The 138,446-nt window shown below is 61.1% G+C and overlaps 3 protein-coding genes and 1 long non-coding RNA gene across 5 annotated transcripts; 1 reads left to right on the top strand and 3 right to left on the bottom strand.

The window, feature by feature from the left end:
• Positions 1-11,909: 11,909 nt before the first annotated feature.
• On the bottom strand, positions 11,910-16,339 carry FIGNL1 (fidgetin like 1). The gene is made up of 2 exons (XM_090287773.1): positions 16,230-16,339; positions 11,910-14,446 (listed from the first exon to the last, which is right to left on the bottom strand). The coding sequence occupies exon 2, from the start codon at positions 14,434-14,436 to the stop codon at positions 12,412-12,414; it is 2,025 nt and encodes a 674-aa protein (XP_090143899.1). The 5' UTR covers positions 14,437-14,446; positions 16,230-16,339; the 3' UTR covers positions 11,910-12,411.
• A 1,063-nt stretch (positions 16,340-17,402) lies between these two features.
• DDC (dopa decarboxylase) lies at positions 17,403-54,887 on the bottom strand. 2 transcript variants are annotated; one of them, XM_090286999.1, is made up of 15 exons: positions 54,826-54,887; positions 41,240-41,468; positions 38,553-38,666; positions 37,148-37,267; positions 31,342-31,476; positions 29,808-29,951; positions 27,590-27,656; positions 27,131-27,225; positions 24,968-25,035; positions 24,218-24,294; positions 22,477-22,496; positions 21,826-21,924; positions 19,984-20,085; positions 19,295-19,510; positions 17,403-17,765 (listed from the first exon to the last, which is right to left on the bottom strand). In XM_090286999.1, exons 2-14 carry the CDS (start codon positions 41,438-41,440, stop codon positions 19,310-19,312), a joined length of 1,443 nt encoding a protein of 480 aa, XP_090143125.1. In that variant the 5' UTR covers positions 41,441-41,468; positions 54,826-54,887; the 3' UTR covers positions 17,403-17,765; positions 19,295-19,309. The 2 variants fall into 2 exon arrangements, with proteins under 2 accessions (XP_090143125.1, XP_090143124.1); XM_090286998.1 differs by lacking the exon at positions 54,826-54,887 and adding an exon at positions 53,724-54,009.
• Positions 54,888-56,225: 1,338 nt separating this feature from the next.
• On the bottom strand, positions 56,226-105,840 carry GRB10 (growth factor receptor bound protein 10). The gene is made up of 15 exons (XM_090287000.1): positions 105,782-105,840; positions 86,016-86,235; positions 84,762-84,903; positions 75,020-75,176; positions 73,329-73,444; positions 72,444-72,524; positions 70,616-70,753; positions 69,601-69,711; positions 69,270-69,368; positions 67,797-67,874; positions 66,955-67,095; positions 66,175-66,241; positions 65,925-66,012; positions 60,935-61,028; positions 56,226-58,931 (listed from the first exon to the last, which is right to left on the bottom strand). The coding sequence occupies exons 2-15, from the start codon at positions 86,198-86,200 to the stop codon at positions 58,785-58,787; spliced, it is 1,644 nt and encodes a 547-aa protein (XP_090143126.1). The 5' UTR covers positions 86,201-86,235; positions 105,782-105,840; the 3' UTR covers positions 56,226-58,784.
• On the top strand, positions 87,759-90,211 carry LOC150001192 (uncharacterized). Its single transcript, XR_016512993.1, has 2 exons — positions 87,759-87,881; positions 88,562-90,211. It is a non-coding gene; the product is annotated as an uncharacterized LOC150001192 (long non-coding RNA).
• Positions 105,841-138,446: the final 32,606 nt, after the last annotated feature.

Below are 138,446 nucleotides of genomic sequence, written 5' to 3' on the forward strand. Positions count from 1 at the left end.
GAGGAAGCCGAGTATCTCAGACACTTGCAACGCCGTCTGGGGAGGAGAGCCCAGGGAGGGGTGGCCAGCGGCTGCCAGAGGCGAGGGTGGGCGAAGGCGGACCGGCCCCCGAGAGAGACCGCGGCATTGACGGAGGAAATGGGGAGCTCGCTGTACCAGGGCCCACCCTCCGCGTGGACCTGCCCCTTCAGAAATGCCAACTTCCAGCTCAAGTTTTCCTAGAGAGGAAGGCAACGCCTCACTGTGAAGTCCCCTTGCTTTTCCACTTTGAGGCAAGGCCAAGGGCAGGGACAAGGGGACATCCCTGAGCTCTGCCCCCTGCGGCTGCCCTCGTCTGGGGCCAGTGGGCGCCCTGGGGGAGCAGGCTGCTCCGGGAACCGGTCCCCTGGGACTGCCCTCCGGGGGCAGCCGCGCCCCACCCAGCGGAGCAGATGGGCGGCAGCCACCGGAGAGCAGGCGGGACGGAAGCAGATGCACCCACGCTGGTCCACAGGGCAGCGGGACCAGCCGCAGATTTGCATAATTAGGATAATTTGGTACCGAAGCTGTCCCCCGAAGTGGCTGCATGGACCTCGGTGCAGCTCACAGATCTCACTTCTGCTTTCCCATGTGCTGTCGGACCAGCTCGGGGTGACGTGGAGCGTGTGAACCGCCCGGAGAGGTCCTGTTTCTCCCTTCCGGAGACAACCCAGGCCTCCAGCTCCTACCGCCGGGGTCCCCGCCCAGCGGCTCTCCCTAGCGCACATGGTCAGCCCGCTCTCGGGGACCCCGCTGTGCCACCTGAGCTGTGTCCCTTCCTGTGACATGTCAGGCTGCTGCTCCGGCACCTCCCGCCCCCATTCCTCCCACTTCCTGTGGCGAGGGCGGTCCCGGGCCCCGCAGCGCGGAGGGCTGTGCTCAGGGCCCCTGCTTCCCACCTCTGGGCACTGCCCTTCACTGAACCCACCCCAGATCCCACCCTTTAAGCCCCCCAATTCCTTTTACAAATGGATTTTACCACCCCCAGGGGAAATGACTGTCCCCGTACACCCGCTGAGACCGAGATGAACAGGCCTGTCCGTGAGCTCAGGGATGCCCGCCACCACCCCTGTGGCTGGGGTCCACAGGCCCCAGAAGGGCGTCCGTCCTGGCGGAGTCCTGACCCTGAGCCCAAGCGCGCTGTCAGCCTCCTCCCCGCCTCCAGGGTGGCCCTGGGACGCCCCCACGCCTCGCCAGCGTCTGAACGCCACATGCGGCGAGGCTGGCCTCAGACCTCCTTTCACAGCGGCGCAAGCCCGGTCCCTGGGTCCCTGCAGCCAGCATGTGTCAGATGCTCCCAGAGCCGCACTGGGTGCCACCACGTCCATCGGACTGAGAAGGCACACGTCACGCCTCAGTCGCCGCAAACCTCACAGCAAGTGCAGGGCCAGGGCCCTGCGGCCGGTAATGGCATGTGCGCTGCGGGAGCCCCCGCACCCTGGCTTCCTGCCCCGAGGGCTGTTTTGCCCTCGATGATGCCCGGCCATGGCTCCCCCTTCCAAAGGCCCCTCCCCCATCTCTCTGTGTGCTCAGGGCTGGGCACACTCCCCGAGAAGGTGGGGGGCCACGGGGCGTCGGCACTGCCTTCTGGGCCCCCCCGCACCCTCCCAGCACCCTGGCCCTCAGGCCGGGGGGCTCATCCTCCAGGAGACGGGCTGAGCCGGAGCAGGAAGGGCTGTGAGGGGGGGCAGGCAGGACAGCCCGTCTCCCCGGGACCACAGGCACCTCAGCCAAGTCTCGGGAGACCGAGGGAAGTGGGAGAAGACACAGAAACGCCATCATATGGAGGAGTGAGACCAGAGGAGGCGGAAAGATGGGAGACAAAAGAGAGAGGGAGGGAGGAGGATAGGAACGGCGGACGCGGCGGAGAGCAGGGCGCAGTAACCACCGTGGTGCGCACTGACCGGGCCGCAGGGAGTCTCAGTGCCGGCGCCAACGGCAAGGGCGCAGCGGCTCACGAGCAAGCCCAGCTCTCTGGGGTCCACCGGAGGGCCGCTGTAAGTACCCGCTGCGCACCGAGTGAAGGCAGGGGGCCGAGGAAGGGACGGCCGGCCAGCCCTCGTCCCAGGGGGGCGGGAGGGCTGCCATCAGACCGGGCAGAGTGGCGGCGGGGGAAGCCATCAGAGATAAAGAGGCCCTTACGTGGCGAGAAAGGGGTCAGACCTCCAAGAAGACGCGGCGGCCGCCCCGTGCAGGCGCCTAACGACAGAGCGTGAACATACGTTGGGTCAGACCCAACGGGACTGGACTGCGAGGAGAAACGGTGGCCCCGCTGTCACAGCGGGGGACCCCCGCACCCCGCCGGGAGCAGGCAGAGTCAGTGAGGACGTGGCTGAGCTGCGTAGTGATGAAGGGCGGCAGGAACATCTGAGGCAGCGGGGGCAGCGTGAGGACAGCGGCCGGGCCTGGGGCAGGGAGCGCCGTGTCGAGGACGGCCACGCCGCTGCGGGGCACGAGGGCCCTGCACGGCCCCCCTGGGCGGGGGTGGCTTCTGCGCTGAGCCGGGAAGGGCTCTCCTACCCCCACCCAGCAGGGCAGAAGCAGAGAGGAGCCGTGCGCTGGTCCCGGAGCTGCCAGGCGGGAGGGGATGGCATGGCCTTGGAGGAAGGGCGGAGACTGGTGTGAACGTCGATTTCAGGTAGTGAAACTCAGGCCCTGGAAGCACGGGGACATTCTCAAGGTCACCGAGAGTCACCCTTGAGCCACATTTCCTGCAGCCCTCCTCACAGGGCAGGAAAGAGCGCGGGCAGGTGGGAAGCCACACACGCTGCCCCGGGGCAGTCACGCCACACCTGGGCCATGGCGCGCGCAGCCCCGCTTCCCACCGGAGTCGAGCCCAGGTCCCACCACCCCTTTCACTGTCACCAACACACGCCTCGCTGCGGGAGGGACGTTGTCAGGGCAGGGCCCCCGCAGGCCGCCTGTCCCTGCTCCAGGAGGAGCACCCGGGACGCCCCCAAGTGCCGGTGGTCCTGTGTGTTTCTCATGTTGTCCCCTCACCCCCCTGGGACAGAGAGGAAGACACCGGCTTGGCACGAGGACGCGGTGGACTCCCCACGTCCCAGGGGTGGGGCCAGGGAGGGAGCAAGGACCCCGGCCCGAGCCCGAGCCCCAGGGACCCGATGGGTGGCCTTACCACAGAAGGGCCCCCCCCCTCCGTGGGCGAGGCTCCCAATGCCAGCCTGTCCACGTGAGGGGGACCGCTGGGAGGGCAGGCCCGTCTGCAGCCGGCAGACCTGGTGGCCAGGCGGGTGTCAGAGCTGAGGTTGGGGTGTGAGTCTCATTCCCGCTAGGGCAGGAAAACGGAGGCCTGTCACCTTCTTCGGCCCAGCCCCCACTCCACCCCGACACCCAGGCCCCGGCTTCGGGCCTGGAGACCGCAGATCAGGCCACCATGGTACCTGCGGCTCAGACCAGACAGGTCCTCCCCCCAACGTCACGCCATGTTCCCGGGTCCCAGAGCCCCAAAAATACCGTTCACTGTGACACATAGAGGCCACGCACCCGCCCGCATTGCAGTCACAGAATGCCTTAACGGTTTAGAGAATGCGTTACTTTTCATGTGGAAGAAAGCATATTCACTCGGCTAACCAATCCCCTGTGTCTGCAGACAGCTCCCCGTGCCTGCGTGCCGGAGGGGACTGCTCCTATCTGCCGGGAAAGCAGACTGCTCAGTTCAGACTGCCACTTGGCGTCACGCAGGGGGCCCCCAGTCTGTCCCACGTGGGCGGCATGACCTGCCCACAGCACTGCCTGTCGGGATTGGCGGTGGTCGGAGCAGCTTTGGGGGGAATGGGATAAGGAACTCAGAATCCCGAGCTGCGGGCCCAGGTGTTAATGGTGGAGAGAAGAAATGTGCTCAGGGGGCCGCTGCGGACTCGGGGTGCGAAAGAGCAGCTCAGAGAGGGGGCGGCCACCCAGGGCCCGTCACTCTGTGGGGAGTGCTTTCAAAGGCTTGGCCAAGGTGTGCACGAGGGACACGGCCCCGGAGGGCGAGGCCACGCTCTCGGATAGAGCGGCTCAGGAGACGTTTCCCTGGGCAGACCCTGTCTCTGGGACACAGAATGCGTGCCCACCCTCAGGACGACGCGAAGTCTCCCCTGGGTGGCCATCCCGTGCCTCACAAAGCACAGTGTGGAGCCACGACGGACCACAGGGCCTTCCCACGCACGGCCACGCACCCCCGGGGCACCGCACGGGGGCACAGAGCGGGCGCTCACTGAGCCTCCGCAGAGTAACTGCGGCGGCGGCCTTTGCAGTCTGACGTGCTTCTCTGTCGGTCTGCGCGTTGTCCTGCACAGAGCGCGGGTGAGAAGGGAGACTTCTGTCCTGCCCTAGTCTCCGCGGGGCAGGGAGACGGGTCCCCAGCCCCTGCCTCGGTTACTTCCACGGGGAGCGGGGAGGGAGCATGTCTCTGTGCCCGGCTTCCTCGTCCCGGACGCCCGCCCCCACGTGGTCAAGTTCAGCCTCCCACCCAGCAGGCGCGGACACACGTTCCCTGAACAGGCGTTTCTGCGGGTCAGACGCACGGAACAGAGAAGCCTGGGGATGGCAGCCCTGCTGCCAAGGTGCCCTTGTCCACACAGCTTACGGATAATGACAGGAGAAGGGGGTGTGGCGAGTCTCAGACCTCGCCTGGGTCCCTCCGCTGGTGGGGCTGCACCTGCCACCACCCCGTGGGGCTGGGGGCAGCGAGACTCCCCATGGCGTGGCTGGATCAGGTGAAGCCACCAAGAAGGAAAACAATGTCTGGCCCTTGGGACCACTTACAGTTAAAGCACAAAGTAGCTGAAAAGGCCCATCTTATGGGGCAGAGCAATTCGACTGTCAGCGTGTCAAAGCAGCGTGGCCGCCCACACCTGCAGCGTGGGGACCCGGACCTACTCAGACTCACCCCCCAAAGAGAGGTCTCCGCAGCACAGTGGCTTCATTCAGTGGCCAGTGGCCACACGAGGCTACTGACACTTAAATTCACTAAAATGAAACAGGACAGAAAGGGTCGCCCCTCTGTGCAACGTGTGGCCGTGACGACCGTGTGGGATGGCGCAGATGTGACAGCTTTCCGTCATCCTGGGCGGCTCTGTAGGAGCGTGCGGACGTGCCCGGACCCCCACAGCTGCCTCGCTCCCCGGCCCCCATGGTCCAGCATGGCACCTAGAACAAGGGGGCACCCAACACCCACGAGTCCCCTCCCCCAGCACAGCGTGGGTTCCCAGCTTGTTCCCCACAGCCGGCCCTGGGGACTGAATCCTGAAGGCTGCCTTCAATATTCAAATCATGCAGCAACTTTCACTTCCCCGCTGGGGACCCGCCTGTCCCTGGCCCGCCAGGGAAATCACATTTGCCTGAGGACACATGCTTTCCCTCCAGCCGCACGCTGGCTAACGTGGGAACTGCTTCTCCCCAAGCCTGCGGGGCCCGGGAAGCCCCTCAATTCCCATCTGGCTCCTGGGCCGGGGCTGGCCTCCTGGGACCTCCAGGCCCCCCCTGGGAGTGGCGGCCTGCCGAGCAGAAGCGGGCGCGGGCAGGAGCAGAGGGTGGGATTTCCAGCAAATAGGGAAGGACTCGCTCTGCGCTGCTGGTAGGTTCTGGCAGGATCATCCTCCTCTAAGGAGAAAAAGAGGAAAAGCAGGCAAATCACTTTCCTCTTGCTTCTGCTTCTCCTAAATAAACTGCTTGCCTCATTTCCTCTGCAGTTAGAGAAATGTTCCTTGTGAAAGCTGCGATTTCCACACTTTCCCACCGTGTGTGGATTCGGGGGCCCACGCTGGGCGCCCCGCCCCACCCCATGTCCGGGTTTGAGCTGGCTGGCATCTCTGCTGGAGGACCAACGCCAGCTTGGTCCCCTGGTTCTTTCCACAGCACCCCAGGGACAGGTGGGACGAGCTCTGGAAGGTTCCACAGGGGGACCGAAGGTCGCCCAGCACGGCCTGTGACTGTCAGCCAGCGGCAGTCACAGAACACCCCGGCCCCTGTGTGCCCTTGTAGCAAGCACAGGGCTGGGGACACCAGGGCCATGCACTCGGGCACGTGGAGGGAGTCGAGCAGGTGGCAGTGAGCGGCCTGGTTCACAGCTCAGTCCCACCCACCTCCTCTAGACACGGAGGTTTAAAATGTGAGTGTTTGCCTCTGTGCGCGACTTGGGGGTCCTCAGGTAGGTCACAGGCATTTTGACGGCGCGCAGGGGACAAGAAGGTGCCCCCCATGCTCTCCCCGCGCCCGGTTGACACAGGAGAGAAGCTCACTGGCAAGGAAATCAAAGCACTTTTCATACGTGCAGAAATCTCCCAGCAGTAAAGACAGGCTGGAGTATTTTGAACGTCTCATTAATTAAGCATAGAATTTTGTTTTGATTTCAGTGGCGTACATTAAACACACAACAGTGGAGGGAGCGCGAGCTTTTAGCAAATGAACCGAACAGTTCCTAGAATCTGAGTTGGGATTCTTGAACGTGGCAGGAGGATGGACAGGGATGGAGGAGCGCAGCTGCCGGGGAGCTGGGGAAGCTGAGAGGCGATCCCCACCTAGTGGTGGGAAGGGTGCAGCCGGAGCAGCCGGTGCAGCAGCCCCAGGGGCGTCTTCCAGCGCCGGGGGGGGGGGGGGGGGGGGGGGGGGGGCCTTCCTGACACCTGGCCCAACGCCCCACAGACAGGGACAGGCGGGCTCTGGGGGGTAAACACTTACCCCCCGACTTAAATCCACCTGTCCAGCCATTTTGCCTCCTGGGATCAGTCCTGGCAGGAGCTTTGCTGACCCCGGGAGTCAGGATCTCCCCACCTGGCTCTGACCCAATTCCTCTAACCCTGGGGGAGGCCCCTGTCCCGGATTCCCCAGGGGGTCCCAACCTGACCTCTGCGGAGCCCCACCCTGGCCTGAGCGAGGACTCAGGAGCGCCCTGCCTCTCGCCCCTGCCCCTGCCCCTTGGTGTCCAGGCTCCTGGAGCCCGTATCTGCCACGTCTTGCCAGGAGAGGAAATGGCTGCCTCTGCCCTCTTAGGGTTCGGGGCTGGTCTGGAAATAAACGGACGACGGACAGATCAACAGGAGGACGGGAATGCAGGTTTATCTGAGGCTGAAAGTTTCGCATGGGATGGGGGCATTGTAGAAAGGAGACAAAGTCCTCCAAGAAAAAGCTAGGCTTGGAGGCCGCTGTGCCGTGGGGGCCAAAGAGGGCCGTGAGTTACGCTGGTCTCCCTTAGTAACAAGTGGAATCCCCCTGCGGCCCCAGCTCAGGCCCAGCCCTCCAGATGGTTCCGAGACCTGCAGCCCCATTTTGAGGAAGGATCCAGGGAAGGAAAGACTTCCCAGGTGGGCTAGGAGCCTACTACCAAGTCTAGCAGACAGACTTGTTTTCCTCTGGAACACGGAGCAGGTGATGTTGATAATGCATGGCGGTCACGTGCAATGTCATAGCAGAGGAAACGGGGCGAGGGAGCCGAAGATCTCCATCCTTAATGTTTGCAACTTCTTGTGGTCTGAAATTTTTAAATAGAAACTATTTTTAAATGAATAAAATAGGACATATTTTAATGAGACCAAAAAAAAAAAAAAAAAAAAAAGGTGGTGGGCTGGTGAGTTTTGACTAAGGAGTGGGATCCTGGACTTTTTAAACAGGAACAGCTGCCGGGAAGGCCCTCTGGAATCTGTGAAAGCAAGCCACGCAGCTGTCTTTGACGACACACATCTTAGGGGCAAATACAGACGTCCCGCAGGGAACTGACGGACGGCACAGTGTGTCTGAACAGGGGGCCCAGCGTCCCAGCGCACGCTAGTTATCTGTTGCCAGGTTCAGTTTGTCCCCAGACTTGGCGCTGCTGTGAGCTCCTCGGGGCCAGGACTCCGCTGCGCCTCGCCTGGGCGCCCCGCAGGCTGCGAGCAAGGCGGTTGCCGGGCTGAGGTCTAAGGTGAAGGCTCAGCAGGGGACGGCTCAGTTTCAGGCTCATTGAGGTGATCCTCAGGGTGCCCTTGCTGCGGGGCAGGAACCCGTCTCTCGCCGGCTGTCGGCACAGGCCTCCCTGGGCCTCTGCTCGGGAGGCTCGCAGCGTGGCAGCCGGCTCCGTTCAGAGCGAGCAGGCCAGAGGCCGGAGAAGGCGGGAAGCCATGACAACGTGGATGTGCTGCAGTCTTTAGAGCGGATTACAGAAGTCAGGGTCACATGGGCCACCCTACGGACTGTCCCCCAGAGCCCACCCTTTGGCACCTGGGGATCCCCACCCCCGCCAATTGTAAGACCCAGTCACCCCTCCAAAGGTCTCAGCCCATTCCAGCACCGACTTGAGTCATCAAAGTGAAGACCGATCATACGCGGACCCCGAGGTTCACTGCGTACAGTTCCTGGCACCCAGCGAACCCCCAAGGCGAGCGGCTGCCCCGTCACAGCCCACAGGCCGCGGCAGGCCGGGCCCCTGCCGGGGTGTCCCGACTTCCCCGAGTCCCTTGGCTCGCAGCTTTGCCCTCGGAGCCCTGGGCTCTGCCTCCGTTTCCCTGAAAGACACCTGCGCGGGGCGCGGCTCCGGCAGCCTGTTCGCCGGCAGGAGCTGGGCGGGTCTGACAGGTGCCTTTCATTTTCCTCCTCATTGGTCCCTGGTGGTGTGAGCTGACGGTTTCTGCCTAGTTTCCCAGAACACTCCATGGGCTTCCCGCGGGCTTCGTGGGTCCGCGCCGTGCGACGCGTCTCGCCCACAGAGCTCCCAAGACCACCCTCCTGAGGCCCCTGCAGCGCAGCTGAGCCTCGGGCGCCGCTCCAGCCAGAGGGCCCGTCTGAACTTTCCATCCTTCCGATGGGCTGCTACGGGGACGTCTGGTCACACCCTCTGCTTTCCCCCAACACACACTTTCCTGACGACTTTCTGAATTTGAACAGGCATTAAAAGCGCCTCCTCTCTCCCACCACCACCCAGGGAGTCCCGACAAATACTCGAAGAAAAATAGACCAAAATGGGATGAGGGGGAGAACGAGTGGAAGGGAAAACGTGTTTTAACACATAGGACCGTGTGCCTGATGGTCCCAAATACACGCTTCTCACACTCCGTGTGATGTCCTGGGAACCGTGTCCTTATGAGAACTAAAACCCAGGGGCACTCCGGACAGACAGGAGCACGGAGGCTCTACATTCCAGCACCTGGAGTGCTACACGGGCGAGGCAGGCAGCTCAGTCACTCGTGGGGAAAACTGACGGGCGTGCTCCCAGCCATAACCCCACGCCTGCCCCGCCCTGCGTTTTATACCAGAAGCACCCCGTCCCGTGGTTTCCTCGGCACTCGGGGCCTGCACAGGCCTTTCTAGTTACCTTAGCACGTGGGCTGGGCTTTTCTCACGCAGAACTCGGCCGTCCCTTTAATGCACCTCCTCGTGCCTCGAGCTGAGAACTAATCTGAGGAGCTCGTGACGTTGCTAACGTGATTTGTCACCTTATCAGGGAGTTGGTCTCCTTGCTTTTCTAGTCTTATTTTCTCTACAGGATTACAGTGTGTGCTCTGTTACCTACATGGACACACATATTGCTGTAAATAAACAACACACCAAATCTTCCTTTTTAAAATAGGCAGTTAGGACCAGATTCCTCAACTCGGGCAGAACGTTGGAAGCCCCTTAGTAAAAGCCGCCCTTCAGGTCCCCTCGCTCAGGCACCTGCTGTATCCAGAGGCCGCAGCAGCGGCACAGCCCCCTCCCCGGGGTGCGTGGGCGGGGCTCACGCCGGCACCCTGCTGTCTGGCAGCAATGGCCTCTCTGTCTCCATATCTGTGTGAAATGAAAACGCTGGCCCTGAGGACCAGCCACTGGAGTCACTTCAGCCAAAGGGAATCTGAGCCCCACTCAGCGGTGAGTGACCTCAGGGCCTCGGGTCGTCAGCACAGAGGCTGCCACGCGGGTCACACGGGACCCAGAGAACCTTTGACATTAATTCGAGCAGGACTAAGTTCTTCCAAAGCATGAAAGTGACTGAAAAGCTTGTTTCTTCATTCCTATGCCACTGCAGAGGGGACACTGTGTGCACTTCCCCTTTAATTTACGCGCAGACCGGCTGAAAGGAATAAATAATGAAATACATTTATTTTGCATCTACTAAGCTTATCCATTAAAATAGATTTATCTGCACCATTTCCCTTCAATTGCAGCAGTGCCCCAGTTTTATAGCAATTTTCTGTATTTTGTGAAATGATGTTTCCAGCTGATCACACGTTGGGGCTGCGGCGACCCACCGGGTCAGAAGCGTGTGTTTGGCCAGGCGCCGCCCCGGAGTGGGGGCTCAGCTTGGCCTGTGCCCCAGCCTCCGAGGAAACGGAAGTCATCCCGGTCCGAGGCCGCAGATGGAGGGGCATCATGCGGGTGCCGCTCGCCCAAAGGCTCCTTTCCGAAATGGGCTTCTGGCCGTGCGATTTCCTGACACGAAGACGAAAACCGGGCCCCTCGGCCACGTCCGGAGCAATGCTGGCAGCTCTGACCGGCTGGGGGCTGGTTCACGACTGCACTGAGGATTCGCATTCTGAGCGGTTTACTTCTAACTAGTCTTATGCGTGTGCAAAACATGTATAAACAGCCTGTTTTCCAGATTTCCTTACCGTCTGACCCCCGTTCTTCCAGCCCCGTTTCCATCCGCGGAGTTTTCTGAGAAACGTACCAGGGACTTCAGTTCTCAGCTCTTGCCTCCCAACACTTACTAACAAACCTGCTGGCACGTGCGCACGCGAGCACACACACCCACACACCCACACACACCCAAGTCCACAGCTTACTCAGCAATTACGTTCCGTACTCTGAAAATATGATTTCATCTTAAAACAGACGAGCCGATCAAAAAAATTAGTGTATTGTTGCAGAGACAACACGTCGCTGTGCGTGGGAAGCCGGCTGTGGGACGTGCCCCCCGCCCCCGTCGGCTCCCGGGACAGCAGCGGTGGGTCCCCCGAGCCCTCTGCCCACCTTCCCTTCCCGGGGGCCCTGTGGGAACTGCCCGCCCGCCTGCCTCTCCCCTGAACCACAGCCCGTGGCTCTCCCCGCTCGTGGACACCCCTGGCACGCGCTGGAGCTTTACAGGCCGTTTCGTGAAAAGCCCTGGCACAGATTCAACAACCCCCCGTGACGGGTATGTAGGTTCTGTGCGTTGTCCTATATTAAGTGTTCCAACGAACTTATCTGTGTGGTTCGGGCACCCAGAAGGGGAACATTTTTGGTAGATATGATCAGACCACCTTCTGGAGGGGCTGGACCTGCCACTGCCCGTCTCCAAATCGTTACTAACCCTGTGCACGATCAGCATTATCCCACTTCTCCCAGTGTCTTCACAATTCCAAGTACGTAATTTCACATCTGGATGCTCTGGCTCCACGTGTGATTGTATAAAGGCCAGTGGCCGGTAGGCGAGGTCATGGAAGATCAGTAGAGCATTCGGCACATTTCTGTTTACAATAAACAAAAGGTGAACAACCGCCACCCTGCCCTGACGCCCCCAGCAGGACGCTGACTACGTCAGCCCAGACAGACGTACGACGGAGCCTGAGGCGGGCCGCCGCGTGAGGGCACAGGCTGGCACGTCTGTTCCCGTGGGAAACGGTGACGACACACTCCAAGGAAACTGGGCCACCAGAGAGAACGAGCAGGCCACCCCCTGCTGAATAACCCACTGGGAAGAACTGACTCTCAGGGGTTTCAAGTGCTTTCTCAAATGGGTGGGGAGACTGGGATTGCTATTTCCTCCCTTTGTTCATCTTTACGATCTAAATGAACACGTACTGTTTATAGAAACCTGCAAACCTTTGTTTCTGAGACACCAGAGCTCCAGCTGTCACGTTCTGTCAAATGTAACGTCGTTACACAACACCTACCCCCTAGGAAAACATTCTTCCCCTTCCGATTCTGTGGTACGTCTCTGATATCAGACTGCACTCGACTCTTCCTGAACACGTTTTATTAGTGAGTCCTGGTGAGAAAGCAGGACCAGGTTACAAACCAAAACAGCAGCTGGCACTTCCACGCCCGCGTCCGGTGAGACCGTAAATGGCAGACAGTGGGCAGCGTGCTGCCGCGGGTGTGAACCCCTGCCCTGGCAATGAAGGCGGTCCGTGAACCCTGGCCCCTCGTACACAAGTACGACTGGAAGTTCCAGTGGGAGCCCACGCCTCACCCCAAGGCACCGCCTGGAAAAGACCCGTCAGCAACAAGGAAGCCCCTTCGCGTTCGGTCCGAACAGGTGTCAGGTCACAACGGGCAGGACAACCAGGCTCCTGCCGGCCCGGGCTGTCCGTCAGTGGTCACACCCACCTGTCTCGTTCCGCACTACCGACGGCATCGGATTCAGAACGCGCTCTCCGAGCACCGGGCGGGAAGCCGCCCCCTGTGCTGCCGGGGAGGCGGGGCCGCAAACGTGCCCTCTTCCGACCCCACGGGCCCTGTTCACTTCCCGCAGCCGAAGGTCCTGTTCCAGGTCTCATAGAGCTCCAGGTCTTTCGGGGACACGCTGGGCCGCACGGTCCGGAAGGCGTTTTCGAAGTCCACGTGCGCTATGGGCGGCACCTGGTCGGCCGTGATGGTGGCGATGTCGGCCGCCTGCAGGCTGCGGATGGGGCCCAGCGACGCCTCTCTGCACAGCTGCGTCATGTCGGCGCCCGAGAAGCCCTCCGACCGCTGCACCACCAGCTCCAGCTCGTCCTCGCTGAGGCGGCACCGCTCCCTGGACATCAGGGTGGTCACGATCTGTCGCCGGGCGGACGCTTCTGGGAGGGGGATGTACAGCCGCTTCACCAGCCTCCTCCGGGCGGCCTCGTCGATCTCCTGCGGCCGATTGGTGGCTCCCACGACTAGGATTCGATCCTCGGAAGACGTGGTCGCTCCGTCCAGCTGCACCAGGAACTCGGTTTTTATTCTCCGGGAAGACTCATGCTCCCCGTCCCCGCGCTGGGACAGCAGGGAGTCGATCTCGTCAATGAAGATCACCGCTGGCTGCTGACACCGGGCGACGGCGAACAGGGCGCGGACCATTTTCTCCCCCTCGCCCACCCACTTGGAGGTCAAGGAGGAGGCAGAGATACTGAAGAAGGTCGCCCCAGACTGACTAGCGATGCACTTGCCAATCAGCGTCTTCCCAGTGCCCGGGGGACCAAAGAGCAGAATGCCCTTGGGAGGTCCTCGCAACCCTGTGAAGATGTCCGGCCTCAGCATGGGCCACACCACGATCTCCTGTATGGTGGCTTTGGCGAACTCTACCCCCGCGATGTCCTCCCAGCGCACCGGGGGCCCGCGGTCCACGATCTCACTCATAATCAGCTCGATCATCTTGGGCTCCAGGCTCTTCAGACGGTCATCCACCGGGGGCGCTGGCTCGGGGGTTCCGGCGCCATCAGGCTTGTACTGCAGCCCCCCATTCGGGTCACCCCCTTCGGGCTTAGGGACGGGAGGGACAAACTTCCCCAGAATTCCTCGGGATCTACTGGCGCCCAGAGACTTTTTCACACCAGCACAGGAAGACCCCAACGCCCGTGCGGGCCGGTGGCACTTCTGCTGCTGCTCCACCCATAATTGCTCCTTTGCAGTTTTAAAGGTTGGGAGGCTGCTTTCCTCTCTTCGGCCATCACCTCCTGCGTTACTAAAAGCCCTACTGAGGACCGGGGCCGCAAGGGCATCGGCGGGGCCCGAAGCGGAGAACGTGACCCCTTCCCCGGGATTTTCACTGCCAGCAGGAAAACGGGACTGGCCGGGTAAGAACATATTCAGGCTTACGCTGGCTCTCGGAGAGCTGCTATTCCCCTTCCTCACGTTTCCAAATAACGGTGTGGCGTGCTTCGCAGTGGCTACATCACCAAAAGGTGCTGAGGATGTGGGACATGTCTCTGGGGTGTCAGTCACCGCAGCGGGCTGGGCTCTCTGAGGGTCCAGGGCGCTGCTCTCGGGGAGGTCTCGGGTCCTGTCTGCGCCACGGGCTGGGTTAGGCAACGGGTCGCTCTCCCCAGAGCCACCGGGAACACTAAATTTTGGAGGACTGAAGGCCTCGGCCTCGCTGCGGGTCACCACCGAAGCGTCGGCAGCTGCCAGCAGGGAGTCTCGGAACTTGGCGCCCGCCCGCATCATCTCCTGCACGGCGCTCACTTGGAAGATGTTAGTCACTGACAGTCCAGACTGCCACTTGTCACTGCCAGTTCGCTGAGACTGCGCTGATGTCAAAATGTTTTCTGCGTAGTTATTCAAGCCCGTTTCAACATTGTCAGAATCAATGATCGCGGAATATTTCTCTGCATATTTTTGGAACAGTCTGGAAGCACAGACCTGGGAGATCTCGGAGTTGGCCCAGGCGTACTGAATGCGCAGTATCTGCGCTCGGTAGGCGTCGGCCTTCTCCCGCGCCGTACTCGTGCCAGAGGTGACCGTGTAGTAGTGCCTCTGCCACTCACTCAGGTGCACGGACGGAGAGCCGGAGGCCTGCATGTCAGCGGTTCTGCAACAGAGACAAGAATGAAAGAGTAGTAAGAAGACAAATACTGACTTTTCAATCTCTGCTCATCTGAGAGGCGGTAGGTACACTGGATCTTACACTTACAAGGTAGATTTATAAAAACGGACCATGGCAAGGGAAATGCTAGTTATTCATAAAGTTCAAGCGTTCAGGATACAACAGATTAAAGAACGGGCTTAGTAATGCTTCATTATGGGTTGAACTGGTTATTTAATAATTTTCTCTGCAAAGAGGGAAACCATTCATGAGGACAGGATTTAAAATTAATTGGCAAAAGAAAAGCAAACCAGAAGCAGCGCGGCACTACAAGCAACGCAAAACCAAGCAGGCCTGGGGCTTCCGTCTGCGCTCCGAGGAAAACCAGGCGAGCGGCCCCCGGCCAGCCTGGGGCTCCCCGGGTCCTGCTTCGCCTGTGCAGTGAGAGACGTCACCGTGAGCATCGGGCCAGGTGACGGACAGAAACGGGCTCTGACAACTATCGCCGGCCCCAGTGCACCAACGGGGAAACTGAGGCCGAGCCTGGGGAGGCCCCCCTGGGGAGCAGGTGCCAGAGCCCGCCCCGCACGGCCGCACCCCAGGTGACCTGCGGTCCCGGGGGCGGGGTCGGAGCCGCGCGGGCCCCGAGGGGAACACCGGCCGCCACCGAGGCTCTACGGACTCCCTTGCGGCCGCGCACGTACGCGGGGGCCCCGAGCCTCTCCCCGCGCCCCCACTCCTCTCGGGCTGCTCCGGGCGGAGCCGCCGTGGCTGACGCAGGGACTGAGGCCCAACAGCGCGGCCTGCGGCTCCGGCGCTTCCGCTTCAGATCCGGCCCCGAAGCGACGTCCGTCAGCCCCTCCGTCGGTTCGGGCTGTTCTCCGCAATCGCAGGGGCCGGGCCCTGGGCCGGAGGGGCGCGTGTCCCCGCGGACGCCCCGGGACGACCTGCAAGAAGCCGCTTCCCAGCAGGGCCTCGCGCGTCTGAGATCGTAGCTCCCGGGTCCCGGCCCGACAGCTCCCCGACCCGCTGCCCGGGCTGCGCGGCCGACCCCCGGGCGCTCCTGGTCCTCGGGAAGAGCCCGTCGTCACCCGCTCCCCGTGACCCAGGGCGGCGAACCCAGCCAGAGCCGGCGCCCCGCGGCCGCCCCTTGCTTCCCATTCCCTCTGCGCAGCGAGGCCGCGGGGCGCCGGAGCGGGGCCCGCGAGGGGAAGCGGGGCTCACGCTCCTCCTCTCACCGGCGACCCTCCCCGCGGCCGGGCCCCCCCCCGTCGCCCGAGGTCCTGGGCTCCCAGACGGCGCGCTGCCCTCGCCGGGCCGCCCGCTCCGAGGCCTCCGACGTCCCCTCCCGAGTGTCACCTCCTCCTGGCCCAGCAGCTGTGGCCGCCGCGGCGAACGCCGGTCCCAACGGGCGCCCGCTCGCCGGCCCGCCCCGCGCACCAGCCCCGCCCCCCGCCCCGCGCCGGCCGGGAGCGCCCCCTCCTCGGTCTCGGGGCCGCGGGCCCCCAGCCCCGCCACGTGCTCGGAAAGCCCGCCCCTCAGCAAAGGCTGCGCCGGCCGCGCTCGCTCCCCCAACGGCAGCGCCTCCTCGGTCACCCGCCGGGCAGAGCCGAGCCGCGGGGCGGCCGACACAGGGCGCCGCCGTCGGAGGCTCGCGCGCCGGGGCCGGGTCCCCGCTCCCTCCCCGACAAGGGACGTCCCCCGGGCGAACAGGTGCGGGGGGCACGCCCCCTGAGGGAAACGCTCCACTGCCCCGGGGGTCCCCGCAGCCGCCCGCGAAGCCCCTCACCCCGCCGCCGCCGCGGGAGGGTCTGCGGCGCCCGAGCTGCCCGTCCGCGCCTCTGGCTCCAGCGCCGGACTCGCTCTCACGCCGACCAGCGCGTCCGAAAAGCGCGCGGACGGACGTGCGCCTGCGCGCTGAGGCCGTGCTCGACCGGAGCCGTGCGTGCGTCGGTGCGTACCGGGCGCGCTCTCGGGGGCGGGGCCTCGGGGGTTGCGCGTTGGGGGCGGGGCCTCGCGCCGGGGGCGGGGCCGCAGGGCGGAGCCGCGGAGCGCGCGCCCGGGGGCTGGTCCCTGGGGCGGCAGGAGGCTGCTCTGCTGAGCGGGGCGCGCGGGCCGCGCAGCCGGGCGGGGTCGCAGGAGGGGGCGACCTCTGCGTCTCGTTGCGAATGGGCTTCGGTCTGAAGTCCTGCGCGACCAAGACGCGCAGGCCCCGAGCTAAGCTGCCTTCAGGGCGGCCCCATGGCAGGCGCGCACCTGGAGCACCTGTTGCTGCCCCGGGACCGCGGGGAGTGGCGTGTAAAGGCCACGTGGGTTTCTACGGAGGAGACGGGGGCTGGAATCCCCGCTCGGAGTCCCGCGGCTGGGGTCCGGGCTCGCGGGGACCCTTCCCTGGACGGCTGAAAACCCGCCCTCACTGCCGCGGTCGGGGGCTGCGGAGAACCACGTTTACGGGAGTTGCTGAGTCGCGTCCGCAGACCAAGTGACGGGAGAGCCACGGCCAGCCCGCTGTTCGGTAAGTACCGTCCCTGCGTCACAGAAGACCCTGGAGGTTGGCGCTCCGGGTCTGATGACGCGCCCTAACGGTGTCACAAAGGGCCCTCTCCCGGAAAAAGGAAGCCCACGGCGCCCTCGTTTCCCTCTCCCGGCTCAGCGGGGCCCCCGGATGTCCCCTGGATGTCCCCACCCGAGGAAGGGGCTCTCTGGGGGGAGCGGTGGAGGACATGCGTGTTGCGTAGCAAGGCGCGCATGTGACATCTAAGTGACTGAAACTGACCCGCCGTGGGCGGCATCGCCGCGTTTTGTGCTCCGGAGTCTTGCTTCTTCCGTGTGCAGAAGTGGGAGTCCTCGCCAGGGAAAACGGAGCGTTGTGACAGCGCCCGACACCGGGCCTGACGTGAACGCTGCCCCCCGCCCCCCGGGGACGCCGTGCCCGGGCGCCGCGCGGAACAGGACGCTCACAGACACGGCCGCCGTTCGCGGCGATGGTTTATTAAGCACGGAGCCACGTGACGGAACAAGCGGAGGCCACGGGTGGAATTTCCAGCCCCGTGACCATGGCTGACCTGGGGACATTTCAGTAAGCCTTACCCACCACTGACGACCTCAGCAGCATGAAACACTGATGTTTTAATCAACAAAAATCACAGCCAAATAATGAATTAACTATAACCACTGGGATTAACTCTTCCTATAGCAGATGAGATTTCTTCGTTGATGGGAGCCTGAGGAGAGACAATCGCAAGCTTCTGGGTAACGGAGCTGGGATGGTATTTATTTTCTTCTTATTCCAGTTTTCAGATATGCTTCTTTCAACTTTGGATCTCTACAGGGAAAGTATAACATGAGCATATGGCTACATTGAAAAAAAAATTCAAGAATCAGATTTTTGCATACATCCTGTGACACATGGGCTTGCTGTGATAGCCTCAGCAATGCCCAAGGAAATCCCGCGTGTTAGGATTTCCGTCCCTCTAGTTAATCTGGCCAAAACAACGTGGGTACATTGTGATTGACTGTGAGAGGCAACATTTAAAAACAAGTCCTATTTTTACCCCTTGGTTTCCAAGCAAGTGCCATGAGTCCACAGTGACTGTGATTGCCCTCAGACACAGGGCTTTGTTTCTGACGATTTTTCAGAGCTACAGGCTTTCTCTGTGCTGCTGGGGGACTTGGGTCGCGACGTGACACGCCAGCTGGGGTGTGTGCAAGCACAGGGCCGCGGGGATGTGTGTCAGGAGGGTCTGCCCGGCACGGCTCTGCTCTCTGTGTATCTTATAGCAGTTATCCACCCCCACCCAACACACACACACACACACACACACACACATCTTGGAGCAATGGAATAATGAAAACAGGAGCCTCTGCCTAGCACCTTCCAGAGATGCTCCAGCTGTGACCTTGGAGTTGCTCTGGGCAGGGTGGACCCCTCAGCTTATGAGCAATACACCTTGAAGAAAAGTTCTTTTTTTATGCCAGGAAAAGGATAAGGTCGTTCAGGCCTAGCCTTGACCACAGACGGGGGTCTTTGACCTCAGGGATTAGAAGCCGTGCATAGACCTCTCATATAAGAGAAAACTCAACTTTAAACATTTTGTTTTTGAGCACTATAATATTTCAGGTAGTCACAGTTAAAATTAAGAGCAAAGAAGGTAACGTTCAAAGCATCAGTGAAGTCGTGGGTCCCATACTTAGGTGCTCCATCCCCTACAGGTGTGATAATGGGCCATGGGGAGACAGGAGAGTGACAAAGAGAAGCATGTGGTCACAGAGGTAGGTCCACCACCCACCTGCCCCAAAATGGGGTGAAAAGACTCTACAGACAGAAACGAAGAAGGTAGGCAAACTCCAATGGCCTGGTGTTCTTGAAATAATGTAATGAAAAGGCTTTTACGCTTGCTGTGGCTTCCCCAGACAGAATCTGCGCACCTTCCCCGTGGCCAACACTGCGTTTGTGTGTTTTCCTTACACGGCGACCACTTGCTGTCTTTGGGGCGTCTTTCTCTGGCTGAGGAGTAAGCATTTCCTTCCTCTGAACCGTCCGCAATTTGGTTCTCCCAGCAGTACGTTGTCAGTCATGTCAAATTCCCTCGCTAGTGTTCTCATTAATTTTCACTCATCCACAGTTTGTCAGTTTAATGTGTAAGCTTGTTCTGATGCTAAGTTGCCTCCGTAAACAGGGAAAAATCTGGGTGAACAGTCTACAAATACACCATTGGTAGTTTCTTATAAAAATACAAAACGGACGTCTGTCTAGGTCTCTAAAGAATCAAGAATCGGGGTAGAGCAGGGCTCCTCCCCATCCCCCCTTTTCACAGTGGAGGAAGCTGGGCCCGGCGGGAGGACGCCGCTCACCTGCGGTGCTCGCCCTCAGTCCTGCCAGGCTCCCAGCAGCGAGGTCGCCAGCGCCCGGATGTGCTCCCAGGCCAGCTGCACGTGCGCAGACTCCACCGTGCGGGAGCAGATGGCAAAACGCAGCACGAACTTGTCTCTCAGGTGGCAGGGCACCAGGTGGATTTTTCTGGCACTGTTTATTCTCTCCAGAAGAGCTTCGTTCAGTTTGTTGGAACCCTGCAGGGATCAAGAAGCAGGGGCCACGCCTCAGAGAAAGAAAAAATTCAACCAGATACAAGGGGCTGCGGACAGAGAGCTTGGCGGTCAGAGGACTCGGCTCCGCAGACACAGCCTCTGGTCCGCCTCTAGTGCAGTGCAGACCACGTGTGCGTTTGTGGCGGCGGGGCCCAAGAGGGGCCTTTGTCACCAACTCCCAGCTGATGCTGATGCTGGCCCAGCGCCGACACCAAGGGACCCTGGGGACAAGTGAGTCCTTGGTGGCCGAGACACCCGGACTGCGGGAATGGTGAGCATCCCAGGACCAGGGGTCTCCGCGAGCAGGAGGTGTCCGAGGGGGACCCAGGGGAGGACTGTGCAGGGTGTGGCGGGCAGGTGGGTGCCATCAGGGCTGGGACGAGCCGAGGGCAGGCTGTTCCTTTGCCCTCTGCCGCACTGGAAGAAAACCAGGACTGTCATGGACTTGAACGTACCTTTAGCCGGAAGCAGACCAGCCCCAGAGTGACCTCCGTACAGATTTCAAAGCGAGGATCCTGCTTCAGCAAAGACTCAAACTCATGAGCCAGCTGCACGTGCTGGAAAGGGAGGCAGCAGGCCTGAGCGCCCAGCTCTCTGCCCAGGCCCAGCACCCAGGAAGCCAGTCAGACCGCACGCCTGTAACCCCCTGGGGAGCTCTTGGCCAGTGTCTTCACGGGCGTGTGTTCCCACGCAGGCCGAGGGAAACCTCGCGTTCCCATGGGGGCAGCGCCACCAAAACAACTGTTTGTGATTTTAGAGGAAACACTGCAAAGAGGCATTTGAACACGGCGGGCACCTGTGCCGCTGAGGAAGCGGAGGCTGTCCCCAGCGCAGCTGCCTAACGGGGGTCCCACCCAGACCGCCGCTGTGCGTTCTGCGACAGAGCTCACCAGCACCGCGAGATGACAGTCACATGGGTCCCCGTGCCGTGCAAACAGTGCCTTCCTCTCATTGAACAACGTCACCTGAGTGGACGTCCAGGTGCTTATGGAGCTGAAATGCTGATTCAGATGGCACTGGCCAGGGACGCGGTCTCGGAGCGTCGCTTGCTTACTCTAAACCCAGGCACCCAGCACGGCGGCGACACCGGGAGGTGCTCAGGGAGCACCCAGCACAGCCCCCCTCCAAGTGTGCCTGGGGCTGAGGCACCAAGGCACAGAGCGGCTCCCCGTTGCAGAAGCCTGCTGCCACCAGAGGGCGCCAGAGCCTGGGGCCTGCAGGGACAGCCGCCGGCGGGCCCGGGACCACGCACCTGCCTGGGGACAGGCTTGGCCACGCATTGTCCCGCTGGGCCGCTGGGACCCTCAGAGGGAGGCTCTGAGTGTTTGCGGCACGAGGCAGCGTAATCACACCCAGATGCCCCTGAACTTCCAGCTGGAATCATTCTGGAGACACAACCCACTATTGTTCCTGTTCTGTCCCCCAGAGAAGCTGACTGCTCATCATATTTGAGAATGTGTCCCCAAGCAGGGAGGGGACCTCTCCTCGATAAACCCACACAGTCCCTGCGAGGCAGATGGGGGCGCGTGTGACGGGGGACGGGCACTGAGCAGGTGGATGCCTGGCCACTTGCCCTGTCCCAGAGGATGGGCCTGGGATGCCCTGCCCAGCCCACGGCTGCTAAGTGTCGGCAGCAGGATCTCAGGTGAACGGCTGGCTGGGCCGCCCCACTGGGGTTGGAAGCCGCAGGTGAGCTCCGCTTCTGGGAAGGCAGAGGCCCTGTGTCCACACCGGTGGGGACACAGACGAGGAAGGATGTCAGGACAGGAGGACCGGCTAAACGAGGGGGCGGGGCTTGGGCAAGTCCTGGCATGTACTTAGACCTCAGCTTCCTCAACTGTTAAAAAAAAATAAAGCTGGAGATGGGGCTTGGAGTAGACAGGTGCTTGTCACATTGTCTGTCACCGCTGAGGCCCAGCCCGTGGAAGCCGGGCCCTGCACGGGTGAGGCATGTCTGAGACCCACGGGCCAGGGACGTCGTCCCCACCCGCCCTCACGGCTCCTTTCTGACCGCTCTTGGAGAAAAACCTTGTGTCTTCACTGTTACCCTCCGTGACGGGACCTCGCTCTTGGCCAGACGTGGCTAAACTGACTTTGAATCTCCCAGAGCTGATCACCTGTGGTCTTGATGGAAGTGTCTTAAAAGACCCATCATGACACACAGACCGTCTCATAAATACCCTGATGGCCATAGCCCCAATGACCCCTTGTCACATGTGTGCTGGTCGTGACATCTCAGTTCGCTCCTGGGGCCCCCAGACCTAAGATCAACCCGATAGGCAATGCGGAGAGGTCACCTTGCGGATGTGGGCCTGCAGCCCCGTGACTCCGTACATCCGGAAGACAAACCACATCTTCAAGGAGCGGAACCTGCGCCCCAGCGGCAGCTGCCAATGCTGCAGAGAACACAGCGAGTCTCAGGGGACACGAGAAGGGACGGCTCCCTCTCACCTGTGGCTCCACCTGTTTCCCTTGGAGGCAGGTCATCCCCTGGCGGGGCGGCCATCGCTCCACCCCACGCAGGATGGCCGAGCCCTCGGGGGAGTGAGCAGGTCTCATGGCGAGAGGCGGGTGAGGGCAGACCAGACTGGTGACCTGGGAGGCACTGTTATCCCTGGGCTCATGGACAATAGAGGCTGGGCTTGCAGGGCGTTTGCCAGAATTCACCCTCAAGGCCGAAACCATGAAAGAGCCGAGAGGTGCCTATGAGCCCGTGAGGAAGGGAAGCTGCCACTGCGTTCTAGGCGAGACAGCTGCAGAGCTGCCAGGAAGGCGGTCAGGGCAGAGGGGAGGGCGTGGAAGGACAAGCCGTGGAGTGTGGGCGGGACTGGTGCCCCAGGCCCTTTGCACATCCAGGGGCCCAGGGACAGGCTCCCACACTCGGGCCCCTGCCTCACGTTTTCGGTCCCCACAGCCCCGGAGCTCTACGGGACGCAACTGCCACTTACCCTGTAGTCAGTGATCAGCCCTGGAAAAGAGAAAGGAAAAGAAGAAAGAAACCATCAGACGCATGATTACATCCTGCTCATGTTCATGGTCAGTCCGTCACCTCCTGACTCAGACCTAAGACTGGCGAGCGGGGGCTGGGTGTTCTTTGCGGCGCTCCCCCGGGTGCCCAAAGTACAAGCGGAAACGTGGGACTGGGTAGGCTCCAAGCCACGTCACTTTCTGCAGTGACAGGTGCACAGAACCCCAAGGTTCCTCGGCACCCAGGGTGAGACTGGCATTGGGGTCATGTCAGGCCTCAGCATGAGAAGGTGAATTTGCAAGATCAAGAAGGATCAGCGGGGAGAGAAGGAATCCCCTTCGATCGGTGCTTGGCTCCGGACCCTGGGGTCTCAGTCCAGTGTCTGGCGCAGGGCAGAGCCCGGTGGGGCCCTGAGTTGGCTACATTGTCCTGGATGCAACAGCTTCCCGGTGGTCATGGGAAAGGCTGGCTTGTGTAGTAAATCCCAACATCAGGCGGGGGCAGGACCAAGACTCATAGACTGGGCTTTCTACATGGAAATAAACCCTGGGTGAGGAATTGGGGGAAATTCGAAGGTGTCCGGGGGTCCTGCGGTGGACCCTTGACCGTTTCCTGCCATCCAGACCAGGAGCACAGGGGCCCCTCAGAGCCCCCCGTGCTCAGGTACGAGCAGCCAGGGTCCAGTCAGCCGGGACGTGCCGTCCACCTAACGTGACCCTCTGCCACCCGGCTCTTGGTCCGCTGTGCAGGCGGGCGCGTCTGCCCGGCATTGACTCCCTGCCTGCCCGCCGGCTGGGACTGACCAGGCCTTTCCCCCACTGGGGTCTGAAATGGCAGAGACAGAGACCCGCAGGGTCACTGGGGGAGGGCCGGCCTCCTTGTTTCACCCTGAGATGAAGTCACACAGTCCTGTCTGCCTGACACCCGGGGGCATGGTGGTGTTAAACACGCGTCCTCAGCCGGTGTCGAGAGCCGGTGCCAGCAGGGAAGGAGGGAAAGGAGGAGCGTTGGGTGGGGACTGAAGAGAAAACCACGGGCCACCTCATCCGCTTCTGTGCTCCTGCTCTCTGCCTGGCCTGGGTGGTGGGGCCGTGGACAAGGCCCAAACCCGCCTGCAGAGTCTGGTGGGGAAGCGAGGGGCGCTGAGCACTGCGCGGGCCGGGCCCCGCCAGCTGTGCCTCCAGCGGGTCCTCAGGAAGCCTCCCTCCCATCACGGGGATCCAGGACCAAAGTGTCCCCAACAGGGACACCTTCCCGGCGGCCGCTTTGCCCTGATGGCTTCTTCGGGACCCGTGACTCCATCCACGCCCTTGCTTATTGGTGGCTTGTCCACTGTCCCCTCTCACAAGCATCCGAGATCCTTGGGGTGGGGACCACCAGCCCGCTGCTCTGGGCTGGGACCGCGTCTGCACACGTCACAGGGACACAGGGCTGTCTCTGCTCCAAAGATGAGTGCGGGGGGGTCTGCCCCCGTCCTGGAAGCGGCCCCCTGCCCCTGCTCCTGGCCCTGGTGGCCCTGACGCCTGTCCTGAGCAGGTCGGGACCGGGCCCCACCATGGCCCTCGGGCCTCGTCACCGCTGGACCCAAGGGAAGCGCATCTGCTCGGCTCCGCAGCCGGTGCCCTGGGAAACCTCCAGGGACCGAGTCCTCCCCTCGGGCGCCGGGCGCCTGGCACACAGCCCTGGCACGAACAGGCAGCACCCGCCAAGCCGCCGCTTACCTGAGTCCTGGTGGCTGTGCTTCAGGTACACGGGGTCCAGCTTGAAGGCGCCTATCAGGTCTGCCCTTTTTTTCACCCTGGTTTCGGAAGACACACCGTGGGCTCAGGGAAGGTGTCCCAGCAGGGACTCCTGGCCCGGCCCAGGCCCCCCCGCCCCGCCCCCTGCCCCGCCCCCTGCCCAGGCCCCGCCCCTGTGCGCCCGCCACCCCGGCTTCCCAGCACCGCACTGTGCGCTTCTCCAGGGCCGGGAGCGCCTGGGGGCGGGGCTGTAATACAGAACAAATATTCAGTCTCGTCCCTGGGTCCCCACACACAGCACCTAAATGCCCTGGAGCCCTGGCAGGTGTGGCTCAGGGGACCGAGCGCCGGCCTGCGAACCAGAGGGTCGCCGGTTGGATTCCCAGTCGGGGCGCAGGCCTGGGCTGCAGGCGGGTCCCCGGTCGGGGGGGTGTGAGAGGCAACCACACGATGTTTCTCTCCACCTCCCCTTCCCTTTCCCTCTCTTTAAAAATAAACAAATATGATCTTTAGGGGAAGACTGTTTAATAAACTGAAAAGAACTAGTTTGTAGCGTTTCGTATGCCTCCCTAGGGGTCACTGCGTCGCGCGTCATCCGTGCGAGAGACTCCGTCCTCCTGAACGTGGGGCCCTCCCTCCTCCCGCAGGCGCAGCGCCGTGAACGCCCTGACACTGTCCCGGGAGCCCGGACTCCTCTGCCGGGGCCGGGGCCGGCCAGCGCGCGGGACTCACCACATGGCGGAGCAGTCGAAGTTCACGAGCAGCCACTTGTGCGGGTTAAAGTTAAAGGAGTCTGCGCACTGCCCGGAGACAAAGGCACAGGGAAGACATTTGCGTCACGAGCGCCGAGGCGCAGGCAGGACCCCCCCCCCCCCCCCAGGAACGAGCAGCGGAACAGCGAGGCCCAGCACAGGGGCTGCAGGGCAGGCTCTGGACCCTCGGAGCCTCTTTTTCTTCACTTCCTGGGGCAACGACAGAGCACAGCCCGTGAAACGCCGACCTGATGCCCATCTGACCCCGGGCAGGAGCGCGTGAGAGGAGGGGCACGTGGGCGTCAGAGACGCGGGCTCATGGCCCCAGCCGGGCCCAGCGGCGCACAGCTGGCTCTGGGGTCCCTTGGCCATGGTCGGTGCCACCTTATTCACCAGCAGAAAATAACATGGCAGCTGCCAAAGGGGCCGAGGGAAGCAGGCTGCATCTTCGCGTCCCTTCCCCGGCGGGTGCCCTGGGCTCCCTCCGCCGGGTGGACAGGACCTGGGTTCACCGGGAGGCCCGGGGACAGGGCCACAGGCCGCAGGGCTGTCCGTTATCACAGCAGGAACGAACGTCTGGCCGAACCCCCCAACGGGAGACTTGGAACTCTTCCTAGCGCCCCCCGTTTGGTGGCAGGGACGCGCCCGGAGGAGGCGGGAGGGGACTCGAGGCCAGGTGCACCTCAGCGGGGTGTGGGGGCCGCTCAGGGCCCCACTCTGGCCGTGCAGGTTCATTTCCTTCCAGGCTTCAATGAGAAAGACAGGAAATTACAAAGTTTCATCTGTTGATCAAAGGTGACAGAAGGGGAGGGGAGAGCTTTGTTTGCTGGGAGGATTATTAGCTGCTCCCGGGGGCGGCTCTGTTTAAACTTCCTCCATTACCCGGCCCCGATACTTTCCCTTCCTGCCGACAGAGCGAAGGCTCTTATCGCCGGCGGCCCGGGCAGGATATTGCAGCCTTATCTGAGCCGCCGAGCCGAGCGGAGTGCCAGGCAAGGCCCGCGGGCGGGAAAGGGTCTCAGGAGGATGCAGACCTCATCGCTGCACCTACACCCTGTCTGCGGCTGACGGAAGCCCCCCGGTGTCCCCGATGGGCTGGTTGGACCAGCAGGCGCCCCTGTGAGAGGGCACACCTCAAGTTCATGGGGAAGAGAGGAGAGTCCCAGGACAAGATCTGAAATCCTAAACTTGGTGGTCAGAAAGGACTGGTCCTGGGTGAGGCATGCAGGGCCCCATGTACGCCTGTCCTTCCTCCCCTGACCTGCAGGGCCAAGAGGCTGCGTCTTCATTTCCCCAGCACCAAACAAAAGCAGCCATTGGCAGTGACCTGCAGGGGGCTGGGGGTCAGTACCCCGACATCAGAGTCACGTAGCTCCATGTTCGCAGGATGGGGAGCTTGGGGAGCTCCGTTTACACCCTGAAGGCTGACCTAAACCCTCACTATTGAATGAAGGAGGGAATAAATAAACACGGTGGAACTGTAAGCCAGAAGGCTATGTCCTCATCGGCAGCACAGGGCCCGCTCCTTCCAAAAACGGGCCGCTGGGGTCCTGCACCTCTGACCCCCTTTCCCTGGCATGACAGCATTGGCAGGTCCAAGCTGGTCATTAGCCAGCAGATGAGCAGCAGGACATGAGCTGGAGACAGGCCCTGAGGGACAGTCTCCCAGGCCCTGGTGACGATAACAGCATCCAGGCCATGCGCAGCACTGACTGCGTGCCAGGCGCGGTCTGTAAGCCCATTAACCGGGATTAACTCCCCTGCCCCTCACAGCAACCTGTCGAAGGAGGGAGCGGCTAAGTCCACCTTGGGAGATGTGGAGGGGACCCCTAACCTGCCCACGGGGCCACAGCTGCTCCTGAGTAAAGCTGGGGTCCCAGCAGGCCACCCAGTGCCCCGATGCCTGCCCCCCGTGCCTGGCGAGGTCCCGGGAAGCCCCACCTCAGAGCACGAAACCGAGGCCAGGGCTCCTCCAGCCCGTCTGCTTCCCTGCCCCACGGCCTGTCGCCTCCCTGGACGCCTGAGTTCCAGGTGGGGAGGGGCGGGAGCACGGCCTCAGGTGAGGACGTAAAAGAAGAAGAAGGATGTCGCTGATCCTGCAGCGGGGCTTCTGCAGGGCAACCTCAGGGCGGCGCGCACCCACCTCCACGCCATCGAGCAGGTGCCGGAACTCGGGGCAGATGAAGGCGCTGCCCGCGTAGGCGGCATCGATGTGCAGCCACAGGTCCTCCGCGTCACCTGCAGGCCAGAAGTGGCTGTGACCTCTCCGCCCGGCGCCCTCCGCGCAGGGCACCTGACAGCCGGCCTCGGCCTTGGCCAGGCCGAGCCCAGAACAGCCTTTGTGGCCCTCGCCCCTGGGCCCGTCCCTAAAAGCCACCCCCACCCCGGAAGGTGGCGAGGCTGAGCGCCGGGGTGAGAGCCTGGTACAGGCCCAGCACTCAGTGCTGCACGTTAGGCAGCACCATGACCACGGCATGGTTTTTAGGTGACATAGAACGTCGTATTTATTATCATAGTAAGATAATGGCATGGCGCAGAGCCCAGAGGAAGGTCTGCCATCCCTGCAGGAAGCCCGGGGCGGAAGCCCAGGGGCAGGACTTACAGACGGGCCCCAGTTCTGAGAGCCTGTCGAAGGAGCAGCAGGACGTCGTCCCCAGCGTCGCCACCACCTGCAGGGCACAGAGCACACGTCCAGTCAAGCCCACACGTCTGGCTGCGGGGACAGCCCCGAGGCGGGGCCGTGGTCCTTGGGGACTGTGCGGTGTGGAGACATGACTCCGCGGCTGGAAGCGTCTCAGCGGCCCCTCCCGTCTCCTCTCATGCCCCGCAGGTAACCAGTAGTTCAGGTCAATGCTGTACCTGCTGCAGTAAGTTACGTAAGTGCCCGCTGTCCCCATGTCCCAGCTGTTTTCTCCCTATTAACACATACACAGAGCGGCGCCCAGGACGGTGGGGCTGCGTGGCAATGCTGTTCGTCTCTAGATGAGACCTGGGCTGATGCAAATTTAGTATAAACCTTGATCCTCAGGTTTTCCTGTCACGCTCGACGTGGCTGTTCTGAGCACGGAGCATGTTGTAAACATGACAGGCAGCCCCTGCCCTGGGGAAGGCCTCAGCTGAACAGGAGACGTAACATCACTCGCCACGACTCCCTCACGTCCTGGACGAGGTTAGGGTCCCTGCTTTACACCGACCTCCGAGAGACTCCAGAGCTGCTCAGGGACACACAGAGACGGGACCCAGGTGTGGTCAGCTCTTGTGGTCCCTCCAGTGAAAGGGCCCAGCACCCTGGGCCATGCCAGAGCCCCTGCCAGCCAGCCCAAGCCCATGCCGCCCAGGCCGCAGGGAGGCTGGTGGGTGCTGGCGGGGAGCAGCCTCTCGGAGGAGGGGCCAGGGCCGCCCGGCCTGCTTAGTGTCCTCGGTGGCTATGAGCCAGCTCATCCTGATCCTCAGAAGCCACTCCAGCGCCCGGCACCTGCGCGGCCCCAGGCCCCGAGGGGCCCCGCTCAGCTCGGTGACGCTAACCTGATTTCAGCAGAGGCGTAATCATATTTGTGCAGGGGGAGGCGGGGAGGGCACAAGGCTGGCGCCCCATCTCTGACAGCCCCGGCGTTCTGCTGCCGAGGACGCAGCCCCTGCCAGAGCCCTCTCCCCCGCCCCCACCAACCCGTCGGCTCCACTGGGCTGTGCGCCCGGCAGGCACTCCCCACAGCTCCCCCTGGCCTGGCCTCAGCCGGTGGGGAGCACCAGCCCTCCAAGGAAGCCAGGGAACCCATCACAAGCCCCAGGGCATCCCTGGGGGTGCGGGGGGGGGCAGAGGCTCAGCCTTCCAGGTTCAAACCTGGCACATGTGCCCCTGGCTCTCAGCAGGGGGTGGTGAACTTGGAGGCGTGCACAGCCCCTTGGGCACCTAACGAAGCTGGGTGCAGAGCTGTGTGTGTGTGTGCAGCACTTTAACCACCAGGCAGGTAAGGCCCAGCTCGCGCCGCTGCCCTGCAGGGTCTGGGCAGCCTCTCCGGCTGGCTTCGCAGGCCCTCGGTGGCTGGTTTTGGGGAACATATCGGCTGCGTTTCCTCAAACAGCCTGTGGTCGCCCGCATCACTGCCCCTCAGCTGCCTCTTGAGCCTGGGCCGCGCTGATGACTGGGAACGCCCGGATAGCGGGATCGCCCACCGGGCAGCGTCTCCCGGTCCCGGGGCACACGGGGCCCTTTGGCTGCTGTGAACTATGTCCAGAGCCCAGCTCTGCTCTAGGTTCCTATAACACGGAATCATCGCCCCCTTTGTGGCTCCCAGGTGAGGCCACTGTGCAGCCAGGTGAGCCCCCGGGAGGCATTGACCCCCAGGCTCCAGCGGCCACGCCCACCATGTGTGCCCACTGGGAGACGCCTGTCTGTGTGCAGGAAAACTAACCGGGGGCTTCTTGGTTCCTTCATCCTCATTAATGCCCACTTGCGCCTCTCAGCAGGGACACAGCTGAGCTGCACAGTGCGGCCTCCACGCGGCACTTGTCGCTCGGTTCGCATGACCGTCACACACACCTCAGGGCAGAGCCGAGACACAAAAGAGCCACGTGGTATCACTTCCCAGGAAGCAGGAACAAGGTGTCCCCCCTTGTCCTCTGGGCTTGGGTTCTCGGCCTGCTCCTGTCTGAGATTTACTCAGGGAAGGACGACACACGCTCCTCCCTCCAGCTTCCCTCCAGGAGGGGCCCAAGTGCAGCCTGGCCTGGGACCACCCCGGCGGCTGGAGAGGGGCCACCCAGAGCAGCCCCCGGCCCAGGCCAGGCTCAGATGTTTGCAGCCAGCTCGCTGAACTTACAAAAAAAGGGACGAGCCCGGACGCCTTGTCCCTCTCCAGTGCCTCCTGAAGGGCGGACGCGCGCATGGTGAACTTGTCGTCGGAAGGGATGGCTTTGAATTTCACTCCTCCGATTAGTGCAGCTCTTTCCACGGAGCTGTGGGCCTGCAGAGAGAGCAGCGGAGTTAGACGCAGGCAGCACACACTGGCCACAAGTCCTGGCTCTGCAGAGGGCCCCACGGACCAGGCTGCCGCTCGGCCTTGCCCGCTCCTTCCGGGCGCATCTGCTGCCCGGGCTCTGCAGGCTGCCCAGGGCGCATCACCCCATCAACCGTCAGCGGGGAACGCCTTCAGCCCTGCGGCAGGCCCTGCCCCCGGGGACCAGACTGGAGAGTCCCAGCGGGATGACATCGGGCCCACAGTCCTCCCTGGTGCGGCGAGCTCCCCTGGGTCCCAGGACCTAGAACGGTGCTGCCATGCAGCACCCTTGGGAGAATCAAGATGCCACCCCAGTTTGTTTGGGGAAGGGCTATGCTCCCTCACAGAACCGTACCCCCCACCCCAGAAAGGCCACACCTCTACGCTCACAGCAACTTAACATGGACTTGGTGAGCGCCAGCACACGCATTTTCCCAAGTTTCCTCCTGGCCTTCTGGGGGACAAGGGGGACACAAAGGTAAATGAGTGACTTCCTTCCTGTGCGGGTGCCTCTACTGCACGGGGTTAGACTCCCCACGCGGGGACAGGCACCTGACGGAGCAGCGGAAGGGGGGCGCTGAGTCCGTTTCAGGCTCCCTGTTGCTGGTTAGCCTGGACAAAGCTGTCCCCGTGGAAAGGCCTGGCTCCCAAACGCGCGCGCTGTACGTGTGGCAGTGGCTACATGTGGGCGCAGATTCTCGGGGGCGCGGCCGCTTCGCCTCCTGTGGTGACCTTCTGGCCATTGTTCCCCTCGAGGTCACTCTCTGCGGCTCCAGTCTCTCCCCTCTGCCTGTCCTCACACAATTCTGTTTCTGTTTTTGTTTTTTTTAAACCCTTTGCAAAGGGCTGGTGCGCGGAACCGCCCCGGCGGCTCCTGTTCGCCTGGCTCTCTGACCCAGGTCCCGCGTCTCAGGGCGGCCGCTTGCCGAGGGGCAGCGACGCCCAGGCCAGGTGCGTTGGTCCCTGTTTGACGGGGGAAAGGCTCAGAGGACTTACATGATTTGCCAGAGGTCACGGAACCTAAAATAGTGGCTCTGGGATGGCAGCCTGGATCTCTGAGCCCCATTTCCCCGTCCCACCAAGGCCACTGTGGAGGCGGCCAGGCGGTCTCAGGGGAGGCCACTGAGGGTGGCGCAGAGCCGGTCACCGTACTGTCAAAGCACCTGATCTTCAACTGCAGTTGCTAAGTTGCCCCCTGCGGCCCGTGCGTCCTTTTTGGGACACTGTCCCCCTCCGCGGCCCTGGAGGGGCTGCTCTGGGGTCTTGCAGGGGCCGCGTGGTCTTGCTTTATTTCCACCTGCCATGAAATGGAACCTGCGGGTCTGGGCTCGGAGGGGCTTCGGGACGACGTGCGCACCTGGTCTGAGAAGTAGGCCACCAGCTTGTCCGTGACGGCAGCGTCTGTCAGCCCCGGGCGGGCGGCCTGCAGGCGGCGCGTCACTCGGCTCCGGGCGGCCAGCAGGGCCATCAGCGTCGCGTCACTGGCACTGACCTGAGTCACAGGAAAGGCGGGACACACGTCAGTGCCCTGCGAAGGGAGTGAGATCTAAACTGTGCGAGACGCGGGACTGAGTCTCTCCATTTTCTTAGAAGACGAATCGGAGGTGGCAACGGCTGCTGTCCTCCACACGGAGGGGGCGGGCCCAGATGTCCGCGGCCTGGGGTCTCACGCCGTCGGACGAGCACTTGGGCCCAGGGGCCAGCACTGCGCCCGGTGCTGGGAGCCTGGCCGCTCAGACAGGGGCGTTTGTATTTGCTGATAAATGGGGGATATTTTCCTGGAGACTCAGAAGTCACCTCGGAGCAGGGGACACCAACGCCTGGCCACCACCCTGGCCCCGTCTTCAACAAAACCAGTCCCTGGTGCCAAAAAAGTTAGGGACCACTGCCATGGGGGTTCCCCTCAGTGCTCCATGTTAGGGGCTGAATTGTGCCCTCCCAAATGTCACCTGGTGGAGTCCTAACCCCCAGAACCTCAGAATGTGACCATATTTGGGTGTTTGGAAAGGAGATCTTTAAAGAGACCCTTAAGTTTTTAGCCTGGGTCCTAATCCAACGTGGCTGGTGTCCTTGGCAGAAGAGGAGAAGGGAGTGTAGACGCGGACACACACCGAGGGGTGACCACATGAGGACACAGGGAGAACACTTTCACTGATGGCCAAGGAGAGGCCTCAGGGTCAAGCCACCCTGCCCGCACCTTGACCTTGGAGTCCAGCTTCCAGGGCGGTGAGACAGGGCGTCCCTGTGGCCTGAGCCGCTGGTCTGTGGCGTGTTGCTGTGGCTCCCAGCAAGCAAACACGCACAGCGACCGCCGGAGTCCTGTTCTGGGGGCGCAGTCGAGAAGGTACGAGCTTCACCCCTCTGGAGCGGGACCCGCCATGTGTCCCATTTCATTGAAAGATAATCCTGCTTTCAGGTTTTGTCATCTTCAGGTGGAAAACGAGCTCGGAGAGGCTGAGGAACCCGCCCCACGTCGGCGGCGCGCGGGGCCTGGTGCCGACGAGTCCACGTCTGTCTGGGCTGGCGGGGTCTCCCCACATTCCGAGCCGCTCCCCTTCATGGGCTGCTCATGACTGCTGAGCCTTCAGTCCGTGCCACAAGAAATCCAGGAGCCGAACGGGACGAAGGTGAGAAACATCAATGCAAGAGGTGGGTTTGTGTGGACGGCGAGAAAGGGATTTATAAGAAGTTAGATTTGACTTAGAGAAATTCAATAAAAAACAATCATAATAAAGGTTAACCTTTCCGTTCACAGTCTCTCCTCCCTGCCTTTATCCCGACTGCCTGTTTTTAGTGCCAAGTTAATGCTTTCGTTCCTTGTAAGCCGGCTCAGATCCGAGGGAAGACGGGAGGAAACGGAAGGTAAACGAATGCGCTCCCTCGAGGCTCTGACGCGTGGCCTCCGCTGCAAGCACAGGGCCGCCTTTGCGCCGCCTCTGAGACGGGTGCGCGCTTGCTTCAGGGGCGATTTCCGCCAGTGGTGACTGTAGGTGCAGCGCCGACCCCCTGCCCTAGAGCTGATCGGAGACCCAGGTGGGTGCAGCGGGACGCCCAGGCCCCTGGGGACACTGCTCTCAGGCGGCCTCTGTCCTCTTGTACCCCCACAGTCCTCATTGCAAGGGGAAGGCCCAGCTGCTGGGCGGGCGTCCTTGTCCCCCAGCCTCTCAGGACGCCCAGGACTCCACAACGTCCACCTGCTCCGAACCACGTCGTAAGGAGAGGCTGTGAACCCCCAGCTGTGCCAGCTCCTCGGGGATTTCCTCCTGGTTCCGCCCACGTCCAGGGGGAAGACTGCCCTCCTTCAGGCAGTGGACAGGGACTGAAAAAGCCCAGTGACAGGACTGGGGGCGAGCATCGCGCTCTGGCCCAGGGGGACGGGGGACTTGGGGCCCCTTCCCGGAAGCAGGTTCTCGCTGAGGGCGCAGTGGTGCCTGCTCTGGTGCCGACAGCTGATGACAGCAGACAGGGTTGCCATGGCAAAGCTGCCCAGAGGCGGAGGAGACGCTGGGGGCACGGGGCTGGCCGCTGAGCTGCGAGTGGGAAGGGCCCCCATCTCCTGGGTGTCCACGCAGCAGGGGAAATGGCTTTTCTCCCGCTGGTACTCTCAAACCCAATTAGGAGGCCATTTGCAGCTCTGTTTGTCCAGCTCCGGGGCAGCTCTGACATTTGACTCAGACGGCCGCCGCCGCTCCGAGGCCGGCTGCTGTGACGGGGGCTCTGAGTGGCTCAGTGGCCCCTGCAGTGGGGGCCCAACGCTGTCACCCAGCTTGGGCTCTCTGGAGCCTTGCAAATGACCACAATCAGCTTGTCAGCGGGGGAGGGCGAGGGCGGGCTTCCTGCCGCCCACAGGGCCTCGCTGGCTCCCGGGGCTCCGCTCTCGTCCAGCGATCTGCGCGGTCGGGCTCGGAGGCAAGGTGACTCCCGGCCCAAGAAATGCCAGGATGAGTCCCAACCAAGTGCTAGGGCTTCCGCTGACTCTGGAAAGTGGAACTGACTTTCAGGAAAGGATCATTGGGAGACGCACCCAAGGCAGCACACACAGCTCTGGGCATGGCAGCCGAGCGAGGGGGCGGGCGAGTGGGAGGGCCGGCGCGGGCCTGGCCGCTCACGGCTCGTGCTCAGGGCGGACGCACTGGCTGCCGGAGCGCCCGCTTGCTCCCCTCGGGAAAGACGGTCGGCTGTGCAATCCATTGCAAGACCTATTTGGAGGCTGAAAAGGGTCCCAGAGCCCAGGAAGAGGACCCACCCTTGGGCTCGCTCCGAGCAGGCGGTCCGTGGGGAAAGCAGCTACTATTGGAACTGTTGGCCTTGGAGTCAAGGGTGTTTGGATGCTCTTTTGAGCCGCGTCAAATCAGACGTAGCATCTCGAGCGGCTGAAAAGAACTGGAAGTGAAATTGTTTCACGTTTTAAGATCCAAAGACCCAGAAACACTGCTTTTGTTTTGTGTGGATTTTGGGGGAAGCATGACCATGACCGTGAGCTCAGCCAGGGCGCCTGCAGGGAGCTGGTGGCCGTCTGCGAAGATTGCGGCACCTGGGCCTGAGGGTGTCTTCTGAGACGTTATTTACAGGAGTGAAGATTTTGATACAACGTGTCTTGTGTATTATTTATGTGAGTTGCCGCACGTCACAGGAAGTCATGCAATGATGCTGTTTTCAAAGAGCATCTGAGGAGCGGCAACTGCTCGCAATGCAAGGGTGAGACACCGTAACGAGAACCGGCACGGCCCTGTCGCTCGTCCGCCGCGTTTACGCACCACATGTGGGCGTGGAAATGACACTGGGAAGAAGCACTGCCCCCAGTGCTCCTGCATGTCTTCCATTTGCACAGCGGGGGCCCCTTCAGCAGGGAGAATGGGGGCAATACCACTTTCTGACGGAAACAGCGGAACCAAACCCGACGTGGGGGGCCATGCAGGGTCAACATGGGAAACGAAAACACTGACGTGGGGAAACCGTGAGGAACCCCCGAAGTAAAGAGGGGGAATGACAAGTGGAACAAGTCACAGCTAGAAACGCGGGGTGGGGTGCCTGACCCGTGGGGTGGGGGCGCTCCCGGGAGCCAGACCAGTGACCCACGGTCCCTGCGGACCCGGGAGGAGACAGAGCGCGTCTCAGATCGCCGGGCGTCACCCAGTGCTGGGCCAGGGACTCCAAAGGAGGGGCACAGCAAAAGGGACGTCTCGGCAAAATATGTGGACTCGTTTTAAAAAAGGGAAGCCTGCAGCGAGAGTCCGGGCTGCAGCGAGGCGCGATGCGCCCCCAGGCCCGGAGTGGGGCTGCCTGGAATTCACAACCCAAGGCCCCTCCGCAGCTCGGCTCTCCTCGCCCTCCACTGGGACCCTGTCCTCCCCCGTCTCTGCTCTTCCTCAGAGGAGGACGGCGGGGCGTCCCCTGGAGGTCTGCGGCCAGCCCACCAGGACGGAGGCTCCTGCCCCACTGGGTGCCATGTGGCCGAGGGAGCATGGGGACAGGCCTCTGCCCAGGACATCGGCTGGTGGCAGGGCGTCCGACAAGGAGGAGACCGTCCTGTCTGGGAGCCGGGGCTGCTGTCCTGCGTACGTGGGGCCGGCTTCGCGGTACCTTGGAAGTTCTGCTCGGGCCGTAGTTATTGTTTTCCCCTCAGCTCCCGCTCAGCATCACTGACATGGCACACGTGGCCGTGACGCAGGAGAGGACAGAGGGAAGGGGTCTGAGCCTGCCATGTGGGCCCATGGGTACCCGAGAAGTCCTATCTGTCACGGCACATGGCCCGTTTAGCAGAGTGGGCCCAGATCTCTGTGTCAGGGTGACCCAAGGGGCCCACCCACGATCTGTCCAAGCCCATCTCTAGGGACAGCCCCGTCCCCCGCAGACTGGACAAGGTCCACAGAAGGAGGGCGTCCCAAAGACGCCTGTGTCTTGTCCTGGAACCCCGGAGAGTTCACCTTCTGTGGCAAAGGGATCTCGCTGACGAGATTAAGTTAAGAACCATGACCCAGGGGATTATCTCGGATTATCTGGGGGGACCCAGTCTAATCCAGGGCTCCTTGGACGTGGCGCCCTCTGTGTTCAGAGGGAGAGATGAGGATGAGGAGGGCCAGCGAGACGGGGCGTGGCTGGCTTTGGGTGGGGAGTTCAGGCCATGGCCCAGGATGCAGGCACCTTCTAGAAACCAGAAATATCAACGGAAGATTCTCAGAAGTGCCCAGTCAGGCCCACGCCATGCGGGCGCTGGGAGCCCTGGTCTGGCAAGCAGCTCAGGACTGCAGGCGGGAGGCTCTTCCTTGGTCACCCTGGCCCCGGCAGCCGAGGGACCGCACGTCACCCGGGCCCAGCGGGCAGCAGAGCAAACAGCCTGCGCTGTCCTCAGAGCCTCTGCGGAGCCAGCGTCCCGGCAAAGAGGCCGCTTTGTCCACAGGAAGCACAGCTCTCCCAACGTCGCCACCACACACCTGACATGAGGGAGGTGACACCAGAGAGGGTGGGGGGAGGGGGGTCCATGGAGCCCCCTCCCCTGAGAGGAAATAAAGAAGCACCAAGTGGCACTGGCCCTGCAGACCCCAGCGGGGCAGACGCTCCCCCATGACTGTCCCTTGCGTGCCGCGTCCCCGTGCACGTCCCGACCCACAGGCTCAGTGGGTGTACGTGTCGGATGAAGAGAAGGGATTAAGTCGGCCCTTAGGAAGGGCAGCCCCCGCGGGGGAGCTGTGGGTTCCCGCAGGCAGACGCAGAGCTTTGGAGGCGCTCTGGCAGCACGTGGCCGCAGTGGCCCTGTGTGGCGGGCGGGGTCGTGGCTCTGCAGCCCAGCTCCGGACCCCGATGGGCGCCCCCCCACCTCTGGGCCTCGGGTCCCTTGCCTGTAGATACGGGTCTGAGATGGTCCCCAGTCCACAGTGCTGTTGCAAGGACTGAACGAGAAGTGCCCGGAAAGTGCTCGGCACGGTGCCCGCGACCAGGACCCGCCACACGGGTCACTCGGTGTGTCTGTCACTAGGCACCTGCCACGTGACCATCACCCGTGAACAGGGCCCGGGCAGTGAGGAGAGGTGGCGCCGGAACACGGGGCCAGGTCAGCTTTCCCAGCGTCAGCTTTGCTTCCTCCAGAAGAAGCACGAGGAACGCGAGGACACGGGCAGAGCGCTGTCCCCGCCCCGCGCCCCAGAGCCGGGCGCCCGCCTCACCTGGATCACGCCCCCGCCTTCGCCCCTGTTCTCGCTCAGGAACGCCTCCGGCAGCCGCAGCATCTTCCCCAGCCAGTCCAGCATCACCGTCTCCAGCTCGGTGCACGCGGGGCTCGCGGCCTGCGGGGAGGGGTGCCGTCAGCCCCGCCCGCTGCCCTCTGCCTCCTGTCAGCGTGGGACAAGGGGGCGTACGGACGGGACAACTCCATCCTTCGGCTTAGCAGAAGGTTTTAGACGCTTCCAGAGGCCCAGCCTTGGGGCACTCAGGGGCGAGTGTGTTCCTACGTTGGAGCTTCAGGGAGAAGCCGTGGCAGAGACTGGCCTGCGGGCCTGGGGCCGTCCTGGGCCAGCCTGGGTCCCGTCTCTCCTACATGGGGATGGGGAGGTCCCCAGCCCCCGATCCCAGGCCTGCCCCAGGAGGCTAGTGCTTGCCATGGAGGGTCTGCACGTGCCTCCCAGTGACCTCATCGTCCACCCTCCACACACAGACTTGGTTCCTAAGGGTGCCACCGCCCCCATGCCCACCCTTCCCCGCCCCAGTTCTCTGGGGGCTTGTGTGCACTCACGCCTCAGACCCTGATCCCGCACGGCTCAGCACCGGCAGCCGCACCGCCCCCCCACCCCCACTTCAAGGCCCAGGCGCGTGGACATGGCAGACCCCGAGGGCCAAGGGCAGACCGTGACTCTGAGGTTCCCCAGACAGTCTACACTGTTTGTCGGGGAAACAGGGGCCGTCCCCGTGGGGCTGTGCTGGGAGCAGAGAGCCAGGAGGAAGGGATGGTTTCTCCTGCCCTCTGAACAGGGGTCCTTCTAGTGTTCCATCCCCAGATAAGGTGGGTTGGGCACCATGCTGGGCGGACGCAGAAGCTGGCCCCAGGAGCCCGGCACTGCCGGTGGGCAACCCTCTCCCGGGACGGCCGCCCCGGCTGAGAGCAACTGGACGGGGCACAGGCAGGGGGTTCCTCCAACTAGAGATTCTGTGGAGACCCTCAGGTCTTCCTGTGGAAATGCAGATGCCCAGGCCCGGGCTGCAGAAACCAGGACTGAGGTCTTAGGGATTTACTTGTTTATTTTAAGAGACAGGGGAAGGGAGGGAGAGAGGGAGAGAAACATCGATGTGCGGTTGCCTCTCACATGCCCCCAGATGGAGACCTGGCCTGCAACCCCGGCCTGTGCCCTGACTGGGACTCGAACCGGCGACCTTTCGGTGCACAGGCCGGTGCTCAGTCCGCTGAGCCACCGCAGCCAGGGCGGGACTGAGATTGTGACCCACACCGAGCCGCTCCGAAGAAGCGCGGGGTGCAGCTGTTCTGGGATGGTCTCCGCCTCTCTCGCCCCATCCCCTGGGAGGCACCCTCTCCAGCCGAGCCCCACCGCCTGCTCACACCGTGACCTCAGTGCTCACCCAGGAGAAGCCGATGCAGCCGATGGCTCCGCTCAGCATGTCGCCCAGGAGGGACGGGTACGAGTTGCCCGTGGGGAAGTAGGCGAAGAAGCGCGGGCTGTGCCAGTGGGTCACCTGCGAGGAGACGGGGTCACACGGGGCGGGAGGCGTCGGGAGCACAGCAGGGCTGGCTGCTGCGGCCGGCGGCGCGTGTGGGGGTCCGCTTGCCCCCGAGGCCCCGGCCCTGTGTGTGCCAACCCTGGGCCTGCGGTTTCTCCCGCTGGTCGTGCTGCCAGCCCTGCACGTCCTGTTCAGTCCCTCCCCCGTCCCTTCATCCCTGGTCACCAGATGCCACCGGGAGCGGGGGCGGGCAGGATGTCCTGCGGGCTCTCGGGTGGGGAGCCCTAGGGTGGTGACAGCCTGGCGGGGTCAGCCACCGAGTTTGGGGCAAAGATGGGGGAGGAGGGACACGGGGCTGTGCCCCAGGTTTCGCGTCTTTGACTTGTTCTTGTCTGTGGTGTGAGTGTCACGTGAGGGCAGAATGGAGCCCCCAGGGCACCAGGGGGGCTCAGGGGAGGAGGGAAGGTACGGGACGGTCCCTCAGGCCCGCTCGGGGCTGTGGCTCGTCAGCGTCCTCAGCCCCACACGTGCCGGCTGCACCCCAGCTGACAGCCGCCGGGATGTTCTGGGGGACCTCAGGTATCTGAAGGCACCGTCCTGCCCCCCAGGCCGTGTAGGTGTCCGGCTAACGTTAGTCCCCTTCCGCGGGGCCACAGTGCAAACATTGCTCCCTTGAGAACTCTGGGGACCCACTGTCCACTGTCCGCGGTGGGGCAGGAGGGACCCCAGAACATGCAGGTGGCCAGGAGGGAGCCGCCCCAGAACTGGGAGCCGCTGGCAGGGCTTGGTGATCACAGTGGCCCGCGCTGCGCACTCCCGCGCAGGGCGGGGTGGGGAGGCCCGGGGAGCACAGAGCCATCAGGCCGTGGGGGGGAGGGGGAGGGGCAGAGCAGGCCACCGGGAGGGTGCTCGTGGACGAGCAGCTGGAAGGGCCGGGCAGCTGCGACCCTGTGGGTTGAGCAGTCAGGAGGAGGCGTGGGCCCGGGCCTGGGCCCCACGCTACTTTCTTGCGCCCGGGAAACATTTTCATTTCTTTTTAAACCAGAAGGAAAACGTCTACTTTCAGGTCAAAACAAAAAGTTTACTCCATAACATTCACTTATTCGCCTTCACGCCAATGCACTCACGGAGCGCAACTTTCTCCATATTTCCAGGGCGGAAGGGCCGACAGCAGGGCGGGGTGGCCTGGGCCTGGCCCCTTCCCTGGCCCCCCTCCTTCCCTGACACCTAGACAGGACAGGAGCCCGGCTCCCCTGATTCCCACCAGAGCCGCAGGTTCCCACGAGACCCTCCCGCTGGCCCAGCCGGAGAGCTGGCAGACAGTCTCTGCAGACCCACAGCTGGTGAGGGGGCCCCCTCCCCGAGAGGGGCACAGATCTGTGCAGGGAAAGCCCCAGCTGACAGTGTCCCCTGTCGCCCTGTTGCAGGCGGCAGGTCTGTGTCCCCCGTAAGTGTGTGCCGAGCTCGTGTCCCCTCCACAGTGCCAGCCCTGGGGGGCGAGGCTGCATTAAATGGGCAGCAGGGAGGGGAGGCCTCCAGGACTCGGTGAGCGGGGGGCCGTCTGCGAGCCGGGGCGAGAAGCCTCACCGGGGGCCGACCTAGGGCGCCATGCCCTGGGACCCTGGCCTCAGAGACCCCGCAGGGAGCTGTCTGCTGTCTGAGCTGGGCCACCCCCCCTGCCCCCTGCCCCCCTCCCCCCGCCGTGGCACCGCGTACAGCAGCCCCTGAGCCTGACATTTAATGGCATTTCGGGGCTTAGAGGATGTGCGTCACCTCTAAGCCAGAGCCAGAACGTGCGCTCGCCTCAGAGAGCAGATGCCGGGGGCACTCCTGGGAGGAGGATCTGGTCTTGAGCAGCTGAGGTCCCAGGGCGGGGGGCGGGGGACCCAGGCTCCTGGTCCCAGGGCCTCCTCGGGGTCCAGTCTGACAATGGGGGGCGGGGTGGAGAATCTCAGAGCCCTCCTGCGGCTCTGCTGCCCTGGGCGGCTTCCAGGGCAGGCACAGCTGACTGTGGAGACACCAGGCCACCGTGTGCTCCCTCTGACCCCTTCTGAGGGATCTCAGGGTGGCAATGGCCCCGGTCCTGCCCGCACCAGACCCCGGGGCACTGCACAAGCTGTCACTCTGAACAGAACCAGTCCCTGCTGCCTGTTCTCAAATAGCGTCAATAAAGCATCCCTTCCTCCCGGGCACATGATTACCCCTCTGCTCAGCACAGAACGGCAGGAGCAGGCCTGCTTTCCAGCGCTGGGCTTGCTTGAAACCAGCCACCAGGCGCTCTGACCTCCGACCATCGTGTCCGCTGGCACACAGAGCAGCGTCTTGCGTGAGGAAAGCCGATCGCCACCCTCGGAGCCCACAGATCTGGGGTGCCTTCCTGGCTCCTTCGCTTACTAGCTGTGCAACCTCAGTCTGATCACCTGGCCTCTCTGGGCCTCAGCTGCCGTCGCTGTAAACTAGAAACGACAGGAGTTTCTGTGCAACGGACGGTTGCGATCAGGTGGAATAACACCAGTGCACCGGCTGCGGTCCAGGAGCCGCTCCCCTAACTAACTTGAGTCTTCCGACCTTGACCTCGCTCCACTTACCCCTGGCATGATGATCTTCTCCACGTCGCTCATGATGTCCTCGAATGTGTCCGGCTCTTGGGGGGCACAGCTGGGGACCAGGGGCCGCAGGTAGCCAGGCTCCACGTCGGGGTACACCTGCCGTTTCTCGATGTTCTCCAGGTAGTCAGCTATATAATCCACCATCTCTCTCCCTCTCCTCCTGAACTCGCTTGTGTCCATGGTGACGGGGCTTCCTCAGAGGAGCACGCTGCACGGAGACAGGAAAGAAATGCACTGACCAATGCGAAACCTCTGCCCCGGAGCAGGGCGCGTGTGAGCCAGCGGCCAGCTGGGGCCCCGGGGCAGTGCCCCAAAGACCCCAGGGACCACCGGGTCCCACATCATGAGTGTTTCCTTCCACATCTGGACAGTGGGGAAATGACCCCTGGATCTGGAGACTGTCGATGTCAGAAGTGTCCAAACCTGTAAAAAAATGTTATGAGTATTTGAACCAAACTGATGACATTTGCCGCAAAGAAGACCTCAACGGATTCAGAAAATGCTCCGGGAGAGGGCCGTTTTGCACCTCACTTTATACATTACAATCAAAGAGGAGGCGTCAGGGCTTCCATGAAGTTCGTGGGTGACAGATTAGGGAGGTGGGAGGAAGCAAAGCGGGGAAACCGCTGGGATTGGATAACAAGTGATAGACACGTACTTCTGTTACATAGGTGGGTACAGGAGAGCCAAGGCAATAATGCACCTGATAACCATCACATTGAGGGGCTGGTGGTCTCTGCTCTGGTGCGTGGCTGTGCTTTGTGGGGTCTGGAGAAAGGAAATCACTCAGACATTTCAAAGCTGTGTTATCAGATACATTAGTGCCGATGTGCAGACAGCAGCCAGGCTCAATCAGGGTGGAGACAGACTTCGTTCAGGGAAGACTCTGGCCCAGACATGAGCCCTGCCACGGCCTGCTTCTAGTTAGAAAGCTTTAATGTCAGACCACCCTATGGGGTCACTCCTGGTCTCTGAGTTTGTGAGGCCACCACGCAGGCCTTGCCCGAGGGTGTCAGGTTTAGTCTGGGGCCCCTCTCCACCCACAAGACTGTGGCAAACACTCCTGCTCCTCACCAGCTGGTCTACCAAGCACGGTGCTCTGTCTCCTTTCACCTTCCACACTGGTGACAGGGACCTGCAGTCACCTCCATGGTCTGTCCCAACTTGATTGACAGCCACTGGCCCCTGACCTGCCCTTAGCACCCTGTCCTCGCCTGAGAGCCCAGCTAACGGGCTGATCTCTCAGCAAGGCACGAAGGTGGCATCCCACCACGGAAGGCACTTGGCTGGAATCTGGTCTTTACACAGGATCTCTATCTCTGCGTGGATGATAAAGTACAAGCCAATTCCACTTGAACTGAAAATGTTTCTAGAAATTCTCACGTTATTAAAAAAAAAATAGCGTTTAAAGATTGGGTCTTCACATGCCACAACCAACTCACATCAAAGAAAAGTCTTCCCTCCTTCATCACACCTCCCTCCTCCAAAAAAACAAGGGAATTTGATGTTCAACCTTTTCCAAATTTTTTTTGAAAATTTATTACCATCTTTATCTTAAAAAGAAAACAATTAAAACTTATTTTATTTCTTAAAGGGGGTAAAAAGCCATAGAAAATATTTTTGTTTAGAAAATAACGTCAGAAGTAACACAGGCTCCAGAATGTTATTTGTGTATTGAAAGCAGGGGGCGGAAAGGCTCTATTTGAAGTCGTTTAATTCACCAAACAAACACGGGGTATCCAGGGCCTGCCAGGTGCTCTGCCAGGTGCTCTGCCAGGTGCGACTCTCAGATGAAGAAGACGGAGTGGCTGGTCTCAGCGTACAGCGTGACAAGTACCACAGGGAGGCTGGTTTAGGGGCCACAGGGGCGCAGGGGAGGGGAAGGCCGTCGGGGTTCGAGGTGGCTCCCTTCGTGAGTCATCACCAGACACAAAGCCACCCCCATATTCAATCTGCTTTTCACAAAGAACGCTGGCTTTCCTCATCCCGTGAGCTACATGCAGGCGATTCCGGTTACCTGTGGGTGAAGGGTCCGTGAAGGCTCTGTGGACGTGCTCCTGGGGAAAGATGCAGGGCCGGGTCCCCACAAGTCTATGCTCATGTTGTTATCAGCTAATCAAGACGGAACTTGCTGATGTGTTTCTTCTGAGACACACTATTTAATATACGCTAATGCACTAGCTTTGAACTCATGGCCGAGCAGGGCTTGGGGCACAGGTGTTTTCTGCAGGGGGCGCATCCGCATCCGGCCTTCCGGTCCCTAGACAGCATCCAGCCCTGAATTTTCAGGCCATTTGAAACAGGGACCTCACCAAGAATAACCCAAATGGGAAGAATGTGTGCCCAGCAGAGCACCTGCTGAAATAGCAGCACAGAAAGCCCATGGGGCCGGCTCCAGGTCTGCACACGGATGAACATGTGCGTGTCCACGTCTGACCACGCCGGCACCTCCGGGGCCGACCACGAAACCACACGGAGACTTTAGCAAGCGGGTGAGCCTACATTTGGGGCGTCCGTGGGGAAGGAGAATCACCTGTTTTCAAAGCAGGGAACTGGACCACCGCCGAGAAAACTGGGCACCTGGCACTGAAATGGTGACATGTGGACTTCCAGAGTGTTTTCTTTATCGCAAGAGGTGATTGCATGTTCCACGGGAGACGCGTTTCTGAATTCCTGCCACGGTCCCAAGCTTCTTAATTCAAGATAGACTTTCCCACGGGGGACGATTCCACGTGCACTACAAACAGTGTAGCGACGCCCTGAGACCGGGTTCTCCGCACTGTTCTCTGTTGTTTGTGGGTTGGCCTCTTGGGGGGGGGGGGCACGTGTTCTCCGAGGCTGAAGGTGTTACAGGGAAATTGTTCACAGGGCACTTGTTAATGACAGAGACAGATTTTATTCCCGACGGCCGCGGGAACAGGGTGGCAGACGCCGAAGGGACCGTTTCAGGTTCTTCGAGGTCCATTATCCTGTCGGTGTTTTGGGTCCATTTTTCACCTGGCGAATGCAGCCGACAGCCATTCGGGTCTAAGAGAACCGTCTGAGTTGTGGCCACAGCGAACGGAAGCGTCACCGCTCGTGCCTGAGGTTCCCCGCACCTGCGTCTCATCGACCAGGCCGTGGAAGGCACCGCCTCTCACTCCGGACTTCCCGGCCCGAGGCGGAGCCCGTGGCGCTCAGGACCGCGAACCACAGGGCTCGGACGCGGGGCGCGGGCCGGGGTAACTCCAGCTGCGGGGGACCTCGGCTGAAACAAGCCCGTTCACAGGGCCGCCCTGGCCGTCGCAGGAGCTCGGGGGGACGGCCCTGGTGACAGCTGTTCCCGAAAACGCGGGCGTTTCTGAGTGCTTTGTTTTACGGCAACGACGTGTAAAAGGAAGAGCATTTACCGTATAATTTCTTTAGAACAAATTTTTATAGAGACATATTTTTATTAATCTTTTATTTGTTTATTTTTATAGGAAGGGGAAGGGAGGGAGAAAGAGGGAGAGAAACATCAATCTGTTGCCTGTCGTGCGCCCCCAACTGGGGGCCTGACCGCACCCCAGGCTGCGCCCTGACTGGGGAGGCCGGTGCTCAGTCCACTGAGCCATGCCAGCCTGGGCCAGAGACACATATTTTCAGTGTTTTAAAATTCTATGGCCAAATTTACCCTCAAAACTTCTTTTTTAAACCAAAGTCCCGTCCCACGGTGGAGCACTCAGAATGGCCGTTTTGCCGCGTAACCACCAACGGTGGGGGCGAGCCTTCCCCTTGGGGTTTGCCCTGACAGGCCTTCCTGACCTTGGTCCACGCTGACCGGCACCTTCGACAGTTCCCCGCGCTCCGTGGTCACGCGTTGTTCCTTTACAAACCGCTTGTTCGCTGAGTTCCTTCCCCCCGTTGTGATGTAAGTGCAGAAAGTGACGCCTTCCCGCCGCTACGGCTGTGACCCATCATGCGGACATGCCCTTCGTTCCTGTTGGACTGAACCTTGCATACAAGCTCATCCTGACCCACGAGAATTTCAGTCCATATAGGAGCCAAGGCTCATGGCCTTTCCCTTCGCCACTGGCCCCTTGCCAGGGACTGTTCCCAACGCCTTCAGGTATCCGAGCGCCTCTCTCTGCGTGAGCGAGGGGCAGCCCACGCCACGCGCAGGGGAGGCCGGCGGATGGGCCTGGTGACGGTCGGAAAGATGCCTGTTTCCGGGAGCAGCAGCTGCCTCGAGAAACAACAGATGGACCCATGCTCGCCCGCCCCCGCCCTCCCCAGCGCAATATCCCGGTCAGAGTGCGAGATAAGACCTGCTTATTGCTTCAGCGTCGCCGCTGTTGACTTGCTGGTGATTTTCCACACAGACCTTCCTAGGAGGCTCTCCCTGCCAACCCCCGAGAATCCAGCGTTCACTGCGCATCTGTTTGACATTTGCCCCGAGACGGGCAAATATTGGCTGGGAGAGGGAGACGGTCATAAAGGCCGGGCTGCTCCCCCCGCCCGGCCCCGAGCGGCCTCTGTTGACACTGCCTGGGGCAGCGCTGGCACCAGCCTCACCCCCCCCCGCTTAACAAGTACCCTGTCCGCATGGCCCGGGGCTGACACCGTCCTGCCCCTGGCCCCTGGGCTCGGCATCTGGTCACGTCAGGATGGCCCAGCACAGCCCAGCCCTGTGCCTGCTTCCTGAGAGGCTGCAGGAGGGGCGGTCCAGAGGGTTCCAGGGAGGAGCCCCGGTGGTCCGAGACCCTTTGGGTGTGGCCACCAGCCTCTTGTGGGTCGGTTTTAATCCCCACCCAAGGCTGTGTTTGCTGATTTCAGAAAAAGAGAAAGAAGGACAGGACTGTCAGTGCAAGAGAGAAACACCGACGGGCTGCCTCCTGTGCACACCCGGGCCGGGGGTCAAGCCCACAGCCCTCTGGTGTCCGCGACGACGCTCCAGGCCACGGAGCTGCCGCCAGGGCTCCCGGGCTTGTTCTGATCGTTCGCAGGCTTGCTGGCCGCTGACACACATGCTAAGTCCGTCAGTTTCTCGAGTATTCGGTGTTCGCTAGAGTCTGAAGGGTTAGAAAAGAACTTAGAGAATTTTGGGTTTTTTTGAGGCAAGTTAACAGACTGTTGCCCTTAGCATTAGAAACGTCTCATGGCTGGAAACTTCCTTATGGTCTTCGGCGGGAGCTTGAGTGCTGCTGGGCTTGCTGAGAAAGCAGCTGTTTCGGGAGCCCGGCCGGTCAGCCCTGCGCCTGGGCCGGCCCCCCTGAGCCCCAGGAGGGAGAGAGGCTGAGGCCTCCTGGCCCGGGGGCAGACATGTTCTTGGAGTCACAGACTCCGGTTCCTCTCCCCTGGAACAGCGGGGAAAGATTGCAAATGCTTTTCTTTTATCAAGATAGGCGAGGAAAGCCAGGAAGGGCCGGAGGCTGCCCGCAGCAGCCCAGGGTCCGTTGTGAGGCAGTGGCCTTAGGGCGGGCGTAGACTTGCAGGGAGCAGGGGCTGGTGCATGGCTGGGCGGACGCCGGAGCGGGGACTCTGGCCTCGGGGCCGAAGGGGCCCCACTGGAGCCACTAGTAATTGAGCCAGGGGCCTCACACTGGCTTACGTCGTAGACCTCGCCCTTACCGCTTTCTTCCGCTCCTGCGGCCTGGGGTACATCGAGACATTCTGTTGAAATGGGGTCTTCGGGCTGGCGTGGGGGAGGGCTGACAGCCACGTGAACTAACGTGGGCCGAGCGCTCCGTGCGGCTGCCTCTCTTGTTGAGTCTGTGTCACAGCACCGTGGGGAAGCTCCCCCTTGTCACAGACGAGGAGACGGAGGCCGAGCAAGCTGACGGGAGCCCACGGCCCACCAGCGGGGCCAGGGCCGCCGCGGCCCCTGCGCTCAGGCTGCAGCAGCGCACACACAGCCGCTTTGGCCAGAACGCAGGGTGACAAACTGCAAAAAGTACTCGAGACCAGCCACTCGGGACACCAGCTTCTCCCTGAGCCCTCACAGCGGTGCCCTCGCTGTCCCGACGTCCTGTTGTTCTCACAAACGGAAGCCTTGGGCTGGGACAGCTCTCGGCCGGGGGCGTGTCGGGGCAGCGGGGCCACGGACCGCCCTTGCGCGATGACCATGATCCCGAGCTCCCCAGGGGATTCTAACCGGGGCTCCAGCTCGTTTACCTGTGGAGGTTCCCTGCATGTCTGTCAGCCCCCCCTCCACGCTCCAAGCCTAAGCTGGGCCAGCCTAGAGCTCGCTGTCCTGGCAGGAGGTCCAGCAAAGGCCCAACCGGATGGGCAGTGGCTTCTGCCTGGTCAAGGCCAAGCCCCAGAGAGCCTCCCGGTGCCCGGCCAGCCTGCTCTGGACGGGGGGTTCGCGCCACGCCTCCTGGCACCCTCAGGACTGCAGTCCAGCAGGACAGTGCCCTTCGTCTCTGCGGCCCCGGAGTGCCAAGGTCAGCGGACCCGGGTCCAGGGTAAAGGGGCTGAGTCCTCGCCCTGCGGGCAGAGGCGGTCCAGCTGTCGGCTGACCTCGTGGCCGCTCTGAGCCTCCGTTTTTCCCGTGGCCACGGGCAGCGAGGGGCCGCTGGTGGCAGGCACACCTGCCTGCAGTGCCCTCTGTGTCTGGCTGTCGTTGTTACTCAGTCAGAGGGCAAAGGGCAGCCGCCACTCCTCGGCAGCCGGGGCGCCTGGCAGACGTCAGGGGCGAGGGGCAGACACAACACAAATCCGGCTCCAGGGGACGGTCTGGCAGCAGAGGACAGGGTCCTCGTTCCTCACTCACCCCCACTGAACAGGCAGCCTTGACCCCGCGTTCTGCTGGCCACCAGCTCTGTACGGAAAGGGACCCTTAGGAAGCAGTGTCACGGCTTCCGCTGTGTCCCCGCGGGAAACGCTGCTATCCCCACCCGTGTGCCAGCAGCTGACGGTGACGGGATTAACGCTGACTGGGACATTCCTTACTCAGCAACAGCAGAAGGGACAGGGCGGCAGCAGCAGGGACCCTGTCGCAGTTACCCGACCACTCACGCGGCGGCCGTCATGGGGTGTGTGGGCCTGATTCCTTTGCCCACAGGGCCATTCACACCGTGTGGACCCCACTTCACCCGCAGAGCAGGGATGCCCCTGGGAGACCCACACACGGCGCGCGTCCCCCAGAGGTGTCCGCGGAGGCTGCAGGGCGGGGCGGGGCGTAGCCGTGAGGCAGTGACACAGCTACCCCATCCTGTCCCCCGTGCCCTCAGAGACCCCCTCACCGTGGGGCTGAGGTGTGTGTTTCTCAGTTCAATGGTGTGCTGCCCCATTTCTTTCCACAAAGGCACGAGTGATATGAACATGTCACCACCTGAGTACCCCGCCTCTGCGAGCTTTTATCAGTCATCCCATGAGTGTCGACAGAACCGAACGCTTAATGAACTCGGCTACGCTGAAGATTAACTTAAAATGATTCAAATCGCATCCGTCCCCTTCCCCTTCGCTGCACGGAAGCGTCTGCGTGGAAACCACCCGCTCGTGGGGGTTCGCTGTCCTCCCCCGTCTCACTTTCTGGCAGCGCCATCCCAGGGGACGTTGTTCTTAGTGGGAAGCATCTCTCCTCCCGCCTCACACTTTCTCCTGTGACTCCTGTCCCCCTTCTCCTCCTCCTCTTGAAGTCACATTAGCAGTGCGCGGAAGGTCACAGCCACCTGCCTCTCCCGTAGACCCGAGACCATAACATGATGTTCTGGTTGGCTGCTTCCTTTCATAACAGCGGCCCCTTCCGGTGGCTGGGTCACGGGCTGATTTATGGTCTGTTAGGTCACCTGCGGTGCTGAGTCCGTGCAGGGAGCTCTGACACACTCTGTGGGAGTGTCTGTGTTTTGCACAGTTCAGTTCAGTGACAAATTCTGGCTCCTGGACTCGCTGTGACTCTCCACTGCTCCCCGGGCACAGGGCTGGCCCGTCACCGAGGGGCTCAGAAGCCTGTGTTGGTGGCCCCCCCAAGTCAAATCCTGAGACCCCACGGGCCTTCGGTTCTTCCATCCCATGGCCCAGAGACTGACCCGCATGCTCACAGACGGGACTTCAGCCACATGCTCAACACCCGGCCGGCAGGGCACGTGCTGCCGCCGCCCACACAGGCTCAGGGCGCTGCGGGCCCTTCCGGTGCTGCAGCTGACCTCCGCCCCGGACACCTGTGGCCAGGCACCCGTGACCACCTGCACTGTCTTCCTTCTGTGTCCTCACGGGGCCTGAGGACTCAGAGCCCACACACCCCAGAGGGGGCTCCAGCCTGGGCGTGGGTTGGGGCACCGCCTGCCACCAAGAGTGTGGTTGGGGTCCTGCCCCTTCCCCACTGAGAGGCTGAGCACAGCCTCCGGCCGTGGATGCCCAGGAGAAGCACCTGTCTCCGCTCCCCAAAACCGAACAAACGCTGAGAGGTCACTGCAGGTCTCAGTAGGCACAGAGCTCTGCCAAGCAGCACAGGGGCCCCCTTGGGACACGCGGCAACAGCTCGGGAGGCAGGGCTGTGTCAGCCCACAGGGCTCCCTGCGGCTCCGCACGGGGCTCGGGGGGCCCGCACGGCCAGGTCGGTTCCCTCTGGCCAGGGTCCCTTGCCACCATTCACAGGACCCAGCCCCCATGGGGAGCATGGCGGGGACAGGAGCCCTTCCTCCAAGGCCGTGTCTACCCTGTGCCCCCAGACCCCCAGCGCTGGGCTCCAGGCGTCCAGGCATGCCCACCCATGGGAGCTGCACGCAGAGACTGCAGACCGCGGGAGCTGCCCTTCCCCGGAGCCCCACCCTGACCACCAGCTTAGACGCAGCTCCCGAGGGGACAGGGCAAGGCTTCCACGAACACCATCGTGCAGAGGGGCAGCAGCTGGAAATGCACTTCCCGGCTAGGTCTCTGGATTGTGGAGGTCTAGGGGTGGGTTTCTTTCCATTGTGTTGCCCCCCCCAGGCTGTGGGCGGAGGCACCACGTGCCCGGAGAGGGGGCAAGACCGAGGCGGCAGGATGCTCTGGCTAAGCCGGGCAGGCACCCCCCAGTGCGCCTACATCTGGATTGTTCCAGGACATCCATGACTCTGGGGGGGACTTCGCGGGCTGTCCCTGGGCGGGACGAGTCTGTTTCTCCCTGGTGCCCCTGAAGCCCACGGAGGGCTAGCTGTTCAGCTGCCGTGGTCTGCTCTGCTCTTGCTCCTTCAGAGGGAAAATGTCTGACGGGAGCGACGAGCCGGCTGTAAGGAGCCCAGCTCTCGGAGCGTTGGAGAGAAATAGGACTGAGGGGAGAAGCCAGGCCAGCTGCGCGCACAGACTCCCCTGGGGATGGGGAGAACAGAAAACCCGGCAGCAGGTCCCCCCCATTCCCCGGCCATTACAAACACCAGCCCCGTCTCACCAGCACCCTGTGGGGCCACCCTGGGCTCTCGCTGCGAAGAGGGCTGCACCCCACGCAAACCGGGCTGCGCGCCCCCCTTTCCAGCCCGTGTCCCGGCCCCCGCCTCCCATTACCACGGGCACCAGGAAGCAGTGGGAAAGCAGCGTCCACTCACTCCTCTGTCCTCTCGTGGCTCAGAGCACGGGCCTGACGGGCGGCTTAGAGGGGACAGCCGAAAGCAGGCGACTAGGGCCACACCGGCTTCCTCAGAAAGTTCCCGTAGCCTCCCCATTGCCACGGAAACCAGCCCAGTGGGGGTCCCCAGCCCCAGGGCAGAGCCCCGGGAGCCAGCTGCCCAGTCCGCCCCGGGCTGCCAGGACAAAGAGCGGTACTCACGGCCCGGCCTCGCTGGCTGTGTCCTGCCTCCCTCCTCTCCTTGGTGACAGCTAAAGGCACGGAGGATGTGATTCTGTGATTGCCATCTAGGCAGATCGTGTCCGCCTCCCAAAGCCAATCACAGCAGCGGCTCGTCTGCTTACTTACCGGCAGCGTCTCCCCTCGGCCGCCTCCTGCCCCACCCAGGACGTGAAGGCCAGGCAGGGCAGGGCAGGGCCGAGGGGCAGCAGAGCCTGCGGGCACTGGGGGGCAGGGGGCCGAGGGTCGGGGGTCCTGGGCTCCCAGCTCACTGCGCGGGACCCAGACTCGGCCGGGTCTGCCGGAGACTCTGGGCAACCTCTGAGCAAGCCACCCTCTGGGGTCTGCCCCGGGGGCGACAAAGGGCCAGTCACGCACCCGCTCTGCAACCATGCCGGGCCACACGCTGCGTCTGCTCCTCCATCCTCCCTTCGGGTGCTACCAGGACCCCAGCCCGGGGGCACGGAGGCGAAGCGTGCCACGGTCCCTGTTCCCGGCCAGGGAGAAGCAGGGGCAGGTGGGCACCCAGACCCAGTCCCATCTGACCCAAAGCCCCGTTCCCTCACCCCGGACGCCGCCAGTGTTCACAGCAATTTCCTCAGAGAGCGGGTGGGCATCCCCCCCTCCTGGGCGGGGCGGGCAGTGCAGGACAAGGTGAGCACTGAGCCCCGTGAACCTGGGAAGGGGCCTAGGGAGAGCTGCCCCAGGCCGGGAGTGGCAGGCAGGGTCTTATGCTCCCACCGCATGCCACGCACCCACACGCACCATGCACACGCACCCCCACATATGTGCACACACTCTCGGGCCTGGGGCTGTCAGGAGCCAGGAATGCCACCTGCAGAGCTGTCCAGTGGCATCTCTTCCCAGAGTCCGTGCCTTTGGGGTGGAGGCCGCCGGGGCCTGAGCGGGCCAGGGGCTGGGGCCTCGGCTGGGGCTGCTCCATGGCAGGGGGGCTGCTGGCAGAGGCCTGGCATGTGCGCAGAGCTGGGGGTGGGGGGGCTGGGCCCAGGCCCTGGGACAGCGAGGCAGGTGGGCCGGCACTGTGCTCCGAGCAACGGCTGGTCCCACAAACACTCATGGGCACCAACGTGCCGCAGTCTGCACGTGTGAAAACGACTCCAGCTTCCCTCCGGGAGCCATGGGGGCTGCGGGGGCAAGAGCGGGAGGTAGTGGACAGGCCTGAGGTCGGGCGGTGAGGCAGAAACAGAAAGATGGGGAGCAGTGGGGTGGGTGAGGAAGGCAGGCTCCCGAAGAGAACCTGCCCGCCCACCTGGGGGACTGCGGGTCAGCTGCCGTGCTGAAGACAGGCCAGGGCTCACGGCAGGACAGGACGGCAGGGCTGAGCTTCAGCGAGGGCGTGCCGGGCTCACAGGAGGAAACCGGCTTAGAGGGGGTGTGGAGGACCGCACGTCTATGAGAGTGGGTGCCCGCTGCTGGGCAGGACGCCCTCAGTGCAAACATCTGCACCTCCCTCACACGGACGAACTGATGCCAGACTTGGTAATCAAACCCCAACCCAGACGGTGGACTCTAAAGTAAATACAAATAGAAAAGCAAAAGCCTCAAGAAAGGAAAAAATGCCAGGAGTCTTTGCTCCACACTTATCAAGACAGGCGAAGCTGTGAAAATGTCCTGTTTCTTTTATTTTTTTTAAAGATTTCATTTATGTATTTTTAGGGAGAGGGGAAGAGAGGGAGAATGAGAGGCAGAGGAACATCCGTGTGAGAGAGAAACATCGACCGGTTGCCTCTCCCACACCCCAACCAGGACCGAACCTGCAACCTGGACGTGGGCCCTGACCGGGAGTCGAACCTGAGACCTTTCGCTTAGTGGGATGATGCCCAGCCCAGGGAGCCATGCCAGTCAGGGCAAAGCGTGCTGTTTGTGATGCAAGGACACACACGTGACCAATGAGCCAGGAGAGTGTGCCCGGAAGAGGAAAACCCCACAAAGAAAGAAAAACCAACACATGTGGAATAAGCTCAGGAAAGGAAGACGGAGCAGCAAGTGGCGTGGGGACGCTGGTCGGCACACGGGAAGTGTGGCATTTAACTGGTTCCCCCTCCTGGCAGATTAAACCCTGAACAGAAAGGCAGCGCTTTCAGGACAGCAGAGAAGTCGATGCTCATGGCCTCGGAGGAGAACTCTTACGTGATCCCCTTTCCCAGCTGCCCACGCTGAGCGATTTCACTGAGTTATTGGTAAGAATATCTGTCCTTCCAACCACATAAACTAGCAAGACAGCCGCACAGCACGGGAGGCTACTGACGATGCGCAGTGCTAATGATGGGGTCCATGACAGCGTGGGAAGACCTTTTCCTAAGGAAAAGCCATCTCGGTAGAAATACGTACACACTTTTATCAAACGTGGAAGCAAAAGGTCTCATAGATATGGGATGGAGGTAAGGGGAGTATTAACATTCATGAATCACCTCTCCTAGGCCAGGTATTTTCCAGACACCATGCAATTTAATCCTTACGCTTTCAGGAAGCCCCCATTTCACAGAGGAAGAAACGGAGGCTCAGGGGGACCCAGCGCCCAGCTGCGTGGTGCAGTGGGAGAGAGGAGCCGAGTGCAGGTCTGTCTGTCTGTCCCGGCTGTGCTGTCAGGCCCACACCCACCTCACCCGACAGGTGACAGCAGGGACCCTGCACCGCACCCTCAGCCTTGCCGCGCCTCCACCTGGCGGCGTGACGGACAGCGGGAAACTCCAGCGTCCCCTCCAGCTGGTGACTTACCGTCAGGCGGAGGTTCTGTATCGTGAAGGGACAGGTCAAGGTGGAGGTGTTGCCAGTCACAGTCTGATCAAAGGCCAGGGCAGAGCCTTCCCTGCTGGGACTTAGTGTTCCTGACGGCCGAGGGGGTCCGGCTTTGGGGATCGGGCCGCGGGAAGCGGGTGGGCTCGCCGCTTGGGCAGCTTCAGACCTGCACGCTCCCCGGGCTGTGAGCTTTCGGCCTCGTGTGCTGGTTAAACATTAATTTGTGGCAGCGGTAAACCCTCGCCCCCAGTGAGCCGTGCGCCCATCTGCACTGAGCAGCGTCCTGCAGAGCGCTGGAGCCACGTCCTCAGCTCTGGGGACGGCGTGTGGACTCCCACGCCCCTGCTTTGCTGAGACGCGAGGCTTTCTGTGACGCGGACTGGAGCTCGTAGGAAACCCCTGGGAGGTGACGCCCTCGGCATCTGGATGGGGCCCTCGGGCACACGCACGTCAAACCTGCAGCGTGATTTCAAGCGCACCCCCTCCCCCGGGCTTGTTAAAGGAAAGCACACACCTAAGGCAGCGTGCTGCCCGGGGGGCGGCCGGCCAGGTCACCAGCCCGTGGCTGCTGGCCCGGGGTCTGGTCCAGGGGCCCCACGGCCCCGTGGTCACCGAGAGCTGCCTGCAGCCGAGACACCGGCCTCCGCATCACCCATCCAAGACCGTGGGCCGGTCCCATCTCAGCAAGACCCTGCCACGGCCACAGCAGCCCTGGGGGCTCAGCTCCCGCTTTCAGGGCGACCAGGCGTGACTCTCCGCCCGGCAGCTCTGTGACACTGCAGTGACAGCCCATGCCCTTTGAGCCCAGTGGCTTCAGGCACATGACCCTTGGACCCCACGCCCCAGAGTGCTTGAGCTGCAGGGCCGTGAGCCAGTCCTGCCTCCGAAGAGAGAGGGCAGCTGAGCCCCACACATCTGCCCCCGGGGACCAACTTCTCACCCCTAATGTTTGGCTGTTGAGTCTGGGTTGTAAGTGCCAGGGTCCCAGGTGGTCCCTAGGGGGAGAAATCCGACAGGCAGGTCAGGACCAAAGCCACCTGACCCTGCAGGGTGCCCCCCGCGACTCGTTTCAGGTCCTCACCTCCGAATCCTTCCCGAAGTGCTCCCTGCTGGGTGCAGAGTGAAGCCGCGACAAGAACTCAGAAGTGTGGAGGGCTGTCCTGAAGCCCATGGAATGCACGGTTCTCTCCAGGTCTGACGTCGACCTTTGAGGTCAAGTTCAGCCCAGGTCAGACCAGTGCCTGCCAGGAGCTGAGCTTGGACTTGGCCGTGACTGGCGATAGTGGCTCAGGGCCACCTGCGGGGCAGGGTAGGAAACCGCTTACGAGGCAGGTGTTGTCATCCGGGAAGGGACCACAGAGGCCTCTGTACAAAGTCCCACCGGGACTGTTCCAGAGTGTGTGGTGCAGGCGTGTGTGTTCCCCTGGAATGGGCGGCTTGCTTTCAGCCAAGTGACACCCTGACTCTTCCCGCCAATCAGGTCGGGCCCAGATTTGTGCCTGAAAGCTGAGGTCACTTCTGTAGCCCGTGTTGCGAGGCCACGGGAGGTCTCCTCAGTCATCAGTGCGTTCTTCTACAGTGCCCACGCTTTGCTAAAGACCCCGGGCTTTCCCCGAACGAGGGAGGTTTAAAAGCTGTTTGGGGGAGCGGTGCTCTGCTGGAATGAAAGCCCGGCAGAACGACGGCTGGGCGGGGGGCTGCTGAGCACCTGAGGCAGCGAGAGCCTACGGCCCTGTCTGGGAGTGAGTGGCTGTGGGCAGGGGCACCACGGTGGAGTGGACCTGACGGGTCAGCCTGGGAAGGGAGACATGGAGATGGAGCTGGGGCTTGGGCTGGGCGCTGCTCAGGGGCCACCGCGGGGGAGCTGCCAGACACAGGACTTTCCTGACAACAGGTGACGGTAAGCTCCCAGGTGCCACCGAGGAGCTCCTGCTGGTGGGGGGGGGGGGCGGCCCAGCGGGAGGGGGTACATCAGGCCGCAGGCCACCTCCAGGAGCAGAGACGCGAGGCAGCACCTCTCCTGACCTTGCTGCCCTTCCTTGTTTGACTGGAGAACCGGTGTGCCTGCCACTAGAACTGTCCCGCTGGAGCAGGACGAATGCCACAGACTCGTCCAATGGGCACCTCTACGGGCCTCTTGAGGTGTTTGCTAACCCCGAGTGGAGACCTGACCCCCTCTGCCGCCCTCCGGGGCCCGTGTTCCTGCTATGTGGTTGCGGGAGGACGTGCCCGTCCCCGCGGGTCCTCTCCAGCTCTTCCACGAGCGCAAAGCAGCACATGGTGAGCATTCTGGACCATCACGAAGGTTTTCCTTTAAAAATACTTTTCTTGATTTTGGAGGGAGAGAGAAACATGGACTGGCTGCCTCCGGTACATGCCCCGACTGGGGACTGAACCTGCAGCCTAGGCGTGTGCCCTGACCAGGAATCGAACCTCAGCGGCTGGCCCGTCGAAGTACAGAAGCAGACACTACACGCAATAGAAAATGAAGAACACTGTATTAATGTTTATTTCAAATTACAAGAAACAGATTATCAGTCCCTTATTGGTACAAAAATACCTGAAAGTTCACGATTAGGTTCATGAGCGAAGGAGCTACATACAAAGAGGAGCAAAGCACATAGAATACAGTTTTGTCTCCTAAGTGAACAACGTCTGCACCCCCTGAAAACGCATACACGTGGGGCCACCCGCGGTCACTGCGGCTCGTTGGACATCGCACGCTACCACGAGCAAGTCCCGCCCCCAGAGGGGAGCCGATTGGTCACAGTGTCAGGTGTTACGTGCAGAAAAAGCAGACAAAACGTCTAGACTGAGGCACATATTTCTTCGAGGCGTAGCAAACGGGAAGTGTCCTGCAAGTCTCAGCCCTCAGGGCAGGCGCGCCCGGAGCCGGCCTCTTCCTTCTCTGTAGTCCAGGCTGCTGCCCGGGGCTGTCGTTCCGACAGGAGATCGCAGGCAGAGAAAGACGCAACAGGGCTCCGGACGACCCTGAGCTGTCCCGCTTACATTCATGTCATGTAGATACAAAAGGAGAAGTTGCATGTCCCTCAGCCCCGGCTGGCGGTGGGAGCCCGCCGCCCCTGGGGGCTGGCGGTGCCGGGGGGGCCCCCCCAGCCGGGTGGGGCCAGGCATGCACTGGGCCGCGTCTAAGCTCGCCAATGACTCACTGTGGCCCGGGGGGTACACAAGGCCGGGCCACCCCAGCTACATAGGAGACGGAGTCAGAGTCGAGCTCTGCTGGCCTTCGTAAGGAAACGCGTGCTTCTGGACATGAACGGGCGCCAGGGCCGGGTGTTTGCGGGCCAGGCCTGAGGGCTCCTCTCACTGGAGGCCACTGGTCTATGTAAACAGGGAAGGAAACCGCAGCCAGGTGTCGGTGGTGGCCTTCAGGTGTCACATCCGGCCAGTGGAGAGAAGAATGTGTAAGAATGTTCCGAAGGGCCAATCCCTTCGGGGAGTTCAAGGCGCTCGCCGCCAGGGCTGGTGACTTGGGACTCGCCCGACGGTCAACTGTTCCAAAGATGAACGGGGTTCAACGGAAGACGACGTGATTGCGCGTCGATGGTTGGAAACGTCTTCCCGAAGCTTCTTCATCGGAATAACAGTCGTGGAAAACCACCAGAACGCGGCCTATGAAGCAAAAGTGTTTCCAAACCCGGGACTGGCTCACGGGAGCACCCCGGAGCTGTGTTTCCGGGGAGGCCGGCGGTGGGTGAGGTGCAGGCTGGTGGCGGCCGCTCAGAAGGGCGCATCGGACGGCGTCGGGCGGCAGAAGGGTGACTTAGGACAGAAAGTCACTTTCCCACAGCAGCCTGTGTGCTGTCAGAGACCGAGGTGAAGGCGTGAAGGTGGGGCCGCCCCTGGCCCGGCGGCTCAGCGCTGGGCAGGGCACCATGTGGCGGGCGCCCGGGCCAGGAGCCGTGTCCTGGCGACCGACTGGTCCGTGCCCACGACTGCTGTGGGGCACAAGCCAGCAGGGGGGGCCTCCCGCCGCTGCCCACACTGGCCTCTGGGGGTCAGCGGGGCAGGCAGGGGAGGGGGGAATCATGCCCAGACCTCAATTTCCGGGCTCTTTCAATGCTTCCATCTTCATTACTAGGGAAACCCGCAGCTCCTGCAGGCCACCAGCAGGGGACATCTTCTTAGAGCCTTGAACCCCCGAGGGAGGAACAGGCACGAGGGGACACAGGCCCCGGCAGGGGTTGGGCAGCGGTCCTTCCAGCGCGGGTGGACGTGCCTCGGGAGGCGGACGCTGGCGGACGAGGCGGCCGGCCTGTCAGGGAGGCCGCCTCTCCCGCCGGCGGCGCGAGTCAGCCTGCCGGGTGTGGGGCCGCGAGTGTTGGGGACATTGAGGCTCCTGAATTGTGGAAGATGACGTGACGCCCTAAGAACACAGCATGGACACCTGTGCTCAGGGAGGGGCCTCGCAGGCCGTGGCTGCCTGGCTGGTCTGCGAAATGTGGCAATGCCGACCGCAGGCGACACCTTTTTTTAAAAAAGCGTTTCAAGTATCTGGGGATGGCGGGGTGTTGGTTGTCTGGAAGCTGAGTCCACCCAGAGACTGCAGAGGGGGCCGCCCGGGGCTGCATGTGGCCTCCGCCATCCGCCGGCCCGCACCGTCTCTCCGCTGAGGGCGCTGAGGAGCCACGCCCCTGCCTCGAGGCTGAAAGGACACTGAGGACAGAGGAGTGCAAAGGGGGGGTCGGTACAAAAAGTAAACATCGCAGTTTTAATTGTCAAGGTTATTCCAGGGCAAGAGTTCACTTCCAATCACTTCTCTCCGAGTCCCTCGCAGCCCGGCCGAGACGGCCGCTCCAGGTCCTCCAACGCGCTTGCCCCGCCGTGCCCCAGTCTGGCCGCATGATCGCGGCCACACATCACTGCAAAGTCCAAGAGACAGTCAATCGTGGTGGTTGGCACCGAAGAAACCAATTTCGCTCTCAAGATACAGAATCCAAGTGTTTTCTCAACCATGCACAGGCATCCCGCGCCCCCCGGGGCCGACGCCATCCGGCCGTCGGCGGAGACGCCTCGCGGTCACAAGGCCACGCGGACGCAGTGGTGCTTCAGCTTGCAAGGCAGCACCCCCTTGTTCAGCTGGTAGAAGTCGACCAGCTGGATGAGGTCGGAGAACTTGGTGTTCCCATCGTCCAGGCTGAAGAACACCTGCCCGTCGTCCTCGCACTGAGAAGACACAAGAACACCCGCCAGGTTAGGGGTCGCCCCTGCGCGGGCAGCGCGGGACCGGGTGTGTGTGCGTGTGCGTGGTCACAGCCTGGCCCGCCCACGGGCTGGCTCCCGGGGTCTGCAGGGTGAGCCCGGAGGCGCTGGGACTGGGTGCTGCCCGGGCCCTGGGGCAGTGGTGGGAGGGGTCTGAGCTGCAGGCTGGCCCGGGAACCTGGAGTGCTCATGGGCAGCCTCCTGAAGCCCCCCAACACCCACTGCACCCCACCAGGAAGCAGATGATGGGTCACTGTAAAGGGTTAATAAGATCAGATAAGATCAGCGGCTTTCCTAGGTGCTGGGTTACCTGGGCGGCCATTTTTATTAAACGGAGGAACTCCCGAGGGTCTCCCAGAGGGAACCACAGAGCTGACCCCCCCACACACTGCGGGGTCAGGGGCATATGGCTGAAAACCCATGTGCAGCTTTTGACTCCCCCCCAAACTTAACTCCTAGTTGATCAACACGTATGTTGTACGCTACACACATTACACACTGTTTTCTTACAATAACCTAGAGGAAAGGAGATGTTAAGAAAATCACAAGGTAGAGAATATATTTACAGCATTTACTGAAAAGCGTCCACATGTAAGTGGACAGGAAAGTGCAAACCCATGTCGTCCAAGGTCAGCTTATTACTGTCCTGCCACACAGCGTGCGGCTGCGGCGGCGGCAGAGCGAGGCCAGGTGCGGGCAGCGCAGTCACCCTGCACCGGCCCCAGGGAGGCAGCTGGCTTCTCACCTCCGACAGCCAGTAAACTCAGAGCCACCGCGCGGCTCCGAAACCCCGGGCTCCGAGCAGCTCCCGGGGCCTGTTTCCGAGCGCAGAGCCGCGCCTGCCCGGGTCCGCCTGGCGCGTGCAGGGCGTGGGGCTGCTGGGGTCGGCACGACAGCCTCTGCTGCCATCAGCGCCGTCTCACCCCACACCCGGGACCGAGAAAGCGGCATCTGCGCCGGCACCACCGTGTGGCAAACCAAAGGGTTCCCGGGTCTGATCCCTGTTCTGTGGAACCCGGGCAGGACCGGACTCAGGCCCAGAGCCGGCCCCACCCTCCCAGGAGAAGAGGGTGCTCTCAGCTCACCATGGCGTCACGGGGGCCCCGCTTCTCCCGCCCCCGCCCGCTGTCCCTGCAGGACTCCTGGGACAGTGGGCCGGAGGCCCCGGGATCAAACCAGCTTGGAAAACCCCGGGCTAAGTGCGGGGAACGCAGCCTCAGAGCCGCCAGCCTTCTCAGAGTCTCCTGGCTAGTGGGGTGCCTGGCAGGGGAAACGGCCTTGCCGGCTCCCGGCAGAATGACCCTGGGCTTGGGTGGCACAGGAGATGGCTTGGGACAGTCACTGGCGCCAGTCGGTGTGCGGAATGGCTGACGTGCTGCCGTCTGTCTGCCCCCGGCTGACCGGGTCTGCGCTGGGGCCCCGCGGACACACGGCTCAGCCGCCTGCGGCACGGCGGACGGGGGCGCGGGACACGGCGGGGCCCACGGGGGCGCGCTGCAGTGAGGTGGCTGGGCCTGCTCCACGCCAGGCCATCTGCCGACCCCGGGACCAAGTGGGCGGAGTAAGGCGGCGCCTCTGCAGCCCGTGGCCCCGCGTGTGCCCGCAGCACCGCGCACAGCGGGCGGCCTGCCTGCGCTGCCTCGCCGGGCTCCCCGCCCCAGCAACCCGCCGCCCTGCGACCTGACCGCACTCCGCCGCCACCGCAGCTGCGAGCTGGCCGGGCGGGGCCCGCACAGGCGGCCATCTCCGCGTCGTACGAGGGAGCCGTCGGTCCCCTTTCACGGAAACTGCTGGGCCTGTCACGCCTGTGAGCTTGCAATCGTCGGATGCAGAAGGGTCTACAGTCTGGTTAGTTTGTGGCTGGAAAACCGCCCTCGGACTCCAGCCGAATGTTGCCCCAGTGAGTGGGCAGCGGCAGAGAACAAACCAGAGAGAGGCGGGGGCGGGGGGGCGGCCGCAGTACTCACGGGCAGGATCTGGAAGTTCTTAATCTTCTGGTGGTGGCACAGGGTGAGCACGAAGGCCCTCGGGTTGCTCTGGCTGTCACGGAGCAGGAAGAGCCTGGGGGCGGGAGACAGCGACGTGAGCTTCGAGGCCCGGACTCCGCACGCACGCCTGTGTGGGCAAAGCTGCACGCGTGCACACACGCACACGCCCCCGCTCCGGCTGATGCAGGCGGTGCCTCGGGGCGTCTGGTGGCGGCAGCACCTGCCCCGCCCAGACCGTGGCTTCTGACGTCCCTCCTCACTGAGAGAAGCCGGGGCTCCCTGGCGGCACCGTGGACTCCACGGCTCTGCCCCACCGAGCAAGGGGGCTCTCGAGGACCACAGCCCGAGGCCACGTGGCCAGATCGGGTCACCACCGTACGGAGCAGAAGGGACAGGTGGGAAACCGCAGAGTAAATCGGGGGCCGACGGGTCCAGGTGATGCCATAAGCAGATGCGCATGGAAGCTACCGGGGGGTGGGGGGCAAAGCCCCTCTGAGCAGAGACCACGCCTGGCGAGCATGCGACCCCCACCGACAAGGGAGAGGACCCCCCTGCAGACGCGAACGCCAGCAGGGGGCGCTGAGGACAGAGCGCTTTCACCGTCTCAAAGCGTCTAACCACCGCGACGCTACCACGGTGGGGTAAGTGGGGATTTCCAGTAGAGAACCGGGGGGATGGCACCTTCACCACGTAGCCCGGTCAGCCCCACCAGGAGGGGACAGTCCCCCTGAGCACTGACAGGAAGCCAGTCCCGAGGACAACTCGGCAGCGCTCGGCCCCAAACGTGGCACCTGGGCCGAATCCTGAGCCGACACACGCGCCCAGGCCAAGGCACATTCTAGAACAACTGGCTTCCACTCATGACCAGTGTCCACAGGGGACGAAGAAGCCCAGGGGAGGGTTCGGTCAGGGTCGCTGGTGAGGCGGGCACGTGGACATCAGTAACAGGACGGCACATGGCTGGTGGGAAGCGTGCCGCTCGGCAGGGCCTGCACGCGTACACACGCCCACGTCCCCGTGTGCGTGCACTCAGGTGGCCTGTGCGCTGGGGCCCGCGGCCGTCCTCCCCCCCGCCACCGCGGGAGCACCTGTGGCCCTGCCCCACTTGCTGCCACCTGCTGTCCTCAGCCTCGTCCCCTCTCTGCTGCCACCGTCTCTGACCTGCTCCCTTTCCTCAGATCTGCAGGGATCAGTGAAGATCAGGAATCCATCATCTACCCGGCCTGCTTTCCGGCACTTCCTCCCGAGACACGGGGCTTCTCTGAGGACAGTGTGCAGTCACAGCACTGCCCCGAGTGTCGGACTGAAAATGATGGCCTTGGTGACAGCCACTGCCCGGGAGGACACGCAGGCGGCCAACCCCACAGCGGTGCTGCCCCCGCCCTTCCTCAGCACCTGACGTCCACGGCACCACCCTGGGGAGCGCTCACACAGACGTGACTCACAAAGCCAGGACAGAGGGTATCGTCCCTGTGCCGGGCCCCGCAGAGGGTCAGCCGAGTGGCCGCTGGGCCTGAGCCCAGGATGTCCGGGGAAGCACCTTCCAGACACACGTCTCCTATGGACTCTGAGACCCCAGCGCTCCCCGGGGAGGCAGGAGCCGTGTTCACGCCGGGGCCTGGGGGCTCTCTCAGACACAGCCCCAAATCAGGGCTCCCGGAACCCTCACTTCTCAGCAGTCCGACGTCACCTGGCAAGCAAACCCCTCAGCTTCCTCAGAGCGAAGGCAGGGACAACCGGGTCAGCAGTGCCACCGTGGGAACACAGACTCTGGGCTCACTCCCGATAGAGCGCAGAGCTACCGACAGGTGTGTGGGGCGCTGGGGACCCACGACGTCCGTGACAGGGGCGGCTCCCTCCCGCAGGCCGGCAGCCGCAGGGGGACCCCGTGGCCAGTCGGGGGGAGTTCCCTTCAATGCTTCACAGGGGCTGCTCTGTGACAAAAGTGACATCTCCCGTAAGGGGCTTTGGATTAGCCGTGTCACCACCAGAGAAAGAAAATACAGTAAGACCCATTCTTCATATGCACGCCCGGGGCAAATAAGTTCCGAGTGCAGCTGGGACTGGAACAGACAGATGAAGCAACAAGGGGAGGGGGAGAGAGAGGGGGAGAGGGAGGGGGAGAGGGAGGGGGAGGAAGGAAGGGGGGAGAGGAAAAGAAACGATTCAAATCCTAGAAGGTAGCGTGAAGGCACCCCCTCTGTGGTCAGGAGTGGAAACCCCTCAACTCTAAAGGGGGTCAGGTCTAGAAGGACGGGGGGCAGAAACGATAAATGTGACCATGGGAAGACCCCCGGACAACCGGAAACGATACCGACCGCCAGCACAGACGCAGAGCGGAGGGCATGGCCGCAGCCCTCGGAGCAGGTGGAGGCTGAGTGTCAGGCGTCACTCTCGGGGTCCCCGGGGGCCCCGCGAGGCGCTGCCCAGCTGAGCAGAACCAGCGACGCTGCCCAACGCGATGCTAGGCCCCGTCCACTGTGCACTCCCCCTTTCGAGAACTCACCAGCAAAGGGGCACCAGCAAGGACAGGTAAGGACAGAGCCCGGAGGCCGTGGCCGGAGCCGGGAGCAGCACCTGCGTGCGTGCACACCGCCCTGCTCCGGGCAACCGCGCACGGGGCGAGCACAGCGCTCGGTCCTCACAGTGCACAGGGAGGGCGGAGCAGGAAAACAGGGCGTTCTGGCCGCGTTTCTACAAAGGGACAGCCCGCGGATAAACAACGGCTGCAGGAGTGGGCCCTGCCTGCGGGGGGGCGGGGGGGGCACACAGCCGGCTGAGAGCCTGCCCTGCTTCCAAACCCGAAGAGGCAGCCTCGCACCACCGAGAAACCACAACAGACGCGCCTACGAAAATCAGCGGGGGACTGAGGCGCAGCCACCCGGCTGTGTGCCAGTCCGGGGGCCTACGCGGAGACTCCCGGTCAGTGTTTTCAGGGTCCTCACGGTGAAAGGACTGCGGAGAAACGGGCTTCAGGAGCCCCGCGTCACTGGGCATGTTTTCGGGGTGTCAGGGGAAAGCCCATCAGCACCAGGGGGGCTGAGCCGACAGGCGACCCCAGGTCATTAGCGAGACCCCCAGCGTCAAGAGGCGAGGCAGACGGTGAGGCTGGAGGAGCACGCGCCCGCCTTCCGTGTGGGCTGGCGGCGTCCGTGTGCACCCACACGTGTTTTTCAGTTTAGAAAAGCATGTGTTCCAGCTCTGTGCACGGAGGGGACCTAAGGGGATGGCCCCCAGACACCGTTTCCCACGAGGAAGAACCAGGGTGCCCAGGAGAAACGTGGCACGCAGGCCTCAGGCACCCTGTCCCCACCAAAGTCACAGTGGCATTGGGTCCAGAGAACTCAGGGGCGGCCAGAAAGGTGTCCCCTTGGCCAACGAGATGGCCTTCTCGGCATCAAGAATACATCTTGCTTGAAACAAATCAGATACAGAACAATCTGCGGTAACAGGGACCTGAAGAGAGAGAAAAGCCTCACTTGTCAGGACCAAGGGCAGAGGGGCACCAAGTCCGTGTTCTGGAAACTGGGAACCCAGGCGTGAGGTCCGCTTTCCCAGGAACCTAACCTAAGATGAGGGAAACGATTTCAGCTAAGAAACGAAGGGGAAGCAGCCAGGAGACGACCCCTCTGTGCTTGATGAGATGTGGGTGCAGGGGAAACCGCTGGCGCGGAACCACGTGGCGGGCGGGGGTCGGGGGGGCACCTGAACCCGCCTGTGCCCGACACGGAGCAGGACCCCCGGGCCACACCCGCGGGCAGGGGTGCGCACCTCCGTCTCCCGGGAGCCCTGAGCCAGAGCAGGGTCCTCACCAGGAAGGAGGAGACGGGAGCAGAGCAAAGGCATCGCCAGTGGGCCGTCTGCACAGGAGCCCCTGCTCCAGCCCAGGAAGGGCAGGAAGCAGAAGAGGAAACACGGGGCGGACGGGGGACCGCGACACTTCGGGGCCCGTGACAGACACACAGACCCAATGCACCCGTGGACAGCGATCTGCACCAACTACACTTGAAGAGCCTTTTCGTAAGCAGCTGGGGAGACGGAACACAGATCGGGTATCAGGTGACATTGAGGAACTCGTGTGTATTTTGTGAAGTGGGATAATGACATTGTGCTGTGTGCAGAGAATATGGTCTTCACTTTGAGGGATGTGCCCTGAAATGTATGACTGGTAAAAACTTAGACTGTCTTGGATTTCCTTTAAAATACTCTAGAAGGAACGGAGCAGGGGAGGAGGAGGAGGAGAATGAAGCAAGAAGGTGGGAAGGAGAGCAGATGCAGTAAGGTCAACACGCTGAAGCTGCGGAGCAGTAGATGGGGCCCGCGTGCACCCCTGGTGGTCCCTTGGTCGCACCCACACCCTTGGCCCGCACCCCTCCCCCACGCAGGGATGCTCAGTGTGGCCGGCTCTGACCAGCGGCATCACCCCGAGAGGCTGGCACACTGGGGCTGGAGAACCGCGGGACGGCCCCAGTGGGGATGAGCCGAGCTGGGCCGGGCCTGCCGGAACGTGCCCGGTCACCCCCCGTACGGCCACCAGCTGCCGTGCGTCGCCAGGCACGGGAGTGAAGCCACCCCGGCCCCAGCAAGCGGGCCCAGGCGAGAGGAGCCACTCGCCCGACTCCAGCCCTGGGACGTGGCCTGGCTCTGTTGTTCGGGGTTGCCCGCTGTCCGCAAGCGCTGCCTGACACAGGGCAGCCATCACGAGGTGCGGGCAACACTCCTGATGGCCTCTGCCCTCGGCCTGATTAATCCCCGCCAGGCAGCCTCTGCCCTTGGTCTGCTCCCTTTCAGCAAAAGGGAGCGGAGCAGGGACAGAAAGGGGCGGCGAGCCCTCTCCTGACGCCCGCCGGTGGGCAAGCCTCACGCAGCACGCCCGTCCCGGAGCGCCCCTCTCCTCTTCGAAACGAGGCTCTCGCGGCAGCCCACCACCCAGGACGCACGTGTGGCCGACGCCGTGACCGGTCCTTACCCATCCACCAGGCCCTGCTGCTTGATGATCCGGTGGGACTCCTCGCGGGAGATCCTGCCATGGAACCAGTGCTGGGTCCTGTGAATCACTGTGGGGCGGGGGGCGGGGGGGCAGGACGGTGGGTCCCCCTCGCAGTGGCTGCCCGACAGCGCGGCGGACCCCTTCCCGCGGCCACGCCTCTCGGGCACAGTGCTCGGGGGGTGGGAGCTGTTTCCTGTTCTCTGCATGCAGGGAGGTCAAGCCAGCGTACCTGTGCTGAGGGTGGAGGGGTGCAGGGGGCTTTGGCTACCTAGCGCGTTCATCCGTGCGCCCCGCTTCTGCAGAAGAAACACCCATGTTAGCGCTGTGTCAGCAGATGGGTGCGGCCAGTGGGCTCTGTCACCACCCATGGGGGCACCTCGTGTCTGGGCGCACAGGGCTCTGGCCCATGGAGTGCCAGCCCGGGTCCCACCTGCCCTCGGAGAACAAAGAGCTCTCGGGGTGAGGTCGTCAGAGACAAAACCAGAAGTGCCGGCACGCTGCTCGTGGCCGCAGCCGGGAGGCGGAGGCGCGTTCCCCACCCAGGGGACACAGGGAGCCGGCGAGCCTGAGCTGCAGGGCACGGGAGCACAGGACACCGAGCCGCAGGGACACCGCCTCCTCTGCACTCGCTGCGTGAAGTGCAGAGACACTTCTGAGCCAGAGCTGCGGCTTGCGTGTTGGGGACGGCCTTTAAGTATCTGAAACATGTGGAGGCCAGGGGACATTGCTCCCCCTGGAGATTAGGACCTTGGACCTTGAGGGAGGGGCTGCTCCAGGCCACGAAGCCAGTTCTGGGGGAGCCACGAACCGCAGGGACAGCTCTGGCCTGTGCTGCTCCTGCCCAGGGGCCCAGGGGACAGGAGACGGCGGGGGCGGCAGGGTCTGGGAGCCGCCACTCGCTCGCTCCCGTGGAGAGCGCTACGCCCGCCCGCGCCCCAGCTCTGCGCCCCTGGCCGGCACCCACACAGCTGCTGTCCTGGTGTCCGGGGGCCCAGCAGTGGTGCCTGACCCGGGAGCTGAGCCGGGACCGCACCCTCCAGGCGTGGCCCTCCTCCAGGGCCGCACTCTGGGCCTCCGCGGGGTTGTCGATCACGCGTCCCGTTTGCCCCGAGAAATCCATGGCCACGAGGGAGTTCTCGGAGACACTGCGCTGCAAGGGAAGCCACAGGGCTGAGCGGCGAGGACAGCCGGGCGGCGCACGGCCCTCAGCACGGACGCTGCCCACCCCCGCCCCCGCCCCCGAGGTTCCGGCGGAAAGCCCTTGTGCGAGAGACAGTTCTGCCTCCTCCGGGACCGTGAGAAGTGGGTTCCCAGGCTGCTGGTGCTGCAGGACCACAGCCGGACCTGCACTGACACCTCAGGGACAGGAATGTCCCGGGGCCATGGGCACAGCGGCCCTTCCGCCCTCAGGCACGCCAGCGCAGGGACATGCGGATCCCCGCTGCGGCACAAAGTGACAGTGGTCCTGGACATGGACCCTGAGGGTCTGGACGCGCGCCTCTGGGAGGTGCGGCATGTCCCGAGAACCAGGGGGCTCGCTGCAGCCTCCCCGCTCGCAACGGGGCGGCCCAAGCGCCAGGCACTGCAGGACTTGGCCGGAGACTGTGCTGCCGGCTGGAACCCTGAACAGAGCGGCCACCTAACAGCCTGGGGGCTGTGGGGATGGGGACGGGACGGCCGAGATGTCCGCGGCCATCCCTCTGCTGCAAGGACAGAACCGCCCTGGGACACGGGGCACTGCGGGACGGGCTGGCACCTCGGGAACGCACGCGACTGCTCAGAGCTCCTCCCGGCACCGGCGCTGACGCAGCAGCTGGGCCCCTGGCTGCGGAGGGCGGCGGGCTTACTTACCGTGGGCGCGCAGAAGGCGGACAGCGAGGCCTTCCTTTGCTGGGGGACCCGATAGCTCTGGTAGAGGAGCATCCCGTACTGAAGGGGAGCCAGAGTCAGTGTCCAGCACCGGGAGCCCGAGCCCCGCGGAGCTGGCCACCCGTCCCTGCTGTGCTTCGTCTCTTCCGCTTTCCAAAGCAGGTCATGTGCATGCAGACCGAAGAGTCATTCGGCGTGTGACGCTGAAGGCCCGCCCCCCTCCCCAAATCTCGGCTTTTTCTTACACTCGGGATAGGAAAGGCCACGGCAGCGCGCTCCCTCCGCACTGCTCCGCACCGGCTCTTGGACTGCTAGCACGTCGCATCTCCCCCAAGGGGGCTCAGAGAGCCGACCCCTTCCTGAGAAGGGACCCCTGTCCCTCCGGTACCCAGCCCCGCTGACGGGCGTCTAGACTCGGAGCGGGCGTGAGAGAAGTCACCCGTGACGTGCCCCGGCTCACCCCGGCACCGGCGTCTCCTCTTCCGGGACAGAACGGTAACCCTGCAGCTTCAGTCCCTTTCTGTTCTAGCGCCGGCAAGTGACCCCGGACGAGGTTGTGGGACAGAGAGGCCCAGGGCCGCCTGCGCTCGGAGCCCGTGGGTGTGTCGCGGGGGAGTCGGAGCTCAGTCTCCGCTCCTAGTTCTAGTTCTCTAAGTGACCCCACGGCGGAGCGTCAGGAGGGCCGGGGCTTCAGGGACGAAGGTCCTGGGCTTTGTGCCAGCCACAGGTGACTGAAGCAGCCGCCCCCCCAGACCCCTGACTTCTGCCAGGCTCCTCTCGATCAGCTAACTGGCACCTTGTGCGGGCCATGTAAACACACGTGACTTGGACTCTCAGGGCACACAGGCGCACGATGGCGTGTGCTGTGGGAACGGGGCGTGACTGGCTCCACCGCCACGTGCATGGCTGGTACTGCAGTCATGGGGACTCGCTGTGCACTCACTACGGAAGGAACGGCTGTCCACGGCACGGTCCACATGAGCCCCCCCGCCATTAACTTCCGTGAGCACCTGCTGCCTGGGCACACTCTCCCCGGGGTCACCACCGGGCCGTCCAACTCCTCACGTGCCCCTCAGGGACGCCGGGAGTCTGATGGGCAGTCACGAAAATGACTGACCCTCCTGCGAACCCTGTGTCGCCCCATCTCCTGGCCCCCACCTTTCCGTTCCTACTCCTCTGACCTGCACCTTGTCTGGGGGGGCCTTTGCCCGCCCACGCCCTGGGGCTCACCTGGTCCCGGCTAGAGGCCTCTGGGGCCGGCTCACCTGGTTGGGGCGCGGTGGCACTGAGTGGGAGGCAGCGGCGCTGCGGAGGGTCCCACCCTGGGGGTCGCGGTGCCCGGGTCGGCCGCGGGCTCTGGCCTTCCCCGTGAGGCCCCTGTGGGAAGCTCCTGGCGCCCACGGGGAAGGGCAGACGCCCGGCGAGCAGAGCCGCGGGCGGGCAGGCGGGCGGTACCTTGAGCAGGCGGAAGGCGGTCACCCAGCAGGTGCGGCTCTGCTCGTCCTCCGCGCACAGCAGCCGCAGTTCCTTCGCGTCCTGCAGGACCTTGCTCGGCTGGAGGAGACAGGGGCAGCGGGCACCCCGGGTCAGAAGCGCTGGGCGTCCCGAGGGCCCGCTCTGACAGCCGTGCTGCGCTCTGTGCCCGGTCCCCCGCAGGTGACACGGCACAGCGCGCGGGAAACGCTTTGCGCGAATGAAAAAATCCACCGTGGGACCGTGTCCCTGTCAAAGCCACAGCCGAGGGAGAGCCTGCTGCGTGGGCCCCGGGTGCTGGGCGCTGCAGTACCTTCAGGCAGAAGCCGAAGTCGGTGGGGGCACTGTACTGCTTCCTGCCCGCGGTCAGGGAGAAGACGCTGCAGTCCTCCAGGTCGGCCAGCAGCTGCAGGTGTCTGGGCTCCTGCACAGAGACACAGGCTTCCTGGGGGCGCCTCCTGCCCGCGCCCACAGAGGGCTGGCCGTGGGGCGCCTCCTGCCGACCACCTGCGGGCCGCAACCACCATCGAAGCAGCGCGAAGGGAAACCAAGGGCACCGTCCCAGTGCTCAGACGTGAGACTGTCTGACCCTCGGCCAGCTCAGAGCCTCCTAACCCAACAGTCAAAGGGCAAAGTGGGGAACTGGGCCCGAAGGTCAAAGGTAAGAGCACAGGATCAAAAGCAGGTGCCACCCCACGTCTCTAGGTGGTGCCAGACTCCAGCCGTGCCTGCCCTCTCCCCGACACCTCACCCCACGCCGCCCTCACCCCGGGTCACTCTCCCACCCAGCTCTGCCCCCCGCGGTCCCCGGCTTCCGCTGTGACCCAGAGCCGGGAGCCGGGGAAGCGGCCCGTCCACCCTACGCCGGACGGAAGCAGCTGCCGCTGCAGAGGAAGGAGCCCCTCCCCACCCCCCGCCCTGCTGATCCTCCAGAGCAGCAGGAAATAGGCCCGGGGGCCCGCCTGGGCCTCCCCTTCTCCAGGCCAGGGCAGGGCCTCAGCTCTCAGGGGCCAATGCGTGGCCAAGGTCAGCGGCGTGGCTCCCACGGCGGGAGGCCACGCGCAGGACGAGAGGAGCTCACAGCGTTCCCACCCCTCCACCCCTCGTCCCACTCGGGGTACACGCGGGGTGGCCTTCTACACTTCAATTACCGATAGCAGCCCAGAGCCGGCGGCCTGAGGACGGAAGTCCTCCATCACCCTATGGTGGCTGGGTGCGGCCGGGAGCGCCCCCACGGGGCCACCCCGGTGTCTGAGTGAGACCAGCAGAGAGCCCGGGGGCGTGCGGGGGCCCGCCAGGAGGGGCCCGCGGGCGCGCTCAGGGCTCACCTTCGAGGCCCCCTTGGTGGAGCAGTAGAGGCCCGATCTCCGCAGACACAGGTACAGCTTCTTCCAGGACCTGCGTCCCATCTCCTTCACGTGCAGGAACCCCTGAATCTCAGGGCAGCTGCTGCTGTTCAGGAAGTTCTGGGGAAGAGCCGACGCGAAGGGTCAGAAACACTGCCGTGGGGTCACTAAGGCACATCCTCAGCACTGCGGGTGTTTTCAGTTCTGAATCCCCGAATTACTCTTTCTCCAGCCACGCTGAGAGCTTTCAAGTGACACGCTCTCACAAGTGTGACACGTCACCTGCACTGGCCCCGGCCGGACACGCAGGTACTGAGACGGGCGCCGCAGCCCTGAGCCGGGCAGAGCCGCATGGCTCCTCCCCACGGCGCGGTGCGGGGTCCTGCCCTGCACACCCGTGGCCCGTACTGTGTCCTGTCCCATCAGCAGAGCTCGGGCCAGAGGACAGCCCAGGAATGACTGAGCGGAAGTGCCTGTGGTCACCTGCGGGAACCTGGGTCTGCCCGACAGCACACGACCTCCCCGAACGCCGTGACAGCCCAGAGTCTTGGCGACAGTGCTGCACCATCACGAACACACAAGGACCTCAAGTGAGGCAGTTCCGCCAGCCCTTGGCCCCTGAATGGGCCACGACAGCTCCACGCCCCCCGCCGCTGCTGCACGCTAGGGCAGGGCCTCTGGGAGAGACCACGGGACTGAGCGCAGACACCCTTGTCTCTCAGGGGCAGAGACAAGCGTTGGGGGGACCAGCCAGCAGAGGGAGTGGGCTATGGGCTGCATTTTGTGGGGCAGAGGCTTTAGTAGCTTCTTTGACACTTGGTGGCCTTAGTGAATGGTCTGTTCTGTCACTGACATGCTGAAAACACACACTGATGAGTGGAGACACTCCAAGACACTGGAATCATACCCTGGAGAGCGGGCCCCTTGGAGTCCAGGCCTGCCTGCTGGGTGAGGGTCAGGGCACCGGCTGGCTCTGCTGTGAGAGGCTGCGTTCAGCCTTAGTAATTTTTTTGAAGACTTTCGGCACGTCTGCCCATTTCATGACGGGTGGTTCATGAACGCACCTGCCCGCACCGCGCTGCGTGCTCAGCGGTCTTGAGCAAAGAACAGCAGGGGGCCCGTGCCCCACCCTCCCTATTCACCGATGTTGCCCCAGGTGAGAAACGTCTCACAGGGAAGCGTGTTGCTGATGTGGAAGAGGGGAACAAAATATGGCAGAGGCTCTAAAAGGCACCGAAGCGGACGAGCTCCAACCCCACTCTGCGCTGTGGCAGGAGCACCCAGGAGGCGGGCTGCCTCACACGGGGGTGCCTGGGAGGTGACTGCAGCTGCAGCAGGTGAGAACCGACACACGTTTCTCACAGATGACCTCTGGGCCTGAGCCGCCCTCGTGCAGGGGCGGTGGGACGCGCCCTTCCCGCTCCCGCTGCCCGGGAACAGCAGCGGCCTCCCGCGCTCCCTCCGCTCAGGGTGCGGGCCCGGGCTGGGCGTCCCAGACGCAGCCCTCCCAAAGCAGGGGGGCAGTTAAGGCCAGGCCCCTTCCTGGTGCTCGGGGGACCCCGGCCCCTCCATCCCCTCTGCCCTGCGGCGTCCGAGTCAGAGCCGGTCCCCCTGTGTGGAGGCGCGTGGCGCTCTGGAGGGACCCGGCTCCCCAGGGCTCCCCAGCAAGCATGCGCTTCTGGTCCCTCCACGCCCCGCCCGCTGCCACGGCCCGCCCGTGGTGAGGATGACATTGCTCCGAGTGTCTCGAGGCCGCATGGCGGCCCAAGGGAGGGCTTCTGTCCGGGGCCCGGGGGCCTGTCGCCCGTACCTGCAGGAGCTGGGCATGACCGCCGCCGCCGCCGCCGTTGGACTGCTGGCACCAGGCGACCATCTGCTCCGGGAAGAAGCTCTAGGGAAGAAGAGGGGACGTGGCCCAGGTTAGCTTCACTGGGGGGAGAGCGCGCGCACAGGTGAGCCGGGTCGGACAGCCCCAGCGACGGCCATGGGCCCTCACACCAGCCTGGGGCGGCCCTCTGCATCCCTGCATCCCACGTGGCCATGCTGTGCGCGTCTCGGCGCCTCTGACAGGGACGGGAGCTCGCGCCTGGCCAAGGCCGAGGCCGCCACTCCGTGCTGCTCCGGGATAGTCACAGCGGGAGACAAAGACTCCCTGGAGCTCCCAGATGAGCACAGTCGTGTGCAGAGGCGGTCCCAGCACATTTCCCCGAACAGTTGGCAAGGTTCCCGTTTTGCCACAAAAAGCAACGAAGCCCTCACAGTCGGCGTCGGCCTGGGTCTGGTCCCCATGCGGCAGGAGCAAGCGCTACTCAGGGCCGAAAATTCACAAGACAAACAGCTCTCCCCCACCCCCGAAAATAGAAAAGCTAAGAAAAATTCAGGAGGTCAGTTCAGCGCTCCTGGATGTCATTTCTCTGCTCATTCTCCCACAAATAATGACAAGGTAATATTCCTATTTCTGGAGAACAATGAATTCTTGCTCTGCTGGGTGTCTGACCAATCTGTCCCACTGAAGGGGCCCTGCCCTCTCTCCCTCTCCCACCTCTGCGGGTGCGCAGGGCTGCGGCCAGGGTCCGAGGCCGTCCTTCGTCCAGCAGCAACCACAAGTCTCCGCCCATCGGCTGCCCCCAGAACCTCACGTCATAACCTGCTTCTCGGAACCCCAAGTGGCAAGGGCCCAGGCGCTGAGACTCACTGAGGGGTTTTTGAAGAACTCGTATTTGCCGTAATTCTTCCGGAACAGGAACTTGCTTCCGCTGGCCATGGTGCCCTCCACCTGCACCACCAGCTCGTGATCCTCCAGACATCTCTCTGGGGAGAAAGCGCCGCGTGTGAGCCCCGCGCAGCCGTCCACGCGCCGCCACGGCCGGGCCAGCTCTGCACGCGACACCCCCGTGAGCAGAGGCGAGGTCCGAGACGGACGCGAGTGAGAGCTCCGACGCCCCAACAGACGCACAGGGGGCTGAGACGCGTCCGGACAGACTTCCTCTGCGCTTGGTGCCGGCAGAGAGTGAAGGACAGAGTCAGCAAGCACGCCCAGGGAGTGACTGTGCCCTTAAGCAAAGAGAAGTCGGCCCCTGCAAAGCGCGCGGGCAAGGACAGCGGGGACCGCGTGGAGAGAAGAGCTGAGAGCAGTGCGGAGCGCAGGGACCCTGAGCACGGGCGGCTGAGCGGTGCGCCTCTGGCCTCCTGACACGCACGGCCGGAGCACAGCACGGGCCGCGCCACAAGCCCACCGTCTGCGCACACACCCATGTCTGACGCTGAAGCCCACGCGTCACACCCCGCCTCCCCCAAGGGCTCTCACCACGGGCTATGCTGTCAGGGGAGGAAAACACACTGCATGGCACTGGCGCTCACGGGCACACGCACACGCACATGTGCTCACGGGCACACACGCGCTCACGGGCACACGCACCCACACTCACGGCACACGTGCTGCCTGGCCCCAGTCTGCCCCCGAGAGTTCAGGGCGTGGGTTTTCACAGCTGACAAAAGCCACCCAGCAGCCTCGGTTCAAAGCCCCTTTCCAGTTCCAAGTTCCTCCCTGATTCTCTAAAGACATCTTTCCCCAGAGGCCTCGGTCGCCTCCATTAAACGACGACACCGCTTCCCGTCAAGTTCGGGTTCAGACCCGCAGAAGGAAGCCTGCAAAGTGTGTAGGTTTTGTCCCCTTCGAGGCCCAGGAGAGATGCAGCTGTTGGCTCAGACCCACGCCTGGCTGCAAGCTCACGCCTGAGGGTCCGTGCGCGCTGGACCTCATCTAGTGAGAATCCCAACAAAACCCCGAAGACGCGGCTTTACCTAAAACTGGTCACCCGCGGGGGGCAGCCACCCCACAAATAAAGCCTCCACGAGGGCTGTAATCATATTCCTAGGCACTACCTTGCTGTCTGCATGCACACACATACTCGCACACACACACACGCACTCACACGCGCACACACATGCACATGGGTGCACACAGCCTCCCACACCAGGTCAGACAGCACTGCGGGGCCCCCTGCGATGCAGCTGCCCTTTGGTGCCCTTCAGTGCCCAGCGGCCGGCCCCGCCCTCTGACCCCCGGCCACACAGGGGCCCGGCGGGGGGCTGCTCTCTGCAATGAGGCCTGAACCCTGCAAGTGCCGGCCCCCCCCAGGTGCCTCCAGCTTCCTCCAGAGCGGCAAGCCCCACGCCTGCATGGCGAGCCCACGGGAGCCCCTTCCCACTGTGCCTGGGCCCTGGGGAAACTCTGCTTCCTCAGCCGAGGGCAAGGTCCCGAAAGCCCCAGGGAGGGGCTGGGGGGCACCGAGGAGGGAGACGGGGCAGGCAGGGACGCCACGCGCACACCGGCTCCCCCGGCCTCTGTCCGACGGCGCAGGGCGCGCCCGGTGCTGCCCCTACCGAGTCCCAGCTGCGGGTGGTGCTCCACCAGGGCCCAGCTGTTGTCGTCCACGCAGTGACTTTTGTACACCAGCAGCTGGCACAGGTCGCGGGCGGTCATGTCCACGAGGATCTCCACCACCTTGCAGGTCCCGTCCTCCCCGAAGACCTTCACATCCTGCAGCACACAAGGGGCATCGCGGGTGAGCGAACGGAAGGCAGAGGAAGTGAAGGCTGCGGTGCTCCCGCCCCGGTCCCCCGTCCCTGCAGCAGCTGTGCGGGTCCCCGGCCGCTCCTCTCGCACCCCAGATGGGCAGCGGCACAACACGGTGCGCCCCCAGCGCCCGCGACATCCAGGTGAGACCACAGCCAGCCCTGCGGGTGCGTGGGCTTCCCCACGTCCTGTCTGACGAAGCAGAAAACTCACTCCAAGTATGGCTGGTGGCGGGGGTCAGGCCTTTCACAGGGGAGCCCCTGCTGAGCAGGAAGCAGGAGAAGCACCACGGGATCCCTGACCCCCCGACGGCTCCCTGCCTACACTGTCCGGGGCCGGCGCCCTGGCCGCAGCCCTGCCTGCTGCCCTCTCCTGCCACGCCCCTCGCACGTCCCCGGCCGGCTAAGGCGCAGGAAGAAGAAGCTGAGCAAGGTTAATACGTATACGCTGAAGGGTCAACTCCTAAAGAAGCAAGTGTAAGTAAGAACACAGTCTCAAAATTCTTCGGCCCCTGCGTCCTTAAAAAACGACAAGCAGGCTTCCTGTTCCATCCAGAGCCGCTCCAGTGCAGGGGTCCCAGAAAAAGGGGTGCCAGGTAAAGGTCTGAAGGGTCAGGAACACACTGTAGGGGGCCGCCTTCGGGGCGCGTGAGGTGCTGGGAAGACCCTACACCTCCACAGCCTGAAAAAGCAGCCGGAGGAACAAGATGACATTTACATCCATGCTGCCTCTTGAAAGGGAGTCTGTCCCTGGCCTCTCCCACCGTCCCTGGTGGGCTGGGCCCCTCCCTGGCCAACCCACCAATCCTGGCGGCGGGGCGGTGGGCCGGCTGTCTCCGGGCAGGCCGGCGGGGGAGCTGCTCCAGGCCGCCGTGCTCAGTCCTCGAGGTAGTCAATCAAGCCACCTGGGCAGACCAATCAGGTGCCTCCCTGGGCCTGATGTCCCCACCCCCTGGCTCCCCACCTCGTGGGGCTCCGCCCGCGGCTGCCGGGAGGTGGGGGTGCGGAACACAGGACTGGGCACACGGCGCAGCCCCAAGTGTGGAGGAGTCCTTGCTGATGTCCCCTGGCGCAGAGATGGGGAGCCGGGGTTCAGAGCACGTGTGCCTCTGGGCGGGGGGGGGGGGGGGGTCTGCCTTCTGCGAAACCTCCCAGAAAGCGGCGCCCCTGCGACTCCTGCCCCCAGCAGCAGCTTGGAGCTGGCGGTCCTGGGCCTGGGCGTGTCCCCTGACCAGGGGTGTATTTCTGCGGAGAGGGTCTGGCTGGGAGGGGTCCCTGTACCCCCCTCCCGCAGCTCCTGGCCAGGATGGGGAGGAGGGGCCCACCCTCCAGGTGGGCGGGTCCCCATGCTGCCTGCTACCTCTCAGCCATCCCCAACCCCAGAGAAATCCCGAGGGAGAGCAGCACTGGAGCCTGCTTTCAGCTCACAGTCACTTTTAAGAAACCCACCGTCTTTTTCCAGAATCTACATTTACTCAATGAAAGCTACACTTTCACTAAACAAATTAAATTTCCAAACACAGTTAACATGGCAGAGTCTATAAAAATAAAATTTAACTTAAAGAAACCTTTGGACTCTTGTTAAAAACTTTTCCTGCAACTGCATTGACAAAGAAAACACACTGAAAAAACACAAGGAGACTCACACAACTCCTTGTCACGGTAACATGCTGACGGTATTATCAGCCGTGTTTTCTGTACCAGGACACGCTTTCAACTACCAATCCAGCGCGGCCCGAGCTTCCCTCCTTCCCTATGTTGCCCAGTTTGTCTGCGATCACAGCGAACGCTCCCTTCCCTGGGAGTTCCGGAGACGCAGAAGTGCAGTGTGCGTCTCTCCGAGTCCTTCCACCCCTTCTCCGGCCCCAGGCCCAGGGCGGCCCCTGCTTCTGAGTCCCAGCGCTTGGCCGCAGGGCCCTCCTCTGGTTCCCAGGCCCCGATGGGCAGGCAGCACCGCCAGGGGCGGGAGTGCGGGGCCCCTGCCGCAGGACCGCTGGCCGCGAGGGGCACCAGCCCGAGGAGGTCCACAGAGCCCCTGCGTGGGCGGCAGGGGCAGGGGCTCGTCTGGAGGGGAAGGTGACAGAGCAGAGCGTTCTCGCGGGCAGGGGGACGCGGGCCGGGAGCTGGTGTCTCTGCAGGCCCGGGGTTCCCTGGGGGGCCGGGAAGCGCAGCTCAGTGTGTGGATGGTACCGCAGCCTTTACGACCTGCCCCGCACAGGGGAGGGGTCCCACTGGGGCACACGCTCCAGGGTCCAGCGGGGCTGTGCCTCAGTTTCTTTATCTGCAAAGTGGGAATCTGTCAGCAGTGCTGGCCTCATGGGCTTGGCCTGGCACTGGCTCCTGACAGTCCCATGTGATGCAACTTGGGAGCACAAATCTGATGAGGCGGGGACTCCAGGGAGAGGCAGCCAGGACCCTGACAGCCACCTGACCCCTTACGTGTTTGCAACTCTGAGAACGATCCCCCAACCCCCCTACCCCACCCCCGTCCACAAGATGGAGAAGGAGCAAGTCAGTGGGAACGGCGGCCGGAACCGCACGTCCTTTCCGCAGTGCAGAGGGAACCCAGTAGCTGACTGCCGTCTAAAACAAGAGCGCATGTATGACCGTATGACGTCAGCAGTGCGAGGCCCCTCCCAGAGTCAGTGTGGGGACAAGTGCCTCGCCGCTCCTCGCCCGCGGCTGGCGTGGCGTCAGACCCGGAGCGCTCGGGGGACAGGGTGTCACGTGGTAGACGCTTCTCAGGCACAGTGAGAGCAAGGTTTTCGTCGGAGCAAACCGGAAGGAGGAGCTCCAGAACAAGGGGGGCTGAGGTGCCACCATCTCCATGGTCCCAACGGCGTCCCAGGGAGCCCGGGTTTCTGTCTTGGGGTACCCCGCAGGGGGATTCTGGCTTCACACACCGACACACACTGCTGGCTGACCTACAGGCTCCGAGTCCGTGCTGGGTCCCGAGGACTGCTCAGCTTCGGCCCAGGTCCGCTCGTGAACACGGAAGCGGAGCCCCCTCAGCTCCGCGCCCCTCTGCACCTTGCCCTGCGGGGACAGACCTCAGGAGAAAGACCATGGCCTGCTGCACAGGACCGAGTCAGCTGGGAGGGTCTGAGCTGGGACCACCCAGGCGAGCTTTGTCTTAGCTGTTCACCTTGGTGCAAAGCTCTCTCAGGTCCAATTAAAATGCATTTTTCAAAGCGACGATGTAAGCTGGACTTGTCAGTAACAGCCGGAGCCTCTTGGAACACTGGCCGCAAGGCTCGCAGAGAAGCCAGCCTGTGACCCGCTGGCCGGGAGAGGGCGCCAGGGAGGGCCAACAGGGAGAGGCCGCGGGCTGCCAGCCTGGCGGGGTGGGGCCCAGACGGCAGGCCTGGAGGAGGGGAGGCAGCTGCTGGGGCAGGTGGAGGGGAGGGGCTGCCTCTGAGGCTGCAGCTGTCACCGTGGCAGCCCGAGGAGGGGGGGACGGCTCCAGGAGGCAGCGTGGCTGACCCAGGCCCAAGAATGAATCCGCGGGGCCGGGATCTGAACCCAGGGCATCGGGCTGCGGGCCCGTCGACCCATCCGCCAGATGCGCTGGCACAAGACTCTCCCCGGGGTGCTCGCTCAGGGCGCCTTGCAGCCCAGGGTGGGCAGGCCAAGCCGTTCGGAGGAAATTAAGTGGACATCGATCCGCGGCGGAAGCAGGGTCAGGCTAGGTTCATTCTGGGGGAGGGAACACGGCTGTGCATTTTCCCAGTTCTGTTCTCCACTGAAGGTGCCCCCGGAGGCCTAAGGAGCAACCGGGGGCTGCCCCGCCCGTCCGGCGGCTCCGGCCACAGTGACCACCATCCTGCCCGTTACACTGACCGACACTTACTCCAAACGACAGAAACCTGTCTTCTGATCCCTCCACTTCAAGGATTCAGTGAGAATTAAAACTACATTAAGTCTTTGCAAATCCTCTCTAAAAAGGTTAAAGTTCTAAAAATAACTTACAGAAGAGTTCTTGGAAGCCAGCCGCGGCTTCGGAGTCGCGGGGCAGACTACCCTGCAGAGCGGCTCTCACCAGCCCCCTGCGCAGAGGCCAGCGCCTCCCCCCGCCTCCCGCCAAGCAGGCGGGCTCCTTTGCAAGAACCAGCTCTGATCTGCTCGTCTCTGGTTTTCAAACTTCCCTAGAGTGGCTGTGTACAGCCTGTTACTTTGACGGACGCAGTCTTTACAGTCTGCGGAAAGAAAGAATAAAAGCATCTTAGAAAGACCTCCGCGTGCGTACTGAAGAGGAGCAGGCGCTCCCCGGTGGAGCAGGCGCGGGTGCCCAGCCGTCCTCTGTGCCTGCCTCTGCTCCCTCCCAGGGAACGTGAGGCGCCCCGCCAGTCTGCAAGGTGCTGCTGTGGGCCGCTGCCGGGCCCTGCCCCTCCGGGGGCCTATCCTGTCTTCACGGGGTTTCCCTCTGCCTCCTGCAGGTCCTGGGAGGCGGGCTCACTGCTGCCACTCATCCCGGGTCCTGTCGGCTCCCTTCGCCCGCGGCGTGGAGAGAACCCTGCCGGGGACAGCCGGTTGCACGCACCGGCAAGGCCTGCCTTCTTTCCTGGCCAGGAGAAGCTGGCTGCAGCCTCCGCGGCTCTGCAGGAGCGTCCTGCCGGCGACACGGGCCTCCCTCCAGCCCTGCACCAGGACGGTCTCTCCCGCCCGGCTCCTCTCAAATCTCCAGGAGCAGGTACTGCGGGCTGGGGCCGCTGGGGCGAGTAGAGGAAACGCAAGTCTCTGGGGAAGCGCCCGGAAGTGTTCCCAGATGTCCTGTCTGCCTGTCCCCAGGACAACAAGGACACATTCACGAGGGCTGGGAAGGGTGGTGAGTTTAGAACATAAACAGAGAAGGACCTTATTCAGGGTGGAGGCACCTTGGTGTTTGCAGGGGCCCAGAGGACTCCAGGAAAGGGACGCAGTCACCCCCTTAAAGGTGACCTTGGCACTCGGCACCCTTCCCCACGTGGTCCTGTGCGGGGCCTGAAGGTGCCGCGCAGACTGTCAGAGGCGCTCCGGGCACCGTGTCCCGCGGGCTTCCTTCCTGTGAGTGCGCAGAGCCCCCCAAACCCACTGTGACGGGGGCGCAAAGCCCCCCCAGTGGCTGGCACCGGCAGGCTGAGCAAGGCAGGCCCAGGGCTCCGGTGCCCGGGGCCACGTCGGGAGGCAGAGGGGCCGGCCCGGCTCCTCATGGACAGTGGGCCCCAGGCCCCAGCGGGCAGTGCCGAGCACCCTGGGGAGGTGCGTGGCGCGGCACCCGAGACGCGGGCGGACTGACACACCGCACGGCCATGGCGGCCCCGGCCCGCGCTCTCGTGGCTCAGGCTGCGCAGGGGCCCTGGGGGTTCTGCTCCAGCATGGCACTCTGTTGGCCAGCGGGTCACCGCGCCGTCCCCGACCACACCACGGCCCGGAGGGCAGTCTCAGGCCGCCCACACCCCGGGGCCAGGACCCTCTGCCGACCACAGGCCTTCCTGGCGGCACCCGGCCACAGAAGGGATGGCAGTGGGGGGCACGGTGCCACCGGGGTCCTGCCCGCTGGGCCCGGCTGAGCTCCATGTCCCCTCACGGGTGGCGAGACATCTCGTGAGCACTCGTTTGGGCTTACAGAGCTGTGTGTGTGGTTCAGAGTGTAGCTGTCGCGTGTCGGGGAGCCGGTGAATGTGAAGCGCGGTGTCAGGCCTCTGGGCATGACCCCTCGCAGACGCTCCCTCAAAGCTTTCCAGGGCCCAGCCCTCGGGCAGAGGGGGACGGGCTTGCAGAGCCCCAGGGCTGGAGCTGGGGTTCTGGCGCAGCCCCGGGCTCCCCGAGCCAGAGGCCTCTCGGAGAGGGAGGGGAGAGGCAGGGAGCCGCAGGGCTGCCCAGAGGTGGCCAAGGAAAATAAAAAAAAATCTTTGTTAAATTAACTTTCTCGGAGAGTGGGGAACTAAACGTTCCATTTGCATATTGTAACCCTAAAGACCAACAAGAACGGTTTCCATCCCTTCTCTAGAAAATCGCCCAGCGAAGCCACGTGACCGACTGGCTGTGGTGACCAAAAACAGGGGCCAGAATGAAGAGCGACCCCTCCCTGCAAATTCCAGGGAGGAGGAGCGGAGAGGAGGGGCCCGCTTCCAGGGGAAGATGGTGCCGGAGGGCGGGGGCAGGGGCAGAGTCCACGCTGGCAGGCAGGGAGGGCGGCCCGGGGTGGGTGAGCGCCCTTGGGGTGGAGGGAGGTGTGGGGCCCAGGGTGACGAGCTCACCCAAGGCTGGGCGGAGTGGGGGGTAGCGATGGGGACAGAGGGGCCTCTGGGAGGGGACACAGCACAGCTGCCTGCGTCACTGCCTTGGATCGTGGACTCCGGGGCCTCCAGGGTGGGGCCTCGGGGGTGGTGAGGAAGTGGCATCTGTCCACCCATCAGTCACAGGAAAGAGGCAGCAGGAGGGAGGGGGAGAGGGTGCCCGCGAGGGGCTGCCAAGCAGAGAGGCTTCTGTCTCCAGAAAGGACAGGGGCGTGTGACGGGCACCCTGGGCTGTTCCCAGCTCTGAGGCTGCTGGTGACCCGTCACAGGGCAGCAGCTTCTCCTCTGTCCTGCTGGGGACCCAAACGCTCTCCTGAGCCCCCCCGCCCCCCGTGCCCTCCGGGCCCCCTGAAGGCAGCAGGAAAGGCGGGCTGGGCACACGTTGCAGGGGCTAAGAACAGAGGGCCGGGTGGGTGTGGGAGGGGGCCACAGGGGACACTGGGGACAGGAGGGCCAGCCAGGCCCAGGCGGGGTGGGGCGGGGCCAGCATCATCCCCACTCCGGCACTCGCTGGGAAGTAACCTGCCCTTGGCAACCGAGGGCAGTTTTTCTCGCCAAAGATGGTCTGATGTTGCGGCCCATTCATTAAACCGTCGTCAAAGCTCAGGAGACCCGATTTTGCTCATTGGTAAATACACGTCAAAACCCTATGCAAGGCAATTAATTCACTTCCAGAAAATTAATTTCTGAAATTAAGCAGAGAGAGAAGAGCTGGTTTGGAGCGAAGACAATATTTATGCCCTATTAAAAACGGGGTTAGACGATGGGACTAATTGTGTCTACATAACAAACGGAAAAGCTTGCTGGGACAGGTCCTCGCGGGGCTGCGCAGAAAAACCTTTATTGGCTGAAAGGCCCGCCCCCAGCCGACTGGGAGTCCCCGAGTCTTCAGAGCTCACCTTGAACCCAGGGAGAGAGGCGTCCCCTTGGGAATCCCTGTCCTTTCTCGGCGGCCCTCCTCCCCCTCGCGCACGTGTGGCTCCTGCTTCCTCCGAACAGGACTGTCCCTGCCGTCACGCAGGCCCTGGGGGTCAGCCCACCCCACACGAGGGCTCCGCTTCTCTCTCCACCCCGGGACGTTGTGGGGCCTCAGTCAAGGCCACCACAGGGGACAGGTACTTCCCTGCCGGTGAGCTGCCCGTGTCTGGCGTGCGGCGTGGTGCGTGGTGCGTGCCGGTGCCAGCACAGGGAACCAGGCTGCCCGTGGCCAGGGCCTCTGGCGCTGCTCTCCCGACACAGCGGCTTCCTCCCAACTGGAGCCAATCGGGCCTTGTTTCTGGCAGCCAAACGCAGCCTGAGGGCGCGTGAGGCACGAGGCTCCAACCTGCAGGGCCTGCCGGGAGGACCACCCGCCCCTGTTCCTTCCCGTCCCTGGTGGCCTCTCCTGGGGCCTCAGCACACTTCTCGGCCTGCAGTGAGTCCCCTGCCGCCTTGCGCGACGTGCAGGCCGTGCTGGGCGGTGTGACCAGGTGGCTCCTTCTGACTCCCGTGGACCTGTCGTTCCCACAGATCTGTGGTGAAGAAAGGCCCTCCCTGCCGCCAGCAGCAGCCCCGCCTACCACTGCCCAGGCCGCGCAGCGTCCCTGTGGCCTGGCCACCCTGACCACAGCGCCAAGGAAACACCCTTTCACATGACCACGAGTCGGAGCAACCGCGGATAAAGGAACATCCCTCCCCTGGAGCCGAGGAGACACAGCAGCTTGCTGCACATGCCTGCGCCTGCCGGGCCCCTCGCGACAGAGACGCAGACACCGACGCCATGTTCTCACGGGGGGCGCGCGCCAAGCCCACGAAGAACAGCAGGCGGGACTCCTGGGCTTCCTGGTTCTGCTTACAGGGCTGGCCAGTCCGTGGGGTGGAGGCCCACTGGCCTGCCAGCCGCTGTGAGCGCCAGCTATTATTTCCTTGGTCTTATTTTAGGGTGACTGACTCTGTAAACAACCTCAGTGACCAATCCACAGCTTGTCTAGACCCTCATTGGAAGAGCAGTCACCGTGGAGGCAGACGTCCCAGATGCACTCCAGGCACGTGACAAGGTGCTGCGGCCTGGCCAGTCGGGCTCCAGACCGGCGCCCTCACCTCGCTCTCTAAGTGCTGATGGGTGGGGGTGGGGGTGGGGGGTAACGCAGCCTGTTCTGCAGGCATGAGGTCGGCACGGGGCAGCGCCCAGCGGCTGGCGAGCATCACGGGACATGTCTCCCTAACTGCCACCCGCCCCTGCCTCGTGTGGGCCGAGGCCAGGGACCGAGGCGCATCACCCTTCGGGCTGGCAAACGTGGAGGGGTACCTCCAGCGGAAGCGGCAAAGGGACTTCTGACACGCTCGCCGGAAAGAAAGGACGTCCAGGTCCCAGGAAGCACGTTTGGTGGTTAAAATGGGAGACGGCGGGCCTCGAGGTCAGGCCATGCCCGCCCCGCACATGGGCCCCATCACACTGGCTGCCCTGCGCCTGGGCCTCCGCTGCCCAACTGCGGGCAACGGGGCGCCCCTCCCCCCGGCTCTTGGCGCTGCCCCGAGGAGCGGAGCCCAGGCTAGGTGAGCCTGCAGACCACGCCCCACAGAGCTCGGCCCACGGGGCCCCCTAGGTGAGCGTCGGACGTCCCCGCCGCCAGTCGTCCTGCTTTACTTAGACCCCAGCCCCACACGCGTGTCACTGGGGCCCGCTCTGGCCCCGGCCCTGCCAGCCCCCCTGACAGGCTGACTCCAGGCGACCTGCCCTTGGGGGCTGCAGCTCTGTGCACCTCCGCCCCCTCCCACGACTGTTCAGCGCTACTTCAAGGCAGAAACTGCTGGTTCAAGAAGACGGCTGTCACCCGCTGGGTCAAGGGCAAATTCTTCCCCCAGGAGCGGGTCACACTCAAAGTCACCATCGTGACATGGACCCGACTCTGCTGTACGGAGGGCGGGCGCCCGAGAACACTGGCATCTGACACCTCATCTACCCACAATTATTGCGCAACGGAGACCACGTGCTGCTGAGATGGCTTCAGAAAACTGAAATTCGTGTTTGTAAGCACCAAGCTGTAGTTATTCTTTAAGTCGCTTTTATAAGACCTCCTAAAACATATAGGCCCATCCCTGACGTAACGAATAAAATTTGGTCCAAAAAGTTTTACAAAGCTTTGCAAGGCAACAAATAGAATTGCAGGAGGGAAAGAGCGAAGAGAAATCATCCCACGATCTCTGTCCCTCCTCCCCAGAGTCACGAGGCAGCAAGCCCACCCTGACCCCACCGCCGAGCAGCCTGGTGCTCACGCCGGGGGCACGCTCACCTGCTTCGCGATGGGCTGGCTCGGAGGCAGGGAGCCAGGGGGGACGGCCGGGGGACTCCCTGCGGCGCACAGCTCGGGGAAAGGGTTGGGGATGGCCGGCAGTGATGAGGTTCTGAACTGCTGGTCTTCCTCCTGCAGGCGCCTGGGGGGAGAGACCGCCGCTGGTTAACGGCTGCCGCCCACCGAGACCCGGCGGGCCCACGGGGCGGAGGCCCTGCAATGGACCCAGGCCCCGGGGCCCCACCAGCACGAGTTCCTACAGCCGTGGTGGACGCCTCCCGTGTGTGCACCTGCGCAAGGATGCACAGCGAACTGTGGTCTCTGTACAAAGGGATGCCACTTGGCCTTGAAAAGGGACACCGCTCTGACCCATGCGACAATGCGGACGACCCTCGAGGCCACTGTGCTCAGAGGGCCAAGCCAGTCGCAGGGATGAGTCCTGCCCGCATGAGCCCCTCTCTCAGGGGCCCCCTCCGAGGCACAAGGGGCCTGCGGGCGCCGCTTGGGGAAGGCAGGACTGGAGCTGCGTTCCGCGGGGACAGAGCTGCAATTCTGCAGCGCGGCCAGGTTCCAGGCGCGGTGAGGCGGGGGCCCGCACGCCTGCAGGACTCGGGGCGACCCTGCCCCCCCGGCCCGGCAACTGCCGTTCCACTCTCTGCGTCCAGGTGTTTTAAGTAGTTTACACAGGGCAAGTGAGTGGGGTCACGGAGCACTGCCCTTGGTGACAAGCCCACTTCGTAGCACCCTGTCCACACTGGGCCTGTGCATTAGCGGGTAAAGGGGGTCTGGTGCATGCAGACACGGGATATTGTCTCCCTGCACAAAGGAGGGGACCCTGCCGTTTGCAACCCCAGGGATCCCCTCTTCCCACAAAACCTTTCCCCAGGCCTGGACTCCCGCTCACCCTTCAGCGCCCACCTGCACGGAGCTGCCCCCGCTTCCTGGGCCCCTCCCTGCAGCCCCGCGTTTGCCGAGGCCCCTCCGCCCACCGCCCGGGGCACGGCTATGGGACGTCTGAGGTCACGCCTTCCTGGTGGCACTCTTCACCGACAGGTTCCTTCACCCCCTTCCACCTGGCGCGGCGCATGGCTCAGAGCAGGGACTGCGCACGTCCTCACGACGGGGCCCGGTGCCGATCCCTACCCGCGGCCGCCATGCCGCACGGGGGAGAGGCAGGCACCTGCCCGCGGAGTGCAGGGCGCAAGCAGGGAGCAGCGGCATGCCCCCCGCCCCGCCCCGAGGCCCCGGGCCTACCTGACAGCCAGGATGTGCACCGGCTGGGAGCGCTGCACCTTCTGCTGGGCGGCCGCCTGCATTGGGGCGGCCTTGGCCCCCGCGGGCGGCGGCTGGTTGCGGGCTTGCTGACCGTTCTGGCGCGCGGCCCCTGCCTCCGCCGGCGCCTTGCAGGTGGAATACGGGCCCTCCACGGACACACTCATGTCGCTCACCAGGGCTTCGAGGTCCACGTCATCCTCTGGGCAGTGAAAGGCAAAGCGAGAAAGAAACTTCAGTGGCAGCGGGTGGTCGTGGCCAAGTGTGCCCCTTAGCGACCAGGTTCCAAGACTCACATTTAAAACCACTGTTGGAGGAATATGAACGTCAGTGAGGGCTAGCGCCTCTTACACTTATTAATATTTATTGATATTCCAGGCAACTCAGTAATTACGGTCCCACCACACCTCCACCTGCCTGCACAGGAGGTTGCTTCCAGAGCACCGCAGCGCACACGCACAACGGGGTGGGGGGCACACTTAGTCATGGCTGCGCAGCGGGACCCCACCTTCCTGGCCTCAGCTGGCCAGGTCACAGGTGGACATGGAGCCCTGATCAGGCTCATCAGGATTCCCTGAAAATCTAGAGAAAGGACAGGAAAACATGCCAGGAAGAGACGTGCCCTGGGACACACGGATGGGTGATTTTGTGTGTCGGCTCTGCCCGAACACGGTACCCACATACGTGGTCCAGCATGGTCCTAGATAACTCCGGTAAGGCGCTATTTAGATGTGATTAACGTTTCCCTCAGCAGACAACCGTCTGTCCTGTGGCTGGGCCACATCTCATCAGGTGAAGCCTTAGGAGAACAGATGGACGTCCCCTCAGCAAGAGGAGATTCCGCCTTCGCTCTTCCCTGCACCCCCCCCCCCGTCCCCCGGCCCTCCGGCCTGTGCACCCGCCCTGCAGACTCGGAACTCCACTCCAGAGCCCCGTGAGCCAGTTCCTTAGCACCCCACCCGTGTGTGCCGCGTGCCTGAGTGTGTGTGAGTGTGTAAACGCACATCCTGTTGCCTCTGTCTCTCTGGAGAACATGGCTAATCCGTGGTGAGGGATGGGAGCCAGTTCTGTCCGAGACGTGGGGAGGGCCGGGGAAGGGCCGGCGCTGGGAGCGGGGCCGCGGGCTGGGCTCCACCCTCTCTAAGGCAGGGCTGCTTCCTGCTGGGAGCTTTGGAAAACATTCCTGCGTCCGTACAACCACCGTGCTTCAGCTCGTCGGAGTCGGCTTCTCTCGTGTGTAACCCAATACGTTGTAATAATACTGACTCCTTTCTCTCCACGTTTTCCAGATCTGTCACTTTTTAACAACTTGGTAAATAACAGCTGAGGGCGACGGCGAGGCAGCACAGTGCGGGTCACGCAGTCACTCTCGCTTGTTCCCCTAACGGCCCCATGTGACACCCACTCAGCAAACACGGGGCCCAGGGCTGCTCACGACGGCAAGCCCCTCGGCCTCCCGACGGGGGCGGCTCCGCACTGGCGGGACAGAGAGCTGGCAGAGGTCACTTGCTGGGGGCGGCTGACCCTGGCCCTGACCCAGGGGCCCTGGTTTAGTTTTTTCTGGCTGGGGGTTAGCAACTGCACCCGCTGGGGGGAGGGTGTGAGCAGCGGGTTAGTTACTGTCGGCTCTGTAGTGGAGTCTGGCACACGGCGAACGCTCGGGAAATGTTACTCATTAGCTCTCTTCCATCTGTTCCTGCAGAACAATATAAAGGGTGACCATTAACCTGGCCTGCCAGCAGAGCAACAGCCTAGAGGAATTCAGCCACTTGCCAAGATCTCACGAGCACTAAGTAGCGAACCTTGAATTGGAAAACAAGTTTGGCAGCTACCATGTGAGCTCACCAGGTGTGTGCACTCAATGAATGAGCTCACAGAACTTTCTGGAACACTTTGCCCTCCCTGCCTCTCCCGCTCCCAACACAGACGTCTCCTAAGGTGCAAGGGCACAAAAAGACGGGACGAAATGGAAAGCTACAAACGCCTCCCTGAAGGACGCAGGCGCGCCAACTGCCAGGCAAGGGAGGCTTTGGACAGATGACACGGGGCCCGCAGGAGGACAGTGATGGGGGGCTGCGGACGTGGCTGTGCGGAGGCAATGGAGGCCTGGCCAGTGTGCTGGTTGTGACTCTCTAGGACAGAGGCCCGGTGCAGGGGAGGCTGCAGAAGAGAGGGGGGCAGCCAGAGGGCCGGGGCTGGAAGCCAGGCAGGGAGACCCCGACTTGGACCCAGAGTCCCGCCTCAGGCCCTGCATTTCTGGGGCTGGTGAGGGAAGAAGATGACGTTGCTAGACCTGAGGTTATGAGCAGTCAAATATTAATCCTGTGGCCAGATAGGAAGAGGACAGAAGTGCTGAATTAATCATTAATAATGACCATGGCATTAATATTTAATGTGTCACATGGCAGGACACCGAAGTCAGCAGACAGAGTCCTGGGGGCGGGGGGATGGGAGGGGAGAGGGGTGGGCAGCAATTCAGGACCCTGGAGGAGCAGGAGCCCATGTCCACGGCCCCCTTGTCCCCACAGACTGCGTGGCTTGAGAGGAGTCCTCCTCTGTAAACGGAGGAAGCAGTACCTGCAATGATGAAAATTATGGACCACAGCTACCTGCAGAGAGCCAGCTGCCCAATCGGGACCCGAAAGCCTGGCGTACTGACTGAGGCCTCAGGGTGCTCATCTGACGGAGGAAGGCACACACCATGCTGGGGCTCCCAGCCTGGGCGCGTCGGGAAAGCTCGCGGACGCTGCCCTCCATCGCCCGCACCAGCCGCGTCCTATGCTAGTATTCCGCCGGTAAGTAGGAGTAGCAGCTCCACGTAAGCTCGGTGCCACGGTTCAGCACCCACGCGCCCTCACTCACCCCAGTAACCCCTCAAGGTTTCTAGCTTCAGGGGCCACTTAAGAATCAATACGGGGGAAACAAAGTTCACTGTCATTATGGAATGACCTTCAGGGTGCACCCCCGTGGCCGGGAGGCCAAGGACAGGCCAGCGGAACCCACGTCCATACAGTGGCATTTCGTGCTTCCTTAAACACAGGAGGACACAGAGCAGGCCACCAAGGCCAGCCCTGTCACTGTCCTCCTGCCTCAGGAACCAGACAGGAGGGCAGTTCTGGATGACAGACTGCTTCTGAGAGTAAAAGGTCGTGCTTCCCCCAGGTGGACGTCCTCTTGAGCTGTGTTTTTTCCTTAGCATCTGGGAGAGCCCTGGGCTGAGCTCACCATGCCGGGCAGCACCGTCTCTCATCCGGTCCCTTTGGCGCCTTCTCTCGGCCGCCAGGTCACTCCTGGGCCACCCTCCTCTGCATCTCGCTTTCCAGAAGGCCGAGTAATTGTGAGATTATTCAAAGTAAACATTAAAGGTGAGCTGGGCGCCAGAGCGGAAATGCAACGCCCATCCTCACAGAGTGTCTCAACTCTCCTCGGACGTGGCTTCTCTATAAAACGACTTTACTTTAACACATTTCATTGTGACTGTTAAGCTTGGCCAGGTCTCCTTGATCCCAGGCACTGAGCAGGTCATAACTTTCATAAATCAAATCCCACCACTGTATTGGCATGTTTCAAACTTGCCTATTTTCCATAGTCCTTTGAGAAAAAATAAAACCTTATGAAGAATCTACAATCTCCTACTGTAGGACAAAGTTGAAAATTTCCTGCAGGGCCAATTAGCACTTTATCTTTTTAGGTAATTAAAAGCGCTTATGGTTACCTGATTTTATGTAAACTTTGTTAAATTCTAATGAGGACTCAAAATGGAATCTTCCAAACTGGGATTTTAAAGACTTGACCCCAAAGATGACACTTCTCCACACCCTTTAAGATACTTCTGCTCTAAGACACGACCGAGTGACAGCGCTCCTGCAGACGGTCCACGCGGGATGGACCAACAATCAGCCACTTGTCAAAGCCTTTCTGCACGGTCACAATTGACGGGCACAATCAAATAATCAGGGCGTGAACAAAAAAGACGCTTCTGGAAATGAAAGTGAACCTGACATGTCCGTTCACTGCTCACTGGATGCCGGAACGCGCTCCGTGAGAACGCACCTCCCCGCGGCAGGCATGCCGAAAGCGGAGGGCCACGGTTCTATAACTCACATCTTGCTCCGCACGCATTTGTAAGGATGCATTTACTGCACAAATATAGGTCAAACAGCACGGTGGTAAGTCAAGCTATTCATAGCTACTTTCCTTCCTAGAATAACCCAATCTAAAACGGGCGCCGACTTTTGTCCCAAATATCTGAGCCGCTCATCTGACCTCAAACTCACATGAGCACCTTGCCTCCCGTCGTTCGCAAGTTGAGGCCAGGTTAGCTCTCAAAGGGACGGAGACGCAGGGAGACGGATTCCTGTCTGGCTCATGAGTTACTCAGGGTGACTCCCTGAAACCAAGCCAGGAAGAGCCGGACCCGGGAGGCCCACCGCAGGCCCAGGGGACAGCGAGCGACAGGGATGTAACTCAGAGGTCCCATCTTGCCTCCTTCACTGCACCTGCTGGGTTCATAGACCGTTCAGTGTCTGCTTTAACGGGACGTTAATGACGACACCAGGTCACCAAATGACTTGGGCACCATGTGCTCAGGATACATCTGTACTGTCCTTCCTGCAGGAGCCCATTTCCTCCCATTTTACAACTTATCCGAAGCACAGTCCTACTGGGAGGCGGGCGGGGCAGACTGGCTCACAGAGCTAAACCCCCCAGGGTGACAAGTGGGTCCGAGCAGACAGGGTCCGGTCCCTGAGAAGAGAAGGGATGGCCCTTAGAGGCTGTGGCAGGGCAGGACCAGAGGTCTCTCTCTGCCCCGTTCCCTGTGGTTTCCGAAGTGAGGAGAACACCAGGACTATTTTAGGGTTAACATTAGGTCTTTTGTTATTCAGAACCAACTCCTTCCCACCACACCTGAGCTTATGCTAATGAGGCCCCCAGAAAAACCACAGGATTTGGGGGGGCAGTTGCCAGGGGAACCAACCGAGTGATCAGAGGAACTTTCAGTCCCACCCGCCCAACCTCCTGGGAAGAGACGGGCTGGGGGTGAATCAGTCACTAGTGGCCGATGATTTAATCAGTCGTGGTTATGGGATAAAGTCTCTCTAAAAACCCTACAGAATGGGGTTCAGAGAGCTCCTGGGTTGGTGAACAGGGTCCGGTGCTGGAAGGGTGCTGCCCCCAGGGAGCAGGGAAATACCACACCCTTCCCCACACTGTACCCCGTCCCTCTCCTCCACGGCACTGCTCCCGACTTACACCCTTTTATAATAAACTGCTCACCGAGGGAGCGGACTTCCCCGAGGTGTGGGGGCTGATCCAGCGGATGATCGAACCAGATCCAGGTCCTGACAGAACTGAACAGAACTGCAGGCACCCGGCTGGTGCTGGAGAATCACTCAGTGTGGGGAACCCCCCGCAACACACACATGGCTGGCGTATAGAGTACTCAGTGCGTGCACAGAAGGAAAGGGGGATTTCTGTACAGTTTGGTACCTGGAAATTCCTGAACACATGTGCAAATGCCAAAGCCCTTACACACTTCTCTCTGGGCACGGACTAAGCGTCCAGCCTGCAGAAGGATTTTAGACCCAGATCATGTTCGGCTGCCAAGCTATTTTTGTTGACCTCTGAGCAAGTAAAACCTTCTACAAATATAACTCAGCAGCCCACTGACATACCTTTCTGGCACACCAATCAATCTTCCGTTCTCACGTACCCAGTGACATCGGTGTAACTTTTCATGCTTGGACATAAGGCAGCAACAGAAAGGTGGGCCTGTTAATATTCAGAAACTACGGATCTTTAATAATCAGACCAGAAAGACGGAAGCTGGGTTTTCTTTCTTTAAACCATTTAAAAAAATAAAAGCAGGTATATACCGACCCTCCACCCCCCCAAAAATTAGACGCTGAGACTCAAAGAGGTGTCTGCACACCCGTGCTCCCAGCAGCATCAGTTCCATGTCGACTGGCCAAGGGGCGCACGCAGCCCGACTGTCTATCAAGGAAGGAGGAGGTGAAACGTGGTCCGTCCTGACGACGGGGTAGCAGTCGTTCTCAAACAGCGAGGGTTCCCGACACGGGCTGCCACGCGGACGGGCCTGGAGGACATCACGTGCTGGAGTAGCTGAGCTCACAGACTCACAGACACTGGGAGGACAAGGGAGGGGTCTGGGGCCAGGGCCGGGGGCGGTGGGAGGAGCTGTTTCCTGGGGGCCGCGTTTCAGTTGGGCACGGTGACAGGAGGTTTGGGGCTGGATGAGGGGTGACAGCTGCAGGACCATGTGAGCTGACTGCATGTCACTGAACTGTGGACCTAAAACTAGCCACGACGGTACATTTGGTGTTTGGCACGCTTTACCACAGTTTAAAAAATACTAATCGGGAGTGAAGACATTTTTCAAGTTGGCGTGTTGAATAGTCTTCACATGCGGTCATTTAAGAAAGGTGTCTGGCTACTCTGCTCGGGGCACCTTTAAGGGACCCTCTACCCTCTACTGGCCTGAGCAGGAGCAACGCCACGTGCTGGGACCTCCCCTCCCAGGGAGCCCACTCACACTCCCTGCCCCTGGCCTCCAGCTCCACCCTCCATCACCCCTGCTCCTCCACCACCAGAGCCAGGGACATGCTAGGACGTGGCTCCTATGAGCCCACCCAGGGGTGCGTCCTGGGGGCCAGGGTGGGTGCAGCAGAAACGTGGCCCCGGGTGACTGGAGGGGTCAGGGATTTAGTTGTGGAGAAGAGTCAAGAGTCACTTCAAGCAGAGGAACGTTCCATCTCAGGGAAGGGTGTCAGGACAGTCAGGAGGCATTTGAGATTTGGGGACACCCCAGGCCTGGGGGTGAAGGGCCGCGGGGCACCCCTGGGGCTGGCTCCTCAGGTGACACCCAGACAGACAGGCTTGGAAGGCCCAGGGCCGGCCACTCGTTGCCTGAAGCTTCACTAAATGTGGATTCCTGTTCTACCCGGTGTCAGTGCTCAGGACAGATGCGTACGCTTGGCCCTCAGTCCTCCGGCCCACGACAGGCGTGTTCAAACCTTAGGGCAGGCACTGATCTCAGGCTGCCGCTCACAAAGCCTGGCCACCAGCAGGCCTCTGTCCAGGCACACGGCTGTGCCCGCAACGCTCACGACCCTGCCAGAGCGGCCCGCGGCCCAGGTGGGGACGGGCCCCCCAGGGAGGGGGGCACGGCCGGGGCTCAGGAAAGTGCTGCACGCAGAGGGCAGGGGCGTCAGGAGGCCAGGTCAGGTCTCGGAGTCAAACGCAGACACCCGGTAGCCAGACAGGTCTCCCTCGACCGCAGCGCAAACAGCGCAGGTGTGAGATAATGATTAATCGCTCTGGACTTTGATTCCGTGAGATTTGCTGTGTAAATCTATGTTTTCAAGAGCTATGGAATGATCCTAGCCAACATAAATGACTAGTCAGGAGAGCTGCTCCACCTCACTCAGGGACTCTCATCATTGAAACCCAAGAATGGGCTCCTGACGGGCGGGGAGCGTCGCCTACAAAGGAGTGTCCATTTTCCCTCTTTCCTGACTTTTTTCCGGCCACAGGCTTGCAGGAAACGAAGCCTCATTCCGGTCCCCTGAGGCCTGGATTCTGCACCGGAGCCGACCCAGCACGGGGCCTGAGCTCCGCACGACCCAGCCTCAGTCGGTCCTGTTCGAAGACAGTTCCGGGGGGAAAAGAGCAGAAACGTGCTCACAAAGTAACGCTCCAAGGGGGCAAACGATGAGGGGTGCTTCTTCTCAGACTTCTGATTCCGGCTCCCGGGCCTTCTATGACATCACGCATCAGGCCGGAGCCCGGGCACAGGAAACCGAGCAAAGAGCTTGTCATTCTGGAAGGTTCTCGTTCTCCATCCACCCTACACGGATTAGTCCAAGAGCATGGGGTCTAAAGAGGAAAAATCCAGGTCCCAGCCCAGAAGCGTCATTTGCGTGCACTGCGTTCTCAAAGGGGAACTTTCTAGAAGGCAAGCTAGACCCCTGGGCCTCCTCATGATCCCACTCAAGGTTAGACACCCCGGGACTTCATTCCGAAAGTGGGAAACCCATGGAAGCAGCCCCCATTTTTCTCCACCCAGCAACTGTCTGCTGAGCACCAGGAAGACACGTGACACCGTCCCAGGCCCTGGAAGGACAGACGCCCACGCCGTAGGCAACCGCTCCGCAAAGGAGGACAGTGCTCAATATCAAGTCGCAAGGAAGGATCTGAAACGTCTCTCCTGCGTCTGGAAAAATAATTCTCTGCTCCAGTTCGGGAGGGGGGACGAAGCGGGTGGAGGCACATCCTGTAGGAAAGAGAGGGGGCCTCTCCCGGAAAAGGGCCACGTCAGCCAGGAGGAAGGGACCCCAAGACCGAGGCTCCTGCGAGGGGTCCGCAGGCAGACACAGAGAGCCTGGGTGGAGTGAAGGCGGGGCTGCACCCAGAGTGTCTCCCCGAGGGAGGCCACGCTGGTCACGCTCACCCCTCGGCAGACAGAGCAATCCTCAAACCAGAGCTCTGTTTACAGGCATGGCCGGCGAGGAGAACACTCGGCCCTCAGAAGGGCCCGATGCACAGGCTTCAGCACAGGGGAAGTCACTCCAGGAGAACGTTCCAGGCAGTTCCAAGAAATGGCACAGCTCCCAGAAACGAAATGCCCAGGAGAGAGGGGCTGGCTTTCCAGGATGTGGATGAAAACAGGGTTTCACAGGAAAGATGGGCCGCGGGGGCGGGGGCCGGGGGTCTCCGTGTCCTGTGCCTCTGGAGCCCCTCGGACGGGCAGGGTCCCCAGCGGGGAGGGGGGGGTGCTTGTTGGTGAAACCTGGCTCCTGAGATTCACCTGGATTCATTCTGAATCCACATCTTTGCAGTCCAGTCGGAAAATGGACAAAGCCTGTAACTGAGGGCTCCTTATTCTTCCAATTATTTTTCCATTAAGAGAAATGATAGCATGTGTACGTACACATGGTACCTTCTGGGTCAGGGTCCGGGGAAGGGGTGCTCACAGGACCCTCCGAATCTGGGGGAGCAGACACAGAGGGCGGGGTTCCACGGGCCGGGGTCGGGGGCTGGGGGGGGGGAGTGCCTGTCTGGCTTTTGTTCTCTGCAGATACAACACTGCATTTATTAATGAGGGGGAACAACAGCTGCATGTCCTTTTTTATTTTTTATCCTCACCCGAGGGCATTTTTTCCCATAGCTTTTAGAGAGAGAGAGAAAGGGATGGAGAAAGGGAGAGGGAGGGGAGAAGAGAGAGAGCCAGAGACATTGATTGGTTGCCTTCTTGTCTCTGCTCCAACTGGGGATTGAACCTGTAACCCAGGCTTGTGCCAGGACTGGGTCTCGAACCTGAGACCTTTGGTCCACGAGATGATGCTCAAACCCACGGAGCCACCCGGCCCGGGCAGTAGCCTCCATTTCTGGAGCATCGCCAGTGCCAGGCCCGGTGCCAGGCGCACCCCATAGCTCGAGCTGCCTCTCACCTTGTTAGCAAACCAGCCAAGTGGGCATTTTATAGGTTTCCAGGGAAGAGACTGAGGTACAGCCACTCAGCCACCAAGCCACAGGGCGGAGGAGACGCAGGCCCAGGGCTGCCCCATCCCACAGGGGCCATGCCGCTTCCTCCCTGCGTCTTAGCTTTACTTTTCTTTATTTTTCCTCACTAAACCCGAGTGTCCGGGGGGCTGGCAGCACGTGTTCTTCTGCCTTTGCCCCAGGACCTAACGTCCCACCCGGCACACAGTAGGTGCTCAGTTAATGTCGGCTGAGTGTGTAGAAAATGGAGCTACCAGCCTCCATCAATCAAGCTGTAGAATTTTCCAAAAAGTCAGACAGCCAGGCTGCTGAGTCGTCAATCCCGCAGCTCCTTGGAAAAAGCCCCGCCAGGCAGGTTACACGCGGGCCACGGGCTGAACCAACGCCAGACTGTCTGCTTCCAACAAGGGGTGGCTGGGGTCCAGGAAGGGGGCAGGCTCCCGGGCACGGCGGCTCCATGCAGGAAGCGCTCCCTAGCAGGCCAGCCCTGTGCCCGGGAGCCCGCCCGACCACGCAGGCCTTCCAGCCGTGCTGAGGTGGCAGGGTCCGGAGAAGGGGCCTGGGCGGTCTCTAGCTTGCAGCCCCCCCATCCCCGCCCCCTGGGCACCTCCGCTGTGAGCACGCCCCCTCCCCCGTCGGCACCCTCCCCCAGCCAGCCCAGCCCTGCAGGACGCGCTGGGGCCCCACAGAGCAGAAGGCAGCTCCCACACCCCTGCCCCTCCTCTCCCAGGGGCGTCGTCCACGGGAGGGAAACCGGTTGCCCGGCCTTCGCACGGAGAGCAGTCTCTCCGCACACCGAGGCCTCCAGTGCCAAGCTCCCAGCGGGGCTCACCTGGGAACAGGGGCTTGCGGCACCTGGAAGGGTGTGCGCTCCGCCCCAGGAAGGATTTCTGTTCCAGGTGGAAGGTTTGGAAGTAAGGGCATGCGTGTGACAAGCCACGGGCGCACAGCTCACCCCCCCGAGAAGCACAGACACTCGGCCCCCGGCTCCCATCTCCTGTCGCAGGCACCCTTGCCGGCTGCGCCCAGCACACAGGAGCCAGTCCGGGCGGGCGATGCAGAGAGAGGTGTGCTGGGGTGGGGAGGAGCAGGACCACCGCATTCGCTGGGCACCTCCCAGCCCCCCGTACCACGTCCAGTTCACAGATTAAAGAGCCAGGGCTCGGGGAGGGTGAGACACACACCCACCCTCACGCTGCGACGCCTGCCCCGGGGTGGCTACGGAAGCCAGCATCCTTTTAGTTTTACCCCAAAATTAAACACATGAACACGATCTCAAGGAACGCAGCGACAAACTGGAAAGACAGACGTGAGCTGGCACAGGGTGGCAAGTTTTGGGGAGACAGGAAGGCCACAGGAGCGCTCCCGGGAGGACGCAGGAGGAGTGCGGAGGGGTGTGTGCAGAAGTAGCGGGAGGCGCCTCTGCTGGGGTGCCCGCCGACCACGGCGGCAGGGAAGGATGGGCTTCAGCAGCACGGACGGCCCTGACCAGCCCGTCATCCGCGCACCCGCTGCCCAGGGGACGCAGAGGGAAGCCTCACCCACGGACCAGGAGGACCCAACCAAGGGCCTGGGAAACTCAGTGGCGTTCCCATGCTGTATTTTAGCAAAAAGAACTGGCAGCCACGAAGCACGGATGGGAAGGGCCATCGGAGGGAAAGCACAGGGGGACTGGTGTCCCTGAGAGACGCCGTTTGCTCCAAGGTCAGCAGGCGCCCTCTTGCCCAGACCTGGTGGCTGGGGGTCCCTCTGCCACCTGCCGAGGCAGGAGCATTTGTCATGCAAGGTGCTTCCAGCCCCTGACACTCCAGCAGGGGATGACCTCACTGGGTGACTTTTGTTACCCTCAACTGAGGACGTGCTTACTGATTTTAGGGAGAGGGGATGGGAGGGAGGAGGAGGGGGAGAGACACGGGGATCTGCTGCCCCTCGCACATGTCCCAACTGGGGATCAAACCTGCGACCTTCCAGGACAACACCCCAACCGCCTGAGCCACCGGACAAGACTGGGGTGATTTTTTGATCCCTTCAGCAGAGACCCGCTGAGGTGAAAAGATGACCATGCTGTGTCCCCACTTCCTCCGGTCCCCGTCCCCCGCTTGGAAAGGTCAGCACTGTTAGCGACGCCTTTCTTGGTCAGAGCTAAATCCAGACACGGTGGGTGTCGGTTACCGGGCACTGGCATGTGCTAAGGGGAAGAGCAGAGGACAGCGGAGCCACCGGGCCAGCTCCTGGCCCCAAGGCCGGTGCCGGGTGACTGAACTCCGCAGACACGTCTGCCCCTCGGAGGGAGGCTGACGGACTCACTGGACAAGTGTCCATCGTGCCTGCCCGCGGGTGGGGACCCACAGGTTCTGAGAACCTGCCTGGCAGTAAGATGATCGCACAGCGGGGTATGTGGCATGCGCCGTGCGGCCGAACGGGACACATGCGGCCTCGTTCATTCCATCCGAGGGCAGCTGCACGTTCTGTCCTGAAGGACGCAGGCGCATGTTTCCGTCCTCACGATCTCCAGCTTGGGACCTTCCTCCAGGGACAGAGTTTAATGTGACGTAAGAGCCGCCGCTCGTTCCTGAAAAGTAGTTATACCTGCCGGGGCTGGCCCATCGTGGCTTCAACGAGGAATCAAACGCAGGCAAATGTGCAGGGTTTGGTTTTAGGAGCCCGCGTATTCTGACTTCCTCCCTAAGGAAAACATCCCCTTCACCCCGGATTTGCACAGTGAATTTTATCTAGACCGTGCCCTGGTGTTTCTAGAAGGCACTGAGTCTTCCGTGGACAAAAAGGCCCGGATGTCATAGGGCCAATCAATTAAAGCTGACTCGCCGCCCTCTGCTCTGTCCCCGGGCTTGGTGTGGCCCAGACAAGCAACAGATGTCTGCTGAATGAATGAATGAGTGAACACAGGACTAAAACAGAAGAAAGAACCCTGCAGAGCGAGAGGGTGGAAAGCCCACATGCCCGAAAGGCAGGCGTCGTGGGGGTAAGGCCCTCATGGACCGCAAGCGTCCCAACAGCTCGGGGAAACACAAACACAGCAAGTCCAACCATCCCCTGAAAGGGCAGCGGCGGCCGAAGGGCTGGGACTCAAGAAGCTCCTCAGGTGACAACGGGTGTCTCAGTCCTGCTCCCTAGGAGGACTGGCGAGGCCTGGTCCCTGGCTTGCCTAACACTGGGAAGACAGCGAGCGGGTGTCCCAGCACCCATTTTGTCCCCACCTTCCTTATAAGGACACAGGATCTTCCACATGGAAAGGAAGCCACGGTCCAGGACCGGGGCAGTGACCACGGGGGTCTGATCTACTTGGCTGCTTCCAAGGACAAGAGAAACTCGGTCCCGGCAGCCGAAACTTCAGTGTGAGCCGCCGCAGTGTGTGAGGAGTCAAGAGGAAGGGAAGTGTTCGTGGGCCTGGGAAGGACCAAGGGCAAATCCAGAGGCAGAGGCTGAAGCCTCGGCCCGTGTTCAAACCCACCCCTCACTGGGCACGGGCTCTGACCTCTCTGCCTCAGTCCTCCCCGACCCTCCAAAGACTGCCCCCCTCAAAGGACAGTCAGGGGGATTCAGTGGATTAAAGCGGAAGCTCGAGTTCTTCCCAGGTTAAGAAATCACGACGGATCTTACTAACAGTGACAACGGCCTGATTAAACTGATGTCCCAAAAGAGTCGCTAGGGACGTGGGCCATGCGTGTCCTGAACGCAGGTGCGGACTGTATTCCTTGAGGCAGAGAGAGACGTGGCTCCAGTTAATTTGTGCGAAAACAATGACAGGTGATTTTTTTTCTCCTGGCTTTTTTTTGCATCTCAACCCAATAAACAGAGTTTAGGCGTGGGATCAGGGGGGAATAAGTCAGAATCATCCACAGGTTTGCACTGCTATCCAACCGGAGGCCAAGGTTCATTCCTCCCCAGGATTTTGTTGAGCATTTCAGAGAAAGAGCATTACCTTCGGAAGACAGCACCGCTTCACTGTCAGGAAAGGGCACTAAGAAAATAAAAGAGGGGCGTGTGTGTGAGAGGCGTGGGTAGAACGCCGACAGCATTCTCACGGATGACGCAGTGGGAGACGCGGGCCCCAGAAGGACCACGGCGTGAGGGCAGGGCAAGGCTGAGGACCCACAGCTGCCTCTCCACTGGCTCCACATCCTCCGTCACCCCAAAGCTCCTGGCGCCCCACAGACGGCGCCGTGGGAAGGGAAGGCCTTTGTTAGCTGGCCTTCATGTCTGCTCCCCTGGAAGTATCGGGACGTCCCACGGGCGGTGGCGGTGGCGGGGGGCAGGCCTTTCTGAGACCCGGACGTGCGTTCACGGCACGTGAGCTCAGGAATTCATTAAACAATCACCTATTAAACCCAGCTGTGCACAAGGCAGCGGAGCAGAACCCTCGAGGTGAGTGAGCCACGGCTCTTACCCTCAAGCAATGTGTGACCCTCCTGGGAAAGGGGGGAACTGTGACCCACACGGGGACACTTGCAGGTGACTAACACGCACAGTCACACGCTAGGTGTTGCCTCTCCATCATCTCAGAATGGGAGGCCGGGAGGACGTGGCCTCGCCCTTCCCCGCTGGGTGACCTCTCTGAGAGCCTCAGGGTCCCTCTCTAGCTCTGAGGACTGAGAAGCACGGGGACAGGCAGGAGCTTCAGCGCAGGCCTCCAGCGGCGGCGGCCACCCCTGTTTTTCGCGGCAGGTATGCGAGGTGGGCACACATGAAGGAAGGATCTAGGCTGTGCGCGGTCCCTCACGGGCCACGGCCGCAGGGCCCTGCCAGGAAGGCAGAGGGACGGGAAAGAAGCCGGCCCCCAGCCCGGCCACCGCCAGCACCTGAGGACATTCAGAATGGCTCCCGGAAGGGACGAACCAAACAAAACCATGGTCCTCTATCTCCTTCTCCGTCTCCATGGACAAACATTCTCGTCCCATTACAGTCTTTTCTTCCTACTTGACAGACAGACCCCCCAAGGAGACGCCGGGGCTTCAGAGAGAGTCCCGTGCGGCTGTGGGCCCTGCGCGGACACTGGCACAGGCGAGGGAAGCAGCGCCCGAGCAGCCCCGCACATCACGGCTGCAGCCGGTGACCAACGCTCCTGGCTTCGAGAAGACCACGAAGCAACTGAAGCCAGGATGGAGCTGGGACGCGCTGGGCAGGACCGTGGGAGGCAGGGGCTGGCAGGTGTCCCCGCTGCAGGGAGCGCGTGCTGCTGGGGGGTGTCTGCTTCTGAGCCAGGCGGGTGATGCTCCGTGAGATACGGTCACGGTGAAATGTGTGTGCAGGCGACAGGCGATGTGTCCGCTGGGCCTGGGCCCTCGCCCAGCTCCCGGGGGCCCCTTTGCAGCGGTGACAGCTCAGCATCAGTGGGAAGCAGCAACAGCCCTCGGGAGCAACTGGTTTAAAAATCCCGCTTCTCCACAGCTTCCCGTCTCAGAAACGGTGTCAAGAAAGAGCTCCACAGAATGACCCTGCGCTTCAGCAGCGCCGGCCCCAAGCTCAGAGACACAAAGGAATCGGAAGCAGAGATGCGGACAGGTCCCTGCACCCCGGGCCCATGGTGGCATTATTCACAGCAGCAGAGGGGCCGCGCAATGGGTAAACAGACGTGGTCTCCACGTGCGAGGGAAGACGACTCGGCCATAAAAGGAGTGAGAGCCTGACACAGGCTCGGGACACAGAACCGGGAGAACACCAGGCTGGTGAAACAAGCCGGGCACGGAAGGCCGCGCATCGTACGATCCCACTGCCATGTGGTAACTGACCAGAACGGGCGGATGCAGAGTCAGACAGAGCAGACCAGAGGTCAGCAGGCGCTGAGGCGACTGCCTGGGGGCGCAGCGCTCCTGTCTAGGGTGATAAAAAGGGACCGAAGACAGAGAGGGGCGCGAGTCTCCCCACCGTGCAGATGTAACGCACGCCACCGAATGGCACGCTTCACATGGTCCATTTCCCGGGAAGTATATTTTTACCACCAGAAAAATACTTTTAAGAACTCTCTGGAGCAACCGTAGCTCTTACAAAGCTACCGCCTCTGGGAGGAGAAGGCGTCCGTTCCTTCCCCCGCGTGCTGCTAGGAACCGCACGGGGCGTTTTCAGCAGCTGCCACAGAAAACTAAGCTGCTTAGGAGGCTGGGCTCAGAAAAATGGGGGCAGTGAATCCTCTTTGCCAGCCGGGAGGACCGGGTCAAGGAAAGTCACAGGGAATCTTTTCTTCTAAACAGCAGGACCTTTGCAAAGAGCCTGCTACCTCTCCATCCAGGGTGTCCAACAAACCTAGGGCCTGTCATCAGAGGACTTGACGGTGCTTGAAAATTAAGGAACGGCAGCCCCGGACCTTGGTCAAATCCCACCGGGTGTCCCGCGTGTCCGGTTAAGAAGGCCCTGAGCACTGAACTTTGTGTTGGGCACAGAATGGTAAGAAAAGGTGCAGTGACCCAGGATGAGGGAACCCAAGTCCACCTACTGCAGACGCCCAGGGCGACGAGGACGCCAGAGTGACTGGCGTGGGGCACGTGGACAGCCCGGAAGGACGGCTCCTGTGTTCTCGCTGCGCTCCACGTCCTCTGGCTCTGCGTCTTCCTCCCTCCCTGCTGCCCACCTCGGGCCACGTCGGGTCTCTCTGCTGCCTCCATAGCTTCGCCTTTTCCAGAACGTCTCCGAGCTGGAGCCATGCCACCGGGAGCCTTTCCAGACTGGCTGCTTTCCCTCAGTCACATGCACGGAAGGTTCCCTCGTGTCTTTCCACGGATTCAAAGCTCAGTTCTTCTTAGCGCCGGGTCACACTGCGTTGTCCTGATGGGCCTCGTTTATTTACCTCCTCACCTACAGAGGGGCGTCTTGCTTGCTTCCAAGATTTGGCCACTCTGAGCACGGCTGCTATAAACACCCTTGGGCGGGTTTTCGGGCAGACATAAGTTTTCAGCTCCTCTGGGTAGTAAGTACCAAGAAGTATGAGTGCCGGAGCGTATGGTGAGACTATGTTTACTTTTGTAAGGAGCTGCCCGACGGTCTCCCAATGGCGGCACCACGTGGCGTTCCCGCAGCAACGAATGGGGGTTCCTGTCGCCCCCCGTCCTCGTCGGCACTGGGCGTTGCAATTTTGTTGGTATATTTTTGCAATACATCGTCCATTTCCCTCCTATTTTCATATTTATTGGCCTGACGTTGTTCACGGTTTCCTCCTTTGCAAGGTTCCGAGGTTTGCCGTCTTGGGAGATTTCACAAAAAGCGGGCTTTTGAGTTTGTTCCTGTCTATTGATACGGCCTTCCTTATGTCCTTCATTTCTGATGTTAATTTTTATAATTCTTCCCCTGTTTCTTAGAGTTATTCAATTTTTAGTCTTCTAATTTCAACTTTTCTTCCTTTACAGGACGAGACATCGAGTCTTGAGTACCCTTTGAAGAGCACTATACAACTTCCGACCCGCAGCCCGTCCGTCCTTCATTCTCCTCTAAGCAACTGCTGTCTCCCAGGGGCGAGGGAGGGTGTGTGTTCACGTTTCTGTTGGCTTCTTCGGCCTTTCTCTGTCGACTTCTGATTAAATCGCACTGGGTGAAAGACCGTGGCTTGCATGGAACAGATTGCTTAAAATTTAGCGCGACTTTCCATATATGGTCACCTTTTTAAAAACTTACCCAGATTTCAGAAAAAAAGTCAAGCGTCTGTGTATGTTGGCTGCGGGTTCTATATATTTCTATCATCTGAAGCTTGTTAATACCGTTCTGGAGACCCTTGGAATTACTCCTAGTACCTTATTTTCTATTTTCTGTTTGACATCCCTTTTTCTTTTTTCCACATCTTATTTTTCTTCCTTTTCTACTTGATGTTGGTTGTTTTTATTAAATATAAATTCCCTTCTATTTTTTTTTCCTGCTGGGTTTGAAACTATAGATGTTATACATACTCTTTTAGTAATTACAGTCAATATTTTAGTTACACACTATATTTTAAAGTACATAACTAAGCATACTTTTTCCCAACGTGGTCTCAAGTTACTCCACATTCTGCTTCTCCCCGGGGGCCCTGCTGAGCCTGAACGACTCACTGAGCAAACTTACTCTCTAAAGATACACACAGACTCCCAACGTCTAATTATCCAAAGTTCTAGCTGAACCTTGTTTTAATAATCCACGTGGAATTAAACTCTGACACCCACTCCTTCACGGCCCACTTCTGCTTCTCGTCCTGAAGCGTGACTTCTGATAATCCTGGGAGTAGGGACGGCTAGTAACCGATTTTCTCACTCTTGGTCCAAACACACACACACACACACACACACACACACACACACACACACAAAAAAAAAAAAAACACAAACAAAAAAAACCCTTTATTTTTACTTTCAGTGGCTGTTGTTATACAATTGGAGACGGAGCTCTTTTCCTCTCTGCCCTTTGAGCACCCCGCACGCACTCTGCCCAAGTCCCCACTCCGCCCAGAGGCTGTGCAGTGTTGGAAAGTCTGGTTTTTCCCTTCGGGGTGCCCCCACGTCTCCAGTTTTCTGGAACCGTGCAATGAGCTTCCCGAGGGGAGTCCGCCTTCATTTTTCCTGCTAGTTCTTTGAGTGCAGGGTGGGGACAGGGCCTCTTCAGTCCTGGCCGGCTCTCAGCAGCAGCCCTTCCAGAACCCCCCACCCCCCACCCCCCCACCCCCCCCCGCGCCCTGCGGCCTCCTCGCCAAGAGCTGTCCACGTGTCTGCCCAGGGGCCTCTCTGCGGTGGAGGGAGGAGGCTCTGGCTCGTTACTTCTCCTCAGCCCTAATTTTTAAAATGCCCGTAACCACACAGTTCGGCTCCTAAACCTCTAAGGAGCTTTCTCTCGCCCACTGCGTTTCTAGGCTCTCGCCCTCTTGTACAGGCGTGACCTGTCAGCAGCGTCCCCGAGACTTACCTTCACGGCAAAGGTCCACTGGCATCTGCGGCCCCTGCTGGCTGACCTTTCCGGGAGGGGGAGGCCCCACGTGCTGGGGGAGGGTGGCCTGGCCTTGCCGTGCACATGGAGTAGGGGGCAGTGGGGCCGGAGCTGGGGGGGGGTCAGCCTGGCAGCACCCCAGCCCCCACCGACGGCAGTGACCTGGGCTCCGCACGCTCCCTGGGGCCCTGACTGCCAGCCATCGGCGCTGCTTTGGGACCTGCTCTGTGCAAGCGTCTGGCCTTCGTCTGAGCCAGGCCATGCCACGGCGCTCCTGTGCCGTGGGCCATGTGTGTAGAACTCGTGAGGACTGGAGGGAAAGAGTTTAACGCCGTGTGTGTGTCTAACAGCACGAACTCCCCGGGAAGGCAGGTTCAATGTGGAGACACGTGCGTTCACCCCCGGGCCCTGCTTGGGTGCTGGGACCTGTCAGACGCCCGCATCGACCAGCTGCTGGGTGACCCTCACCAGGCAGCAGTGAGCTCTCGTCCCCACGGAGCCCGGCCCCCTTCTGCGCCACAGACACCTCCTGCCAGTGTGACCTGAGCAGAGGTGCTGTCCCCGCAGCATCCGAATGCCCAACGTCAAGACCCAGTAGAAGAGGGAAGCGGTACGAAGCTCTTCCGGGAGGGTTTTCCCAGCTCTCCGATTAAAGTATGAATGTAGATTTCACGTGGACGTCCACACCAGAACTAAGGGCGTTTTCAGGGGAACTGTCACGCATCACGAGTTTCCGAACTTTCAGGCCAGCCCTGTGCCCGCTGCGTCCTCACACCTGCGGGTCCGCTCAAGGGTGACCCTGAAACTGCGCTCCATGCAGGACGCCCCGGCGGCTGCGCCCAGAGCACCGGCTCAGCCCCCGGGGACAGCCCCCGACTCGGGCCCCGCTCCCCGCTGCTGTTTTCCCGAAACGCCACCCTCTTTCCCATTAAGCACCTTTGAAAAACCTACTCATTTTAGTTCCCAGCAGGCCCGTCCTTCCACTTCTGGGCCTTCAACTTCCCAACAGCCCAGAGCGCCGGGCTCGCTCGCGGGTCCCGTTCCGTTGCGCGGCCACCGCGGCCACCGTGGCTCCCTTCCCGCCTCCCGTCCCCAACCCCTCACCTCCTGGCCCCAGACCCGACTCTAAGTTCTGCTCCCCAAAGTGGGTTCACTGGAAGGACACACGTGAAGATTCCACACCAGGTGTGTTCCTGGGTCTTAGAATTCGGTCTCCTTCGAGGGGAAGGAGGTTAGAACCTTGTCACACCGACAAGAAGAACAAAGTCAGAGCACACGAGGTCCTGGCACCCTCGCCTGTGCGGGCGCGGGCGCAGGCGTGTCCTTACCGTGGGGATGCGCGGGTCGGCCAGGCTGGGCTGGAGCGCTGGGGGCCGCCGGGGCTGCTGCACCGCATGCTGCTGACGCCGCAGCCGTCGCTGCCACCGCCGCTGTCGCCGCCGCCGCCACCGGCGGCTGCTCCTCCTGGTCCTGGGGAGACGGGCAGGGGACGGTGAGAGGACGCACGCACGGCCCAGGCCCGCAGTCCCACTTCTCCGCCCCGCCTCCTCCGGCCCCCGCTGCCTTTCTGCGGCTCCGCTTTTTTCACTTTCCAGGGACAGTTGTTTCAAGTTCGCCATACAGGGACGTTCCTCGTGCGCAAGTGCACGCTGCTTGGTGAGGGGGCGCGCAAAGTCACGCCTGCTCTCTGGGCGTCATTGCTTTCTCGGAATGGCAGCCCAAGGAGCACTGTTGTCAACGGCCGGACTTTAGCACCGGGTATACATAACTAGCATTCCACGGGGCGCGTGCATTTTCTGGGACAATTACCGGTCCCCAAGCCGCAGGCAGTCCGGCACCCCATACCCAACATGGAGGCTGTTTCCTCATTGTCCCCCCATGCCCCCAGTCGTGCAGAAACCTAAGGACTCAGAGGCACTGTTCACACATCAGGGCAAGGACGAAACTTTCAGGCAGAAGTCCTCACAGCGAAGTGACGACCCACCGCTCAGCGAGAGCACAGGGTTGTAACCAAGCCAGCGAAAGACGCATCGGACATAAGAAAACAAAGCAGGCCTCTTCACACTGGCGACACATTAGCAATAATCAACTGGGGCAGGGAAAAACCAATTTTCCCTCACAGATTGAAGAAATCCTTGGCATTTTCATAACGCACGCTGAAGCTGCATAACTAGAGAGGTTTTACTCCTCGGTCAAAAATATAAGATGCACAAAGAAAATCTACCGTTAATATCAATAAAACACGTGAGGACAAAATGGGGGTGACACGCTAAGCCCGCCGAGCTCAGGGGAGGCCTGCGGGGAGGCCTCACACACTCAGAGATGGAAGTCGCCCCACAGGACGATCTGGTCCTACACACTCCTGGCCAGACATGAGTCATGGTGGGCAGTCACGTCCTGGCCTGTGGCTTCCCTGACAAAGGTCAGGCTTCACGTAACTGAGCCTGTGCGCTGTCTCTGCGCATCTAAGATAAGGCGCCTCTGGAATGTCCGAGGAATCCCCTCCAGGCCTCTCAGGGCAGCGCCTCTGGCACCAGAACAGGAGACCCCAGGGCCCCTCCTGTTACCTGCCTCCTGAATGCCCCCTCCCTGAGCTGCAAACGCGAACTCTCCTGTACACACCAGCGCAGAAGAGGCCCGTGCCTCTCCGTTGGGCCCGCTTTCCAATCCCAGAGGTCTCCCCCACCCCAGCTTCGCTCGCCCCCTAACCTAACCTAACACCAATCGAATTCATGGAATGCCCCCTTCCATCTCCTGCTTTGAACCGAGGGTATAAAAGACGCTGTAAAACTGCCATTCTCTGGAGCTTTTTCTCAATCCGTTGAAGTTTCGCTCCCCAGAAATTTTTGCCAGTTTGGCCCAAATAAACTCATGAAAACTCTCTACAGGTCTGGGTGTTCCTTCCACCGGCCACGTCACCCACAGCGTGCAGACACCTTCTTCAGCCACCCCGTCCCTGCCTGTGCAGAGGACCCTGCCCCAGGGGGACTGTTCCCTGCAGAGCAGGCTGGGCTCCCACTTACGGGGGAGAACAGTAAGGCACAGGAGCCCTCTGCCTGCCCCACTGTCCCCCCACGGGTGAGGGGCCGCCCTGGGACGGAAACCCAGGCCGCTGGCTTCAGAATCCACGTGCCTTCCCACCCGAGCTGCCTGAGAAACTCCCAAAAAGCACATTCATTCTGGCAAGGCGCTTTCTTGCCGAAACGGTTCTCAGGATATCTGGGGAGAGTTCCATTTCTCTCTCTCTCTTTTCTCCACCTTCAAAAGAAATAGATTTCTTTATGTTTTCAATCACAGACGTAGTGCTTGCTAATCGGGAAAAGTCAGACGTTAAAGCATAAAGAGAAAAGCTGAAAAGACTCTCTTGACATTTGTCCCGTCAGTCGGGTCTGTGCCTTCGGAGAAAAGAAAGCCTGTGTGTGTGTGCACACATGCACATACAAGCAACATCTAAAATCTTTATGGAGAGTATGTACGACACATCTGAATTACATGGCGTTACAAATGACACTGATTAACACATGGGGTCACGGCCACGTGCCACGTCACTCGATTTGAACCCAGCTTTCCGACACGCTCCACGGCCGCGCGCCCCTCGTAAACACCCACCAAGCGCGTGGGCCTCGCGGCTCCCTTGTCTGGGGCCTGGCGGGAGGGGGGAGGAGGGAGGCTTGGGTTTGGAGGACAGGCTGGCTGGGAGCGGTGGGGGGGGACTGCCACGAAGGCCCCGCGGAGGGGAGCACATGGGGCTGGCGTGGGAGGCAGCTCCTCCCAGCCCCCCAAACCCAGCGGGGCCTCATCTGGGCGTTCCCCGTCTAGTTTCCACGATCCCACAGCCAACACTTCTCCGCCTCCTCCGCCCATCTGAGAGAAAGCAGCTCTCTCTTTTCCCAGCTCTAAAATGACCTGCTTCAGTTTCTGGAAATACGGAGCAGATAGAAAATAAAAGCCTCGGGAACTAAGTTTTCAGATTCTGAACTGCTCATGGAGACGCCTGCGGTCTCCTGCAGATTTCAGGGAGCACCAGCAACCGTCGACTGGACACCTCTGAGCACACACGCAGAAGCTTGTCCTCCTTTCTGATCACTGACTCAGGGTCCCGAGAAGTGGAGGGGCCAGGCCGAAGGTCACCTGCCTGCTTTTAAGGGTTGGCCCACATGCTGTCCAGTCCTCCCTGCTCCCCCCGCCGCCCCAAACAGGGAACGTCCCACACCGTGATCTCTGAGGCGTCAGGATGACGCCTGAATGTTCTGGAACTTTCTCCCGCCTCACCCTGTGGTTTTCACAAGCAGGTCTCACAGGCCGCGGTTGGACCCTTTTTCATCTGCTCCTTTGCGCTCTGGCTTGGCTCGCTGGGACCCTGGCAGGCCTGAGGGTGGGTGGGGTCCCCACTGCCCCCCACTCGGGGGCTCTGCAGTCCCACAGGCACCGCCGCCAGGGTCTGTCTACGACACAAAGCACAGAGCGGGGCCCACCCTGGCGCCCCCCAAGCCCCCGGCGGGCTCTCTGCCTGGCAAGAAACCCGGTTTGGTCACATCTGCAGCAAACACTTCCCCTCCTTGTCCGTCTTTAGATCTACTTTGATGTTTGGTTCTCGAAAGTGTAAGTCACTGAAGTCAAGCTGACAGCTTTCCCCTTGGGGTCACGGTGCCAAGCGTGACGGCTGCCTTCACCCCCAGTCAAGATGACCACATCCCCTTATGTTTCCTTCCCACTTCTCATCTGACTTAGGTATTCTGCTCTCCTCCTCCGTCTACTCCGGAGGACGGGGAGAGAGGAGGCCGCCTGCACCCCAGGGGGCTGACAGCCCGGCCTGTTCATCACGCCATCTTCCCTTCTGCCTGGTCGGGGAGGCCACTCCTGTCACACGTCACATCCTGCACACACGTCCGTCTGATTCTTGCCTGCGGTCTCGCCTGCCCCACAGAAACGCGTATTCCCTCCCGGGCCAACGCCCCGCACCTCCCAGAGCTGCCGACCCATCGACTGTCGGCAGGCGCGTGGCCCTCACCATGCCCTCCATGCAAACGTCAGGAGAGTTTCAACGTTTGCTTAAATAATTAAAACTTCTCCTCTGGAATACTCACTTATAAATAAATGAGTCATGACTACCCATTACTAACATGAGCGTTGGTGCTCGGTCCTCTGCTTGGATCAGGCCACACAGACACCGAGGGGCTAAACCAAGAAGCTGGGCTGCCTCCACGTGCAAAGGGTACAGGGCGCAGCCTTGGGCACCCCGCTCACAGCCGCCCTGGGGCCAGGCCTGGCGCTGGGAGTCGCCCGCCACCGGTCCACACACCGGGGTCCCTGGAAGTCCTCTCGCTGGTGACACAGACAGCAGAGCCCCCTGGGACATGTGGCAGAAGACAAGCGACGTCAAACCTAATTTAAGGCCACCCCGTCCAAGCAGCGCTGTCCCCTCCAGCAAACAGAAATTCGAGAGGTCCAGAAAAACTTGAATTTCAGATCAGCAACTACTAATTTTGGGGGCGTAAGCAGATCCCAAATATTGCACAGGACCTCCCCTAAATATTTCTGTGGTTTATCTGAATTCATTTCTGTGGTTATTCTAAATCCAACCGGGCCTCCTATGCTTTCCCAGAAGGACCGTCCCAAACCTCAGAGGCTCACATGACAAATCCCAGCAGGGAGAACCCTGTCTCGGCTCCTGGCTCCTCTGTTCATCCATGAATCTCCTGGGTCAAAAAAAAAAACTCACTTTTCAGAAGCTTCCGAAAAGAACCCTGTTACCCCGAGAAGGCAAGAAGGGCTGTCATAACGCGAAACACGGTGGCGTTTATAAGCCAGAACTCAAACACAGGGGGAGCCGTCCAGCCTAGACCTCTGCAAAACCCCTGCTGAGGGCTCTGGAGGGGCAGGTACAAGCGCCTGCCCACCCTTCCAAGGCGGCAGGGAGCATGGCTGGGCGCAGGGGGACAGAAGCAGGGCCGGGGGCCAGGCTGGTGCCCGCGCTGGTCGGGTCTGCGCTCAGGGCCCGTGTTTGTCCGGGGGCCTCCCTTCTGAGCTGGGGTCCCGGGTCAGGCGGCCTCCCCGGCAGCAGCGGGGACGGCAGGGTGCGGAGGGGTCCTGCGTGAGGGTGGCTGCCACGGCCCCCAGCACCGCGCTCTCCGCCCCCGGGGACTGCACGGTGCTGACGCCCCAGAACGAGAGCTGCGGGGGTCCCTCCGCTGTTCTGTGCTGGACCCTGGGCCCCACGTGGCTGTGGGAATACTTTCCAAGGTCGGAGGCGGGTGTCCAGTGGAGCGAGGCAGAAACAGGGCCTCTGCTGGCCTGAAGAAGAGGGGCCCCTGCAGGGGTGGCCTGCTGCGTGAGCTCACTCGGCCCCGCGAGGGGCAGGGAGGGGGGCAGCTGGGGGCCTCAGCCAGCACTCCAGTCCAGGGGCGGGAGGGGGGAGGCGCTGCCCCTCCAGCTCACCCCTGCAGTTCCTCTAGAAAGTTCTCCGGGCGCCCCGCCCCGGGACTTGCAGGAATGTTCCTGGCCTGGCTCCTCGAGGCCTCTTTCTGGCCCCAGGCACGGCACCAACCCCCCTCCCCCGGCCCCTCTTAACCCCTCCTGCCCCTCCCTGAAACTGCCTGCACCCAGGAGCCACCCAGGGCCCGAGAGCGGGGCCTCTGACCGGGAAGGCGGGCGGGTCTGCCTCCCTCGCTCCACTGACAAAGAGCCCAAGACTTGTGGGGCTTGTTTTGTTTTTATCTTCACCTGAGGACATTTCTCACTGAGGGGGGAAGGGAGAGGGAGAGAGAGACATGTGTCAGAGAAGAACGCCCGGGGCCTCCCGTCCGGCCTGACAGGGGAGCAAACCCACAAGCGGCCGGTGTACGGGACGGGACAGCGCTCCCACCCGCAGCACCCCAGGCCGGGGCACGACCCAGGGTTCTAACAATTACACAGGGTCTGGACTACGGGGTCTTGAGGGGAATCAGAGTTTGCTACCCCAAAATACGCCTTCTGGGGAGTCGGTGATTTTAAGAAACAAAAGACTCAGAGCAGAACTACACAAAACAAAACCTTGGCCCTTCCCATCACTGCCTCAAAGCATGACACGGAGGACCTGCTCCAGGAGGGAGCTGTCATCACAGGTAACTCTAGTTTAACGTGAACCAGGTGTGACTGCCAGGGAGGGACCCAGCAAGGCCCTTGTCAAAGTCCCCTCTGTGTCTGCCATTGTTCAAGATGCCCCAGCAAACATTTCTTCAACAAACATTTGCTTTTCTGTCTCCACCTGAACTGCCTTCCTGCGCTTTGAAGTCACAAGCCACACCCCCTTCCTGCTTAGCATGGGGACAGCACGTGACCCTCAACTGCCCCTGTGTGTCCTCGGTCCCGTCTCCATACGCAGCCCCTGTGTGTACCTACGCGATGAACTTGGTCGTTCTCCCCTGCTAATCTGTCTCCCGTGGATTTGGCTATTATTCCCGCCAGAAGAACTTCGCAGGGAAGAAGGTGAATGGTTCCTGTCCCCAGCCTGGTGACAGGGTCCGAGCGCCCACCAGGGCAGCAGGGGTCTGAGCGTGGTCAGTGCAGAGCCAGCCGCGGGCCAGCCTCCCCTGGGACATGCTGGTTCCCAGGCCTGTCGTGCCGCTCCGGCCCTGCGCAGGCGTGTGCGGAGCCTGGGACCCTCGCCTCAGGGGATCCGCCCACAAGGAACGTTCTGGGGGCTGCCCCGCGGGCCCGGCGTTCCTCCAGAGCCCTGTGCTTCCCTGGCCTGCTCTGCTGGTGGGACCCTCACCGTCTGGAATGTTCTTTGTCCCACCCTGCAGGCACACCATCCACTCCTCAGGACCTCGCCCAACGCCAGCCCCTTGGGGAGTGTTCTCTGGCAGCCCAGATGGAAATGGTCTCCCCCCCCTCACCTCACCGCCCTGTTTTACCTCAAGGGCCGGATAGGACGGCCAGCCAACCAGCGAGCTCCCCCGGCCCCGGCCTGGGGCAGGGACATCTCTGCTTCTGGGGGAGGCAGTGAGGGGGAGGCCCGGAGCAAAGGGATGCTACAGAACCTGTCACGGGACGCCCCCACTCTGCGGGAGCCCACAGTGGGACAGCAGGCACCTGCACGCGGCGGCAGGCAGAGCGCCCGATCCACCCGCCTACGCGGGCTGCTGAGCAGCACAAGAGGCCCGAGACGGAGCTGCCCTGGACCAGAGGGGCCGCTGAGCAGGGCGGGCAGGTTCCTGGTCCAAACAAAGAAGCGATCCCCACAGATAGCAGCTGGGGACTCGGAGTGAAGAGTGTGGCAGTCGGCACAGCTCCTGCTGGGTAACAAACGGGAGTGAAGGGCTGAAGGCCAGACCCTGGGCTCCAAACCCAGCCCTCCCCTCCCCGCTCGTCTGCGGAGCGACTTCAGGCAGCTTCCTGCACCTTTGTGCCTCCTTGGGGCAGGACAGCGGCTTCGAAAGGGGGCTTGAGGGTTAAGTGAGAACGAGGCAAATGCAGGGCTTGTCCAGCGGTGAAAATGACCAGCTGTGCCATGGACACATGGTCCCACGGGACTCACAGCGGGCAGAGGACGTCTGTGAAAGAAACCTCTCTCGAGGGGTGTCAGGGCGGTGCCCTCCTTCCTGCCCTGTGCACCATCCTTCCAGGGACCTACATAAAGGCACAGGAGGCCTTCGTCACCCTCAACAACTCTGCTAAGAGAAGCAAAGATGGACGCCACAGAGGCCAGAGATGTCTTCATCTGCACGAACTCAACTTCATCTACAGGTACATAAAGCCAACCAACTAACCAACTAACCAACCAACCAACCAACCAACCTACCAACCAACCCACCACAATGACCATGGCGTCTGGGGGGATGGGGCCAGCCAAGGACCCTCGCCTGAGAATTCTGTTGAAGATGGCTGACCCCCCCCCCCCCCCCGCCCTGCAGGCAGACCTCACGCTGCAGCTGAAAGGGGCCCCCGGCCACGGGCTCCCTCGTCAGATGTTTATGAGGAAATCACTAACAGGAAAAACGAACTCCGAACGAGTTCACGTGCGTGAATGTCACCAGGACAAAGGGACCCTTTCCACACAGGCCCCCTCTCGCCAGAGTGGGACCTCTTACAGACAGACAGGCCCCATCCCCTCCCAGAAGCTCGGGCATGTTCGTGGCTGACGCCCCAGCGCGCCTCATGGCACACACACAAATCAAAGTCCACAAACTCCCACCCAGGTCACCCCTGCAGGAAACAGAGCAGGACATGGAGGTGGCCCTCTCAAGAAGCCAGGCTTCTTCTCTTTCTGGGCCTGGCATGGAGCTCCACGCCTCTGGCGGGTGGTCATGCGTGACTCCAGGGCACCCTCCCCCGCCGCCTCCCACGTGGCGTGCAGCACTCTGCTCCCCCGCTCAGCCCCGATCCTGGGGCCTGTGGCTCCTCTCCCACCCCCGGAGGAAAGCCCCGACTCCTCCGCATTCAGGGTCTGCTAACCATACTCGGGTCTTTATTAGGGGAGTAACTTCCTGGGGGTGGTCCCACCCCGCCTGACCTTCTGAACTAGGAATCAGGGGCTAATAACAAAGACCAGGTTCTGCTGCAGAGGAGGGGGCAGCTGTCACTCCGAGAGGAGACAGGAGACGAGGCGCGGGAGGTGGGGGCAGGAAACGGCAACGGTTACGCAATGGCACAATTTCACAACGGGTCCGCGTCTTAGGAACCCTGGGGCGCGGGGCTCCCGCCAGCGTGGCTCCGAGAAGGAGCTCGCTAGTCCCTGCTGGTGACATTTTAAGGTGACATGTGATATCACACACACGCCGTTCAGTGAAGGACAGTGTTTCCTGTGCCCATTCTGCTTCCAGAGAAGGCGGAGGGTCTTCCCAAGTTACTGACATGGATTTTAATCACAACCCGTGGTTGCTGCCAACAAGGAAAAGCTGCTGTCAGTTTTGTCATGGATACTTGGCTGTCACGTGGGATCCATGGCCTACGGGGTGGTCAAGAAGCAGGGACAGAGGCCCTGGGAGACTTTTCAGGCTTTCTCGCCAGAGGCCTCCAGCTGGGGTCCCTCGTTCTCACCCCTCGATGGCTGCCTTCCCTGCTTGTGGGGGCAGGCGCAGTGCCTGGGGTACCAGTCAAGCTTGGGGAGCCCATCCTACGGACCCATCTCTCTGCTCTGCGTAACTGCCCAGATGCACACTAGTCAGCAACACAGGAGCAAACGCAGTGCTGTGACGCTCGGGCAGCCGGCCTGTTTACGAAGCGTTTCTGCAGGGTGCGCACGTCCGGAGGGCGACCATGGCGGCCCACGGACAAATGAACAAGGGAGGGGCGGCAGCCGGACAAGCGGGGACGTGGCCGATGAAGGACAGGCGGCGGCAGCCCTCCAGACGTGAAGCCCAGAGTCCCCGCTGCCCGCTCCGTCTGTCTGTCCTCCGGGAGCCCACTCCCTGGTGCGAAGGAAAATGAATTGAGACCCACCTGCATTAATACAATGTTAACTCATAAGAATCAGCAGCCAGTCGCCCTTAAGCAACTGGATAAATCACCTACCTCACCTAGCAAGATAGCCCTATGAAATAGGGGTTGTTCTGTTCAGAATTATTAACTTAAATCATTTGCAAAACCGTTTCGGGTCAGCATCTTATCAGCTGAAACAGTTTCATAAACACAGGGCTGTTTCCAATGACGTGCGCTCCTTCCCGCCTCCAGGGCAAGAACGGTGACAAGCAGAAACCACTGTCCACAGAGTTCTGGAAGAAAAATGCAGTCCAATGACAATGCCCCTTGGCCAAATGATGGGTGTGTAAGATCAAAAATGAAAAAGCGACATCCCTGGCTGGTGGCTCGGCTGGCTGGAGCGTCTTCCCGTGCACCGAAGGGGGGTGGGCTCGATCCCCGGTCGGGGCGCGTCCAGAGGACAACTGATCGAAGCTTCTCTCCCCCTCTCTCTCTTGCCCCCTCCCTGCTTCCTTCTCTCTCTCTCCCTTCCGCTCTCTCTAAAATCAATAAACATATCCTCGAGTGAGGATTAAAAAAAAAAAAAAAAAAAAACTACTCTGGAAGAAGAGAAAGAAAACCCAGAAAACAGAAAACAACACACACACACACTCACACACACACACACACACACGAGTCCCAGGGAGAGACCGGGGAATGGTATTCATTTCCACGCCTGATCCCAAATCGCCGGGGAGGGATGATGTCACCGTCCAGCTCCGACGGACACTGCCAAAAAGTGGGAGGAATCCAGATGTCGGGGCTCCCAGCACAAAACCCACAGCTGCATGCAATCAGTGAGCCAAGTTTCCTCCGAGGGCTGCGAGCCCTGTCCCCTCTCCTAAGGAGACGAGCTGACGGGGGAGGCTGCTCCCCCCGTCCACCCAGGAGACGCGTCCGAGCCATCGGTGCTCGAAAACAGCAGTTGGAAGATGTCTTCCGAACTGTGCCGATGTGGCCTCGAGGCAGCCACAGGCGTCAAGGAACGAGCGTGGCTGCGTTCCAATAAAACTTTATTTACAAAAGCGGGCGGGGGGCCGGTCGGGCACACGGGCTATCCTGGGCCAAGTCCTGCCCTGGAAAAGCTGATCCCTGGCCTGGAGGCCCAGGGATACAGATCTGACTCAGAGCCAAAAGAAACAACGTGCAGAACCCTGGGGCTGGGACAGAATTTATGAAATTCCTCCACAGAGGGACGGGGGAGAGAAGGCTCCAGGCTGCAGGAATGCTCTGTCCCAGCCCCACTCCCACCCCCGGGGTGGGGGGAGCAGAGTCTCTGGAGGGCAGAACCCCAAGGACTGCTCCTGGGGTGTTTTACCTCTGAAAGAAGCGTGGACGTGTCTGATTCAGAAATCGGGGGCGGGAGGGCTGAGAAAAGTAGAGAGATGGTTTTGAAATCCACATTTGGAAACTCAACCGCCATCTCCCTGACCTCGATGAAATTTACAGACAGGCGTTCCGTGTCTCAGGCAGAGTTCGACATTTTGTTCAGATCACTTGGACCTGAACTCATTTTATTTTCCCGTTTTTGCATTTTTCTGAAGGATAATGAATGTGGCTTTTCTTCACCGCAGCCGGGGTAACAGGCACGCCTAATCCCTTCCCCAAAGCCCCGGGGGCTCCCTGTGGCTGGGGGGGGAGACCGTCTTGGGCAGGAAGAAGATAGGGCAGGGTCCAGGGCTGCTCGGGCCTCCCGCCCCGCCAGGCCGGTTCTGGGCAGTAGAGTTGGACTCTGCCCGACATGAGCAATGGAAAAAACCGCTCAGTCCTCAGCCTTTCGGATTTTAAAATTGCAGACAACGGCTCTAGGCCTCTATTTATAACTCCCCTCCCCCTCCCAGATCTCTCATTGCTACTTGACTGAAACCCAAACTCCTCCCCGGCCAGGCAGGCTGGGCCTCTCCTCCTCGGCCAGCCCTGCAAGAGCCCTGCCCGGTCCTGCCCGGGCCCCACCCGGCTCTGGGCCCTGCCCCCCCCCCCCCGCTCCCCCCGCCCCCCAGGCCTCCCGACCTCCTGGCCTCACTCTCCCCACGGCCCTGTTTTATTGGCTTCAGAATTATGATCGTTATTCCCCGTGATCACATTTGCCAGTTGTCCCAGGCCGGCCTCCCTCTCTGAGACACATGAGCCCCAGGAATCTGTCTGCTTTGCAAAGCTGCCCCCCAGCCCTGAAACCACGTCTGGCACCTGGTGGTGTTCACTCAATGGCCGAGGAAGGAGAGGGACAACCAGGGCTGGGATTCTGCAGCTTGGCTGGCCCCAGGCTGGGCATGTCCCCATCTGCAGGCAGCAGTAACAGCATTAACCCCTTACACGCACTGGGAGACGGAGGAAGACGGCAGCTCCCTGGGTCCCCGAGGCCACAGAACTAGAGGGACATCCTCCATGTTCCGGGCGAAGTGGCCTGTCCTCTCCTCCCCTGGCCATGCCCTGCCCCCTCATGCCGCTCTCTGCCTTGTCACCAGAGCAGAAAGCAGGGTATTTCATGCACACACCAATTTTGGTGCTTCTGGGTACATGAAAAGCTCCACGTATCAGTGACTCCCTGGCTGAGCCCCACATCTAATCCAAGCCACAGCTATTAGAGAACCAGCTAGAAGCAGAAAATTATTTGTACGATGAGGATCTGGGGGGAAAAAAACAAAAAAGAAATTCTTCTCTATAAAAACTTGGAGACAGATCTCACCGCTCCAAGTGCAGATTGCTCAAGACTGGACCTCGCTGTAAATCATCCCATTTTCTGAGAAACCCTGGAACTCTCCTCTCATTTTCCAGGAACAGAGGGGAGACACTGCCAAGTCCGGCTGCGGGGTTTTTACAAGAGGGAGCCCGTGTCTTCAGGAGCCACGGAACTGCACGGCCGAGCATTTCCTCTGGTGACAGAGGCTCTCTGGGAACGGCCACCATGTGTCCGCGGCTGCCTGTCTCCTGAAGAACAGCCATGAGCAGCTGAGGCGGCGGGGACAGACAGCTGACGCGTCCGTCAAGAGGCCGCTGGTGTGAGCGGGCGCTCCTGCCATCTCCGTGTGCGCCGGCAGGAAACCAGACGCCAGGGAGGGAGGGAGACAGAAGGCCTCTGTTGATGCCCTGCCCTGAAGGCCTGCTCTGTACAGCTGAGGAAGACACTAGGAACTTTCAGACGGACTCCCCCAAGGGAGGGTCTCCTGCGGGGGCCGCGGGGAGGGGGGTGCCTTGGGACCGCACAACGGGGCAAAGCTCCGTCGCCACATGGGAATCGGGCCATGTGCACAGCACAGAGCTTCAGTCAGTCAACAGGGAGAGGCAACCGTGGGCCCTTTAAGAACAAGGGACTGATCAGGCAGGAGGCAGAGGGCCGAGCCCAGAGCAGGGCTCACCCACTGCACTGGCCCGTGAGTCACCCACAAACGTCACGGGTCTGCTAAGGTTCTAGTCCTCTTTTCTGGCGTGAAACCCATTCTGGCTGTGTGTCAAATTCAGTGATTACAATGAACAGTATTCCTAATCTGCAGCCTTTCTTCGAAGGTTTGTTTCACTTTGAGACCAAATACAGGACAAAGACCGCTGCCTGCAGCGGTGACGTTGCCGGAAACGCTCCTCCCTGCAGCTGAAGACACTTCACAGGTCGAGGGAGAGACAAGCAAGTTCCGGGACGTGTGACAACCGGATGAAGGGCAGAGCAGAGGGAAGGACCTCTGGGGGCTCCCGCTGGCCCACGGAGGCCGAGGGGCGGGGGGCATGTCCTGTCAGTGGTCACGAGCCAAGGAGGCCAAACTGAGCCTCCCGGGTCAAACCCAAAGCCCCAGGGACCATCTCATGACACGCAGCCCACCGCACCGCAGAGTGGAATTCAAGTTGAGTCTGCTTCAGGAGGTAGAGGAAACGTGGTGACCCACCCTCCTCAGCAGCCCTCGAGGAAGGGCAAAGGGACAGAGATGAATGTGGTCCTCCAAATAGCTCACCCCACTGCTCTGAGGCGGGAGGAAGGAGCCGCTCTGGGAGGACCCCACCTACAAAAGGCAGGTGACATCAAGGTCATCGGCCACCTGCCAAGCAGCCTTCCTGCCTGCGTCCTTGCCCTGATGTTAGCTCAGATGTGCCCTCGAGCATCCTGAGATCCGCCATTACACCGACCGACCAGGAGGAGTTTGAGGGCCTGGCGGTGACTGCCCATGCCTGCTTCACCGCAGGAAATGTCAGGGAAGGGAGGTCATGGTCTAGGGGCAGGTGACGGTGAGATGTTCCGAAGCAAGGCGAGGGCCACACGGGGCGGGCCTGGTCTTCTGCGCCGGAGCACGGGCCAGCAGCGCCGGCTGAGCACATGCTGGCCTGCTGGTCACGGCACGGGTCAAGGTTATGACCTCCGCCTGCGCTGTAGCCGCGCCGGGCAGCGCAGGCCAGCATCAGAAGCCCACGCTCACGCGTACCTGATAGTACTGACGGTGCATACGGGAGTCTGGGCAGCCTGCTAACGCCATGGGCTCCTCCTCGCCTTCTTCACTCACACCTGCTGCACGGCTGCACCTGGAAGAGACCGAGACCGGCTGTGAGAAGCCACGCCCGGCAGAACACGCTGGGACACCGCTGGCAGTGTGGCCGGGATGCCAGCGCCCGGGCCCCGGCCCTCCTGCAGCCCCCCACACACCTGGAGACCCCTCTGTGGCCCCGGGGCCCGTGGGCAGACAGGGAGGGTGGCCGACCGAAACGCACTCACGCGTCCCCGGCGCTCCCACGGCTGGCCGGCCCCCCTTTCCCCATAACATTTATTAACACCCTCAAGACGCGATCATACTTTGGGAACCAAGGGTTTAGCCTAATTCCAAAGGAGCGCTGAGGGGGCACGTGTGTGTCGTGGGGTCCTCCAAGGGTGGCGTGCGTGAAAGCTGGCAGTCCCGGCCACGGCCGGGGTGAAGTACTGCTCGCGGTGGGGACGCCACGCACGCCCTGCGGCCCCGTTTCCCGTGACTCTTAAAGTGCCACCCGGCTCCTGCCATGAGCCCCGAGAAGCAGGAAATAGAAATCCTGTGTTTTGAACACCCTTTAATTCACTGTAGCACAGACCACAGGCCCGATGCATACAAAATGTCGGTGAACACTTGGGACTTGGCTCCAGCCAGGCCTCCGCCCCGCTGAGGCGGAGGGTGGGGGAGGGGTCAGCAGCGTGGCCTGCACGCGGGGCGGACAGCGTCCGGCTCTGAGCACCGCGACCAAGTGCCAGGCCCGACCACTCACACGCAGAGACCACCGACAGCACGAGCTTTTCCGACCGCTGTCTCTGCTTGTACGTCTCTGCCGAGACGAGCGTTTCCTCCCCGTGAAGACAGAACACGCGATTACCAGGCACACTTTGGAACACAGGCGGTGGGTTCCCAGGAGAGAGAGACCAGCAGTAACACCCCTCTCGTGTCCCTCAACACTGTTCTTCTCCTTCAGAACTCTTCAGGGATTAAAGGCATTTTCGGGAACAGTCACCGATTCAACTGGTGTTCTCCGTCATGATTAGCTACGGAGGGGCCGTGGGACCTGGGCTCCTCTCGGGCCCAGGGACCCCGAACAAACCATAATTCCCGAGCCCCTGAGGCTTTCTCAGACCTCAGCACTTACAGGGGTTGGTCCAGCTCTGACACCTATCACTCACTAGAGCTGGGGACAGAGCTCAGGGCCACCTCCTCCAGGAAGCTCCCCGTGGACTGCCCCCCACCAATCACCCCCACCCTGAGCTGTCCGGTCCCCTTCCTGGTCTCACCCCTGATGAAGAAACACCCTGCTTGCAGAGAGCAGAGACTGCCTGCGCCACAACCCCAGGCCTGACTTTCAGCAAGTGCCCAGGGACAGCCACTGCCCGACTCTGAAGTGCCCCTGCTTCGCTGGGCTCTCTGCACCCCATCTGCACAGGGCAGGCTTCCCAGTGGGGGTTCTGGTGGTCACGGGCACCACCCTGTTAGAACAGGGAGGACACAGAACAGCTCTAAATGGACCACCCACCAGATCCAGGGCTTCGGGTCAGAGTTAGGTGCCCAGGGACAGGCAGGTGCCCGGGTATGCGGGGCACAATTACCTTTGTAGCTGTGTCTCAGAGGACCCAGGACAGTGAAGGGGAGCAACAGCCACCTCAAAAGGGGGACAGTGAGACCAGGGAAACGCAGCACAGAAACTCCTTCCCGCTCCTACCCTGGGGGGCACAGATGGGTTTATTCCCTGACAATGTTTTACCATGAAAAAGAAAAAAGAAAAATTTAGAAAGTGAGTCTTCTCTGTCAGTGAAAGAGAGGCAATCATGAAAAAGGGAGAATACTAGAAAGAAAATACAGAGAAGGGAAGAAAGAGCCCAAGACGAGAGGAGCTGTCGGCTGGGTGCAGTCCAATCAGAATCTGCGCTGCAGAACACTAAATCCCGGGGAGAGCTTCCAGAGGCCTGAAAATAGCCCACGGAGAGATGGACTGAAACTCGGCGGTAAATGGTGACACCAGGTCACACCAGAGCTCGGGACACGGAGCACAAAGGTCAGCTGCGGAGGGAACCTGGGCGTCCGACCCAGAAAGGCTAGAAGCTGCCGGGCACGGGGCCCCAGGCGTTTGGGACACCGTAGCCAAGTCAAGATCCTCCGTCGCGCTGCGGTCTGATGTGTTTAGAATTCAGGAATAAAAGCCTCCCAGAGGAAAAATGAAAGACTCTAGTGGGGCATCCTCTTAGCGACATGAATTCCACCCATCGAGAGTGCAACACAGTTCAAGAGGAGACGGGGTTATGGGCTGAGCTGTGTGTCCCACTCCCCACAAAGACCCACATGTTGAAGCCCTGACACCCAGCACCCCGAAATTTAGCTGTATCGGGGGGAGGGGTCTTTAAAGTGGTGACATTTAAAATGAGGTCCCTGGGGTGGAGGAGACGAGGGCCCAGGCACACGCGGAGGGCAGACCACGGGGTGGCGCGGGGCAAGGCGGCCACCTCCACACCCAGGGCAGAGGCCCCAGGAGAGGCTGCGGATGCCATGAGCTCAGCCTCCCGGCCTCCAGAACCGGGGAAAGCCACGTGTGAAAGCCCTCCACGCGGCCGCTGGTAGGGCAGTCCCGGACAGCGAGTGCAGACCGCAGCTATGAGAAGGCCCTGCCTGGCAGCACAGCTCACAGGAACGGCGGCGCCCCGGATCTGCGACGCTCGGCCCCAGCCTACGGCGTTCTCTGCATGTGCCTCTGCAGAAGCCTTTCAGGCACCACGAGGCAGGAGAAGAAAGACCCTGACGGGGCCCCTGGGCTGAGAAAGGCCAGCAAGCAGTGGAGGCAGGGCGGGGAGTGCTGGATGCTTGGCCTCTCCCTCCCTCTCGGCACACGGCTCTGGCTGGGAACCTGCCTCCGGCCCCCGGCAAGTCCCCAGGCCTTGAAACTTCTCTGGCCTGCGTGTCAACCTGGCCCCCGTGCTCATGAGTGTCCTGTGTCAACTTGTCCAGGCTCTGGAGCCAGCCCTGTAATCTAACACCGGGCTGGGGGTTGCTCGGAAGGAATTTCGTGGAAGTGGTTACGGTCTGCAATCGCCTGACTCGGAGAGGAGGCCGCTGCCCTCCACAGCGCGGTGGGCCTCCCCCCCAGCCCCGCGAGGGCCTGCCGAGCGAGGCTGAGGTTTCGGGGCAAGGAGGAATTCAGCAAACTGCTGCCTGAGCTCCCCGGCGGCGGGCCAGCCCTACGGATTTCAGACTTGCCAGCCCCCAGTCACAGGAGCCAATTCCTTACAATAAGTCTCTTTATATAAACACATCCAGGTTCTGCTTCACTGGAGAAGCCTGACTGATCCACCCAGCCAACGGCTGCAAGACCCCGGGGCCACGCCCTGACTTTGCCCGTGGGCCTCCCACGCCCGCAACACACGGTGGGCGCGGGTGGGTGAGGGCTCTGCCCGGACCACCTTCCATCCCCTGGCACCCTGAACACAGCCTTGCTTTCCTGGGGACGCTGGCTGTCCCTTCACCCACATCTCAGAGGGCCTGGGGGAGGCGGGAGTGTCCTGCCGGCCCCTCTTTACTGCCACGGAGCACAGTTCCTCCCAGTCCCTGAAGGACCCTCTCCACGCCCCACCACCAGACCGCTCCGCCCACGCCTCCTCCCGCCGCTGCCACGTTGCACTCTCTGCCGCTGGCGGTCCTGCCGGGCCTCCCTCCCCGCCTGCTCTCCCCGGCCTGCCCTCCGGAACCCTGGGTGTGTTCAATGTATGGAAACATACTGTTACCGCCCCTCGAAGTTTCCAGCGTAAAGGGTCTTCAGAATACCAAAAATATCATTTAGATATTCCGATTTTATTACCAAAACATCACCTTTGAAAGTATTTGCCAAATGAGATCGCCCCTCAGCCAGGAAAATGTACCGTCTCAGAAGCCCGGTGGAGTAGTTTCCTCCAGGGCAAGTCAGACAGAGTAACAAGATTGGATTAACTCTGGTCTCTAATAAAATGTATCAAACCCAAAGCTAACCTCACACCCAGCCGTGCAGAGCGAGAGCGTTGCCCCTAAGATCAGGAACAAGGCAAGGAGCTTGCTTTTCCCACTTAGGTGCAACAGAGTATCAAAAGTTCCAGCCGGAGACATCAGGCCAGAGAAAGTTAACAGAAAGCCTCCAAACTGGGAGGGAAGAACTAAAAGTATCTCTGTTCACAGATGATATAATCTGATCTGTAGAAAACTCTAAAAATCACGGCACACACATGCAATTAGAGCGCAGAAATAAACCCAGCAAAGTTACAGGGCACAGGATCACCAGGCAAAAAGTGTGAAAAATCTGAAAAGGAAATTAAAAAAACAACAACTCCATCTCAGAGAGCATCAAGAATAATAAAATAATTAGAAAAAAATTTTTACCAAGAAGGCAAAAGACTTGAGCACGAAAAACTACAAAACATTGTTAGAAGACTATCCAGAAGATACAAATGGGGAAAACACCCTGTGTTCATGGGTTGGGATGTTTCATCTTTTTATGATGATAATTCGACCCAGAGTGATCCACAGATTCATTGCAATCCCTATCCAAACCCCACCGCTTTTGGTGCAGAAACAAAGCCTCCCTAAAATTCCTACAAACTCCCGTAGGTCCCCAAATGGCCGAAAAGAATCCTGAAAAAGAAGAACGACGTTGAAGGGCTCTCATTTCCTGATTTCTAAAGGCACCCAAAGCTACAGTAATGAAGACACACAGACCAGAATAGAACAGGGAGCCCAGAAATAAACCCTCGTGTGGACTGGTTCTCAACAAGGCGCCAAGACCATCTGATGGAGAAAGGACAGCCTTTCAACAAGTGGCTCTGGAAGAACCGACGGCCACATGCAGCACAATGAAGCGGGACTCTTCCTTATGCTATAAACAAACAAAAACCCGTCTGGGGCCCTGTCAGAGAGGCTTTACCGACCTCTGCACCGAACAGCCGTGGGGTTCTTGGTAAGGATTACATCGACTCGGTCAACATTTGTTTCTATGAAACTCTCAGAAGGAAACGCAGGAAAAAATTTCATGACGTTGGGTGTTACAACCACCTCCGGGATTCCACAGCAAAGGCGCGGGCAACGAGAAAGAACAAGAAAAAGAAAAACAAGCGAGAAACTGGAATTCACCCCAATTAAAAACCTGCGTGCATCTAAGGACACTATCAAGAGTGTAAAAAGATAACCCAGAGAAAGGGACAGAGGAGTTGCAAGTCTGATAAGGGATTCACCCCCAGAATATGACAAAAAAATCCTATAACTCAACAAAAAAATCCAAAAATGGGCAAAGAACCTGACTAGACATTTCTCCAAAGACGAGGAGCACACGACAAGGTGCCCAACATCACTTGTCTGCAGGGAAATGCAAATCCAAGCCCAGGAGAGAAGCATGCAGGGGTGAGGGTGGGAGGGGCCCGGCCCCTGTGCCTTGCTGGGGAGCACGTGAAATGGTGGGCACGGTGAGGCGGGCCCCCCGAAGGTGAACTGCAGGATCCATGTCTGTTCCAGCAACGCCACTTCTAGGCGTGGACCCCGAAGAATGGGAAGCAGGGACTCAGATACTTGTGCACCCCTGTTCCTAACAGCACAATCTACAACAGCCAAACGGCGGACGCAATCCAAGCGTGGATGACGGGTGAACGGATGAGCAAAACGGGCCACAGACACACAATGGCATTATTATTAGACCTTGCAGACCATGGCATTCCAACACAGGTCACAACATGGTTGGACCTTAAGGACACCGTGCCGTGCGGAGTCAGCCTGTCACGCAAGGACACGGGGAGTCTCGCCGACGTGAGGTCCGCAGTGTCGGAAAGGTCACGGAGACAGCCAGCAGGAGAGAAGTTACCAGAAGCTGAGGGGACAGGGACGATGAGAAAAATTCCAGAAATAAACAGCAGGGATGGCCACACAGCGTTGTGAATCTACACTTAGCAAATGGCTAACATTTTAAAATGGTGAATTTTATATTTTGTATATTTTATCCTAATAAAAACTATCAAACAGGTGGCTACATGGTGAGCTCCCTTGAATAAAATGAACAACTTCTGCTATTTTTTTTTTTTTTTTTTTTTTATACAACCATGAGATCCCACAGAATTCCTCGGGATGCTAACGCGTGGAGATACATAAAGCAGTAACTGCAACACTTCCTTTTATACAGTCAAACCTTTAAAAATAATAACACCACCATCACGTTTTCTGGTCGTTACTTGTTCCACCATGGGGAACATGTTTATTTACAGCCCTTCCACTTTTATGGATCTGGACCAGCCAGGCCTTGTCCCGGTTCTGTGACTCTATGGAACCCAGCTGTCTGGCCACCTGCCCCTGACAAAGGTGAACCACTGTGGTTCCCCGTGCCCTGAAAGCCCCTCCCGGCCCTGACCGGCGCTCCTCCCTTCCAACTGTCCCACAACAGCACGGACGGCAGCCGGTGCAAAAGGGAGCTTCATTTTTAAGTTATTGGCTGGTTTACCCAAAAAATGACCGAGTACAGACACCGAGGAAGAGTTTCCTGAGCAGGCAGAGAGACGGAAGCTTCTCTGTGGCTCGGAGGACAAAAGACGTCCTCGTGAGCTTTGGGGGACATCCGTGAAATTATCTATGACGGGCGCCATTTTCTTCCTTTGATCATGGCGACCCTGCCAAGTTCACCTCTCTGCGTTGGTTTCCTGGGGGCTTTGGATGGTGACTGTTACGCCCACCTTTGCGAGAAGCCATTATGAATAATGTACCGGAGTCTGTCTGTTTTAATTGAGTTTTGAACGTCTGATAGAAATTGTAATAATTTTCATCATAGCTGGCCCTTTTTTCCTCATTAGACTGGAGTGCAGAAAACTAGTTCAAGCAAAGTCGAAAGTCTGCCCATTCTAGAGTCAACATTTTCCTTAACAATGTCAATATTTATACTTCTGGATCCAGTGGCTGAACTTGAACGTGCCTTTGTTCTTTCCATTCCATGTTTATTGATTTGTTTCCATTTTAAGGGCAATTTGTACTAGTGAAGCTAAAACGATACAACTGGAAAAAATGTTGCCCTCGCTGCTTTTTCTGAAAAGCGCATGGGGTGTTCCTCACTGAGATTCCAGAGACAGCGGCGGACAGCAGATGACACTCACACACCTGTCACATCACAGCCAACTCAAGTTACATTTATGGTGGGTTTAACTGTCCTGCACCCCCTCTCCCATCAGGAAGACTTTGGATCCAAGAAACATGAACTGTGATGCCAGCCAGCGCACCAGTGGGTCCCTGCGTCCATCTTGGGACGCTCCTGGCTCTTGACAACAGGCGCAGGCTTGGGACATGCGGAGGGCTGTGCCGTCCACTCTGATAGAGCCTCTTTGTTCCAGCTCCTTAGCAAAACATGCTTTCGTGACCTACTAACTTGATTTCAAGGGATGACATGGTCGCCACCCACATCTGAGAAGAAGGTCAGGTGTGGGTTCGCGGTGAGCACCTGGCCTCCGAGCTCTCCGGCTGTCCCCTGCCCACCCGCGGCCACCCTGGCCACCCTGGCCCCGCCTGCCCCCGCTCCTCCCGCCTCGCTCCCCTCCTCGGCCGAGGGGCAGCGGCCCGCTGCACACGCGGGCTCACCTCCTCCTCTGACCCACTCCTAGAGAAACACGGCTGGTCTGCTTAAGGCGACGGGTCACTTCCAGGATTCTTGAAGTCACAAGCTGTGCTAAATGGACCCTTTCTATTTTTATTCAACCACAAATCCAAAATGGGGACTTAATGGCGCTGGGACATGCAAGGACATTTCCTCAGGAAACTCACGGTGCGCTCTCCAGAACGACGGTGCGGTACTTTGTGCTCTCCCCGGAACCCAGCCCCCCGCACGCACGCCGGGCACTCCGGGGAGAGGCAGCAGCCCGCTGTCCCCGCCCTGCCGCCCCCCCTCAGCTCCCGTGCTGCATTGGTGTCCCCTCCTCCCGGTCAAGAACTCCTCTGCCTCCCTGCTACAGCCACCGCAGCACACAGTAGGGCCTCAAGAGGGATCGGCAAACTAGGAAGACTCGCTCGTCTAAACAGAAGGTTAAGGAATAAAACTGAGTTTAAAAGTGAAATAGTTAGGACCCATTTCCTGGCACGTGGACGTCACCACGCTGTCGGCCGAATGCGGTGCGGTCCGCCCGGCCCCGGGCAGGCAGAGGGAGGCTCGTGGCGGCCCCGCGGCGTCCTTCTGCGTCAATAAAGCCACTGTGACAGTCCCAGCCCACGTGTCCTCGCCCAGACGAGCTGTAAACCTACGTGTCCCCAACCCGATACATTTTCATGGAACTGAAAAAAAAAATTTCTTTTAAAGATGAAAACATCAAAAAAATTTAAGTAAAAAGAAGAAATTTCAAGCCTTAAAATAAGTCATGACAGGATTTTAAAAGAAAGAAAGCTGTACCTTCCATAAAAGACAGAAGATCCTGTTCTTTATTAGGAAATACATAATTGAGTAAATTTCATGATATATTAACACAACCACTTGTAGAATTGAAAACAGAATATTTGCATTCTCAGTCATAATAAAAGGATAAAAAGAAATTAATACTTTAACCATCAAAGGGAAATGGAAAACAGACAGATGAAGGAGCCTTCCCGACAGAAACGATGGACTCGGAGGTTACGGACATGTGGCAATGAGTGTCAACTGTCCGGTTCCCTTCTTTCCAAAATAATGTTGGAAAATATTCCAATTAAAACAAACAAACAAACAAACACCCAAGGCAAGCTGAAATAGCACACTTTTAAAAAGCCAGCCAGCCGTGGGGGCGACGGGGACAGAACGGGCGGCGCTCTAAGAACAAAGCGCAAACTCAAACGCAGTGACCGCGGAGGGCGACGCCGGCCAGGAAATCCTAATCCGTAGTTAAAAAGCCTGATCCCTTGATAAAAATGTCATTAGTGAGGAACAAAAATAGCACTAGGTCTCCATCCTCCAAATCACAAGGCAAAGACGTAAACGAACCTTAAATGATAAGAACGGACGTCACCCGTCGACGCAACGTTGACATGAAGGGCAAACGAACAAACAGAGACGCTGAGAGACATGGCCTGCTGAGGGCGATTTCTGCTCGCCCCCCAGGACGCGGGAAGGACTCCGGCCGAGACAAAGGGGTGCATCATCCCACACGCACGGGATGGCGGGCAGGGCACTCACAGAAAGTTGCACTGGCAAGTATTTACCAACACGTCTGAAGGTATCCTTTTTAAAAATACTAAGCGACGAAAAGTATCAGGGCACTTTGCAAACACAGAAAGGTCTCTGGCGCTGAAGAGACACCTGGGCCCAGCCCCCTCCTGCCCGGTGGCCTGAAGACACAGCCCCGCCCCGCGTGTCCCGGGGCTGACACGGGAAGGGGGTCGACGGCCCGTCAGGCCCCGTGCGCGCGCCAAGCGTGGCACAGCTAGAAATTAGGAACGTATGTGCAAACACAATAACAGCTCAGCCACGTGAAAATTAAAAACAAGCCACGGCCTCAGTAACGGGCCCAAGGAGGAAATTAGTGCCGCAGTCTCGGGACAATGGGGACAATGAGCAGCGTGGCACGTGAGGACGGATAAACAGGAAACGAGGGGAAGAGCAGAAGGAGCGCGGGCCACGACCTCTGCCCTGTCTGCAGGAGCACAGAGGCGCTAAATGAGCAGCGGGCGCCCCGTCCTTCAACCAGAAGGGAGGAAATCCGGTCAAAGGCAACCCGGAAAGCAAACGTAACCGAACGTACGGACCTCCAAGAACGGGGGTGAAAGGAAACCCTTTTACAAATACAACAGAAACCACCAACGTGTGAAAGTTTAACAAGAGAAAAGGACTGAGGGAATAAATATGTCGTCGTTTTATAGATGTTAGTAAAGACATACCTTCGGTAAGTTCAACAGAATTGTAGCTTTTATTAAAAATAATCATAAAAAAGAACAAAAACTTTAAGATTGAAAACCCTAGAGATGAAACTGAGAACTCACGCTCTCTGTCCTCCTTCCGTGTAAAGAGAGCCATGAACTCAGATGTTCTCACTTTCAAGCATTTCAAGAAAGAAAACCAGGGTTTCCAGGTCCTTGCCAGGCCAGCCACGGGCTAGTGCGTGTGCGTGTGCGTGTGCGTGCGCGTAAGCACACACGCGTGTGCACTGGTGTGTCCCCGCTGTTTACAGCACGAGGAGGAGGACATGGGTAGGGGGCGACAGTCGCTGCAGAAGCCCACGCGCTCCCAGAACACTGCAGCCCCCGGGGTTTGCTGTGATGGCCCCGGATGGCAGGACCGGGGAACCCGTGCCCAGCGCGCTCTGCAGCCCCGGCCCGACCTGCTCGGTCAGAAGCAGGGGGGCGGGTAGGCCCAGCAGGTGCCGCCCACAGACCCTGGGAGCCTCGCTGACCCCGCGCCCCCCTACATCCGGCTCAGGGGAGAGGGGAGTGTTTTTTAATTTTTTCAAACTTTACTTATTTTTAGAGAGAGGGCGAGGGAGGGAGAAAGAGAGGGAGAGGAACACTGATGGGTCGCCTCTCGTGCACACCCCATCTGGGGAGACCAAACCTGCAACCCAGGCGCGGGTGACCTGGAATGAACTGGGACCCTTTCGCTTTGTGGGACGCTGCCCTGCCTGCTGAGCCAAATAGGTCTGAGACGTCGCATGGCCTGTCCAGAGTCACAGGGCGGGCCCAGGACCTCGGGGACGGGGGACCGTGTGGACCCGGCGAAGGCCAGCGGGCCTGCGTCAGAGGGAAGGACGGCTCGGGTGAAGACAGCCTGCCAACGAGTGACCAGGGACCCTGGGAGCAGCGGAGGGGGCAAGGAAAACCAGTATAACTACATTTAAACTGGGGGCCACCGGCACATCGACACTTCCAGGCCTTTCAAACGAACTTATGGTCCCTGACCAATGTTCTCTTAAGTCACTCAAGTTTTGCTTTTGCTGTTGGTACCATGACATAGGGTGCTCCTCGATTCTGGAGTTTTATGAATAATTACAAGTGACTGAATGCTCCTGGCTGCCTTCCAAGGGATAGGGCTTTGTGTATTCACACTATAGGAAGAGACATAAAAATTAAAAGTCCAAGTCAATTCAGTCAAAAAGGGAAAAGTGACCAGGAGGCCGCCCCATGGCCGGCCATGCCCCACCATCCCAGAGCCCCGTCTCCCGTGGGAGTCGGTGAAGCCCCCCCGACAGAAGCCGGATGCATCTGCGCTGTCTGCCCCTGCCCTCAGAGCTGATCCGAAATCGTCAGAGAAGGATCCCACCTTGATCACTGAAAGGAAGGACACCCCCGGACACAGTCCTTGGACTGAGATACTTTATACAACAGACACACTCCGGAGTCCTTCTCATCAGACCAGCAGCCATGAAACCCAGCAGACTGGCGGGCAGCATCTTCTCGCCTCAAGAAAGCTGGGAAAAAAGCCCCAAGAAGCTGTAGCTAAATGTCACGGCCCAGAATGAGGCCTGAGGTCTCTGGCTAAATTATAAAATACTGGAGATGGTGGCGAAATCTCATTCTTGCAACAAATCTCAAAGAAGCCTGCAGTCCCCTCCCTGCCCCGTCAGCTACACATCCACGGTGGGAGCTGCTGGAACCTCGGGTCCTTGGTGCCCCTGAGGAGGACCCATGGGTGCACGAAGCCCCGCACGCCCCTTAGCAGCGACATAGCACCGTGACCAGGTGGAGCTCCGTGTAGGTGCTCTGAGGTGCACGTGGGCGAGCATGGGAGTCGCTGCACACAGCTGTGAGGAGAGGCAGGCACCTAAGGAGCCCGGGCAGGGCTGCTTCTGCAGGAGACAGACCAGGAGACTTGGGGGCACAGTGGAGGTGAATTACGGTCGGCGGAGGCCCCGGGCGCAGAAGAAAATATTGGGCCTCTTAAAAAAAAAACAAAAAAGGAGAGACAAGGAAAATAAAAATACATGTGAGCCCTATTTTATGCAGTGTAGTAATGAAACCAAACTTGGTGTCATTAGAAAACAGTGTAAAGTTGGGGTTTTGCGGGGCCCTTCAGCAGTCAGGGCCCAGGGCGCGTGCCCAGTGCACCCACCAGTAAGTCCGCTGCTGGGGCACAGGGTCAGTGACTGACTTGTCATCACAGACCCCCAGGACCTGTTAAATTTTGCACCTATGCAAAAAAACAAGAAAGAAAAAGGGGAGCACACATGGTCGCTGCCCTTCGACCCTCACAGGCACGGGTGCTGTTCTGCCCGCCGAAGCTCGGCCGTGAGCGGCGGGCCCAGGGCGGGCTCCCTGCGGGGCTCTGACAGCGCCCGCCCGCACGGGGCACAGGTGGGAGCGAAGCCTCGCTTCTGCGGGCCCCCGAAGCAGTGAGGAGCAGAGACTGGAGCTGACGCGCACCTCGGACAGGGGCCGGAACCCAGTCCCAGAACCCACCCACACACCGCCATCGCAGACCGCCAGCAGGCCTCCTGCTCATCCCCTCCCTCCCAGCCCCAGCCCACTGCTGCCGCTTTGCTAGAATACAGGCTCCAAGAAGGACTAGAAGAAAATAAAGGCATTCGGCTTCGCCTACAACTCATTTCTTTTTCTACAAAGGCCTTTCGGTCTCCAACGACTGGAGAGAGATGCCGGGGACGGGCACCGTCCTTCTGCGCTGCGTCCCTTGCTCCCTCTCTAAAATCCAGAGCCAAGGCCAGGTTCGAACTCCACCCAGGTCCCTCCTCCAGGCAGAGCCGGGCCTGGGCGATGACGAGGGTGAGGGGCATTGGCTAAGTCCAGGGCCCATGCCGCTGGCCCGGGGTGGGGCTGTGAGCTCCCTCAGCTGGGCGTGTGCACCCTCCAATTTTTCTTGAAATATGTCAAATCCATCTGAAAACTATCTGCTCAGTCATCACCTCCCGGGGCAATTGCTAGAGATTTTACAACAGAGCTCGTATTTATTCCAGTTAGAATCTTTCCACTCTAGGTCTACCCCTGAATGTGACAGGATTAGAGCATCATGTCTCTTCCGAAGGGTCTGCTGTCATGAGGGGTCACCCAGGTACGGCCCCTGGGGAAGTGGGGACACAAAGCTGTGTCTGGGGCCAGGTGGGAGGGACCCAGAGGCCTCCCAGGGCCGCCATGCGGGCGGCGGGAGGGGCAGTGGCGCTGGATGCCATGCAGCTGACATCAAACTACCTCGTGTGACCGCGGGCTGGGGTGCTGAGGGCAGGGAGGGATCCGTGGTGTGTGCGTGGGGGGTCCCCTTTGGAAAGCGGCAGCCGCCCAGCAGGACGGGAGGCTGGGAACCAGGAGGAAGCACCCCGGCGCCGTGGCCGGTGGGCTGGGTGGCTCCGCTGGGTGAAGCATCGGCCATACACCAGTGGGGTCGCGGGTACGACCCCCGTACGGGAGGCAGCCAGTTGATGCTTCTCTCTCACACGGATGCCTCCCTGCCCCAACTTCCTGTCTCTCTAAAGTCAACAGAAGCATCCTCAGGTGAGGATTAAAAAAAAAAGCACTACCCAGAGCTCCAGAGGCGGGAAGGGCCCTTTCTTGGGCACGTGCACGGACGTCTCCGAGCCCGGGGTCACCGCGCGTTGTCCCCTCCTTCCCCGCGGTCCGCGAGGTGAGGAGCAGCAGTCTGCGCTTTAAGAGACGCCAGCCGGTAACGTCGTGGCTGGGAAGGGGATCGTGGGACCTGGCACTCGGGGTAAAACGAAGGACATCTTCTCGGGACACACAGATCCGGGCAGGGGCAAAGCTACCAGGGTGTTTGTCACATCAGGGAAGGTCAGGCCCCTCCTCGAGGGAGAAGAGCTGATTGAAAACACCTTTAAAAAAAAAAAAAAAACCTCTGCTTTCTCACTGAAAGTAAGTTGAATAGGTTTACCCTCAGCTAGGCAGACAATGCTAGAAGTTCTTCATACTCTAACGTCTGGGTGTTTGGAAACATATCTTGTATAAAATTTGAATTTTTAATACACAAGCCTTCACTGTATATCAATAAGACGGCATTTCACACAGCTCTGTTTCCTGAACAACTACGTTAGTTTCTGCGCTGGCCTCGCGAGCCCAGCATTACCAGGCTCCCTCTCAGTAACCACCGGGCGTTCTTTTCTCTTTTCTTTTCCTTTTCCCCGACCTCCCCATAACTTGCAGGACTTGTCATTTGCAAAGCCGGCCCCCCAGCCCCCCCGCCGGCTCTCAGAACTGCGATAACTAAGAGGCAGGACTCTCCGGGTGGAGCTGCTGCTCCCAGCAGGCACCCTGTGGGCCCCCGACAGCAGCTCATGTGTCCATGACGTCGTCGGTCAAAATAACCCCAACGGGACAAAGAGCGGGGCCGCGGAGCGCCCGCCGGCCCCCGCCGCCCGTCCGCAGGCCTCAGCTGTCGGCTCCGCAGGCTCGGGATTCCTCACGCGGCGCTGCCCGGGGTCTGGCCTTCGCACCAGAAGCCCCAGCGCCGCTCCCTGCATTCCTCCATCTTCCCTAATTGCTACTGCGACTAAAAAAAAGTTAATCCCCCTTCAGCGGAGCCCGAGCTGCAACGGCCTGGCGAGCCCACTCCTCCTTCGGCAGCACTGTCGCCAGACGGCCCCGCTCTCAGGGAGGAAAAAGGAAAATCTATTTCTTGACGACAGTTGGAATGTCTGGCCTACAGGTCACGTGGAGAAGCCCCGGCGCCGGGGGCCGCTCTCCCCGGGGAAGCTCCCTCTCCCACGTCGGGGGCCCTGGGCGCTGGGAGGTGCCTGGGCGGAACGTCCTCTGCCCCGGCTCAGGAGCAGCCGTCAGTGGCTCCCTACCGTTCACGCATGAAACTTACCGGGAACGTCGGATGAGCAGGGACACTGGCCAAGGACCAAAGACACACAGATAACACACACGCACGTGCGCACAAAAGCAAGAGGTTTGCTCCCTGTGACTCCTCTGGGGGCCCCCTACGCAGCGTCACCCCCTCCACCCTCCATTCCGGGGCCACCCTGTGCAACAGACGCGCCCATGACAAGGCGCATGGGGAGCCGGCCAGGGTCCCCCACGGGGGCAGACGTGCAGGGTGCCCTCCGTAACCCTGAAGGACCGACAACAGTCAGGGGTACCGAGGGGCCTGTGCTTGAGTGTCCCCCACGTGCCCCCCGCGCGTGTGCGGTCGGCCCTGCCGCTGTACACACCGGGCCCCCTGCGTGTGGGTGTCACGGAGACACACGCGTTCCCGCGTGATGAGGACAAGAGACAGCCACTGCCGTGGGCAGCGGCGTGCAGCCTTTCCCCCCACGGCACACCGACTCAGGACTAAGACTCTGCAGCACACCGAAAAGTATATTTCTGGTCGACCTGACAGTAAAACCCGTATAACTTTGATTCACTCACAGCAGACGGCTCTTGCTGCGGCGTGTGCTGCCAGTTTTTCGCTTGAGCGTCTCGGGGAGAAGAGGCCCGGGCCCCCCACTGATAGGTGCTCCGTGTGTTACAGACCGTCACGGCACACTGGCTGAAAAGCGCCGCGCCGGGGAGGAAGCCCCCAGGCCCACGCTCCGCCGGCGCTGCTCACTGCTGACCTGACGGCCAGGTCCTCGCAGACCAGAGTCGGGGCTCCCTGAGGAGGAAGGTCAGGCTGCTGTGCTCCCAGCAGTCAGCTTGAACCATCCAAAGTGTGCATGAAACCTATGAAGTGAGGGTGCCCTCGGGGGTCCCCGTGGCCTGGTCCCTGCCAGGTCAGGCTCGGGGCAGTCACGTGTCCCACGCTCCTGGAGCCCCAACCTGCAGGAGAGAGATGTCCGCGCCCCGGGGCCCCTCGCCGCACCGAGGGACCCGCCTGGCACGCCGCCCTCCCCTCCCGAGCAGCCCAGCCCCCGAGTGCCCCCAGCCCGGGGCAGCGACGCCGGGCAGAGCCACAGCCGGGCCTCAGCTCCGATGCCCACGACCTCCGCAGGCGCCGTGGGCTCCAGAAGGGAGGGCAGAGGGAAGGACACCGCATTCCTGGGCGTCTGGAAAGACACGGCGAAGTAAGCAACCTGCGGCAGCTGTACCGCCACAGTGAAGACCTGGACGCCGCCCAAGCATCCATCAGCGGGGGGACCCGCAGTGACGGGTCTGACAGAGGGATGACTCAGCGATGTAAAGGAGCAGGTCACGGCTACACGTCTCAACACAGATCCTTGTCAGAATAATCACGCCAAGGGAAAGCGCACAGACGAGACACGCTACTCCCTCGACGCGGCACCCCAGGAAACGCAAATGAGCCCAGCGGGGGCGCGCGTGCGGCATGAGGATGGAGCTGGTGGGAGGCTGGGCGGGAGGCCTGCCCTTCGGGGTGCGTGGAGCGCTGTGACCCAGCGGTGGCAGCTCCACGGGAGTGAACATGTATCAAAACTTGTCAAACTGTCCGTTTTAAATGTGTGCACTTTCTTGGGCTTTACTGAGACCTCCAACTGTTTAAAAAAGAAACCGCCTGGGGGAGCGGGACTTGCAAGGGACTTGGTGCCTCTGTCAGTGAGCACGTGGGCCTCATCTGCGGCAGGGTGGCCCTGCAGTGAGGGGCAACCCCGAGCCGTCCCCACGCGAGGGAGGGTGCGTGGACGCCGACCACGGGAGCGCCCGGCTCTCTGCTTCGGGGCCTCCCACCGCCATGGCAAAGCCAGCGACAGACACACACAGACGTGAAGAGCACAGCACCAAACAGGCAGCCGAAAAGGACGTGGGTGTGTAGTCGGGAGCTGAGGGAAGCAGGCAGAACCATTATGGGTCAGTGTATAGGAAAAAAGAAAAAAAATGTTTAAGTCTAAGAAAATTAAATCTCTGTGCATCAGCAATAAACTCAACCTATAATGTAAAAACATAGTGTCTACAATATCAGCAGAACCGTAAAATATGTAAATATGCAGAAATAAATCTAGCGAAAAAAATTAAAGAATGAAAAAAAAAAAAGAAAGGAAGAGGAGGAGGAGGAGGAGGAGGGGGAGGGGGAGGGGGAGGGGGGAGGGGGCCGAGTGTGGCCCTGTCCCTGACATGCCTTATCGCCTCCCATAAATCCTGGCAGGACACTGCTGGAATCTCCAATCGGAGCCGCCAGCAGGCTCAGACAAGAAAAGCCGAGAGCCGGGCCTCCTCCCCTCCCCCCCCCAGCAACAAAGGGCTGGGGCCGGAGGCCCGAGCGCACTGAAAGGCTCCTCCGCAGCACCCCCTCTCCTCCAGCCCAGCCCCCACCCATCCTGGCTTCAGCAGGGCCGGCGGGAGCTCGTTTTCCACCCGCCTAGGCCCCAACTTGGCAGGAGCAGGTGACCACACTCAGATCCCCTGGGGTGGTGTCTGCTGACCAAGCAGGAGCTGATTTCGTGTCTCCTACCTGGTGGGAACAGATACCCGATTCCCCCGCAGGAGCGGGGCCAGTGGGGTCCAGCGGGGACCTGGGCCTCCACCCTTCGGGGACCATGAGCCATGGTGAGACACAGGCTCATGGGGTACCCCTCCTCCCTCCCGCAGCCGCCTCACCGGCAGGGGCCAGTGGCAGCGGGGTCCCCCCTCAAGTGATGAGTCTGTGCATGTGGGTCCTTCACCCCTGCCCCGACCCTGCTCTCAGGGACCCCAGAGGGTTGCTGAGTTGACCCCGACTTGGACTGGGCCACAAGGAAGTGGAGCCCTGGGAGGGTGTGAGGGGGTCTAAGGAGGAGCTGAACGTGCCCCCAAACCGACTGTGCCGAGGTGAGGCTCAGCACTCCGCCTTTGCCGGGTGGTGTTGGCGGGGCCAGCGGGCGGCAGGCTACCCCCTCCCAGCACCACACACCCCAACCTGCGGCTGCACCTCAACTGCGAAACTGCCTGCTGGGAAGACTGAGCAGGCTCTCACCACAGAAAGCCAGAGTGATGCCCAGCACATAACTGAAAATCTGCTGCCACACCAAGAACCTGGCCCGTCGCGCCCTGAACGAGCAGAGTCAGCAGATGCCAGTGCGAGGTGACCTGGGGCGGCAGCGTCTGGCAGTGAGCTCGGAGCTGCCACCGTCATAGCGCCTGCACCAGAACAGGACGACAAACACCCATCAGACACACGCGCGTGCGCGCCGAGGACCTGCCTCTCGAAGGGACTCTCAAGCGGGGCAATCACAGATTCTTTTTCTTCTTCGATCTCAGATCAGTGATTTTCAGATTCTCTCCACGAAGACACAAGGGGCTAAGACTCCCGTGTTTCTGCACCCAACACAGCCAACAACGCAACTCTGCTTTCACTGCAGCCCTGCCCGGGGCGAGACCCCGCCTGGCCTGATCGTGGTGGACACAAACCAGGCCGCGTGATCCTTACTTTCCGGTACCATCCAGGGAGGCGGACATGCAACAGTATCGGCGTATCGGGCTGGCCGATGCCCTGGGAAGTGCCCCCAACGAGGCAGAAATAACACGCACACTCCCCGGGAGATGGTCCGCCATCTGCCGAGAACGTGAGGGTGCGGTGGGCAGCACAGGCCAGCGAGGGGGGACGCGAGCCAGGGGACACAGAGAAGCATGGACAGAACAAGCAGGGCGCATGCTGTCCCAGAAGCCCGCAGACCAGAGGACGCCCAGAGGGAGGAAGACATGTGGGCGGCGCTCAGACACAGCAGCAGAGGGTGGTGACTTCCTGCCCTGGGAAAGGGGAAGGCAGATGTCACCTGTCTTTAGTTTGGTTCTGAAGATGCCTGGCTGAGATGACGCGGAGAACAGGAAAGGAGCGAAGTCAGGGAGGGAGGGGCCCCATTGTCACGCCCTCCCGCAGGGACGGGTCGTTATTGATCTCCACTTGATCACTGTTTTGCAGACCATTCTCCTGCAGAGAAAGGCACTCCCCACCGGTGAAAGCCAAACAGGCCTCGCCCGTCAGGGGTTTGCTCAGGCTCCGTCTGTTTGGTGGCCACAGAGCTGGACCGAGAGGACCCGTGTGAAAACTCCCTCCTGATCATGGGGACAGGGCTCCCCAAAGCTCCCTCCTGGGGCCTGGCAGGCGCAAAGCCAGGGGCCAGCGCCCCACGCACTGAGCTGGTGCTCACGACCAGGACTGAACTCGTTATAAGACATGTTGTTTTTTTTTCAAGCAGATAATTTCAAAGAGTCTTCGAGGAACAGAAGAAGTCCACAACAAGAGGGTTTCTGGTTTCCACGTCAAAGGGCAGCAGGGACCAAGGCCATCGTGCTGAGGGAAGACACCGTCGGCAGGGCCCAC

The sequence above is a fragment of the Furipterus horrens genome, unplaced genomic scaffold (assembly GCF_987537825.1).
Source record: "Furipterus horrens unplaced genomic scaffold, mFurHor1.1.pri manual_scaffold_9, whole genome shotgun sequence".
Taxonomy (NCBI): domain Eukaryota; kingdom Metazoa; phylum Chordata; class Mammalia; order Chiroptera; family Furipteridae; genus Furipterus; species Furipterus horrens.

Bases quoted from the DNA above. Each gene is read 5' to 3' on its own strand.
- GRB10 (XM_090287000.1), bottom strand. From the start codon at position 86,200: ATGAGTGTGTCCGTGGAGGGCCCGTATTCCACCTGCAAGGCGCCGGCG. The intron at 72,525-73,328 runs GTGAGTCTCAGC...CTTCTTCCCTAG, and splicing joins AGTTCTTCAAAAACCCCTCA to AGCTTCTTCCCGGAGCAGAT. The intron at 58,932-60,934 runs GTGAGTACTGCG...GTGTCTTCTCAG, and splicing joins AGAACTTCCAGATCCTGCCC to TGCGAGGACGACGGGCAGGT.
- DDC (XM_090286999.1), bottom strand. From the start codon at position 41,440: ATGGACACAAGCGAGTTCAGGAGGAGAGGGAGAGAGATGGTGGATTAT. The intron at 29,952-31,341 runs GTGCGCACGTCG...CTCTCTCTGCAG, and splicing joins TGGCCTACTTCTCAGACCAG to GCCCACAGCTCCGTGGAAAG. The intron at 27,226-27,589 runs GTAAGTCCTGCC...TCTGGCCTGCAG, and splicing joins CTCAGAACTGGGGCCCGTCT to GTGACGCGGAGGACCTGTGG.
- FIGNL1 (XM_090287773.1), bottom strand. From the start codon at position 14,436: ATGCAGGCCTCCGGCTCTCCGTCCGTGCACCTGAGTGAGTGGCAGAGG.